The 144,179-nt window shown below is 43.5% G+C and overlaps 1 protein-coding gene and 1 long non-coding RNA gene across 3 annotated transcripts; one reads left to right on the forward strand and one right to left on the reverse strand.

Annotated features, from left to right (window-relative positions):
• The first annotated feature begins 12,974 nt into the window (after positions 1–12,974).
• On the forward strand, positions 12,975–84,815 carry LOC148040582 (uncharacterized). 2 transcript variants are annotated; one of them, XR_015695023.1, is made up of 6 exons: positions 13,464–14,162; positions 38,122–38,212; positions 61,475–61,693; positions 79,208–81,088; positions 81,406–81,479; positions 83,809–84,815. It is a non-coding gene; the product is annotated as an uncharacterized LOC148040582 (long non-coding RNA). The 2 variants fall into 2 exon arrangements; XR_015695024.1 differs by lacking the exons at positions 13,464–14,162; positions 61,475–61,693 and adding an exon at positions 12,975–13,078.
• LOC148040583 (uncharacterized) lies at positions 13,333–86,052 on the reverse strand. The gene is made up of 17 exons (XM_087701063.1): positions 85,996–86,052; positions 85,705–85,773; positions 83,465–83,487; positions 83,072–83,319; positions 81,710–81,799; positions 81,535–81,595; positions 81,254–81,456; positions 81,056–81,151; positions 80,115–80,172; positions 79,859–79,946; positions 79,253–79,720; positions 63,458–63,766; positions 63,331–63,361; positions 63,065–63,236; positions 62,894–62,955; positions 37,629–38,192; positions 13,333–13,469 (listed from the first exon to the last, which is right to left on the reverse strand). The coding sequence occupies exons 2-16, from the start codon at positions 85,744–85,746 to the stop codon at positions 37,813–37,815; spliced, it is 2,331 nt and encodes a 776-aa protein (XP_087557189.1). The 5' UTR covers positions 85,747–85,773; positions 85,996–86,052; the 3' UTR covers positions 13,333–13,469; positions 37,629–37,812.
• Between the last annotated feature and the right edge of the window lie 58,127 nt (positions 86,053–144,179).

A 144,179-nucleotide genomic window follows, 5' to 3' on the forward strand; every position in this document is an offset into this window, starting at 1 on the left:
TTGATCCCAGTAAAAACAACTTATAAGTCATCTGACATTGCTCGAGTCTTTATCAAAGAGGTATTTAGGTTACATGGATTGCCAAAGAGCATAGTCAGTGATCGAGACTCCAAGTTCACCTCTAAGTTTTGGACTTGCCTATTTCAAGCAATTGGAACGTAGCTATGCTTCAGTACTTCTTATCATCCTCAAATTGATGGCCAAACTAAGAGGGTGAACTAGACCATTAAAGATATTCTAAGGTCTTATTGTGGTAAAGAATCAAAACGGTGGATTGAACATTTACCTTTGGTGGAGTTTTCTTATAATACTGCCTTTCAACAAACAATCAAGATGTCTCCATTCCAAGCCTTCTATGGACAAGAATATCGTATACCTCTAAACTTCTTAGATCCCACTCTCAAAGTAGAGGCTTCTAAAGCTATGCTTGAAGAGCTGGATGAACAAATCCAATTGATCCGACATGACATCCAAGCAACTCAAGATCGGAAAAATTCGTATGTAGATCTTGAGAGATCCATAAGAACATTCAAAGAAGGTGACATGGTGTTTCTAAGGGTAAGACCCAAAAAGAGCTTATTATCCTTGGGGAAATACAAAAAGCTTAGTCCAAGGTACTGCGGACCATATGAAGTAATCAAAGTAATGGGAAGGCAAGCCTACAAGCTTAAATTGCTACCCTATCTCAAGATTCACAATGTATTTCATGTAAGCCTATTGAAATCTTATGTACCAAATCCTGATCATGTGCTTAATGATGAACAAATAGTCATGCCTACCCAAGGGATTCTGAAAATGCAACCCGAGAAGAATCTAGATACAAGGGAAAAACCTCTAAGAAGTCAAATTCTAAGAGAATACCTAGTACAATGGAAGGATTATCCTGAAGAAGACGCCACGTGGGTCGATGAAGCAACCCTTATGAAAGAATATCCCCAGTTTCTCTTGAGATGAGGACATCTTGATTTCTCTAAGGAGGGGAGAATGTAATGTCTCCATTACTTAGTTGATTTTAATAAACAATGTGCGTATACATTCCAAAGAAAATTGATTTATGTTGCACATCCACACATGGAAAAAACTGCAGAATCTCTATAGGATTTATAGGAAGCAGGACTGGTTTACTAGAATAGTTTGAAATCTTTAGTATCATGTTTAGATGACTTAATTTCCACTTTAGATGGATCCAAATATATACTGTGACTTATTTTGAGGGGGATAAGTCGTCCAAGACAAAAGATCAATAAAAATAACACAATTTACAAAAATTGTTATTTTTGTCTATTTTTTATGGATATTCGCATTTCTGCCCGTGTGGGCTTGTCCGACCAGATGCATTCCAATCGTTTTAAGGACCGAATGTCTATATTTGGAGTTCATACGACGAAGTTATGATCCAAACAAGTTACAGAGCAGAAATAAACGAAAATCTTTGTCGTCGATGATGTCGCAAAAACGCCAAAAAGCAAGCGCCCACTCTTTACCCCCCCCCCCCTCTCACTACTATATAAACAGGGGTAGAGCATCATGTGAAGGACACACAATGACCCATACAGAAGTCTCTCTGCTACTATTGATGTGATGAAGCTTTGCTACAATCAGCCGAGTCTCTCTTTCTCTCTCTCTCTCCAACCCTACGTGGAAGCGCTGCCCGAAACCATCAACTTCTTCCATGGCTCCTAAGAGACGTTGAGATGGTGAGCAAGGTCACGCTCAGAGACCTCCCTAGCACGAGGAAGTGGTCATCACTGTTGCTGACAAAACTCAACACAATGCTGAAGCACAAGCAGAAGTTAACCCCGAACCCATTCAAATCGAAGAACCAACCATCCCACAACAAATCAAGGTTGCGGCTATAAACCGTAGTCATGATGGATGGCCAAACAAAGATAATCAGGTTAGTACCTGAGATAAGGATCACAATTAGTTAGAACTTAGACTCGTAAAAGGATGTTAGTATTATCAAGTACTTTTTAGGAAGGAACATAGAAACTGATGAAGAGGATAGATTCTATACATCGCATTGACAACTGTGTTAAAATGTCTTATGGTTATGACTGCTTTTGAATTTGTGAATGATGAATTATGGCTTTTATGATTCCGAGCTTGCATAGCCGGACGAATTGTGGATTGTGGTGGTTTGGGACATTGGGGTCCCCAACCCAATGCTCCCTTACACTCTACGAAGTGTGAAAAAACTCACTTGCGGGTGGGGGTCCTACACTCCTGAGAGAGATAGGTGTTTTTTATTTTGATCACTTGAGCACTTGAGAGAGCAAAGGGCCGAGTGGTAAGTGCCCCTATTATGTAGGACGGCTCCTAAGGCTCAGGGAAGCTTAGAGGGACTCTAAGCCAGTAAATTTCCCTGTTGACCACAGACGAAGTGCGATCACATATAGCCTAATCCCGAGGGATTGGAAGATCCTATCCTAGGCTGGATGGTGTCTTTCTGCGAAAAGACGGTTTTGTATCACTCTACGGAGTGATGGTGAAATAAAGTATCTGGTTTCCGAATTGTTTGTTATGTGCTAAAGGTCGAGTTTAATGAACCCATTTTAACGAAGTAATAAAATGAAGCTGATTTTATATGTCCAAATAACGTGGTAGTATGCTTTGCTAATTAGAAAACTAAACAAACCCATCGAGGAAAGTGGAAGGCTTCGATCCTAACGATTGGACTCCTATGGCTGGGTGGACCCGATAAGTCGTAACTTTCCAACATTAGATAGAGCTGATTAAATCGTGACCCTCCCAATATCGGTAGGATTAGTTATTAGGTTTAACACCGTTTTAGGGGACCGGAGCTTAGATTTTACCTTATGGGTAGGGGGATCGAAGTACACTCTCTCCTGTTTCTCACTCTCTTTGAACCAAGTGCGGTGTTAACCTCACTCCTACCTTTGATTGATTACAAAGTGGGTTTTCTTAGGTGGGCGTTAGATTGTTGTTAGGGGTGACTTATCCAGGCTTCCCCTATGAAGTAAAACTGAGATTCCCATGTTCAAATAAGTCCAAGGTTTCCCATGGGGAGACAAGATGGTGATGTGCATGGACATGAATTTTAGTCGACTACTAGAGGACTCCTCCAAGTCTGTTGGAGGAGGAACCTCACAATAAGTACAATAACAGAAGTGTTGATCCAACATGTTTATACACATAAGTAAATCTATGTATACAACAAGAAGTTCATTGCAAAATATAAAGAAAGCAGTAAGTTTCTAAATTTTATCATTGTTTAGTCGACTACTAGAGGACTCCTTGTAAAATATTACACGGCGCAGCAAACAGAATCTGAGAAAGAGATAGAGAGTACACAACAGATAAGAGAAGAATCAGTAAATTCTTTAACTCCAAACAACTGATACAAAGATGGCTCTGTCCACCCGTGCGCTTCCACTGTGTGAAGCTTAGATGGTGATCTAGACAGAAGATAGGTGAAGAGCTTAAGGCTAGCTGGAACAACAGCTCTGACTGGGTGAAAGGTGAGTGAGAGATGGCTGCGAAGGGGTTTAGCTTTTATAGCCCGTGAAGGTCGTTAGGTCAGCCTGCTGACCGACCTACCATATGAGCCTCCACTAGTCAGCCAGGGAATATTCCCTTTACCATCGGGCCGAGGGCGCTGCCCCCGGACACCCGCAGCTCAAGTTGCTACCAGCTTAACCACTCCATCTAACCCAAAGATTAGACCCACAATGGTCACCTTTTTGCCATCCGGTCACATAGACCTCATCTGATATACAAGTCAGAACTCAACCAATGTCCGGGCTCACATTTGGCTTCTCCTCATAATGGGGGCCTTACAACTTTGAGCACCATGGATCATTGGTAGCACCTAATGAGGGTGGGGCATTGATCATATCTAACACTCCTCCACTAGAGGACTCCTCCAAGTCTGTTGGAGGAGGAACCTCACAATAAGTACAATAACAGAAGTGTTGATCCAACATGTTTATACACATAAGTAAATCTATGTATACAACAAGAAGTTCGTTGCAAAATATAAACAAAGCAGTAAGTTTCTAAATTTTATCATTGTTTATTCTTCTAGATATCAAAGTTTTATGAATAATCTTTGTAGTGTTCTAATTCAAGTTTGTTTTATTGATGACAACTCTATATTCATCAACTCTGCATGAATGAAAAAATGTGGAATGTTTGAGTGGTAAGATACATGTTTGGCATGAAGAGATAGGCTCGTTGATCTATGGTAATAACTCTACAAGTCAACTTGCAACTCAAAAAATCTTTTTTAATAAATTATTGTATGTACTAGAAAGTCAAAGATTGCAGCATGAACCATTGCCGCAACTATCTAGTTGTGAATAGTTGATTAATAGCTTGGATTTGTTCAGGAGCACGCAAGTCCAAGATAAAATGTGACATCAATAGCGCTATAAAACCTACCACATGCTCCAAAGATGTGCATCTTACTTGGTTTATTCAATTTTCATTCTTTGTATATTTGTTTGGTTCATGTGAAGTTTTGAAGAAAATGAAGATTACTTTATCAATGCAAGTGTCTATTCAAGGAATGGATGAGTCAACAATTAGGTGAGTCAAAAGATTACATTTTGATGAGACAATCAAGTGCAAGGCCAACCAATTAGATCTTACATTTAGGTAAATCTTTTTTACTAATTTGTATGCCTTGATTCAATTGATATAGGTATTGCATAGATGAATTGTTGTGTTAGTCACTTTTACTTACCATAATTTTTGTTTTAATTAAATGTATTTCATCGCTAGAAAAACTATATGCATTCACTTTCAATATAGAAAATGGCGACTTTTGCAAGGGGAGTGGATCAGCTTGGATCAAGATACTCGAGATGAGACACATACAGTTCTCATTGACATGGTTATCTTGTGGAATGGTCATAATCTTTTGTAGTGATCATAGAGAGTCATTGGCCCATTTCTTTTCTGAGATAAGAAATCCAATTAATGTCCAATGAGCCCCTGTATAACTTCTATTTCAAGTTAGATAATAGAAATTTTAAGATTTGTAGTAAACAATCCCTAACATGTAAGCAATGTGCTTCTCCATATATCCTTGAGATAGTGGAATCCTTTTAAATTTTCTTTTAAAGAGAAAATACAAATCTTTTTAATTTTGATCATTTTGATTTATTGTGCTCTAAGCATGTGAGTATGTATGTTGTAATTAGTCAATCGCACTAGTTAAAATCACAATTAGATTGCAGGTTGGAATTCTGTAGCCTTTGAAATATTATCTTTGCATAATGATATATTACAACTCATCTCTCCTACTCATTTTTTAAAGCACTCTCTCTATTGTTGTAAGGAATGAAAATAAGTATTGGAAGCATTATTTCTAACTATTGTTAAATGGAATTAATGCTTTTGTTTTAGTTTACTATTTAATAAACTCGCTGGTTAATTGAGTGACAACAATAATTTGTAACCATGTTGCTTAAGTTCACCTGTGTTGATAAGGCATTTGCTATATGGTTGGCATATGGAAAAACTATATGTTACACATCAAGTTTAATACACAACACTTTATCGAATTCATATGCAATATTTATTTATTTATCCAAAGGCACGTAAGGATAACTTAAATAAATAAATATATAAAATAACACGTGACTAAACAAAAATAAGATGTGCTAAAAAATTATATTCATATTCATAACAATTTACAGAGCATCCAAGACAAGCAAGGTTTTACACACTCGCTTTAGAAGCTAGATTCCATATATGTTTTGCTAGTAGACTCCTATTGTTGCTGCTCTCTGCCAGCACTATCTCTCCATCACCGAAAGAACCTCACTATCCATAGATTCTTGACAGTGTGACAATAACCCTCCTTGCATGCATTGTTGCATAAATTGAGTCTCTGAAAAAGTCAATGAGGAAGGCTTCAACAACTTCTTGCAGTGCAAGGAGGGCTTAAGTTGATCAGGTGGATCCACACTTCATCGAGTCTCCGAACACTGATTGGGTGGATCCACACTTGAACTATCAAGGAAGTGCCTCTTGCTATTTCTAATTAGTATATTCTACATTGTCTCCCACACCACCTGTTGGAATGTAGCCTTTGGTATCAAGAGGTGCATGGTCTTCTGATAATGGTGGATCTCTCAGAGGGCCACTTTGCCTGTCATCCATTGATGCTTGTGATGGTAGCATGGTGGTGGTGATGGAACAAGGGGAGGTTGCCTTTATGCGGGAGTTTTGGGGGGGAATCTCTAGACCAATTTCTTGGTGTGTGCCATGTCTTCCAGGAGTGAGAACTTGAAACACAGAACTCAAATATGTAAAATGAGGTAAAACTTTCAACTTATAGCCAAACTTTTTAAACTTGAATTATATCTAGATTTTGGAAAAATATGACTAGTGATCAAATTGACTTGAAACTTTGCTTGTGGACTCTTCTAGGAAACATTGACAAACTGATCACATTCCAATTTATAAAATTGATGGTTGAATCTTTTTTGAAAAATGCATTAACTAGATTATACTTCATTGAGAAAAAAAACTCATTGAGTGTGCCTATTAAATGTATTCTCGACCAAACTAAATGTGACATTGGAAACTTGAAAATTCTCAAAATATAAATCATAGAAAAAATAGAATATCATATATCCGATATAGTATTGCCAAACTACAAAATACAATAAAGATATAGTATATTGGCCCAAGTACAACTGTTCACCAATGTATGCATGATTGTGCATTGAATTTATCCTCAACAAAACTACTTGCAAAATCGGAAACTTCAAATTTCACACAATGTAAATCATTGATAAAATAGAATATCACATACTGGATATAGCATTATGAAACCACAAAATACACTATAGATAGTACATCACACCAAATACAACTAGACCTAGGCAAAATTTAGCTTCGTTTTGAAGGCCACTACTATTAAATGCTTGAAGATCTATTGGAAGGATAACCAGAAACTAAGCTCCATAAATTCTACAACCAGACCTAAGCTAAGCATAGATCCATTTACAAGGTAGCTTTTCAAAGCATGTTGTTGATATTAAGATTAAGTGCATCCTTATTGTTGCAAATCTTACAAATGAGAACCAAATCTATGGGCTTAATAGTGATATGTTGGGCATGAATGGCTAGAAGTTGACCATCACTCATGAGATCAATCAAGTAGCTTTCAAATGCCTCTTAGAGAGCAAGTAAGGCTTGGCTTTACCATCGCCTCTACAATCCTTGCCTAGTTCCTCGAAAAGAACTTGTGATGATGCCTTGACTGTAGATCTTATAGTATTTCTTGCATCAACTTAGAGAATGGTGCCTTACGAATAATCAAGTTGAAAATCTTCTAGAATTTCCTTATCTCACGTAGAGTAGCTATGCTTGGTCTCCATCTTTGCTTCTTATGTGTGGGAGGACGTGTATTACTAGTTGGAGCTATAGTGGGAGATGGAGCAACTAGAGCATGTGGAACACCATTTTTGGACAATTGTGGACTATCATTCTCGATAGACATGCCATAATTATTAACCACACTAGGGCCACCATTGTTGCCCATAGTAGTGCCACCATTATTACTACAGTAGGGCTACCATTGTTAGCCAACAAGGAGCCGTTATCACTTTAGTATGCTCACTAGATTCAGAAGAGTGTTGAGCTCTTGCTCTTGTATACACCTTCTTGATAGGAATCTTGGAATGTTGTTGTGTCGCTAACATGGACACAATGTGAAAAAACCTAGAGTGCATCATCATTCGGCTTTCTTATGAATCTAGAGAGTCAATGTCATCTTACTCACATTAGTGCTAGTATCCATAGTATGGTTAGTTTCAAAATACAAGATTTTTAGACAAGTTTAGCCAATTTTTGATATTATTTCTTGTAAATATCCTAAAAAGATGTAGAAAACTTCTAAAATAAAGTGACATGAAAAAAGCAAGTGACTTTTTAGTCAATTTTGGGAGATCTCATGCAAAAAGAAGGGATTTTTGAATTTGGACAACACATGATCACAGTTTACAGGCAGCCAAATAGCACTCCAAAGGAGGAGAAGAAGAAGGAGCAATCTAAGAGAATTCTAACTAGGCATCGTGGGACATCTTAGGGTTTAACCCCCCTTTTGAAGCCAACAAAACCATCAAATGCAGCAATTTGAGTAGCGGAGAAGAAGCTAATGTTTGGTGCACATTTTTTGTCTACCAAGGAGCTCCAAGAGATCAAATACTTGGAGATTGCTTCTGAGTAGTTCGAGACAAGGATTTGTTTATCTTCTCAGGTTCTATCAATACATAGTGCATTGATTCATTGAGCATTGTCTTTATTTTGTGTACCTCTTTTCTGTTCTTTTTCTTCTCTTCTATCTCCTATTCTCTACTTCCTTCTCTCTTTGATCCCCGATAGATATGACCTTTCGACTAAAACCCCTCTGACAACGTGGCATGGTTGATGACATAGGATAGAAAAGTGGAGGATAGAGTGAAGAGTAATGGGAAAAAATAAAAGGAGAGACTTGACTTAAATACGAAACTTTTAAATTTACTATAGTATAAATGAACTTTAAAATTATTTTAGTATAAATGAAATTTCAAACTTATTGTAGTATGAATGAACTTGTTTTTCCCTCTCTCTCTCTCTCTCTCTCTCTCTCTCTCTCTCCACCCCATCCCTCCCCTCCCTCTCTCTTTCTTTTGCCATCCCCCCTCATGTCCCTCTCTCTCTAGCCTAGTGAATGTTTCAAGGTTTGGAATTTTCAAATATTTTTCTTAGGATTTTGAAATCTACTTTTCATCATTAAATTTAAATTTTTGAAAGTTCCAACAATATCTTGTATCTAAAGGCAAATAAAGGACTCAAGTAGAGATAACCTTAGACTTCACTCTCTAAGATAGACATTTTTATATTGTCCCTTCTCCCAAGCAGTGTGATTTAAGATTAGTAGACCCAAAAGATAGAGCAATCAAATTCAAAACTTTGGAAAACATAGTTTGAACCTTTGAAAATTTAAACAAAATTTACAAAATGCTTTTTTAGCCAAATTCAAATAGACAAACTGTCTAAAGCTTAAGATAGGAGTGTTAAAGACATCTCATGTTTAAGATAGGAGTATTGATGAGTCATATTCTTAGTACCTGTACTCTCTATTGGACTCTAAATGCATCAAAATTATAGTTTTTATCTATGTCTCCATTTCTTGCCATCTCTCTCTTGGGTTTCCAACCATTTTGCATGGCGTTGTCTAGCTATGTTATTTTTATATCTTTCTTTTCTCACTTCATATATTGCCCTACTTACAAATTCTGCTAGAGAGGTTTTTGACTTCTTTTCTTTTCCTTGTATCGTATCTCTAACCTCCCATACCATCATCAAAATAAGTGCCTCATAGACTTGCAATCATTGATGCCACCTCCATGATCAATTGCCTTTTGAAAAGCACAATGAGCTTACTAGTGAGATCATTCCATACCTTGAGTTGACCATACTGCTAAATTCCTTTGATATGCAAAGTATGGACCATGTGCCTCAAGTATGTGCTACATAAGAAAGAGAGATTAGATACACAAGCTAATTCACAATGATAATATATTTTTGTAATGGTGATAATACTAACCATGTAGTGTGTTATGCTATTTGAAGTCTGTGCCTCCGTGTTGAGAGTGGAAAAAGACTGAATTTTTGATTGATTTTTGTTGTTTTTGAGGTCTGAATGATTGATTTTTGATGGATTTAGAGTGACGTATGGTTGTAAGGGAAGTATTTGAGAGTGTTTTGGATGATATTGATTATGTTTAGAAGTTCATGATGATTCTTAGTGGAGATATGAGGTTCTGTGATGTTCTGGTAGGTTCTGATTGGTTCTGTATACCTTATGTATACCTTCTGTTTTGTTCTAATTGTCTTTTGTATGAAGCATGGATTGATGATTGATGAAGATTTAGATCTTTTGAAAGCTTATTAAATAGTTTTTGAGAGTTTGGAATGGTTTGAGTATGATTTATGAGGTTTTGATGACCTTTTGTAACCTTCTGTAGATCCTCTGTAGAGCCTCTGTCTCTATTCTGTCTCTATACTGTAACTGTACTGTAGCTGTTCTGGTACTGTACTGTGACTGTTCTGTAGACCTTCTGTAGGTGTTCTGTAGAATATATGTGTGACTTTGGGAAAGTTTTCTAACCTTTGTAAAGGATGAATCTAAGTTCAAAAGAGCTAAAACAAGTGGAAGAAGCAGCTGTTGAAGATTGAAGAGAAGACTAAGTAATAGTGACAGTAGTGAGTTGTGAAAAGACACTGTAGTGGCTCTGGTGACTCTTCATATCAGACATACCTCTTGGGAGGTGCATCTACGACCTAAGAAGGATTATTGAGGGTTATTATGAGAGCATTGTAGTGAGGATATGGTGTACTATTGATGGAGAGAGAGAGAGAGAGAGAGAGAGAGAGAGAGAGAGAGAGAGAGAGAGAGAGAGAGAGAGAGAGAGAGAGAGAGTCAGAGATAGTCAAATCTATCGAAACAGTGTAATTATATATGAGAGATTGAGAGAGAGAACTATGAAGACATTGAAGATGAATAATATGTAATTGATTTCCATTCAAAGATGGTGTATTTCTTTGTGTTCTTTGTTCTATTGATGGATTTTTTGAAGATGTTGAAGATTATGGTTGATTTTATCACCATGAGGGAAAAATCCAAACTTGAAAAAAGTGATCGTATATTATAAACTTTAAAGAGGTGAACAAAGAAGAGATCTCATCCGAAAGTTGAGTAAAAGCTCGCCTAAAATCTTTGATGGTCCAAAAAGCTTCCCAATAAATTCCTTGTAATTTTTTGTCTTACCAAAAGGCAAGACTTTATACCATACATAAGTCTCTAAAGGATCCAAATGCATTAAGTTGAATATGATGAAGAGGCAAAAGACCATATGGCCATGCACACTTGGTGAAAAGTGAGTTTATAATTGATTAAGCCTCTTACTCTCTCCTTTTGGGTTTTTGAACTCTTTATTTTCCTCTTGAGGTTTTTGAAGTTTGTATTTTCCTCTTTATTCTTTGGCTCTCATTAATTTGACTTGTTAGGTGTCATGTTGTGTAAGCGAGTCTATCCATTTGTCTTTGACTTTAGGCCTATTATCAGGACAATGGGACTGATCAATCATCTAATGTACTTAGAGGCCATTTGTGCCAGGCCAAGTTTGCATTTAACTAGTGCAGTTTAAGTGTTTGCACTTAGCTTTGTGACCAAGTCTCCACCATTTTAGAAATGGAACCTATGATTTCAAACTTCGTTAATTTTGGAAAAGTTTGCCTAACTGTGTCACTTTCAACTTCCTACAATTGGTTTCATCATCCTGCAAAACCCATTGTACTTTCCTCAACATGATGCGGTTTGTTTCATGATTTAAAAAAGCTTTTATTCACTAAAAAGTGACAAGGTGAGTTAATCTCATACAACTGGACAAGGACAATAATTTAGCAGTGCAAAATTCTCAATTGGCATAGTGTGAGTGTGCAAGACCTCTTACATATTGAGGTACTTTTTTTCCTTTGTATATACCTTCTTTTTCATTCAATGCTTGTTACTACATTTTCTTTTGTTACTTATAGTTGCATATATTATTCTTTACCTTTTTATGCTCTCTCTCAATTTGGCAACACATAGCCATTCTTTGGCTCTTAATTTGAGAGCTCTCACAATTGTTCAAGTGTTTAAATCAAACCCTAAAGCCATTGGGTTCAACTTGAACATGAGTCAGGACCACACTCACAAGGTGAAACAGAAAAAGTAGTTCAAATCTCAACCCCGGTGATGATTTCTCATGTTACAATAATCTAGTTTCCTAGGAATGGATTGGCCATCAAGCTATAATATATACTATATCTTTATTTTCATTGTAGGTTTGAATCTACAAAGGGCCTCCCCAACCTACAACCTTCTCCCAAACCTCTAAAATTTGAATTTGAAAACTTTATGGTCCTCTTGCTCCTCTCTTTTTGTGCCTCATGAATATACACATAGCCAAAACCTCTCTCTCTCTCTCTCTTACGTGTGTCTGTCAAGCAAGCCTCTTCCTATGCCTTCGAATCCTCCCTATATAGGAAATGCCAAATCTATACTATATCTTTATTTTCGTTGTACGTTCGGGAGGTCTCGAACCTACAACCCTTGCGGGGATCTCCGAAGGGTCTCCCAAACCTACAACCTTCTCCCAAACCTCTAAAATTTGAATTTCAAAACTTATAGCCCCTACCTCTATCGCTTTCTCTCTTTCTCGAACCTACAATCCTTGCGGGTACCTCCAAAGGGCCTCCCAAACCTACAACCTTCTCCCAAACCTCTAAAATTTGAATTTCAAAACTTATAGCCCCCACCTCTATCGCTTTCTCTCTTTCTCTATCTTCAGACCCTACGTGTGCTTGTCAAACAGACCTCTGTCTGTACCTTCGAAACCTGCCTGTATAGGCAATGCCAAATCAACCTCTCTCTCTCTCTCTCTCTCTCTCTCTCTCTCTCTGTGCGCAGTAGCTTAGCGGCGATAGCAGTGGAGGCAACATCATTGGCAACGGGAGCAGATGTGGCAATAGGCAGCGTCAACAGTGGAGGCAGCGGATGCAGAGGCGGTTTATGATGGTGACGGTGGGTGGAATGCAGCACGGCCAACAGGCGGTACACAACAGGGACAACAATGGTAGGCCAACGAGCGACATACAACGACAATGGCCAACGTACAGAGAGAGGGTGAGAGAGACATTTTTTTCGATAAACGTTTTTAACTTTTAAAAATAACTTTAGTTAAATTATTTTAACTCTCAATTATTTTAAAATGACTTTATTAGCTAAATTATTTTAACTCTCAATTATTTTAAAAAGTTAAAAATTATTTATTTTTTCATTAAAAAAGAAACACGTTTTAACTTTTAAAAATAAGTTCAGTTCGATTATCTTAAATTAATTGAGAGAGAGAGAGAGAGAGAGAGAGGGGGAGAAGAAAATTTGAGAGAAAGACAGAGGAGGGGAGAAGAAATTGAGACAGAGAGAGAGAGAGAGAGAGGAGGGAAGAAGCCAGAGAAGTAAAGTTGCCGGGCTGTCTTCCCTTACTACGTCGCAAAGCAGCTACGCTAGGTCATTATAAGCCTCTTTCCGTCATACAGTTAGTGCTATGCACCAAACAATTAGGGGACGTATTTTCGTGTTGTCTCGGTGAATATAATACCAGATTGTTCACCTTGAGTACTTTTGTACAAGGGCCTTCTTCTTAATCGACAAAGAATGTCAGTGATAGCGCTGCTCTTTTCTTGATCCATCTCTTTCTCGTGTCTGGTACACGCCACTTCTCCCTCTGGTCCGTAAGAACGGTCTTCATCAACACTGCTTTCAGCAGCTTCTAATAGTCTCAGAGGCTGCTTCATCTTCTTGCTGGAATCTCTAAAGTCCAATTGCTCTAGATAGTCAGAGTCTCTTTTACAGTTCTTCGAATAGGATATGTGATGAACAACTCTTCTCTCCTTGCCATCTGGAAACAGTGCAAGAGGATAGCTGAAAGGTTAGTTCTGCAAATTCTGGGAGATTGACTCGTAACATGCATACAAGCTAGAAGATATATCAAACATTGTCAGAGAACAATTCCCGTGTCTTAACTTATACATTCAATTAGACAGGATGCCCAGAACACTGTGTATGAACCACAATCAGGACATGCCTTTCAAGTAGCTGCTCAACTGATGTACAGCCTAAATATTGAGCTTGTTGTTATTTACTGAAGATCTTAAGAAGACTAATATTGCCAGAGAGATCCAACTTCACCATTACTGAGTGTTGACTTTTACATGTACAAAGTTTGATAGAGGCCCAGAACACTGTTAATGAACCACAATTACGACATGCCTTTCAAGTAGCTCAGAACACTGTGTATGAACCACAACTAGGGCATGCTCTCAACGTATGTAGAGCCCAAGTATTGAACTTCAGTCCTCCTGTGTGCCCAGTCCTCTCCTTGCCTCTGCTGTCTTACTGCCACTGTCATCAACCCATGGGTGCACCCCAATCCTACTCCTTGCGTATGGTTCTCTCCAAAGAACAGTTCCAAACAGTCCACACCAGAAAGGAGTTCGAGGAGACTCTGGTCTTTGGACATGTCACTCCCCTTCTGAAGTGCAGCTCTAAGATGGGCTTCATTCTACTGGGTACACAAGCAAAGAACTTGAAGGTAGAATTTCTTATGTAGTTTTATAAGTTGGATGTTAAAGACACTTCATCTATGACTGTACATATCAATAAGTTCAAGAGCCTTAAAACTCAGCTAGCAACTCTTTTTTTTTGGCAAGAAAAAGGTGGCTGATTATATTACCAAAAAAAAAATTCGATTGTAACGAAGTGTTCATGCTTAATAGACTAGTTAGACTAGTTAGAGCTGATGAAAGTCACAAATACATCATGTATATAAGCCTCTCAAGGCGGTCTGGGGGGATGGGGGCAAGAAGCCATGGAGGTGGGATGTATCGCAATATGGGGTTGCCTGCTTGCATCACGAAAAACAGGTCCTAGCCGCCCTAAGTGCACATGAAATGACATCGGAGCTCCTAATGTGAGCCCTCGACTCGCCCTGCACTTGATTCCATCGACTGCGGAGGGAGTGGATGATGGAGGTCCAGAGCTCTACTAAGGTCACTTGTACTAAAAGTCTCTATCTGTCGAAAGCCTCTTGACACCGCGCCTTCCAGATATGCCAACTAGTAAGACTCCCTATGATCTCCCATATCTCAAAGTGGTTTGTTGTGGGCTCTAGTACTTGGCGGATGGGTAGAGTCTCCAAACTGACCATTGTATACAACCCTGCCTCGATAATTAATATCGTGTCTTGCATCCCAGCCTCATATAAAAGGTGACGGCCTTGGCTGACTGCTTGTCAGCAGAAAACTCACCATGAGATACATCTAAGGCTGGGTGCTATACAATGAAGGATGCAGCATGCTTCTCTCCGCACAAGCTGCGTTGCCTCACATGACCAAAAGCAATGCTTTAGACTTTCCAGAGGTTGCTGTGTGTAGTGCTTACATCCTCCCTCCTTCTGTATTTGGACAAGCCAGCTTTTCACCACAAAGCCTCCATGTGCCACCAGCCATATAACATACGATACCATCCTCGGCCTCCCAACTATCCCATAGGCGGTGCTAGAAGGTTTGTCAGAAAGGCTTCGTGATGCTGTGCTTTGCCCAGTGCCTGCTACATGACGGCGCCCAATTCATATCCTCCTGTATCAGTACGTGTCTGGCAATCCTGGCAGTGTACTCCAGAAACCTTGGTAGCTTCTTGGCGACCGCAGTGGCCGGCCATAGCCACTCTCTCGGATCCCACTCCAGCTCATCAAGTGGCCTGCCCTCCCAGATCCAACGGCGCCACTCCTTGAGCTCCTGCCAAAAGACAAAAGGGTCCAGCTGCCAAGTCTTCCCTTGAAGGTCAATCACTCGGATCCTCTTCCATGAAATGACATCTATTTCCTCATCCTGCTGTCCTTTGTCAAGAGCCAGATGCCCCCCCTCCTGTATGGTAAAGGAGGTCCTAGGCAGAGCATCACCCACTCTACCTGCCACTTGTAGGGGGATGCCTGTTGATGAAAATCTAGCGGCCCATACCTTCTCGAGCTCTATCAGCTCTTGTATCGGGGAGCAAGCCACTCTTGAGGTATTGTTGTATCTATCTCTCTTCTCCTAAACTCCACTCCTCTCTGGCAGCTTGATACTTGCTGCAGCACCTCCTCATCCACCATCCCGTACACCTCCCGCCATGTCCTGATGTTACGAGCTAGGCCAACCTCCCAACCAACCCGTTGGATATGGGTGCGCTTGACAATCTGTGCCCCTTTCCGATCCTACCTGGGGGTTCCAGATCACCGGTTGACGGTCTATCTCCTCTTGGCAGCTTGGGGGGCTCTGGATTAGGTCCTTACGGAGGCCCTAACACACGCGAAGCAAGCTGTGTAGAAAAGGTGATCTGGGAGGGGTGATTTGGGCTGACGTGAAGATCCATCTCAGGTATGGCCTCCACTTACTGCCAAGCCTCGGTCTACAATCCTGAAGACCCTCCTGCAATAGGACCTTCCAGGTTTGCCTTTCCGGTGTGAGGCTGCGGACAACTAGCTTGCCCAAGAGGGCCATACTCTGATACTCTAGGTCTATGATCCCAAGCCCTCCCTTTGATCGATGCTGTATGATGGTTGCCCACGCTACCTTGGCCCTAGAATCCCTGAAGCCGTCTGACCCAGACCAAAGGAAGTTCCGCACTAGGTGGTGAAGCTGAAGCACCAATACGAGGCAATGTACCAGGCCGTTGCTAGGAGGACCTGGTTAACCATTAGGGCTTGGTTGGCTAGTGAGAGGCGAGCTATGCTTCAGTAGGCCAGCTTCCTTTGAATAGAATTGAGGATTGGAAGAAACTGCTAGGCGGGAGTGATGTCGAGTCCCACTAAGAACCCTAGGTACCGAACGGCTCGGGTCAGTGAGAAAACCAACCGACTTTCGCCAATTGGTTTTCGCTCCCGCTACAGAACAGAACACCTCAAGAGTCTGCCTCACTCTCTCCAGCATCAACTCATCGTCCTCTATGTAGAGTGTTGTATCATTTGCATACTGTAAGTCTAACAACTCAGTCTTCTCTCTCATTGGAAGTTGGAGGCCGCGTAATCCGCTCACATGTGACCTGAGGAAGTGAGACATCGCCTCTGCAAAGAGTAGGAACATGTACGGGGCTAGGGGGCAGCCCTGCAGGACCGATCTCTCCAGCCGAAACTCCTCCCCTTGCCTACCACCTATGAGATCCCTGTTGGTGGCTGATCTCTAAAGTGCGGAGACCTTGCGAATCCAAGCTTGGGAGAAACCCGACCTCACCATGGTGCCCTCTAGGAAATCCCAGTCCACCCTGTCATAAGCTTTCTCGAAATCCAAGAGTAGTACGGCCAGTCTCTGCCCACTGTGCTAAGCCCACTCTGTCGCCTCAAAGAAGGTGAATACATTGTCATAAGCTTTCTCGAAATCCAAAAGTAGTATGGCCAGTCTCTGCCCACTGTGCTAAGCCCACTCTGTCGCCTCAAAGAAGATGAATACATTGTCTAGGATGCTCCTATCCTAGACAAAGCCTGTCTATGTGTCATGGATGATGTTTGGAAGCACGGGGCGAAGTTGCCTACCAATCATCTTTGCCATTGACAATAAGGTGATCGGTCTCCACTAGGAAAGCTCCAATGAGTCTTCCCCTTTGGGGAGAAGATTGATAAGGCTTGCCGAAAGACTCCCTGGCATTTGTCCTGAAGTGAAAATCTCCTGAAAGGCCATCAGTAGGGGGTCCTTCACCACTTCCCAGTAGGTAGTGAATAAGGCCTTAGAGAGACCATCCTCTCCCAGGCATTTTTGCCCGTCGTGTATGGAAAGCTTCCTCTAGTTCCTTCTCTGTGAAGGGGGTTATAAGGGAGCGTCCCATCTCCTTTGTGACGAAGGACGGGATCTGATTCTAGACCTGTTGTCTACATCACTGTCCTCTAGTTTAGGCTGTCTCCTGCTGGAAAAGGCGTTTGTAGTAGTCGGTGGCAATCTCCATCACCTTGTCAAGGCTAGAACGATTCCTCCCATACTGATATCGAAGGTTGTGTATCTGCTCTCCTGAGGTGCGAGACTGGTGCACTTGGAAAAACTCCCTGCACATTGTGTCCCCCTTTTGCGCCTAGAAAGCTGCCGAGGTGTGGAAAGAGAACTTCGAGTGCCTGTTCTCTAGGCCAGCAATGGCTGTTGCACGTGCACCTCTGCTGCGTGGAGGGTGGGATCCCCTGGTGTCTCATGTAATAATCTCTACGTGGCTCCAAGGTCTCGTGGGAGTGCTCTCTTCTCCTCCCAGCTTTGCTGCTTGGCTTGTATGGCTGCCTCTTGGTAGATTTTGCTTGACTTGGCTAGGACCTCTGCAACCTCCTCTGCAATCCGGTCCCTTTGCCCCACTTTCTGGTCCAAATTTGCTCTATCTGTCTCGTCACCTCCCTCTTATGGATCGAGTCAGGGATTTGACAGAAGGATTGTGTGTCTAAGGCAGATGTTGAGGGATTTAGTGTCAAGAGAATTGGGCAATGATCAGACAACGTGATGCTTTTCAATTGCCCAATCTGGCCTCCACGAGAGCCTTCCCACGCTCCCACATAAAACCTGTCCAATCGCTCCAGCAGGATTCCACCTAGCCGCGTGTTTTCGCAAGAGAAGTCCAGCTACCTCTCCCTCCTGTCTCTCCAGGCATCGTGTGCTCCTATTGCCAGTAGAAAGACCTCCAATGCCTCTTGCTCCTCCCCAGCCATGCCCTAGTAGTTTTTGCCTCTGCCCCGCTCGTCCTCCAAGGCCTCCAGGTTGTTGAAGTCTCCTCCAATGATCTAGGAGTCCACCTCTGGGAGTCCATCCACGATCTCCACCCAAAACCTGTTGCGTGCCCTAACCTCCGTAGGGGCATAGACATTAACGACTCCAAGACATGGGTCCCCAATATCCAATCTGATCCATAAAACCCTCCCTCCTACTTTTGTCCCGTGGTCTCATACACAGGCAGTGAGACTCGGGCCAATACAGGTACATACGCCTCCACTCCTGTTGTGGGCTCCTATGGCATGCTCCCAGTAAGTGTGCAAGCTGCTCAGGAGTACCTTCCCTATTTGTTGGGCCTGGGTGGGAGTGAGCTTGTGCTCTTGTAGAAGTAAATTGTCGATTCATCCAGCAAGGGCAGATTGTAGCTCTTGTCGAACAATCAACTTCTTGGAACCATGTGCCGCACTATAGTGGAGACTATTCACATTCTAGGATGCAAGGTGTAAGCTCACAGGGAAACCTGCGATTAATCGAACATGCATTTGTTCGGTGTGGAGGTTGCTGATGAGGAGGAAAAACTATGGGGCATGCAAGTACACTTTGCCGTAGTTTTGGACGGTGAACTCCAATCCCCCACGGTGACCCTCGACCGGACCATAGGGGTGATAGATGCTCCAGGTGATACTATTAATGCATCTATCAGCCATGTTGAGAGTCGTGACTCTGTACACTGGTAGAAACGGGCCAAAGACAAGGGTAGAAACGGGTCGCTTGTGCGAGGGGCCACTCGATCACTTCCCTCGGAGCTCTCCACTGTGGGGGGGCTCGAAAGATAATGCTCAAGTATGGGACCTCGACACCAGTCCACCTGTTCATGTCCATCGTGCAACTAGGCCACTGTTGTGCAAGCAGTGCTAGTCCTTCTTCTCCCATCCACTGCGAGATGTGCTCTCAAGAGGAGGCGGGAGGGTGCCACGGCCATGGAGAAGGCAGGGGGGCTGCTGCTGCGTGCTCTGGAGGTGGCAGGGGGGGACTGCCACTACTAATCCCCTCTCCGCCCCCCCCCCCCACTAAGACCCTATAAAAAGGCTTAAGTGTGGGGAGATGGGGACCCTTCACGCTGGAAAAAGCTAAAGGAGAAATTGAGAGAGAGAGAGAGAGAGAGAGAGAGAGAGAAGGAAATTGTTTTTTTTTTCCTCTTTGAAGAACTCGGAGCTCGCCGTCTCTCTTTCTTTCCCCCCCTCTTGGAGAAGGTCCTCGCAGACCAGTCCCTTCTGCGAGGAGCCGTCTCTCTCGCAATATGGGTGCGTAGCTGCGAAGCAAAAGCCAAATCATACGATGCCTCCCAAACGAAGTAAGGTCCAACCAAATACAACCGATGAAGCTGCCGGGCAAGGAACCGTGTCACTTGGTAATCAAGTGCGCTCCATACACCCTACCTTGATGAAGGTCTTAAGGACATAGGCCGACTTCATTGGGAAGGGAAAGCTATTCGGCGAAAGTCTATCATAACTAACCACCATTTAGTTTACATCATTTTATCATTTTGGGAATTGTGCTTACTTGCACTCTAGTATGTTTTTGAACGAATAAATTGCACAGGAGATTTCGCATTCATGCACGCAAAAAGAAGAAGCCAGGACCTTGATTATGCTCGTAATACTTTAGATTATGCACTAACATTAGCATGCTTAAAAATGGGTTGTTAAAACACTTATCCATATTCGTCGATTAAGCAGAAAGCGTATTTTTTTCTTTGCATCACAAAACTTGTGAAATTGGAAAGGTAGAAGTGACGGTTTGAATGAAGTACATGAAATTCCTGAATTGCTACGATGACGTTTAAGTATATCTAGGCCATTGCAAGACTAAAATAGGTTTTAGGCCCCTATAAACCTTCAGAGGGGAGTGTTCGCTTTTGCCTTAGGATTGATAACTTCATGTCCTCCACCCAAAAGGAAAAAAAAAAATACAAGTCTCTATTTGTGTTTTGCATAAGCACATTGAAATGAATTCCCAAAAGCAAAGGCCTGCATTGCAGCATTGTATTGTCTAGGAAAGATAAGTCTCCAAATTACGTGGCATCATGATCAGTTTTAGTTGCGTTGCTAGGGATTCATCATGAAGATAACTATAAACCGCACTTACGAAATACTAAAATTTGTTCAAGAGCCGTTCAATAAAAATGAACCCTATACACGCAAGGATAGGGCTCAACTAAACTTATTTAGGGTTTTGAAGAAATTAAGCCAATCTATTGTTACTTCATAGAGGGATGGAATAAAGAAATTCCCTATCCTTTGGAGGATATTGGAAATTACTGCTAAGTCAAGAAGAACAAATGTTAGGGTCAAGAGAGGGACCCCACCTTAGCAGATGTCTCGAGCATTGACCTGCTCCTTTGTTTGTGCTTGTAAATTTAGGAACACTGCTTCTATAAGAAAAGAAGAAGAAGAAAAAAAGAGATTGTGTAACCCCAAACTTATAAATGAGTATAGTGAATCAGGTTGAACTTTTGGAGGGCGCGCCAAACCACCCCCAGCTGGCCGCCAACCCTAGCCAAGGGGGTTCTAAATAGCCGTGATGGGAATATGGATCGAACCCACCACGAGAGGTCTCTCCGCGGACTGGTTTGAATGTAGGAGGACGCTTGGATGCCAGGGGGGGCTTTGACTGTAAATTCCCTGTCTTCGGGTCCTACTCAAACGATTAGCGTGACTCGGGATAGATTCTCAAGGGGCCCTTGTTACTACTGCAAGGCAGAAACTTGGTGGAAATAAAGTGCATCCTTACGGATTGCGAATATTGTCCGTTTTGAACAATATTTGTAACTTTGATAATTTGCTAATATTAAGTATTTCCGGGGAACTTGTTCGAATTTGTTTTCGTGTCAATGCCATAAGATTACGTGAATGAATCCTCTCCTCTAAAAAGGCTAATTAAGGAAGCTGTTTTTACATGTCACACTTAAAAGTGATAGAGCTAATTAGATAACTAAAGTACGCCAAGTGAGGGAAGCGGGAGGATGGAACCCCGGACGGGTTTGTCCTACGGCAGGGTGGTCCCAGAGAACTGGGAGGCTTCTCACAAGGTTTTACTGACGACTGACGCTTAGAAATCGTTAGGCTAGAACCACGACTCATGCCGTTTTAGGGGACCGGAATGGGACTATGCCCTATGGGCAGAGAGGTGGAGCGCTGCATCACTCTCGTTTCCCATCCTCTTTGAACCAAGTGCGGCATGGGTCTGCTTCAGCTTGGTTATCTTTGCACAAAGTAGGATGTCCAAAACCAACGCTAGAATACTGTCAGGAGACCTTGACCACTAGGGACTCAAGTTCAGGTCGATCCTAGTGGGTTTAGCCGCAAACATTCCGTTGCGAGGCGGACTCGAGAAACCCTAGACGCCAACCGACTCGCCTATCTTCAAAAAAATCTGAAGAGGTTAAAGTGGCTGGAAGACTTGAAGATTATTAAGTTATTCATCTTCCATGAGGCTCGTGTAAATTCGACCCTACACATCGGATGTCGGCAAGTAGATCAGAACCGCTACATGTACGATGAGGTGGTTAAAATTTTACCAGCGGATAGAATTAAAATAATGGGGCGACGCGAACGTCATGGCTATCAGAAACAGGGATTTCCTGCACTTTCCATGACTTATCGCTTCCTATGAATCCATTCCGCAAATCCATACTATTTTGTCCCTGTACTTGAATCCAATAGAGAATTATTAACCTGGCGTTAATGTGACGCCTGAAAGAAAAAAAATCATCTCAGCCAAACCCTATCCATTCCTGAATAATTGTACTTGAGGCTTACGTTTCCCTATGGTTAAATAAGAATTTTATGTTTATTTGAATGGTTGCAATGGAAAAATATGTGTGCTTTGATTCAAGTTGTATAGGGGTGTGTAAATGCAAACCTAACACAGGAAAGTTTAAATGGTAATCAAATACATCCCCAAGCGCAGATCCAGAACCTTGTTACCTCCGCACTAAGCCCAGCAGAGGTACAAGAGAAGAAGTTTCTTCTCAAACAAATTAAACCACCAGAATTTGACGAAAAGGGGAAGATTGTTGAAGTTGATGCTAAAATATGGATTGAATCTATGGAAGACTATTTTAGTGCAGTGGGAACAGCACCTGTGAACTAAGCCATGATTGCTAAGCTCAAGCTCACCGGTGAGGCTAGGCTGTGGTGAAAGCAATGGTGTAATGACCAAGCAGTCACTGAAAGCACAATAACTTGGGAAAAACTAAAGGAAGCAGTGCAGGGAAGGTATATACCACCTGCGTATAGAACTCAGAAAATGAATGAGTTTTTTAAGTTGAGGCAGTTGGGCCTACTACTTGAATTTTGTTTCCTTGCTAAAGTACGCCCCGACAATGAGCATCCCCCAACAAGTCTCGAAGTTTTGTGATGGACTGAATCTGCCAATAAACACTCGGTTGGAATCAATGCGTCCTTTCGACTTGCAAGATGCATTGATAAGAGCACGACCTATTGCCCAAGAAGTCCAGCCAAAGTCCAGACCTTGGGCTTACAGAGACCAAAATCTAGGGATGTCGAGAGCTCAAATTAAAAGGGCGTAAGGATAGGGTCAAGGTCAACGGAAGAAGCTAAGAGCAAATGCAATCAATGACTTTGTTCCCACTCAAAGAAGTGAACAAAGCCTGCGTTGTTTTCACTGCAATGAACTCGGGCATTTCAAAAGGAAATGTCCCAAACTTGGCGAGGACCGCCGTCAAGGGAAATTCGGAGGCCAAGCCAGGGCTACCCATGGCTACGGTCATGCAGCATTGGGAAGGGCAAAAACTTCCAATATTACCATTAAAGGATTAGATGAAGAAGAAGATCCGTGCATGGAAGTCGAGATCGAGAGGACAATCGTTCATGTCGCCCTCCATAAGAAGGGACCAAACCGCCAATTCTCGGTGATTCAAACACCATCGGACTACCAGGGTAAGGAATTCAAAACCCTGATTGATTGTGGGAGCACTCATTCTTTCATCTCACCGATGTGTGTAAGAAGGTTAGGGATAGCCACTATAGCTGCACCCACTTTGCTTGTCGAACTAGCAAATGGGTGAGAAATCACTTGTACTAGACAAACTGCTAAGGTGGAATTCCTACTCGGAAATGAGCCCACGACTGTTAGGTTCAGAGTAATGAATCTAGGTGTCCATGAATGTCTACTCGGGATGGATTGGCTAATCCCTAATGATGCTCACATTCATTATGGAAAGGGCCAAGTCTCCTTTCAGAATCCTAAGGGTGAGCTAGTTACAACACAAGGTGAAGCATGTAAACCAAAGATCCAGCTAGCTAAGGCAATGCGAATAGTTCAAGGAATAAGGAAGGGATTATTTGTCTACTTGATCAAGCTAAATAAACCCGATTAGACAGAAGACACTAATGAAGGACCATCATGGCTAAAGGAATATGTGGATGTGTTTCCAGAGGAATTAACTGAATTACCACCGCCTAGGGAAGTGGATCATGAGATTAATCTAATCCCAGGAGTTGCTCCAGTTGCGAAAAGGCTCTACAAGATGTCCATTCCTGAGACCATTGAGTTAAAGGAACAACTCAAACAACTACTGGATCAAGGGTACATATGCCCTAGCAGTTCTCCTTGGGGAGCTCCAGTCTTGTTCCAAAAGAAAAAGGATGGTATACTTCGTCTCTACATTGATTATAGAGGCCTGAACTAAGTAACCATAAAAAATAAATACCCCATTCCAAGGATAGATGAGTTACTTGATCGACTGCAGGGAGGAAAAATCTACTCCAAGATTGATTTAAGGTCAAGGTATTATCAAATTCGTGTCAAGGATGAGGATATTCCAAAGACGGTATTCAATACCAGATATGGTCATTTCGAATTCACAGTAATGTCTTTTGGATTGGCTAATGCTCCCGCCACCTTTAACAGGCTAATGTAGGACATTTTTAGACCACACCTCAATGATTTCGTACTTGTCTTCTTTGATAATACCTTGGTTTATTCCAAAAAAGAGGCGGATCATGAGTCCCAAGTTCGTATCGTCCTTGAGACCATGAGGACTCATAAACTCTATGCTAAGAAGAAAAAGTGTGCCTTCTTAAAAAGGCAGATTGAGTATCTCGGATTTATTGTGTCAAATGAAGGGATCTCTGTAGACCTTACCAAGGTTAAGGATGTCCAAGAGTGGTCTCCACCAACTACTATTAAAGAAGTGCGTAGCTTTCTTGGATTAACAGGTTGGTACAGGATCTTCATTAAGGACTATGCTTTAATCGCAACACCCCTCACAAATTTGCTGAAAAAACAAGTTGCCATAATGTGGATGCCCTCTGAATAAGCAAGTTTTGATCAACTAAAGCATAGCTTGGTAACAGCACCAATTCTGAAGCTTCCTGACTTAAGCAAGGAATTTGAAGTTGTCACGGATACTAGCACACTTGCACTGGGTTGTGTACTAATGCAAGAAGGTCATCCCGTAGCTTATTCCTCGCGGAAGCTAAAAACCCATGAGAGGAATTATGCCACCCATGACCTGGAACTGCTAGCAGTGATCCAGGCCCTCAAACTTTGGCGACTTTACTTGCTTGGTAACAAGTTTTCTTTGATCATGGACCATAAGAGCCTTAAATGGATCTTTACCCAAACCGACCTCAACGTGAGGCAACGTCGTTGGATAGAAGTGTCAGAAGTGGAGCAGCGGTGGAAGCATAAACATGTGCTGAAATAAACTGCTGAAACACAAAACAAAAAGAGAAAAGAAAAGAACACGATACAGATGAGAACTCAGATGTATGTACGGGAAATGGAATCCATATATCTGAACACGAGACAGTCGCATACAACAGTGAGTCACTGGCTGCGTGGGCACTGACACTGGCACTGGCTCCTCTCTCCATAGAGTCTGCAGATGGTGAAGATGATGATGATGTGACTGACTGAGGAGGAGCCACTGAGTATATATAGGCTGAAAAAGTGGGGAGCAACAATGCTGGTCGGCCAGCATTAAAGCTGGCCGACTGGTGCATAAAATGTCCCACTGGCATAAAATGCCACACCAGAAAAATACCTAAAATACCTAATAAAAATGCCCAGCCCAGATCAAACTCAGACTCACATATGAGCTGACAAATACTCTGCTAACACCCTCTCTCAGATCATGAGTGATCTGATACAATACAATAGTACAATGAATAGGGATCAGAAACTATACAACATAGAACCACCAAGTAGAACCATGGATACCCAAGCAGTGGGTGATCAAGCCACCACCAAGGTGCCTCGGAGAGAACCTGATGTCGATGTCGATCGTACCAAACACCTGAAAATAGAGAAGATCATAGCATGTCTCTGTGTCCATCACCAATGTCTTGCAGTAGCATACAAGACCATCCTGTCAAAAATGCCGCTGAACATAGGTGACCATGGATTCTCCGCCTTTGGCCAGACCACCAAAGTGTCCACTTATGTGAGCTCCAGACGAAAGCCTCCCACTCTCTGTCAGATAACCAGCTCAGCATGAACCTGGATGTCAATCCCAGCTCCAGGATTTGATTCCGCCAGACTGAAGTCGATGCGTCAGGGACGTCCCTCTCTGGAACCTGTGCACCTGTATAAAAATATAGATGAGGCGCGGCTGCCCCATCTGAACACCCGCTCACACTCCCTCTCTGGCACGAGAGTCGTGAGGAATGACCTCATCACCATCACTAGAAAGCAACCGAGGAAGGGGCCACCAAGCCCTTCCCGCAATCCGAAGAAGAGGAGCCCTTCCGCACCTTGGACTTCACCTTGGTCGGAGGAGCAGAGTCGGAGTCTAATGAAGGAGAGGACTCATCGGTAGAGTCAGCATCCCGCTTCATCTTCTGCTCCTTCTTCCTGGAAGCCGCTAACTTCTTGCAGTCCTTCCGCAAATGTCCCTTCTTGCCACAGTGGTAACACTGGGCCTTCGACTTCTTCTTCCTGTCACCCCTCTCTGAAGCTACATAAGCCTCACCTCCATAATGTGCTGGAAGCTGCCCCTGTAATCTCAAGGATGTCTCATGCAACTTATCATCAGGGGAAGTGCACGGAGGAGCCATATGGAGAGGAGAAGAAGAGAAGTAGAGAAGAGATGGAATTTAGAGAGGAAACACAGCCAAAACACAAGCACAGACTACAGAAAAAGAGAGTTCACATGCAATATAACCCAAAAGCTGATCAATAGAAGACAAAATCTGCTGCAGAAAGTCAAAAAATCAGTCAAAAACTGCCAAAAACAGAGAAAACGGCCTGAAGTAACAGTCACCCAGCCACGAGAGATGCTGAATCAGCAAAACGCAGGCTGTAAACTGGAGAAAAACAGGTAGAAAACTGTCGCCAGCAGCTGCAGATGAAAAACGCAGGCAGCAGAGGGTGCGTAGGCAGCAGAGGGTGCGGAGGCAGCAGGCGATGGCAAAACTGCAAAAAACGCAGGCTGAAAACAGCCCCAAAACAGGTCGCCTGGCTGCAACAGCAGTCGTCTGATCAGCAGGGATACAAAACAGTCCTGAAATCAGCAAGAAAACACAGCAGAAACACAAATCCTGAAAACTGATACCATGTCAGAAGTAGAGCAGCGGTGGAAGCATAAACATGTGCTGAAATAAACTGCTGAAACACAAAACAAAAAGAGAAAAGAAAAGAACACGATACAGATGAGAACTCAGATGTATGCACGGGAAATGGAATCCATATATCTGAACACGAGACAGTCGCATACAACAGTGAGTCACTGGCTGCGTGGGCACTGACACTGGCACTGGCTCCTCTCTCCACAGAGTTTGCAGATGGTGAAGATGATGATGATGTGACTGACTGAGGAGGAGCCACTGAGTATATATAGGCTGAAAAAGTGGGGAGCAACAATGCTGGTCGGCCAGCATTAAAGCTGGCCGACTGGTGCATAAAATGTCCCACTGGCATAAAATGCCACACCAGAAAAATACCTAAAATACCTAATAAAAATGCCCAGCCCAGATCAAACTCAGACTCACACATGAGCTGACAAATACTCTGCTAACAAGAAGTTCTACAGGAGTATGATTTTGAGATTAGGTATCGACCCGGCAAAGAGAATGTGGTCGTTGATGCTCTAAGTCGCAAGGCATTCCTCAACTCTCTTATCATGGAGGAACCCTCAATGGCCGAATCTTTGGCAACTATGGTGTCAATGCCTAGCAACCCTATCCTTGAACTAGCCAAAGAAGAAGCTAGTCATGATTCGGAATATTTGGTGATGATAAATGAAATTTTGGGGAAGGACCAAAACTCGAAACTTAAGGTCAAATATCAAGAATTCTCCGTCAATGAGGGACTTGTCTATTTTAGGACAAGATTATGCATACCCTCCGGCAGGAAACTCAAACAGAGAATACTTTGGGAAGCACATGACTCCCCCTTTTCAAGCTATCCCGGATATGTCAAAACCCTCAATACGGTCAGAAAAAGCTAGCATTGGGGAAGGCATAAGGGAGACGTGCTTAAATATATCACGGAATGTTTGTCTTGCTAGCGCATCAAGGCGGAACATGTCAAGATGCCTGGGAAGCTGCAATCTCTCAACATCCCCCAAATGAAGTGGGAATTTATTAGCATGGAGTTTGTTGTTGGTTTACCCTCAGTGCAAGGGGGCTATAACTCAGTTATGGTTATAGTAGATATGCTTACCAAGGTTGCATACCTCATTCGGGTCAAAACAAATTATAAAGCTTCAGATATTGCCAGACTGTTCATCAAGGAGATATTTAGGCTCCATGGGTTGCCTAGAAGGATCACTTTCTCTTCACGTCTCACTTTTGGAGAGGGATATTTGGGGCCATTGGGACTCAACTCTGTTTCAGCACAGCCTATCACCCTCAAATTGACGGCCAAACAGAGAGGGTCAATCAAGTCATTGAAAATATCCTTAGAGCTTATTGCTGTTGCGAACCCAAGAAATGGATTCAATATCTACCATTAGTAGAGTTCGCCTATAATGCTTCCTACCAACAAAGCATCCAAATGACACCTTTTTAAGCATTGTATAGGCATGATTGCCGTTCCCCATTGAACTTTTCAGATCCTACTTTAAGAGTAGAAGCTTCTAAGGAAATGCTCGAGGAGATGGATGAGCAGGTTAAGACCATCAGACAAGACATTAGAGCCGCCAAGGATAGGCAGAAAGCCTATGCAGATCTGAATAGACAAGAGCGACTCTTCAATGAGGGAGATATGGTTTTTATTCGGGTACAGCCCAAGAGGAGTTCCCCATCATTGGGGGAATTTAAAAAACTGAGTCCAAGGTATTGTGGACCCTACACGATCCTCAAATGCCTAGGACCCAATGCCTACAAACTCCAACCCCCTGAGAACGTAAAGGTTCACAATGTATTTCATGTTAGCCTACTAAAGAAATATGTATCCAATCCTAGCCATGTACTCGATGATCAACAAGTTGTAATGTCAAACCAAGGAGTCCTTGAGCTCTGGCCATCTAGAATCCTAGACATTCGAGAAAAGAGATTGAGGAGTAGAATCCTCAAGGAGTACCTTATCCAATGGAAGGACTTTCCAAAAGAAGATGCCACATGGATTGACGAGAGTACTCTCAACCAACAATATCCCTAATTCCTTTCGAGATGAGGACATCTCGATCCCCTTAAGGAGGGAAGAATGTAACAGTCCCATCGTAGGACTCCCTCCTCCCCCAATAAAATGAAAAATTTTTAATTAAAAAAGGGGATAAATCCCCCCCACTCACGCCGCCAATTGGCGGACGGCGGAGGGGGGGAGGGAGGGGGGGCTGTCGTGATAAGGCAGGGGGAGGGCCGCCATGTACCGTGGAGAGGCAGAGGGGGTTGTCGTGATGTCCACGCGGCGGGGGGGGGGGGGGGGGGGCGCCACGTGCCATGGAGAGACAGGGGGGCTGTCGTGATGTCCACGCGGTGGGGGGGGGGGACTGCCACGTGCTCTCGAGAGGAGGTGGGAGGGTGCTACGGCCATGGAGAAGGCAGGGGGGCTGTTGCTGCGTGCCTTGGAGGTGGCAGGGGGGGACTGCCATTACTAATCCCCCCCCCCCCCCCCCCCAAAGACCCTATAAAAAGGCTTAAGTGTGGGGAGATGGGGACCCTTCACGTTGGAAAAAGTTGAAGAAGGAGAAAGTGTGTGTGTGTGAGAGAGAGAGAGAGAGAGAGAGAGAGAGAGAGAGAGAGAGAGAGAGAGAGAGAGAGAGAGAGTTTTTCCCTCATTGAAGAACTCGGAGCTCGCCGTCTCTCTTTCTTTTCCCCCCTCTTGGAGAAGGTCTTTGCAGACCAGTCCCTTCCGCGAGGAGCTGTCTCTCTCGCAATATGGGTGCATAGCCGCGAAGCAAAAGCCAAATCATACGATGCCTCCCAAACGAAGTAAGGTCCAACCGAACACAACCGATGAAGCCGCGGGGCAAGGAACCGCGTCACTTGGTAATCAAGTGCACTCCATATACCCTACCTTGATGGACGTTTTAAGGACATAGGCCAACTTCATTGGGAAGGGAAAGCTATTCGGCGAAAGTCTATCATAACTAACCACCATTTAGTTTACATCATTTTATCATATTGGAAATTGTGCTTACTTGCACTCTAGTATGTTTTTGAACGAATAAGTTGCACGGGAGATTTCGCATTCATGCACACAAAAAGAAGAAGCCAGGACCTTATTGATTATGCTCGTAATACTTTAGATTATGCACTAACATTAGCATGCTTAAAAATGGGTTGTTAAAACACTTATCCATATTCGTCGATTAAGCAGAAAGCGTACTTTTTTCTTTGCATCACAAAACTTGTGAAATTGGAAAGGTAGAAGTGACGGTTTGAATCAAGTACATGAAATTCCTGAATTGCTACGATGACATTTAAGTATATCTAGGCCATTGCAAGACTAAAACAGGTATTAGGCCCTTATAAACCTTTAGATGGGAGTGTTCGCTTTTGCCTTAGGATTGATAACTTCACGTCCTCCACTCAAAAGAAAAAAAAAATACAAGTCTCTATTTGTGTTTTGCATAAGTGCATTGAAATGAATTCCCAAAAGCAAAGGCCTGCATTGCAGCATTGTATTGTCTAGGAAAGATATGCCTCCAAATTGCGTGGCATCATGATTAGCTTTAGTTGCGCTGCTAGGGATTCATCATGAAGATAACTATAAATCGCACTTACGAAATACTAAAATTTGTTCAAGAGCCGTTCAATAAAAATGAACCCTATACACGCAAGGATAGGGCTAAACTCAACTTATTTAGGGTTTTGAAGAAATTAAGCCAATCTACTGTTACTTCATAGGGGGATGGAATGAAGAAATCCCTATCCTTCGGAGGATATTGAAAATTACTGCTAAGTCAAGAAGGACAAACGTTAGGGTCAAGAGAGGTACCCTACCTTAGCAGATGTCTCGAGCACTGACGTGCTTTTTTGTTTGTGCTTGTAAATTTAGAAACATTGCTTCTATAATAAAAGAAAAGAAAAGGAAAAAAAAAGAGATTGTGTAACCCCAAACTCATAAATGAGTATAGTGAATCAGGTTGAACTTTTGGAGGGTGCGCCAAACCACCCCCAGCTGGCCGCCAACCCTAGCCAAGGGGGTTCTAAATAGCCGTGACGGGAACATGGACCGAACCCGCCACGAGAGGTCTCTCTGCGGATTGGTTTGAACGTAGGAGGATGGTTGGATGCTAGGGGGGGCTCTGATTGTAAATTCCCTGCCTTCGGGTCCTACTCAAATGATCAGCGTGACTCGGGATAGATTCTCGAGGGGCCCTTGTTACTAGTGTAAGGCGGAAACTTGGTGGAAATAAAGTGCATCCTTACGGATTGCGAATATTGTCCGTTTTGAACAATATTTGTAACTCTGATAATTTGCTAATATTAAGTATTTCTGGGGAATTTGTTCGAATTTGTTTTCATGTCAATCCCATAAGATTACGTGAACGAACCCTGTCCTCTAAAAAGGCTAATTAAGGAAGCTGTTTTTACATGTCACACTTAAAAGTGATAGGGCTAATTAGATAACTGAAGTACGCCAAGTGAGGGAAGCGGGAGGGCGGAACCCCGGATAGGTCTATTCTACGGCAAGGTGGTCCCAGAGAACTGGGAGGCTTCTCACAAGGTTTTACTTGACAACCGATGCTTAAAAATCGTTAGGCTAGAACCATGACTCATGCCGTTTTAGGGGACCGGAATGGGACTATGCCCTATGGGTAGAGAGGTGGAGTGCCGCATCCCTCTTGTTTCCCATCCTCTTTGAACCAAGTGCGGCATGGGTCTGCTTCGGCTTGGTTATCTTTGCGCAAAGTAGGATGTCCAAAACCAACGTTAGAATGCTGTCAGGAGACCTTGACTACTAGGGACTCAAGTTCAAGTTGATCCTAGTGGGTTTGGCCGCAAATATTTCGTTGCGAGACGAACTCGAGAAACCCCAGGCGACAAACCCCGTGACATTCCATGGGAGTACTGGGCGGCGTCGCTTAGACTTATCTCTCGACGGACCGCTAAAAACATGATTGGACAGCCGATAGGCGGGCACGTTACAGCTGTGTGTGAGGAGCTAGTCGTGGCCCCCCTGCGGTCCCCCTCTCATTCGTCTTTGGACCTGTGTGAAGCCGTCAGCGTCCACGTGCGCCCTTGTCGGTGGAGTCGCCTTGCCTTTGAAATGCGTACAATTTGCTGCCTGATGCCCAAAGTTGTGGCTGCGCATGCATTGCTCTGTTTGCCCAGTCACAATGACCTATTGCCTAAAGAAGTGACCTCTTGCCTCAATCTCGAGAAACTTTGATATACTCTTTGTGTCTTTCACGGCCACTTGTACCTTTGGGACTCCTGCAGCTGTCACTGCATACGCGGAGGCAGGAAGAACTGTGCCAAAGAGCCGTCCAAAGTCCTTCACTAACTGGCGGTACTCTATCGCCAGTCTCCACTAATTCATGAGCTGCGTCCGCAGAGGTGAGTCAAACCATGAAGATCCCTCGGCCCATGAGGACTGCCTCTACGATTTGCGTTGTGCCAAAGCGTAGCGTGGAGTGTAGCCAACCCCACAGTTGGGCCCTCGATGGGGAGTGTCCAATGACCTGATCGTTGTTTCTTTCAACTCTAGCTTTGTGGCACGGACGGCTGAGAGTTGTTTCTCAGAGAGGATGATACGCAAGGTGTTTGACTGGGGGGCACTCGCAGAATGCGTCGGTGTCTGACCAAAGGTTTTCATTGCGTGTTCCTGTTGGGAACCTACCTATCATGTTGTTGTGCTGCTCCGGGGGGGAGGGGAGTTGCTACAAGGGGAGGGAGTAATTGGTGGTGGGGGGGGGGAGTCGTTGGCAAGGACACGGGGGAGGAGAGGAAATTGCTGTTTTTCTAATAGTGGTGTGACTGTCTGGCCGGGCCTCAAGGCGGAAGAGGCGAGGGAGCGTGCGGGGAGGGGGGGGGGGAAATAGGCGGGGGATTGGTAAAGGGAAAAGGCAGTGGGGTGTGGGCAGTTAGGGGCAACTGGAGGTGGAGGGGGGGGGGGAGCAAAAATTGTTGTTTTCCAAATAGTGATATGACCGTCTGGCTGGGCCTCAAGGCGGGGGAGCGTGCGAGGGGGGGAGGAACGGGTGGGGGGTTGGTAAGGGAAAAGGCAAGGGAGGCGCGGGCAGTCATGGGGGGAAAGGCGGAGCGTTGGCGGGTGCAGGGTATGATTGGGGGTGGGCGGGGGGGCTCAAGGCAGGCGGCGGGCACAGGGCTGGGGAGGGGGACTGTCGAGCGGGGGGAGGGGGGGGAATTGTTGAGCGGGAGGGGGGAGGTCTGACGAGAGGGCGCAGGGCGGGGGGGGGGGGGAGGACTGGCACAGGGCGCAAGGGGGGGGATATGCGCAGGTGAGAGGAGGGGAGGACTTGCGCAGGCGGCCATTTAGTCGGAGATGGGGGGCAGCGACGCGACGCGATGGCGGGAGTTTCTATTCCTTAATGATTCAGCTAGCAACTCTTAAAAAGAACATTGATGAGGATGAGGCAATAGCAGTGCTACTTGCCAGTGTTAGTCAGGAACCATATGAGAACCTTGTTTCAACACTAAGTAATGTTCCCAGTCTCTCACTTAAAGATATTGAGCACTCTCTTCTTGATGAAGAGAACAAACAGAAAAACAAGAATGCAAAAGATGGTATTCCATCATCTAGGGAAAATCTCTTATACACCAAAGGAGCTGTGGACCCAAAGGAAGAGGTCGAGGATTCAACACTGACAATAAAAGTCGGATGACATGTCATTATTGTGGTAAGATTGGCCATATTGCTAGTGAATGTTTTCACAAGAAAAGAGGACAACAGATGCAAAATGACCACCACCAAAGTCAATTCATGAATGAAGAAGATGCTTTTGCTACCATTAATAACTTTGACAGATCGTTCTAAGGAATTTGTTCCCATAGTGGATTTGCTTTGTAAAAACCCTTGCTAAAGATGTAAAGTCTCAAGCTTTAACTTGACTAGGTTGCCTATGAGCTAGTCTCCCAGGCCATGTTATCATGTTGGGGGGGGGGCGGGGGGGGTGGGGAGGGCGCAAAAGCCAACAAGTGTAGGGACTCATCATTTGAGGGGGGGTGTTGAGAAATAACAAACGATGTATGCTCCAAGAAGAGATGTGCTGAATCCCATATGCATAGTGAGGATAGTGGAGAAACTCGAAAGCTATAAAAGCATATACTTGGTTCTTTTTTTAATGCAATGCTATTGTATTTTGTACTTAGAGTCTGTAACTCTATTCACTCAAGATTGTGTTTATGAGTCCAAGCTAATCTATCTTGGAACCTAATTCACTTGAGTGAAAGTTTGTGTCTAGTCATCAGTCTTCTTTATGTCTCTTGCTTACGAGTTCAAGCCTCCATAGCTAAACTATGTTCAAGATCCATGTTTGTCAACATATACAAAGCTCTATCAAATTATACTCGAACTCTTCTTCCACATAGATACTAACCTTAATAGGTTTAGGATCTTTTGATCTATTCAAGTTAACTTCTTAGGCCTTATCTTCAAACACTCTTGCAGAACTTCTCATGGTATGCTCATATCTTTGTTCAACCTAAATGATAGCTTGCCACCCTTCTTCTTGAACATTTAGACAATTTTAGACTCTCTACAAACCAAGATACTTCATTATTCTGAAACTGGACTCTATTTTATTGCTTAGGAGCTTCCTCATTAACTACAGAATCTGAAATAATATCATCCACTTGAGTTCATAAAATTTTCTGCACTTGTGAATACTCTGCAAGGTGCAGTCTTGATTAGTCTTGAATTGATAAATGAAACTGTTTGCTGATCAAGAATTCTATTTCTTGCATTGATAGGCTGCCCTTGATAGCCATGAATAATGTTGTCCACATCTATCTCAAATACCAACACAATAGAAGGTTTTTCCCGAAGGAATAACTCCTCACCATCCTCTACTTCATCAACGAAGTTGATAGTTTGTGCCACTAGGGGTCTAGGCTTATTCTTCAAGGTGACCTTATTTATTATTAATAATTTGATCTCTTTCAAGCCTTGACAAATACAAATATAATTAGCACACCAATCCTATCTTAACTTAGCTAGCTTAAACCTTGGTCTGCCCAAAAGCATATGATAAGATTCCATGAGCTCTTGTCATTCTCAAAACCAAAAAGCTAACCTTGAACTTAAAACTTGCAACCCTGATTTGCTGAATTTTCAATATTCCTAGTGGTTGCAATTGTCTTTGATCAAGAATCTTGACCTGAAAAGGGTAGGTAGTAATTCACTCTGCTTACTAGCCAAGTATGTTTTTCCAGGACGTTTACCTATGATTCTCCATCCAAAAAGATATCATTATACTTTTTGCATATTCCTGTGGAGACTTTATAATCCACCGCTTCCTTCTTGAGTAGCAACCACTAGCTTGACAATAATGAACTTGCTGAAACTGTGCATTTACTCTCAAGAATATCTTGCTACTTCTGATGAATCCTTGGGAGAAGTTTCTCCTTGAATCTTGGAATTGAGTCCAATATTTGCTCTAGTGTTAATTGCAAAGAACACCTTGCCAAAGCCTGCAGCAACATCTTAGAATCTCTTTCCTAAATATTTCCTAAACTTATTTATTCAGGTTGATCATTTTCTTAATCTAGATTCAAGCTTTCCTGCCACACCTAATCACCAAAAACTTCATGTTGTTACTTCTTGTCAATTAATTTTCTTTTGATCTTGAACTTCTTGTCACTGCCAGTACGAGGGATTCTTTAGGGCATTCCTCCATCTTAATACAATAAGAACAATTACATTGCACATGTATACTATTGACATTTAGGTTGCTTGACAATTTTTCCTCCTCTTCATACTTCTCCAAATGGTGACAATCCCCTCTTGAAATAGTAGTTGCATCATTATGATGCTACCTTTGCTCATTTGGTCAAGTAATTCAATCAAGATTGCTCCTACTAGGGTAGGTGATTGCTGTTGATGAGGTGCTCTTACAAGTCTTTCATCATTGTAGTTCCTTACTATTGGCATTTCTCTTTAAGTCCTATGCCTTGCCCATAAGTCACAATTGGGTCCCACGAAGTGTGCTTGACCTCCACAATAATGGCATGCCCTTGTTTGTGCTTTCTGCTACTATCCTTGAAAAGTATTCCATGGCTGTCTTGCCAAAATCCTTCTTGGTTCCCTAAAATCTCTTCGAGATGCAGTGTTGGGAATAATCTAATTTACTGTAGCTGGCTATTGCAACCTCACCCTTGGCTGTATAATGGGTACTTACTGGGCTCCCCGAACATTGGGGCTATACCAATATCCCCCTGTTTCACGACCATTCCTCTTGCTTATCTCACAAAACTTTTCCTTTCTCTGTGTCCTAGAACATTGAGGCTAATTGGTCCCCTAGTTTCATGACCATTCCTTTGGCGTATCTCACAAAACTTTTCCTTTCTCTGTGTTCTAGACAATACCAAACCTTTGAGCTTTTGCTTGATTTTTTGTCAAGCTTGCTATCTTCAAACCTCTCACTCTCTCTGCCCTCCCCCCTTTTTCTACTCTTTTTGGAATCTTTGCTTGAACTTGCTTTTCTCTTCTTTCTGTGTCTCCTCTTACTACTCTAGTTCTCTAACTCACTTGACTCAGCTTCAGAATCTAATTCAGAACCACTTCTTTCATCTTTACTTTCACTATTAGAGTTAGAGTCTTCCTATGAATTCAAAGAATCCTCATCCCTTGCCCATACATAATGCCAGAATACTCACAAAGGTCCATAACTTAACCCATAGATTATTAGAATGAGATAGCAACCAGCAAATACATTTCAGAAAACGACTATAGAAATTCAAGAAACATCACAAATAGCAGAGAGAAAGCGTAGTCCTGATCATTCTTGCATTACTCCATCACAGAAACTAGTACATCATGATTAGTTGATTAAGAACAACCAACTATCAGAGCGAATATAAGGACTGCTTTGCACCTAAACTACATACAAGTAAATATACTAAGGTTATGCAGTGGTAATCCAAGCCCTAATAGAAACACAATCTTCTAGGAAGAGGATATTGGAGAAGACACTAGTGATGAAGGATAGCAAGTAGAGGCAGTAAAACACAATCCTCAGGAGCTGTCAGTGAAGAAGGTAAGTTGCTTTTCAGTAGTCAGGGAGAGTCCAGCAGGGAAAGACATAGGTGTGACAGCTGATTCTGAGCTCCAATCAGTAGCAGGCTGAGGAATACTGCTGGTTGGTGTGATCAGGCCCTGAAACGCAGCAAGGAAGCTGACCAGAGCTCCTGCAGTAACTCTTACTACTGCAAAACAAAAATCAGGACTGAAAGTCTGCAGGTTGCCATGGGTTGAAAAGGAGTCACCAGCATGTGGATGACGGTCACCAGTCTACAGCAGACGAGGTAACAGCTGGGCGGACAGATCTGAAGCAAAAACACAGCCCTAATGATGTCCTCTGTATTGGGGTGTGGATAGCAGTGCAGAGTGCTTAGGAGTGAATCTTCTCATGAAGAATGAATGAGAGTAGGGAATGGTTGCAAGGACCGACCCTATTTCTAGGAAAATTGGGTATTTGTCCTGCTGTGTGTAATAGATGCCAATTAACACAAATAAAGCCTTTCCGTGGCTGTAAATGGAGACCAAAATTAGGAATTAATGCACTAGAATTAAATGTTAATGCATCTGGCTATGAGAAACACGGAGATACAACAGAAGCAAGCAATTAAGCACGGAAAAGAAGAAGGAAGTCATCCTTCAAGATGAATTATAAATGACACACGTATTTGGCTCCCTGCAAAACAAAATCTCTAACATCTCAAGTGAAAAAAATTTCATACCCTCTTCCTGCTGCATTAGCAGATAACCAGCCACAAATCTGCTACCCGCTTCCAATCAGCAGCATGACATGCAACAAGAACATACAGATGGGAGTTGCAACAATAAATATTCATTAGTATGAATATAAGCACTTGTAAAGGACATTGTAAATACAGCACAGTTAGTTTTGTTAATGTGAAACATCTAATGGAATTGCCTCGAAGTTCCTTCTTTAGATCCCAAAGCATCTCCAGCTGATGATATCCTACACCTTTCCGTAGAGGATTGTCTTTCTTTACTACTCGAGCAGAGAGCACCGTCAATACTTCTAAGTGATTGTTTCACATCATATGACTTTACTTCATCTGAACATGTCAGTAGAGATGTTTCTGAGGCATTAGACATGCAGCATGAATCAAATGATTGTTCATCTGTGTTGTGCACTAGGTCTTGAAAAACATTAGATAGCGATAGCAACCCAATGGGTTTACAATCTAAAACTTCTTCGGGCAGATCATGTGCAGTTATCCAGGTCGCCATCTGTTGCTGGACAGAGGATACCACTACTCCATCTTGTGGGGTTCCTTTTTGGCAAACAAATCATGTAAGTTACAACCATGATACTTCCTTCAAGTACAGATAAATCAGTTCAAACAACTCATCCTGAAGAAACTCAAGATTAACAAAAGTAGGGTGACATTAACAAGATGATTCAAAAACTTTTGAACATGTGCTACAATATCAGTTTAAACAACTTATCCTGAAGAAACTCAAGATTAACAAAAGTAGGGTGACATTAACAAGATGATTCCAAAACTTTTGAACATGTGCTACAATATCATGGCTGAAAGAATGGGAGGTAAAAAAAAGAAACATTCTGAGGCCTATGATGCATTTGATCAAAATTTTACCAAGAGAAATTCGTGACAACTAGAAGAAAGCATAGTTCCTCAAGGTCAAATACATCAACATGGTGGCCTAGGTGTGATCAAACAAAGCCAGCACTTAAGACTATGTCATATAGCTTAAACTTTAAAATAGAACACCTTGACCTTTTCTTGCCTCTCTGTAACCAAATTGTGTGTTCCAGACAAGTGTGGTGGACTCAGATACATGTCTTTCTTAGTGCTTAAGGAAGTAGTTTTGACAAACACAGTTCAGCTGTTCAAAAGCAGTTGCAAAAGCAAAAAGTTATGGTAAAAAAGCTAGAACAGAACTACTACTATTGTTGCTGTTGGTAGTGTGGCTTCATGTCTATATGAGTTCTCGTGTAGCGGAGAGCTTGAGAGTGAAGTTGCTCACAGCTCAACAGTGTGGACAATGAGTTCCAATCTATTTATGTGTGACTACATGTGTTAGTTGCCTTCAGTTCATTGTCATTTGTTGAAAGTTTCACCAGATTTGCATTCTGAGTCATGCAAGTTTGCTCAAACATTGCCGACTTCCCAAGCTTCTGGTCTGATCTGCTGCACTTCACCCAAATATGCTATCAATGTGCTCCAGTTTGCTCTATCACTCTTATGCCATGAAAGGAGTGCAGGAATGGTTCAATACTATGAAGGAAGACTAAGTGCAGGAACACTAGTGTGGTATGCTATCAAATTGCTCTGCTTGCTCTATTGCTCTTATGCCATGAAAGAATACTGAATGCAGGAATGGTTCAATACCATGAAAGAAGACTAAATGCAGGAACACTAATATAATGGTGGGAATAGCTGTGCATGCAGCACAGGACAGGAAGACAGGATGAGCTAAGTGTTAGAGGATCAGCTCCTGTTGGGCAGGTTGGACAGCAAAAAGGTTGGGCAGGCAGGTCGGGCCGATCAGCACAGACAGTAGTTGGACAGTGCAGTCGGTCACCTTCATCAGTGTGCGCAGCATTTATTGCTTGTGGGCAGCATGTCGGCCCAGTTTTCCAACCCAAACCTGGTTGCATTTATTGTTTATTTGTAGGCTGCCTTGTGTAGTTGTTATTGTTCAGTCTTGTGTGAGAGATTGTGAGGTTTATTGACGGTAACACGCATGTGCACACACATTATTGTACATATTCTGCTCTCTTTTTTCAGTATTCAGCATTCATCTTCGTCAGAGTTTCTCTCTCTCTCTCTCTCTCTCTCTCCCATTTTGGGTAATGGGTAATTGTAATGGCTGATATGATTGTGCACTCTAGAATAAAAAATGAACGCATTCCAGATAGTCCAATTATGCCAGCAGCCCCAAATGCTCAAAAACTGGAGAGCAATCATCACATGTGGCTGCCCAGAGGCTCTCTCTCTCTCTCAGATTACGAGGTGCAGTGTGGCTCTAGGTCATCATGCATAAACCAGATACAACAAATTCAGCACATACAAAAAGACAAGAGTGCAAGAGGCATGTTGGATCTTGATGTGCCCATCACTGAGGATCAAGAGTTTTGACGAGATTTTGTTGCATGAACCTGGTCCTTTCCTGCCAACGTCTCTAGGACACCGTATTCAAAGAAGTCTCCTAATACCGCAAAAGGGATCGGGTCTTTGATATTCAGCCCGTGAGGAAGAAGGCACATCTATAGGGTGGGAGGTAGAACTTGGGTTCTAGCGATCCCATGGAATGATGACTTTGCCAGCAACATCGAAGGCCAGCTGAGTTCAAGGGTCATGGCCACACGGCAATGACTGGTTCGGTTGCTGCTGCTGCAGTTGCTGTTTGGAGGGCGGTACATCCTTGGCAGGAGTAGGAACTCAGGTAGTAGGCACATCAGAATATTTATCTCAACAACAGGAAAAAGTGCAGAGGGGGTCCTATGAGGAAGAAGGCTTAGTAGGTGCTGTAGACATGGAAGTGTCCTTCGCTTTTCCCTTATTGTACCACAAGCTTCTGTCCATCCGTACGATTTCAAATTTGAGGAGGTGCCAACATTGGAAATCTGGCATTGGATGCCATGAGACAATATGCACCAATTGTTTATCGAAGAAAAGAGGCCGCTCATTAGGAGGAGATCCCATGCCGATACCCAAAGTAGAAAGAAGCACAACCTTGTAGAATCCATGCAGACCAACGAAGGTCTCCTCCACACAATCAGTCTAAAGGATAGATGTCAGCCATTGATGGATTTGGCAAGCAGAGGAATGTTACCAGTGAAGAAGAGAATAACACTTCATTTGTGAAAAGCTGAAAGGAGTGAAGAACCTCCTAAGTATGCACTTGTGTATCCAAAATCTCCTCCGCACAAGCAAGAATAGCTTGATTGTTAATTCTCAACAAATTCCTACAAAAGAGAATTCACAAACTCAAGCAACTGTTCCCAGTTAGGTTCTTGCATATCCTACCAAGTAGAGGCCACCTGAGCATACGAGTGAGGCAGAGAGTTAGCTAAATCTGGGGCCTTGGAAGTAGAAGGAAATTCACAAGAAAGATGCTTGCTGCGTTTGACAGATGGCTGAATATCAGGGGGGTGAAGCCATCTTGTCGGTGCAGGGCACTAGGTCTTTTTCCACTGTATCCTCTTCCACATCCATGTCCGGATCTGAGGCTGTAACAGGCTGATCCATTTCATCTCTAGGCAGGCCCACTATCAAGGAATGGGGCTTGTCGGCAAGTCATTCTCTGTTTGGCAGGCAGAGCAGGCCTGCAGTGCAGGCGATGCTCAAAACAGATACACATAGGTAGTAATCCTCCGGGCGGTTTCTTGCAGGTGGCTCTGGTGGACGGACAGCAGGGTCAATGGCACTGTGTAGGGTAGTGGGACAGGAACGCAAAGCTGTCTCCCACTCTATCAGGATAGGGCAAGATGACAGCAAGCGTGCAAGGACAGCACGAAGTCAGTTGGCGCATAGGGTACAAGATGAAGGGTCAGCAGCAAGTGCACATGAACAAGGCCAGGCAGGTGGCATGCAGGGCAGGAGCCATCGCACTCAGCTCTCTCTCTCTCTCTCTCTCTCAATGGGTAATTATATTGATTACGAAAAAAGTACATTATATCAAGATTACAAAGTGTAGGTTGGCTCTAGGCCTCATGTATAAAGCAAATACAACGGATTCAACAAGTGCAAGAAGATGAAAGTGGAAAAGGCACCCCAAGACTAGACAGACATAGAGAATTGAGAGCTTTGACGAGATTTGGCCGCATGGGCTTGGGCCATAGCTACCAATGTCTCCAATACGCCATCTTCAAAGAAATCCCCTAGCACTTCAAAGGGATTGGGCCCTTGGTGTTCACCCTGTGAGGAAAAGGGTGTAATTCCATGGAGTGATGACTCTATCGGCAGCATCAAAAGCCAACTAAGTTGGAGGGTCATGGGCATGTGGTGATGATTGGAACAGTTGCTGATGTTGTTGTTGGGCTTTGGGGCCGACATGTCCTTGACAATAGTAGGGACTTGAGTCTTAGGCGCAACCGAGGATTTACCTTGGCGATGCAAACAAGTGCGGAGGGAGTCTTGTGAAGGAGGAGGGTCAGCAGGTAGTATGGGGACAGAAGTCTCCTTAGCCTTTGCTTTGTTGTATCGGGCCACCCTTGGGTGTCCAAGTCTACAAAAGTAGTGGGTTGCTTGCCTTCGTACTAACTGGGTTGAATAGTTTGTTGCTCAATAGAGTGAGTGGACATCTTGTGGTCCCTATCCATGGGCTGATCCACCAAGGCACTCTTGTGCTCTAGACATTCGCCCATGAAATGATCGAGTTGACCATACGAGAAGTGGCTAGCAAAAGTACCCCACTTGAGTCAAAACCAAAGAGGCCGCATACCCGTGCAATTGAGGTGCAAATAGTTGTGGGCTGCTTCGTGTTGTCACTATCCCATAGTGAGCACAATCTATTTTTGTCAGTTGCCTTTACCATTGTGTCATGGAGAAGGGCCTAGTAAACAGCTGGGCAATTCTCCATTTCCACCCATACAGGACATTGTTGCTTCAATAAAGATTGGAATTCTGGCAATGGACACCATGAGACAATATGCACCAACTGTTTCGCAAAAAAGAGGGACTACTTTTGGAGGAGATCACGGGCCAAAGTTGAGTGAAGGACAACCTCAAAAAATCCACGCGAACTAGCGAATATCTCCTCCACACTGTCAATATGAAGAATAGAGGTTAGCCAATGGCGGATCTTGGTAAGCACGAGAATCCCACCCGTGAAGAAGAGAATGACACCTAGCTCATGAAAAGCTGAAAAAGAGTGAAGAACCTAATGCGTTGGCACTTTTGTGTCTAGAACGTCCTCTGCCAGGCAGGGATAGCTCGATGACTATGCTCAGCATATTCATCTAGAAGGGAGTTCACAAACTCAAGCAACTATTCCTAGTCTCGGCTCTTCCAAATCCTACAAAGCAACAACCACCTAAGCATACGAGCAAGGTAGAGAATCACCCATGTCAAAGGCCTCAAGAACAGCATTAAACTCATCGTGAAGATGCTTGTTGCATTTGACAAATGATTGGACATCAAGGTGGGGCGAAGCCACCTCATCGATGCACATTACCATGACTTCTTCTTCAGCTACATCTTCTTCTACTTCCATGTTTGAACCCAGGGTTGCAATGGGCCCATAGTAGGTGGATGCAAGTTCTTCATAAAAGAGCAAGGCCGTTAGGTCATTGTCCCTCCATCTCTCACAGCCTTCCTTGCCCCAACACACGATCGGCAAAGCAAACTTGTAAAGTCCTTGTGGCATGCAGTTGGGGCTAGTTGACAAAGAATAGTGCACACAGGAGAATTAACAACCAACCTTGAGTAGGGTGGCCTACACAGACATGAAAGATAATGGGGTGACGGCCCCATAAGCAGGGCGACCTTGGTGAGTAGATAGGAAGGCAAGTAGCCACGTGTAGGAAGGCAAGGTGGCTCCTTATGTAGGCCATGCAAAGTTCCACAGCAGTTGCTAGACGCAAACAAGCCATGATTAGTCTGCAGCTATTGAGCAGATTGCATGTGCTTTGGTATCATTTTGTACTCATTAGCTATGTATTGTTTATTGTGCATTTTCCATTTAGTTAGTCATAACATTAGACGACAACTATCTTGGGACTTCAGAAAATTCTGTGACTTTTTCAAATGTAATATTTTGGTCTCATAGGCCGATTTGGCATTTTGTAGATGCTAATCTCTCTCTCTCTCTCTCTCTCTCTCTCTCTCTCTCTCTCTCTCTCTCGTGTCTGCTTGTTAGCTCCTACCTGTCGGCCTTGCTGTTAGCTCCCTCGCCATCCCCTAGCCCCTCGTCGCTTGCTTTATTTGCGCCGCCTCATGGTCTGCAATGCCAACCTCTCCCGCCATCCATCAGCTCCCCACCCACCACCTTTGCAACCCCTAGTTCCCTGTTGCCATCTCCTAGTCCCACAATCCCTCTTGTTACAGATAGTAAGCTTGTCATGAAAATGGTTGTTCTTCACATACATTGAAATGGTTGTCCTCTACTCTAAACTCTGAATCAAGCCCCGTGCCCCCCCCCCCCCCCCCCCCCCCCACCCACCCACAGGCCCAACACAACAAGATGGAGTTTGCCCTCGAAATGGAGGTCTAGATAGAGCAAATGATTACCAATGCCATCAACAAAGTCAAGGAGTATGACAACGGACTGAGCATAGTGAACATGTAGTTGAACGATAAGATTAAAAAGCTAGAAGTGAAGATAGAGCCCAAGACAGGGAGATTCAATCACTTAGGCAGCAATTGACTGAAATTCAGCTCAACCCCAAGCTAGAGAAAGCAGAAATTCAACCTAGCATGACCAAGGAGCTCACCCGCATCAAAGAGGAAGTACAACTCTGAAAAAAGGAGGAGATGACGAAAGAGGCTGTTGCTTGGGTAGAGATGCTCAAGAAGACCCAACAACAAGTAGAGGAGACAGAGCAATGGATTCAAATTGCAAAGAAGGGGAAATACTTAGCACACACACATACAACAACCATAATCAATGACACATTGGAGGAACAAAAAAGGAAAATGAGAGCACTCCATGTTCGGGTGACGGGGTTGAAGATGCATGAAAAAGTGGATGAGGACACCAAGGAGCTATAGACGTTAATGAATATTAAGAAAGACAGGCATGTCTCCACTTGGAGAGTGGGCAAAAAAAGCACAGAAGGGGAGAGCTCAAAAGAGCACGCACTCATTCTCCACTTCCCCACCATGGAGGCTAGGAGAGACTTCCTAGCTCAACGGCTTACATTGAAGGGGACCGGTGTGTTCTTGGGTGATGACCTCACACCAACTCAACTAGCCCACATGAGGAAGTGCATACCAAAAATTAAAGCAGCCAAGAAGGAGGGCGAACTCGCCTTCTACAGAGGAGGGAGAGTGGTAGTCATGGAGAGACCCCACCAATGAAGACCTATGGGACCATCCTTGCAGTGGTAGTTTGGAATTGTAACAAAGCCCTCCAACTGGATGTGGGAGCATTTGAGGAGACATCCAGAGGGAGCGATATAGTGTTCTACTTAGAGACACGTCAAGGACCACATACTGCACTTTAACGGGTGACAGGCTATAGGTGGGAGTCAGCTTGCAAGGAGACATGCACAAATCGCAGTAATTGTGGGTCAGGAGGAGTAGTAGTGTTATTTAGGGAGGAGCTACAACAGATGATCCACATAGTTTGCAGAGATGAGGAGGCCATATACATGTGGTTGAGAGTGTATGTGGTGAGGAACGCACTTTGTCTCATGACATCTTGATATACCCCACCCAAGGGGCAATCACCATATATGGCTTTGGATGAGGATATTTGGGAGTTCTTGAAGGAGGGAGATGTTATCTTGCTAGGAGACCTTAATGCTAAGATAGCTTCCCATTAGGTGTCTTTCTTTGATGCATTTGAGAAGATGTTACAAGAGCAGGATGTGTCAAAGCTTCAATTGGAGAGGACATCTTAGGATATGGGGGAAGTCATCGAATATGGGAGATACCATTGCGGAGATGGGCACAACACATAGGTTGGCCATTCTCAATGGCCTGGCTAGATACCCCCTATTTGGTGCTTTCACATGTTATCCTCATCGACACGGTGCCAACACAGTAGACTATATACTTGCTCCACTGATGCTAATATCTCACATCTAAGACCTCTTAGTATCACCGTGCCTTCTCAGAGTTGCAGTGGATCATATCTACCTATCATTCACCATCAACCTTCAATTCATTGACACGTAGTTCCATCACGCAGCTCACTGACACCCGAGATACCATTTTTCCAGAGAGAGAGAGAGGATATCTATGAGGCGGAGATCCTTAAATTGTTACATGATGCATACCTGGATGTTCCATTACAAGAGCTGACTTAGCAGTTTAGTGAGGCCCTACACATTGCTGTAGGTGTAGCCTTCCCACACTCACGATCCACAGAGTGAGTCTCCACCAGGGTGAGACCTCGGAACCAAATATGTCAATTAGAGCTAGAGATAGAGGAGTGTTATATTTGTCATTGCCCAACATATTATGAGATCCATTGCCGTTTCCACCCACTCTTTAGAGACGGATTTGGCCCACCATCCATAGTCATGAATTTTTTTGATGAGCGATGCCTTGGCCTCTTTCTCCTTGAGATACGACGGCTTCGTGACATGCGCCTCAAGAGTTCAACTACTCCAGGACACTGAGGCCCTTTATAGAGATATCTTAATAGACTTCTTTGCAAAGAAGACTCAAGAGTTTTCAATATAGTTACAGCCCCAGTCCACATGAGGAACTCTCTCACCATCACAGTCCACACAAACAAGGAATACTAATTGATCGGGCCATTCAACTTAGCTGATCTGAACGTCCTAGGCCCCTTGACATAGACATTGACGACACCTTCGTAGGTGGATACATGGGATTATTGCTCAGGCTAGAAAATGCCTCCTATGCCTTCTGATCTACTTGCAAAAATGAAGTATAAACAAGTTGTGGGGTGCTCTTGATCAAAAGATACTAAAATAGTTAATTTCACAAGCCACCATAAATATGCTAGATAAGTTTACTATGTGTTGTTAGTTGTAAAGTCCTCGTTAAGAAGATAGACATTCTTGCATTATTCATGTGGTTGGAGAGTAATTACCAATGCTAGAAGATTGATTCGTTTTATTTATATTAATGATGATAGACATATCAAATCAATTAACTTTAAGATAGAGTTTTACTCAAAAGATAGTTTTAGATTACCAGATGTTGTGGGATACAAATGGGAGTGTTTACAGGCCTTAGCCTTATCAGCTGAGGGGATCCAAAGGGTCAGATGGGGTGGCTATTCTTTATCGTGAGAGCCTCCAAGGCATGATTCATGTGGTGTTACAAGATGTGCAAGTTAGATATATGTGGGTAAGGCTAAGGATTGGGCGCCGAGGAATCTATATGTTGCAGTATGTTACTTTCCACCTGCCTATTCAACATTTGTCTGTGGGGAGGGGTCACCATTTGAAGTACTACATGAGGATATTATGTGGTATGCAAGCATTGGGAACATACTACTAATGGGAGACTTTAATGCTCGAACAGGAAGTGAGTAGTCAGTATTTTATAATATTGAACATGAGATGTTTAAGGAGTTGGCATTGGACGACAGGACATCTCAAGATAAGGAGATGACAACATATGGATCTCATTTGCTAGCATTAGGAAGTGCTCACGGATTAGCTATATTCAATGGCTTATTGAGATGACTAGGAGTAGATGCTTTCACTTGTTGGAACAACAAAAAGGGAGCTAACATTGCGGACTATGTAATGGGCTTGCCAACGTTAATTCCAAAAATTAAGCATTTTGAGATATCTGACAAACTGATCAGTCTAGTAGCCAACCATGCAATCCTAAAATTCACCCTAGCATGTGGTCAAATATAGGAAACATGCACACAGGTACACACATTTTCACACTATGAGTTTGTAGAGTAAACTTCGCATATCTATAGTGATGCAGTACGAGATGGCTTAAGCCAAGTTGACCAACATGAACCACTAGAAGATGTCACTAAATCTCTAGCGAAGGTTTTACATATAGCAGTTGTAGAGGCATTCCCATGTAAGATGGGCTCTATATCACCATGCAGATGCACTGTCCCTCAAAATGCTTGGTATGATGATGAGTGCAGACAAAGACTAGGACCCGCCTATACAGAGGGATGTTACACAAGGGACATGCACACACAAGCATACATGGAATGTCTTCTGTCATCTTGTGCAAAAAAAGAAGAGGGATTTTCTAGCCAAACTAGAGTCTGAGATGTATCAACTCTTTTTGAGCACAGACAACAAGAAGGCATGGAGGAAATTTCATGGCAGACAACTTCCAATTTAGTTGACATCACCTATGGTATGGCATGAACATGCTAGGGCAGTGTATGATGTTCCATCATAATAACAGATTCCCTGTCCATCAAACTCTAGGCCAACACAATGTGGATTCTTTACGGAAAAAATGGTGAGGCATGCCATTCCGAGGTTAAATAATGGAAAAGCACATGATCAAGATGGCATTGTGGTAGAACATTTTGCACATGCATGTTATGCATTGTCCCCTATCTTGTCAAATATCTTCAATAGAGCTGTATGTGAGGGGTTTCTAGCAAGTTGGTGTGACTGCACAATAGTGCCGATTTTTAAGAGCAGAGATCCATTGGTCGCTAAGAACTACCGCACTATTATGATTGGCCATATGCTAGCAAAGATATATGCCTCTATTGTGGAGCATGAGTTGAGTTGTTGGGCTAAAACAAGGGGGATATGGTTTGTAGGACAAGTTGGCTTCCACCAAGGATACAATACATTAGACCATATATTCACACTGAGGGCCTTGATTGAGGAGGGACAATCACGAAGGCAAAATATCTATTATTGTTTTGTGGATTTCTGCAAAGCTTTTGATACGGTACCATGTGTTAGACTCGTGCAGAGGTTGCGAACCATTGGGGTCCTAGAGGATATGCAGTGGTATATTTATACATTGTATGAGACAATGACAGGTAGAGTACGAGTGCCTAGAGACACAATAGACTCATTAGTGTCTAGCACGGTTGGTGTAAAGCAAGGGTGTCCGCTCTCTCCTTTGCTATTTGGATTGTACATTGGTGAGATTTTAGATTACATACAAAGATGGGGTGGTATGGGAGCTAGCTTGGCTAGGGTATTGATATCAAATTTTGTTATATGCAGACGATATTGTGCTTATCTCCAATTCACCTAAGGGGCTACAACAACATCTGGATGCATTGCATATGTTTTGTGAAGAGAAAGGCCTCAAGGTTAATCTTGGAAAGACTAAAATTATGGTCTTTAATACCTCGGTAGCTTGGGTGACACACTCAAAGCATCACTTTATGTATGATGGTCAATCTGTGGAAATGGTTAGACAATATGTATACCTTGGGGTCACTTTTAAAGGGCCACAGTTTTCATGGAAGGAGACTTCAAAGGCTAGGCCTGCATGGGCATATATAGCTTTGGGCACTATAGAGCAACAATGTGCACACATACCGTTCCACGAGCCCTGTACCAAATTGTGGCTCTTTGACACTTTAGGTATGCCTACACTACTTTATGGAGCAACCATTTGGGGTTGAAGCCTTTATCATACTAGACGGGTGCCTCTCATGGATTGTTATGGATTTGAAGCACAACATTATGATGGTTGGGAACATATGGAGAGACCGCTAGTCATGATGATAGCATGTATGATATGAGTGAAACCCTCAGTACCACAAGAGATCATCCGAGTAGAATTGGGTGTAGCACCCATGGTAGTGACGGCACTATTCCATGCAATCACCTTCCTCCAAAGGATATGGCATCTCCCTGAAGACTGATACCTTAGGCTAGCTCTAGAGTCTTCAAGACAACTTGCAACAAAGGGAGATAGATAGTGTTGGCATGCACATATGAGCACGTGGCTGAACTTGCATGGCATGAATATAGACAGATGGCCACCGTTCGATTACAACCTTGATTGTCCCACTTTGAGTCTCAGCTGTTCGGAGTTGAATAGAGTGATCAGAACCAACATCAGTAAAGTGGAGACAGAGAGGACTTGGTCCAAGCCCCCTTTCCCATTAAGCACAAAGATGGTACAATACCAATGTCACTTCTTGCAGCTTTCCCATGACGGTTTCATAGTGAGGCCAAGATATATGCATGCTCAACTTTCTCACGGGCTTTGAGTTGCTATTGGATAGATCTGTACCTCATCACATCAGCTGATTTTGGGACACGTTGATGGAGCCATCTTGCAACAAATGAAAGGATGTGCCAGCTTTGTGTATGGAAGCCAGAGGCGGAGGAACACTACATTTGTAGATGCACTATATACTATGATATTTGAGGCCGCTACCATTGCCTCTTTAAGGAGGGCTTTGGACCATTGAGACAGGTGATGGACTATGAGGACCAGAGATGTTTGGGCCTTTTCTTATTAGAGTTCCAACAGTGCAGAGCAGCATTGTTATGGGATTGAAGGCAAACCCAACCACATCCACCCCTCCAGAGAGCAGTTATAGACTTTTTTAGTATAGCTGACCCCCTAGCCACTGCCACCTTAGACACTACATCTCCTACTGACAGGTGCCATCAAGGGACATCATCATGTGGCATCACAGTAGATAGAGCTACAATGTTATGTAGAACACGACACCCTAGGGTACCTACTTGGCAACGTAGGCATGCTCATATGTGACACATTCGTGTCACGACTGCTCATTACAAACAAAGATTACCACTTTGAGTCAGTCGGAGGTAGCTTGCAAAGTCTTGGTGGATTCCATACATTGAGAGGGAGATATTCTATACTCTTTTCAGTTTTCAGTTTTCCATATATTTCATTTTTCATTTTAATTTATCATGTAGACCTAGACATAATTCTGTTTTCTTCTTTGATGAGAGATGATGATACCAGTTGTATTAGTTATGGTCTCATAGGCCATTCTGGCCTTCTAGAGACGTTAATAGATCTCTCTCTCTCTCTCTCTCTCTCTCTCTCTCTCTCTCTCTCTCTCTCTCTCTCGTGTAAAGAAGTTTAAATTAATATATAGAAATATTTACATCAAGCCTTAAGGCCCACCAAGCCCAACCTGCAGCAAACACTCGTGAAGCCAAAAGGTCATGAAAACACCATTCTATAGGAACAAAAGAAGAGGATCATGAAGTGGGCACAATAGGGGTGGAGCAAACAATTTCCGTGTATAGAGTAGCCACCTCTCCAAGTATAAAGCCAACCAAAACCATGGAAGAAATCTGTCCTAATAGCAAGTCTTGCAATAGGGGTGGAGCATACAATATCCATGCATGGAGCAACCATCTCTCCGAGTATGAAGCTAGCTGAAACCATGGAAGAAATCTGTCATAATAGCAAGCCTCCCAAATCACCCACATGAGCACAATCACTCGAGGCTAAATTAAAGAGAAGAGCATTGCGAGTCCACCAAATGTGCCAAAGACCAGCCCATCACATGAACTAAAAGAGGCAATGATAGCAAGCCTCCTAGATGTCCCACATGATCAATGTCACCCGAGGGTGAATCAAAGATAAAAGCATTGCAAGTCCACCAAATGTGCCAAAGACCAGTCCATCACATGAGCTAAAAGAGGCAAGGATGATGAGATTGTAACCTAGTCATGGACGGTATCTTGCCCAAGTCCCAAGAATGAATGGGCATTCTCTAACCTATTAGTGAGGTCCGTGCTTTGGAAATGAAGTCCCAAATCTATTTGGCAATCAGACAAGAAATGAAAAGATGAATGATGGTCTCATCATAAGAAGTAGAGAAAACACATCTGCCACAGGATATATTGCGAGTCTGTAGCACATTGCCAATGGGTAGACCCCCAATAAGAAAGTGCCATATAAAAACCTCCCCTTGATAGGGAAGTTGAGACTTCCATAGATAAAGTAGGTGATCTCCCCAATTAGTTGTATTGTCACGGACAAACCAAAATTTATTAGCTTTCTTAGTGATTCATCTCTTATCATCTACCATTTTGTGGTAAATCTAATTAGCTAACACTTTCAAAAAATCCTTCAATTTCACAAAGGTCCAATCCAACCATGACAATAAGGGCTGAAAAGCAAGCAAGGGAGAGTGCCTTTGAAGCTTGTCTTCCAAGGTCGACTAGATCAGCCTATAACCTCGAGGTACTTGGAAGCACTAGCAGATATGACGAAAAGAATATGACCTAGAATAAGTGCATCCTGAACAATCTTCAAGCCCAATCTTGCCATCCTATTAAATTTATACCTTTGCACATGCTTGTCGGGCCAACCAAGCAACCCAAAACCTTTGCTTCTAAGGAATTCACTTCCTTTCTAAAGTGAGGAGGGCACCAAATAGTAAATCGAAGAGTGTCCTGCCAAGAGAAGAAAAGACCTCTCTCTCTCTCTCTCTCTCTCTCATTCGCTCGCTCGCTCTCCCCCCCTCCATCTTCTATCTCAGCTTGTGTATCTATGTTCTCAAAGGGAGTGTTGTATTTGTTGATCAAGAGGGCTGCTTGAATTTGCACTATGCCAAGAGGAGATGTGTGGAGCTGCTTTTACAAAGGATTTAGCAAAAAAGTGCTGATGAGAAGGCTTGTGTTTTCAGCAATCTAGGGTAGATTTTGCGTTCTTATCGCCTCTAGCGGTGAAGAAGACCCAATGATTGAGTGGAGAAAGTCCTAGCCAGTTGCGTTTTGGGAGCCAAAGGGGGGACTACCCATGAAGTTTCAAGTTGGAATAAGAATGTCTATTGATTCAGACATGGATTTCCAAGCCCTAATAGACCGTAAGGTCTCCATTCTACTTGTGCTTCCTCAAGATCAAAAGCTAGACGACGAGAACTTTACCATTTGGAAGGTAATGATAGATGCCATTTTGGAGTCATATGAGCTTATGGAGATGGTGATCAATAAGATCAACTATCCAACCATCAAAGATCCTAATTCTCTCTCTAAATCTAAGGAATCTGATTTTGAGAAGGCCCAGGCACACTAGGACAAACTAAATGCACACATTTGTTCCTTCATCTCTCTCTCATGCATACCGGTAGTCAGTGCCCATGTCAAGCATATGATAAGTTTGCGAGATAGATTTGACTATAGTTGGAGCAACTCTACAATCAAATGACACCCCATGAAGCGTGTCCTTGGAGGTGTAGATGCAAAATTTGGACCTAAACAAGTTTGCGTCAATGAAAAATCACATCAACAATCTATAGCAAGACATTCTCCAAGCAAGGAAGGTGATCTCCTCCACAAGATTTGGCTATCAATTGTCTTGCACAACTATTCTCTCAATATGGTGGGTTTTACTCTTCTTTAATAATCTTTGATAGGGTTGATACCATCACATGGAAGGACTAACCCTGCATAGCTCAACAACTTTCTTAGGCTGCATATGTAGTTTGTCCTCATGAACACAACATTATGGCTGCAGATCACTTTCCGTGCATGTGGATCCCAAAGACAATATCCCATCTCATCCGTATCTCCATAGCCAAGGAAAATGCATTTCACACTTTTAGGATCGAGCTTATTGTGTTTGTCCTTGGGCACATGGCGAAAGGCCTCACATCCAAAGACACGCAAATGAGCATATGAGGGAGGTTTTTCTGTCCATATCTCCTCTGTAACGTAGAAGTCAATACCACTACAAGGTGACTTGTTAATGAGATGCACGGCAGTAGAGACTACCTCAGTCCAAAAATGTTGTGATAAGCCTGCTTGGCTAAGCATACTGCGGACCCCCCTCTTGGATAGTCCTATTCATATGCTCAACCATATCATTTTGGGGAGGGGTGTAAGGGGCGGCCGGTCAATTGACGCTTAATACCTTGCTTGTCAGAAAATTGCTCAAAGGCACGTGAGACATACTCACCCCCATTATTGGTCCTTAGGCATTTCAGCCTATGCCCAGACCAGTTCTCTGCTAGTGCAAGCCAACACTGAAAGACTGTTCAGACATTAGATTTCTGCTTTATGGGATAAGGCCAAACCTTACGTGAATAATCGTTAGTAAATGTGACAAAGTACTTTGCACCCCCTAACGACTAACAGGGCATGGGCCCACATACATCTGAATGCACAAGAGCCAAAGGCTCATCCATGTATGGAATACTAGACTTTATATGTAAATTTCTAGTCTGCCTGCCATATAAACAATGATCACACAATGCAAAGCACTAAGCATTTTCATTCCCTTAAGCAACATATGCCCAAGATGAGCATACCAAAGAGATACATGTGGGATAGAACCCACTGACAAAACATGGTAAATAGTACCATATACAACCAAGGGGTAGAGGTTGCTAGATTTGGCACCTCTTGCAAGAACAAGCTTGCCACGAGTTATCTTCCACCAGAATTAGTTGGTGCCGGTACATGATGTACATTATGCAGAATAAAGGTGCTACCATAGGGAAACTGTAGAGTGACATTACCAATATCAACAATAGCAAGAGACCGACCATCACCTAAGCGCACAGTACTAGATATATTGTGATAGGTATGAAACTACTCATGGTAAGATGCACTTGAATCCAAGAGCCAACATTGTGCATGCATAGACTGAGTCTCAGTCAGTTGAGATGCATCACATGAAGAGGCTGCTAAGATTTACTTACCATCGGACTCCTCAGGCTGCATGACATTTATCTTCTCAATCTTTACGCTAGACTTTGCAGGTATAATGCTACGATCATTGGATTTCTCCTGTACTTTTTCTTTCCCCTTTTCTTTGCGCTTGTCATCGCGCATCTTATGACACTACGGCCGTATATGTCTTGCTTTCCCACAATAATGGTATGTAAGATCAGACTTGGTATATGAAACACGGATCTCTTACATGTCTATGCTCTTAATAGATACTTGTCTGCATTGGATGCTTTTGGGCTGATGTGATCCATCCTCTTTGAGCATACATAGACCTTTGTCAGGTCCTATTAGTTAGGTATACACCTAGCTTTGAGTTCTCTATGCCAGGGCTTGTATCCTCCTATTGACATCAATTGCTCTGACACATTTGGGTGTTTGGCTCATGATTCTTGGCTACTACAGTGTTTGTTACTTGTCTGCTTCATGCAAGATCTGACCTGGCAGTCATACTTGACTTTGGATCACTGTTAGCTCATTGTTTGCTCTTTTTTTCTCACTATTGTGATTTATTACAGCAAGCTATTTTATGCGGATTGTAATGTATTTACAATGTATTTATTACAGCAAGCTATTTTATGCGGATTGTAATGTATTTACTGAGCTTAATCATGTCATTTTGATGTACTTTTGGTACTATTTGATGGACAGCTGGTCATTTTAGCAATTTCTCTTATTTTCAGCTTGTTTTGGCAGTGGTTTTAGCTTGTTTAGTGTTAATTACAGCAAGTTGTTTTCTGTATAGTCTGCCTCTGTTTAACTCATTATGGTTGGTCATCTCAAAGATACAGCTTTGTTTAACATTGCGGCGCTAACAATGGCTACTAGAAGTCTCAAATATGGAAGATTTTGATGCAAAAATTGCAGATTAAGCCACTAAGAAACAAAGGTATTAAACCCAAGAACATGGATGATGATGACTAGGCTGATTTAGATACACTATGCAAGTCCACTATCATGTTATCACTCTCTGAAGAGGTCCACAATAATGCTGTTGAAGATGAAGATCAGAATACATGGAATCTATGAAAAAAGATTCAAGAACTTTATGCAAACCAGAGCCTTGCTTCGTAGATGTATTTGCCTTAAACAATTCATGGATTTCTGGATGAAGGAGGGGACCCCATTGTCTACTCACTTTAGCCAGCTTCATTCTATCCTGAAGAATCTGATTCAATAGGATATAGAGTTTCAAGATAATCTGCATCCTTTGTTTCTGCTTGGCACTTTACCTAAGTCTTGGGATGTATTTTGCACTGCAATTTGTACCAACAAACTTGATGGGCTGAAATTGAAAGATGTAGAGAGTGCTCTTTTGACTAAAAAAATTAACAGGAAGAACAATGATGCTTCCCGTAGTTCACATGCTTTATCCGTTAAAGGTGGCAAAGGTGGCAAGAAAGATCATGATCATCATGGAAAGGATTCTCAGAAGTCCCGGCCTAAGTCACGTGGACACAGCAAGTCCTGTGAACGCTCAATTGCATAAACCACAAGCTCTGCAATATCCAGAGATAGCATGAAACTCCCACTGGTATAAAGATCGATATCAATCGAGCAACCAAGCTCAAATATAACATGTGAATACATAAGGCATCATGGAGCCAAGACCATATATCAATGGAGCATCCAGAGCAAGTGATCAATCAAGCATCACCTATAATATCCAGTGCATCATGTAACAGTCAATTTCAAATCTCTGACAACCCAAATAAGTATCCAAGAGCTCCAAAGTATGCAAATGAACGCCCAATTGAAGCTCCAAGTGGCAATCAAACACAAACAATGTAAGGAGCATGCATTTCTGACATATGCATCAAAGCATGTATCGAAGGGTAAATCATAGACCATAGGCATAATGTCAGTCACAAAACATGCCACTGTAGACCAATGTCAATCAAATGCTAACCAAGAAAGAGCTTGATGGAAGCTCAAAAGGCATTCCGAAGCAATACAACACATGTGCCAATCTTCGTATACATTTGTGTAGTCATATGAGTCACTTGGGAAACACCCATGACTAGTAGGTAGAGTACACACTGACCGAATAGGCTTCAGCCCTGGTTATTACAGCAATAAATTCACTTTCAAAACTGAGTAAATCAGTCTTCAAATCAAGCTCAAGGCCACCTCAAATCATGGGCATATGATATACCAATGTACTAGCATCAATGGTACACATCAGTAGTGTATATAGAACACCCAAATCATAGCTAGAAGCAATAGGCATATAAAATCCGTGTTAAAAGAGGTTTAGCGTTGTTGTATACAGCAATGAATACACTGTCAAACCAAGCTATTTCAGTACCAAAATCAGCTCCAAATCCACCGCATAACATGGGCATAGCATTCCCATACATATAGACATCACCCCAACATAATCGGACATCATAAGACCAACAAAGCTGACCATAGAAGCATCAAATAGAGTGCTGCCTTATATTTCCAGCCAGTAAATCTTAGCCAAAACAGAGTAAATGAAGTGGTTAAATCAGTCTAAAATCAACTCCAAGCAATGAGATAGCATCCCCGAATATACAAGCATCAATTGGGCATAACCGGGCATCATCCAACCAATGGCAATGAGTGTAGACATCAAAGATAAGTACTGCCCTGTTTTATGACAGTTTGTGGACTATTATAACAGTCCAAAGCTAAAGCTTAGCACTCAATCGAATGCCAAGAGTGGAAGGATCAACGCCAAGCATCAAAACCAAGTGTATAAGTGCTTGTATAGCTGCCCAATGAAGAAGATATGCTGTAGGAGGTGAAAAACGTGAGCTGTTGCTAAAAGAAGGGCCTGTTTCATACAGCGTGATGCTACATCAACAGGGTGAGAGCTATGGGGGGACTCCTCCAACTTGCTCGAGAAGGCTCAAAGAGTGCCCAAGAAGAATGCAATCGATAGGAAGCTCGAACGGAGTAGCTATGGTTGCCAACAAAGAGATGACTATTGTTGGTATTGGAATGGAAGCTGAGAGTGTGCCAGACGAAGCTCGAGCTCACGAAGAAGAAGGCTATGATACCAGTTGAAGGGAGGTGAGCCCTCAAGTGGAAGCATGAGTGGAAGTAAGAGCTATGGTGAAAGGAGCAGGAGAGAGAAAGAAAGAAAGAAAGAAAGTTATATTAACGTCTACAACAGGCCAAGTTGGCCTATGAGACCAAAATGTTGCATACAAATGTCTGGGAGATTTTAAAAGTCCCAGTGAAGCTAACATTTATGCTATGTTGAACTAAATTGAGTAGATACAAAATGATATCTGGACTAGATACAATCTAGAGGTACTCCCAGTGCGGTGTGGAATTGCTCCCGAGGTGTTCATCCTAAGATGTTCCGCATGGGTCGGTCTAGCATGGAGAGGCTAAAGCGGCGGGGCAGGGCCCTCCGATGGCGGCGTAGTATCCCTTGTATCTTCGACCAGTGTCTTCTGCGGGGATGGGGGCCGGCGGGGCGTGGGCGCCGGGCTTTACCTCTCGCTGTGGCTATTTCTAAGGTGGTCCCCTGGGGCCGGGAGGCTGGTTGGGCTGGTGGGGGCTCGGTGGTGGGGAGGGTAGCTGGTATTTGGTAGAAGTCGTTGAGTGTGCGTTGGTTGGACCTCCTACGAACCAGAGAGAGAGAGAGAGAGAGAGAGAGAGAGAGAGAGAGAGAGAGAGAGAGTGCGTGTGTGTGTGTGGGAACTCCAACAATCACAATGTGTGACCGGCCTTTCCTTTATTCAAATGTCACTAAAAGAATAAAGAATGAAGTGACAGTGTGATGGGTGCCCACCGCCTGTAGTGTGCAAGTGTGGGTATTGTCAGTGGTAATATACGGGCGGTTAGGCAGAGGCACCTTTACTCCCAACACTATATTTGCTTTACATGGACGACCTCATTTTGACAAGAGACCATACTCAAATGGTGCAGAAGACCAAGGATTTCCTCAACCAAGAATTCAAGATGATAGACACAAGGTTATTACACTTCTTTCTCAGCCATGAGGTATGGCAAATTGAGAGAGGGATGTGGTATGTTTAGGAGTTGCTTACAACTTTTGGGATGATAGCCTACCAATTGCTTTCTGGCCTATTGGATTCAAATTGGAAGGTGACAACTCATGGAGTTTAAGAGATTGTGAATGCTTCCAATTACTAGATGCTCATGGGTACTTTGATTTGACTTCTCAACATAAGGCTCAATCTATGCTTTTTTGGTTGGTCTTCTTGTAAAGTTTATGAATGAGCCCAAGAAAACAACTATGAGGATTTTGTGACTCCTCAAGAGGACACTGGAGTCTGGACCATGCTTTGTTCTTCCCAATAGGTACAAGTGATCCCAACATTGTGTTGTGTGGATGGACCTATTTCAATTGGATAGGAGATGTTGACCATTGGATGTCAGATACAGGTTATTAGTTCTTATTAGATGGGACTGTTGTTTCATGAAGCAGCAAGAAGAAACCCACAATAGCCCTTCATTATATAAAGGCAGAGTATTGAGCAGTGTCTATTAGCACACCTGAGGCTCTGTGGCTTCCTAGACTTATAGGTTAGCTTGGCTGTCCTCAAAGCCATGCTATTACTATTCTATGCAACAACCAAAGTTGCATTTGGAACCCAGTGTTTCATGCCTGAACTAAGATATAGAAATCCAATAACATTACACCAAGGAGAAGATATTGGACGGTAGTCACAATGGAGTATTGTAAGACAGAAGACCATTTGGTGGATCTCTTCACCAAAACTCTTCCTTAGACCGCATTACATCTACACTCCAAATGCCTTAGTCTCATGACCCATCCAAGATCTAAGAGGGGTGGTTAGAGGATCAGCTCCTGTTGGGCAGGTTAGATAGGCAGACAGGCTGGGCGGCAGGCAGGTGGACATGCCGGGCAGGTACGTTGGGCAGGGAGGTGAGATCAGTGCACGACAGTTGTCGAATAGTGGAGTCGGTCAGCTTCCTCAATGTGTGCAGCATTTTCTGCTTGTCATGCAGCAGGTCGGACCAATTTTCCAGGCCAACGTGGCTGCATTTTTTCCTTATTTATAGACTGCCTTGTGTGGTTGTCATTATTCAGACTTCTGTCAGAGATTGTGAGGTTTCCTGAGAGTGATACAAACACTCTCTCTTGTACATATTCTCATCTCAGTTTTCAAAATTCAGCATTCATCTTCTTCAGAGTTTCTTTTGTTTTCTTTGTAACTGGTAGTTGTATTGATTAAAAAAAAGCAGAAGATTACATCTCTGCATCAATTACTGTAGGCTAAACCAGGTGATGATCAAGGACAAGTATTATCCAATTCTAAGAATAGATGAGCTACTTGATCCTCTTCAGGGTGCAAAGATCTTCTCAAAAATTGATTTAAGATCAGGTTATTACTAGATAAGGATCAAAGAAGAAGACATTCCAAAAACTACCTTTGATACAAGGTGACCTTGGATAACTGCAATTCCATGGCATAATCACCTTACCCCGTGTGTTAAAGGCAAAGTCCTACTGGTAGATCTTTAAAACGGTTTGCAAAACCTTTCACTCTATAGAAAGCGTCCAAGGGGTAGAAGAGACCATGTCATTTGAACATGCCATGGGGGCCTTATCTTTTCATTGAACATTGGTACATAGAAAGTCCTGGGCAGGGCCAAGCATAGCAGCTGAAAAGTCAATAGTACTCTTCTTGCTTCTTTTAAGGCATACATCCACCTAACGTTGATGCGGGTGATCCAAAGACTACATAAGCTTTTTCCCCTTGTTTGCATTGATCTTGAAAAGGGCCTCGTCGTTCAAAAGATTGTCAACCATAAGATCCTCATTAATAGTTGGGGCACTCCTAGCCTCTAGAGCTACATGTTTTTCTGGGAATTCAGCCGTAAAATGCCCCAAATGCTTACAAGAGAAACAATGGTCAGCAAAAGCGCCCCATTTCAAACGAAAATGCAATGATGGCATACTAGGGCAATTTTGCACAGCCAGTTAGGCATCTCGTGAGAGGTATACCATAACATAGACATGCAGTTACAACTTGTGGCCCTTAGAGGCACCAAGATCGTGTCAATAGCTGCCATTGCTTCCTTTAGCAAAGTCTAGTACATAGCAGAGCAAGCTTCCACTTCTACCCACACCGGGCACTCCTGTTGAAGCAAGCATTGGAAATCAGCCAACGGTTGCCAGGGCACGGCATGAACAAGGCGGCGATCAAACGACAAAGGCATTTTGGCTAAGAGATTATTGAGGAGCATGGCTAACTTTAACATTACTTCATAAAAGCCCCGTGATCCAACAAAAGTCTCTTCTACATAGTCACCCAATGGAAGGGAATTCAACCAATGGTGAATCTAGGAAAGCTTTGGGATTCGGCCTCTAAAAAAAAGAATAACCCCTCTTTCGTAAAATGCCAATCCACAATAACTTCCAAAACATCATCCTGATCTTGGACATGGAAGGTCTCACGGTTATGTTGGAAAATATCTCCCAATAGCATATTAGCAAACTCTAGCAAGTGTTCCCAGTCTAAATCTTGCGATTCCTCAATGGTAGACGTGACTTGTGCATAGGAGCGTGGTTGGTGATCATCTTGCAGAGGTTCCTCAGGGTCTTCTGTCAAAGCATCAAAGTTTTTCTCTCTCTCTTGTACATTTCATCTTCTGTCTCAGCCCATGCATCCGCTGTCACATTGCTTCACTTTGACAAAAAGAAAGAACATTGAATGACATTTGTACAATGAATAACTGTTAATTGTGTATACAATGAATGATAAGGTGAGTGTACAAGTGGGTGTCCTATATAGGACAAAAGTAGGATACCACCACTGGATAGACATAAGAGACTGGACATAAAATGGCCAACTATAAAACACACCTGGCTTAAAATATGGCTAGACCATAAAAATATGGCTTGAAATATGGCTAGACCATAAAAATGGAGCTGGACAAGCTCTATTGTTCAAATGTTCCTGAGCAAAAGGCATTATGCCAATCGTGTAATGGTAGGAAAAAATGGTTGGATACTTTTATCACAAACACATGTAAAAAGGCTAGTTGTGCTCTTGGTTCAAACTCAACTAATTAGAGGCCAAAATGGCCTGTGAGACTAAATGAACAACTGATCCATGTTATATGGAATCATCAGTATATAAACAAACTAGCTAAAATAAATCCATATCTAGGTCTATAATATGTGCATACAAAGGGCCAGTGGCTCTCCTATTGTCTCAGTATGTCTATATAACATGGAATTGTGAAGGGTAGAGCTCAGCATATCTCTGAGATCATCTGCTTAGTTTTTCAGAGAATCTGACATCATCTACTGAATTGATCTGCCTTGGAATGTACTAGGATGTGTGAGCTGGCAGGTTGGATATTTGTATAGTTGTGCGGTGTTGCCTACTGCCAAAAAGGGCATGATCTAGGAGGGGGAGGAGGAGGATTGACCTTAGCCTTTGCTGCTGGTTTTGGTGATTGTTGAAGAAGACAAGCAAAGATAACAAAGAGCATGAAACACACACAAGACGTGCACAAGTAACACATGGACCACACTTTCCCCAAACAATCATTGTAAGTGGACTACATTTTGTTTTTAGGTGTATTGTGCAGAAATAAGACATTTTGCATGTTTTCTGTTTCATTTCACAGCTACAAAACATGCCATACCAGCCACCTATATCACTCTCTTTATGATTGGAACAACCTCAGTAAAACAAAACACTTCACTGTCTTTATGATTGGCACAGCCTCAATAAAGCAAAATACTTTCTTAGACACCTACTATCGCTCCCTTATGATTGGCACTACCTCAACATAACAAGATATTTTGTTTTGCACATTCCTCAAAATTTGACAACAGAAGACTTATGTAGGCAACTGAAGCTTCTACGAGGCACATCATGCAAGTCATAAGGGAGAGCAAGAACTTCCTAGGTCTGAAGCTGTTATCTAGTCTCAACACTGAAACACATTATGTTAACAACAGTGAGTGAGGTCTAGGAGGGGGAACCAGATTGACCTTAGCCTTTGGTGAGTGTTGGGGAAATAAGCCAAGGTGAACAAGAGCAGGGAACCTGATGCAAAATAACCATGACATGTACTCGTGATGGCAGATGTTGTACAAGAGTAACAGCAGCATTGGACATGCTTTTTCCGAAGAAACATTGAAGTGTATGAATGAGACATTTAGCATGTTTGGTCCATTTCATTTCATGTCTAAGAAACATGTTTTAATTTCACAATCAGTTATTCCCTTTACGATTAGCATTACTCGTGATGGCAGATGTTGTGCAAGAGTGACAACAGCATTGGACATGCTTTTTCCGAAGAAACATTGAAGTGTATGAATGAGACATTTAGCATGTTTGGTCCATTTCATTTCATGTCTAAGAAACATGTTTTAATTTCACAATCAGTGATGTGGCATTATTCCCTTTACGATTAGCATTACCAAAGAAAAATGGAATTTCTATTTTGCACATTCCTCAAAGTTAAGACAGCAGAATACTTAAGAAGACTGCTGAAGTTTCTACAAGGCACACATCATACAATTACTGCATCATACAAGTGCCAATGAATTTCATCAACCTTTATTCAGGCACAAATTATTATGGATTTACTTACCACAAATATTCAAGTAAAGAAACATTGAAGATTTATTCAAGCCTTTTGTGGTAAAGCCAAACCCAACTTTTCAATACTGAATATATGCAGAAACAAAGCATAATGAGCATTCTTTTAGGCATTTTACAGCACATTATCTTGTAATACCTGCAGCTTCTTGGAAAGATGGCGAGTCTTGAAGAAAATTGTGGATGCATCCAACATCAAGCCTGCAACAACCATATGTTACTCTTTTAAGATAGTGAAACATCAAGCTTTGTAGCTTGAACTTTCTGATTGTATCTTATAGACATTGTTCCTTGACGAATTCCTAGTTACCTTTTGTTATGGCCAGACTTCCAATGTAATGTTGTTTCAGCAGTTGTGGGTTGCTCAATAAGAGGACTCGTTGGTGATGATGGAAATTGCAAGCCATTAGTTCCAAATAGAGTGTCAACAGATGAGGAAGAAGTTGTTTCCTTCAACTTCTCACCAAGTAAATCCCTTTCCTCTAATAAATCACAAAAAGTTCACAATGATGGTTCAGCTTTCATGAAAAGAGCTATCAGTATGTATTACTGAGGATTAAGAGACATGAGACAAACCTTGATGCTGGTGGCTTGAGCTATTGTCTTTCTGTCAAAGGTCATGTAACACAAATAGTTTTGGATCGACTAGTTTGCAATAGGAATTCTCAACCCTGAGACTAAAACTGGGAATGTCAAACCTTACCTGCAGAAATAATTCTGAATGCTGAAATAACTGTGGAGTCTCAAAAGTAAAGTCATCCAATGCATCACTCGACCAAGCCGAAATGTTGTCATCTGTAAAGTCATTACTCATCATCATAGATGGATGTACATCATTAAACACTCCTGAGTTCCCATGTACCACTTTCAAACTTTGTATCCAGAGGCTTGGCGAGTCCATTTCTTCTGCTTCACAAAATATAGTCTTTGGACTGGCTACATTGAACTCAAAGTTCGATTGCTGACTGAATAAGTCCAATATCGGGCTGCTGACCAGAGAGTCATTAGACACCTGCATGTGTCCAACATAGGCATATACTAATCAACATTCAAAAACATTCAGAAATAGAAACCTCTGTCAGACCATGGCTCCTTTTACTGATGTAATTTTGCCATTTATGCCTAGTCCACATACATGGACCCATGAAGTCTCAATAGCAAAACCAAAAAATAAACCCATACATGACAGCCAAGCCCCACCCTCAGCTGTTGCTGCCATCACAGCTGACGCTTTCCTCCTCCCTCACCACCACAGCTCACACCACCTCCCTTGCCACAGCTGACGCCTGTCCTTACTGCTTCCTCCCTCATTGCCTGCCAAGCCTGCTGACTTTTGCCTGCCAGCCCTGCTGCCCCCGCTCTGTCCACAAACTACCACCGTGACTTGAAGCTTCCTCCTCCAGCCCATACTCTGCCACCACTGACTGTCCATCCCTGCATCAGCATCCTGTGCCTGCAGCAGCAATCTGTCACACCCCCCCTCCACCTCTTCATGACTCTGCACTGCTGCCAGTCGCCGGTCTGCTTTACTTGCAGCCAGCTGCATCTGCAGTACCAGCCCCTCCTCACCCTCATCTCAGCTCTCCTTACACTCTGCTGCATTTCCCCTTTGATGTAGCCACCCAGCAGGGAGCTAGGATCAACTAGCAATTTGGTGTTGAGTTCCCTCATCTTAGCATCCTCATCCACACCACACAACAATGGTGCCTCCCCTTGGATGTCATTGAGTTGCCACTAGCTCAAGCCATTTGATACTATATGGCCTCGGAGGCTTGATTGATAGCTTGACTCACGGAGGCATACTTTGCAATTCTGTGAGCAAACATCATTTCTCTACTATTGCCCTGGGCTAGTATGGGGCAATGAAACTTGCCCTTTTAACTAGCTGCCAAACACCAGTACATGGCCTCCAATGCACCCACCCCCATCCTCAACCACCCTGAATACGAACCTATTCAAAAAACCCAAGACTTGTGCCATGAGCATACATCTAGCATCCTATGATTGTGATATGTTCCTGCCCGTCACGCCGTTGAGCTGCCACTGCTCCCCCCGCTATCCACGGCTAGAAAACAGCATCCCCCCCACCCCCCGGTAGTACAACAACTTGATCGGTAGGTCCTCAGCAGGGACGCACAATGGAAACCTCTGGTCAGACGGCGGTGCATTCTGCGAGTGCCCCCCAATCAAACACCTTGCACGTCATCCTCTTTGAGGAACAACTCTTAGCCATTCGTGCCATAGAGCTAGAACTGAAAGAAACATCAATCTTTGGTTAGGTCGTAGGACTTTCCCCATCCAGTACCCAACTTCGGGATTGGCTTCACTCCACACTACGCATTGGCACAACGCAGAATGCGGAGGCAATTCTCATGGGTCAAGGGATCTTCATGGTTCGACTCACCTCCACGAAGGGGGTCATTTATATGGTTCCCTAGTATAGTGGCTTTACAATGGAGAAATTTGCGCTCCACAATAGGTTTCTTAGACACCTGGTCACCCTACTATGCCCTGGATTGGCGGTAGAGTATTGCCAGTTAGTGGAGGCCTTTGGACGGCTTTTCGGCACAGTGATGCTTGCCTCCTTCGCAGATGCAGTGATAACCGCAAGAGTCTCAAAGGTGCGGGTGGCTATGAAAGATACAAAGGACATACCAAAGTCTTTGGAGATTGAGATAGGGAGACACTCCTTCAGGGAGTAGGTTATTGTGACTGAGCAGTCAGATCAGCGCCTGTGATGCCATGACTTTGGGCATTGCGTAGCAGATTGTACATGCTTCGGAGCCAAGGCGGCTTCGTCGACAGGCCCGCAGGTGGATGTTGACGGTTTTACACGAGTCTAGGGACAACAGAGAGGGAGACGATAGGGTGGCCTTAGTCAGTCCCTTAGACTCAGTCACAATAGTAGAGAGCAAGAGGGCGTGCAACGGCCCCCCGACAGAGCACCCCGCAACACCCCCCAGCTCGTCCCACCCAGCAGGATCACAAACCTCCACCTCCACCATTGACACTATCAACTAGCTGAAGCCGATCTTCATCAACAAGCCTAGAGTGATGTGAGCTTTCATCCTAATTGGATGAGGATGTGAGTATGGACTACACTCTGTATTCTCAATAGAGCGTGAGACACAGAGGGTGAGGTGAGTGACCAGTCCTTGCTCTTTATATTCAATAGAGAGGTGAGATGAGTGAATGGAGACTTGCACGCACGGGATAGGCCTCTCAATGCACAAAGCACAAAATTGTTCGTGTGCACAGCACTATAACGCTCCCTTGCCTTCCTTCTCGCACCGTATACCAACACATGGCGGGATGCACAGTTGCACCATCAATTGCGCACAAGGCATACAACCTCTATACACAAGTGAGAGTGAGGATAACATCAATGGGTCCGCCGATCAATCTCCCTGATCCTCATCCAATACATGTGACCCCACCCCCACCCATCCCCCCCTTCCCACACGGGATGACGACCCTCATATGCCTATATCTTCTCTTCACTAGCAACCTAGCATCCCCCTAAACCCCCCCCCCCCCCCCCCCCCCCCCAAACATGGCCACTAGCTTATCTGACCCATCCTCCCGTCACATCTTCCCTAGGCAGGTGTGGTTGTTCTCACAAGAGTTTTTCCGTAGTGGTCCATGGTTCTACTTGAGAGTTGCGGAGCGCGGAGAATTTTGACTACCTCTAGAGATGGGGAACTTCGTGGTCTGCAACTCAAGGAGCGGCAAGGCCCATTTACTAGCACCACCGGATGAACCAAACTATGCATTCTTCCTTCAGACCTCTCATTCAGAAGACTGGGCGATGACATAGATAGGGGAGGAAGTGAAGCGGCAGGTTGCAGACCACATCTCCCAGTGGATGGGAGGAGGACTAGCACTCTTTTGCTAGCAGTGTGGCTAGGGTGCATGATGGACATTAATTGGTGGGCTAGAGCCGAGGTCCCACATTTGAGCATTATTTTTCGAGTCCCAACACAGTGGAGAGCACTAATGGATGTGATCGAGTGGCCCCTCGCACAGGCTGCCTGCTTCTACCAATGTATAGATTCATGCCTTTCAGCCTGGCTGATAGATGCCTTGGTATGGTACCGCTTGGAGGATCTATTACCCCCATGGTCTTGCCCGAGAGCCACCATGGGCGAATGAAGTTCACCTTCTAGGGCTACGGCAAAGCGCATTCGCATGCCCATAGCTCTTCGTTTTCATTAGCAGCTTCCACACCGAATAGATGCCTGTTCGGTCAGTCACAGGCTTCCCCCATGAGTTTATATCTAGTATCTTGGAGTGTGAATAGCCTCCACTACAGTGGGGCATGTGGTTCTAGGAAGTTGATTGTTCGGCAAGAGTTGCAACTTGCCCTTGTCGGACCGATCGACATTTTACTTCTGCAGGAGCACAAGCTCACCTCCGCCTAGGCCCAGCAGGTAGGGAAGGTACTTCCAAGCAGCTCACACACCTACTACTAGGAGTACTCTATCAGGGCCCATGGCAAGAGTAGAGGCGTATGCACCTCTATTGGCCCGAGGCTTACCGTCTGCGTGCGTGACCACAGGACGATAGTGGAAGGGAGGGTCCTATGGATCAAACTGGACATGGGGGACTCATGCCTTGGAGTTCTCAATGTCTATGCTCCTACGGAGGTTAGGGCATGTAGTAGGTTCTGGATGGAGATTGCAGCAGGACTTTTAGAGGTAGACTTCTGGATCGTTGGAGGAGACTTCAATAACCTGGAAATCCTAGAGGACCAGCAGGGCAAAGGTAGAGCCTACTGAGGTATGGCAAGGGAGGAGCAGGAGGCATGGGAGGTCTTCCTCCTCGCGGGAGGAGCACGTGATGCCTGGTGGGACCTAGCTTTTCACAGGAGGGAGAGGTCATTGGACTTCTCTTGGGGGTACAGGCGGCTGGGCGGAGCTCTTCTGGAGCGTCTAGACTAGTTTTATGTGGGAGAGTGGGGGTGTTCTCGAGGAGGCCAAGTAGGGCAGTTGGCTGGCACCACCTTGTCTCCGGTTCTCCTCACACTCGATGCTCCAGCTTCAGCCTGATACACGATCCTGTTGGATCCCTGACTCGATCTATAGGAGGGAGGAGGTGAGGAGGCAAATTGAGCAGCTCTGGACTAGGGAATGGGATAGGAGGGACCGGATCGCAGAGGAGGTTGCTGAGGTCTTAGTTGAGTCGAGTAGGATCTGCCAGGAGGTAGCCTTATAGGCTAGGTAGCAAAGCTGGGAGGAGGAGAGAGTACTCAAGCGAGACCTAGTTGCCACGTAGAGACTTCTTCAGGAGGCACCAGGGGATTTCACTCTCCACATGCAGGAGGTGCACGCACAGGCAGCCCTCGCCGGTCTTGAGGACAGGCGCTTGGGGTTCTTCCGTACCTCAACAACCTATTGGCATGGAAGGGGGACATGATGTGTAGGGAGTTTTTTCAGGTGCATCAGCCTTGCACCTCAAGAGATCATATTCATAGCCTCCATGATTAGTGTGGGAGGATTCGCTCTAGTCCAAATGAGATGATGGAGATTGCCACTGACTACTACAAACACCTTTTTTAGCAAGAGGCAGGCTCAGCTAGGGGACAACGTTGTAGACAACATGTCTAGAACTGCAGTCCATCCCTCATCACAGAGGAGATGGGTTGCTCCCTCCTAGATCCCTTCAGAGAGAAGGAATTAGCAGAGGCTTTCCATGCGCAGGATGGGCAGAAATGCCCTCTTCTTCACTATCTACTGGGAGGTGGTGAAGGATCCCCTCCTGCTACCCTTTCAGGAGATTCTCAGATTAGGACGGATGCCTAGGAGTCTATCGGCAGGTCTTGTCAGCCTCCTCCCCAAAGGGGGAGACCGGTTGGAGCTATTCCAGTGGAGACCGATCACCTTGTTGTGAGTGGCCTATAAGGCATTGGCCAAGATAATCGGTAGGTGACTCCGCCCCGTGCTTCCAAACATTATTCATGACACACAAACAAGCTTTGTCCAGGATAGGAGCATCTTAGACAATGTTTTCACCTTCTTTGAGGTGACCGAGTGGGCTCGGCACAGTGGCCACGGGTTGGTTGTACTTGACTGGGACTTCTTAGAGGGCACCATGACGAGGTTGGGTTTCCCCCAGCAGGCATGAATTTGCAGGGTCTTTGTACTCTACAAATCAGCCACTAGCAGGGTTCTCATAAGTGGCAGGAGAGGGAAGTAGTTTCGGCTGGAGAGATCTGTCCGGCAAGGCTGTCCTCTTGCGCTGTATTTGTTCTTACTCTCTGCAAAGGCGATGTCCTACTTCCCCCGTTCATGTGTGAGCGGGCTACATGGCCTTCGACTTCCAGTGAGGGAGGAGACGGAGTTGCTTCATTCAGAGTATGCAGATGATACTGCCCTTTATATGGAGGATGATGTGCTAATGCTGGAGAGAGTGAGACTAGCTCTGGAGGTGTTTTGCATTGTAGCGAGAGCAAAAATCAATTGGCGAAAGTCTATTGGTTTTCTTACAGGCCTGGACGCTAGTACGGAGTGGGATGTCCACTTGGGGTTTAGATGGGTGTGCAGGGGACAGATCGTCCGATACCTAGGGTTCTAGGTGGGACTCGACATTACTCCTGCCCCCCAGCAGTTTTTTCCAGTTCTCGACTCTATTAGGCAGAAGCTGTCCTACTGGAGTACTGTCCACATCTCCTTAGCGGGACGAGCCTTAGTGGTCAACCAAGTCTTCCTAGCGATGGCCTGGTACATTGCCTCGTGCTAGTGCTTCTCGTCTTGTGTGGTTCAGCTTTGCCGCCTAGTGCGGAACTTCCTCTAGACCAGCTCAAACAGTTCCAGGGACTCTGAAGCCAAGGTGGCGTGGGCGACTATCATCCATTATCGGTCTGAGGGAGGGCTTGGGATCATAGACCTAGAGTTTCAAAGCGTGGCTCTTTTGGGCAAGCTAATAGTTCGTGGGTTCACACCAGGAGGGTAGACCTGGAAGGTCCTTTTGTTGGAGGGTCTCCAGGAGTGCAGACCAAGGCTTGGTGGTGATTGGAGGCCATCCTTGAGATGGATCTTCACGACTGCCCAGATCATGCCACCCAGATCCTCCATCCGCAGTCTACTTCGTGTGTGGCAGGTCCTCCGCAAGGTCCTAATTCAGAGGCCCCTAGGATGCCATGAGGAGGTAGACTGCCAACCGATCGTCTTGAACCCCTAGGTCAGAGATCGGGACAAGATACAGATTGGCAAGCCCCCCCACATCTAGTGGGTTGGATGGAGGCTGGCCTTACTCATACTATCAGGACGTGGTGGGAGGTGTACAGGATGGTGGATTAGGAGGTGTTGCAACAGGCATTAGGTTGTCAGTGAGAAGTTGATTTGAGGAGAAGAGAGATTGACTCAGTGATCTCTTAGGAGTGGCTTGATCCCCCGATCCGAGAGCTGGTGTAGCCTGGCGAGGTGTGGGCCATTAGATTCTCACCGGTAGGTACCCCCCTACAGGTGACAGGTAGAGTGGGCGGCGCCTCCTACGGGATTTTCTTCATTGTGCAGGATGGGCCGCGTTTGGTCCTTGGTAGAGGGTGGCAGGATGGGGAGATGGTTGTCCTTCCTTTGGAGGAGGATTCGTGTGGTTGATCTCTAGGAGAAGACCTGGTGTCTGGACCCTTTTGTGTTTTGGAAGGAGTTCCGGGTGTGGCACCTTTGGATATGGGAGAGCAGGCCACTTGATGAGCTGGAGTGGAACCCTGGACAGTGGCTATGGCCGGCCATTGCGGTCGCCAAGAAGCCATTGAGGTTCTTGGAGTACACAACCAGGATTGGTAGACATGTGTTGATGCAGGAGGACATGGACTAGGGACCTTTGCGTAGTAGATATTGGGCGGAGCATAGCATCATGTATGCCTTCCGTCAAACTTTCTGGCGCCGCCTATGGGACAACTGGAGGTCGAGGAGGGTGTTGTATTTCCTATGGCTTTTGGCTCATGGAGGTCTGGCAATTGGGAGTTGGCTGGCCTAGATGCAATAGGATGGAGGGTGTAAATGCTGCCCACAATAGCTTTTGGAAACTTCAAAGCACTACCTTTGGTCTTGCGAGGCGGCACAGCTCGTGTGGAGAGGAGCTTGCTGTATTCTCCACCGTGTGGTACCCAACCTTGGATGTATCTCATGGGGAGCTTTTTGTTGAAAGACAATCAGCCAGGGATGTCACCTTTTGAATGAGGCCGGGATGTAGGACACAGTTTTCATCATTGAGATTGGGTGTCTTGCGCAGTGGTCGGCTTGGAGGCTTTACCTAGCCGCCGAGTACTAGAGCCCACAGCAGACTACTCAGAGGTATGGGAGATCATAGGGAGTCTTATAGGATGGAACATCTAGAAGTTACGCTGTCAGGAGGTATTTGGCAGGGAGTGCCTTTCAGTACAGGCGAATTTGGCAGAGCTTTGGACTTCCATCATCCACTCCCTCCACAGCTGGTGGGACCATGTGCAAGGTGAGTGTCGAGCTCGTTAAGAGCTCCGTTTTCACTTTTTGCACACCTGGGACGGCTAGACTTGTTCTTCATGATGTAGGCAGGCAGCCCTAGATGGCGTTACACCCCCCCTCCATGACTTCTTGGCCCCATCACCTCAGACCCCCTTGAGAGGCTTGTATACATGATGTATTAATGATTTGCATCAGCACCAGCTAGTCTGTTGAGCATGAGCATTCCATTGTAGTCAGCCATTTGAGTAATATAATTAGCCACATTTTACTCGCAAAAAAATCTAGCATCCTAGAACGTGAATAACCTTTACTTCAGCCATGCACTAGGTCCTAGGAAGTTGATTGTTTAGTAGGAGCTGCAACCAGACGTGGGACATCAACATTCTTCTTCTTTAGGAGCACAAGCTCTCCTCTTGGGCCAACAGAATTGGGAAGGTGCTCTCAAGAGGCTCTTGTTAGCAGATCTCTCAATTCATGGTCAAGTCTTTACATGTGATTCAATGGGCCAAGGCACTGGGATATTATCTTGTGTATTTAGGCATTTTTATTTGGCCATTATGATGTGGTTTTTGGCATCTTTCAGCCAGTTGACCAGCATTAAATATGTCATATTCTTGGCATTTATTTTGCCCTATTTTAGGCACTCCTCCATAGTTATGATCATTCATCTATCATCCACAGGTCCTTGTAGGAGAGAGGAGCCGATGCAAGTGCCTTCACAGCTAGTGACTCACATTCGTTTTGTACTGTCTCATGTCTTGGTATATGGATTCCATTTCTTGAGTCTTCTTCTAATTTCTCTTCTTTTATAGTGTTCTTTTCTCTCTATCTTGTGTTCAGCAGTCTATTTCAGCATAGGTATATACTTCCATTGTTGCATCCACTTTTGACATGGTATGAAAATGCAGGATCTATGTTCCCACTGATGTTTTTCTGCTGATTATAGGTCTGTAATACCTCTTTTGATCAGGAGAGCTGCGACCTGTTGCTGCCTCCTATTCAGCCTATCTGCTGCTCATTGTTGCCTGCATTTTGTGCCCACAAGCTTGCATTCTCAGCCAGCGACAATTTCTCTACCTGTCATTGTCAGTTTGCTGCATTTATTGCTCCATCAGCCTGCATTTTTGGTTTTTTGACCCTAACTGTGGCTAGGCGACAGTTTTGCAAGTCTTTTTTGCTGTTTCTAGCTGTTTTTAGCTGAGTTTTCATCATTTTTGCAGCAGTTGCCCTTCTTTGCTTATCATATATTTGTTTAGACTACATGTGAATTCTCATTTTATGCATTCTTTGCTGTTGGTTTGGCAGTCTTCTCTCTCTATCCACCTTCTATCCTCTATCTTCTCTTCCTATCCTCTATTCCCCATGCACTTCCATTGATGATAAGTTACATGGCCTTCACTACTTAACTTGGGGTGCTGTTATGAAAGCCTGGTTTGTGCAGAAGAGCCTATGGTACATTGTTTGTGGAGCTATTCCACATCCTCAACATCCTTTTCCAGTTCTAGAAGATTGTGATGAGGACAATCATGGGGAAGCTTGGTTACATGGGATGCGGATGATGTGCATGTATATTTTGCTCTTCTTCGATGTATTTATTAAGTTCTACCGATGGTGTCACGAGCATATGAAATTTTGAGACGTTTTAATTTTGCTAGTAACATTTGGTTAAGTTATTGATCAAATGTGCAAGGGTGTTAAGCATGTGTCTTGCACATGGTAGTTATTTCATGGTGACAGGCGAAGGACCTCGAGGATGTAGTGGGTGTCAAAGGTAAAAGTTGTGATAAGTTATGTTAGTTGGGCTTTGGTGGTTAGTTGGTGTCAGTTTTAGCCAATAAGTATCAATGGTGACACTAGGGACTACCATTAATTAATTAATTAATATCAGTCTAAGGATCAACAGAGGTTGGGGAAAACTCCAAGTTGCAAATGGCCCAGCCAATTTAATTATGGATGGGCATATTTAATTTTGGGCAAGGTCTAAGGGCTGAAATTAATTATTTAATTCTGAAAAGTAATTTAATGGTTGGATAATGTTGAAAATTGGATTTAAAAGGTTGCCACTTGACAAAATACCCATGCAAAGTGAGATTGGTCTTAGCCATTCATATCAATTTCAGCTAGAGGAGGAGAGAGAGAAGGCTACTAGTCCATTTTCTGAGCAAAAAGCAACAGATTACAGCAGGTGACAACCATCTGGAGCCATCAACAGGCAAGCCATAGCAAGAGAAGGCCCATCAGGGGCCAGCGACATCATCAGTTGGCTGCTGACAGCATTCAGGTGCTCTCAGGCTGCGATTGCTTTTCTGACTGGTTGAAATAGGCAGCATGTAGATTGGAGGGTTTCTTCACAAGAAATCTCTGCATTTTCTCTCTCTTTGGCATATTGAGAAATAGACAAATGATGTATGCTCCATGAAGAGATGTCTTGAATCCCATATGCATAGTGAGTAGAGTGGAATAACCCAACTTCTATAAAGCATTGTACTTGATTATCACTTTTATAATGATGAATACAATATCATGATGCTTTCCTCTTTTAGTTGGTGTCTTTGTCAGTCCAATACACAAGTTTGTCTTTATATGAGTCCAAGCTTCCATCTTGGAACCTAATTCACTCGTGTAACAGTTATCTACTCATTGTCCATGTCCACATGAATTTAGTCTTCATCTTCCAACCTCCATAGCTCTTGCCATGCTGTAGATCCAACATTTTAACATAGTATTAGAGCTCAGTTCAGCATGGTCAACTCCTCACTCTACTTCTCCATCTCCCTTTCACTTCTACCCAGCTTGGTATTGGCTGAAGTCTTCATTTCCTACTCCAGGTTCACCTTCATCTTCATTGGAGCTTTCATGGCTGCCATGGACAGCAATACCTTGTTTGCTTGCAACACCTAGATCTCTCTCCACAGTCAATATCTCCATAGGATTTCTTCTAGAGATCTTTCTCTCTGCTTAGGGCATACCATCCTATCACTTCACATGTCAACATTGTGTACTGCAAAAACCGGCATTGTCGAAATTCTTCCTTGCTGTTCTAAATTGCGCCCTTGTTGGTTGACGGCTGCCATTATCTCCATGCTACACAATTTGCATTGCCACCATAGGGTTTTGGTAGCTCCCCAAGTGGGCTAACCTCACCCAAGAGGGTTCCCCAAAATACTCTCTGTTGATCACAATTTGAGAAACCCTAATTGTCATCTCTGTGGGCAGTCATAGTCATTGATCTTCAAGGTCATAAAACCTTTCATTTTCTTACTCCTCTCGGTCCACTAAAGACTCTATTACTTTGCTCTTACTGAGCACTTAATTTCAAGCAAAGCATTACACTAAATCAACAAGCAAGTAGAAGATCAAGCATCAACATCCGATATTGAGCTCCAAGATAGTATTTTTTAATACTCATGCAGTGTTGTTAAACACTAATCATCTTGTGTGTCTTGACACATTAAAGTACAATTCTTTTGCTAGCTAATTTGTTGCTGATAAAAAATGGTAGAGCTTGAACAAATAGCAAAGTTCAATGGAGAAGGCTTCCATGCCTGGAAGAAAAACACCATGTACCACGTCATGAGGAAAGACCTTTGGGATCTCTTTGAAGATGATGAAGGTGATGCAGATGGTGGGAAAGAAGATACAAAAAGCGGGATCCTTGTAGTAGCTCCACCAAAAACCAAAGAATGGAAGAAGTGAATAACAAGGCACTAGGCATCATTGCCTGGGGACTAAGTGATGATGTGCTACATCATATCTCCGGCATCAGAGATGCTAGAACTGCTTGGGAGGAACTTGACAGGATCTTTGGTACCTAAGCAAAGAATTCAAAGATAAAATTACTCATGCAGTTTTCTAAACTGGATATAAAAGAAAGTGCTTCCATGACCATACACATTAACAAGTTCAAGAGCCTAAAAAGCTAGCTTGCAACTCATAAGAAGAATATTGATGAAGATGAAGCAATAGCCGTATTGCTTGCAAGTGTAAATAAGGATCCATATGAGAATCTTGTGTCCACCCTAAGTAATGTTTCAAGTCTCTCACTTAAGGATATTGAGCACTCACTACTTGATGGAGAAATCAAAGTTAAAAGCAGGGATGCAAAGGAACACACCACCAACAACAATCTCTTGTATACCAAAGGCACTTATGGAGCAAGAGACCGTAGTTGAGGACTCAGCACCAACAACAAGAAGGATAGGATTATATGTCATTATTGTGGCAAGAGTGGCCATACAGCCAGTGAATGTTTCCACAAGAAAAGAGCACAGCAAATGCAGAATGATCACCACCAGAACCAGTTCATGAATGAAGAAGAAGAAGATACTTCCACTATCATTAACAACTCTGACAGATTTTTCTAAAGAATTTTCATTATATCTTTTATATGTTTTTCCCATAGTGGATCTCTATTTTTTCCTTAGTGGATTTGCTTTGTAAAAAACCCTTGCTAAAGATGTAAAGTTTCAAGCTTTAACTTAACTAGGTTGCCTATGAGCTAGTCTCCTGGGCCATGTCACCATGTAGGGGGGGTAAAAGCCAGCAAGAGTAGGGACTCATCATTTGAGGGGGAGTGTTGAGAAATAGACAAATGATGTATGCTCCATGAACAGATGTCTTGAATCCCATATGCATAGTGAGGAGAGTGGAACAACCCAACTTCTATAAAGCATTGTACTTGACTATCACTTTCATAATGATGAATACAATATCATGATGCTTTTCTCTTTCAGTTAGTGTCATTGTCAGTCCGATACACAAGATTGTCTTTATGAGTCCAAGTTTCCATCTTGGAACCTAATTTACTTGTGTAACAATTGTCTACTCATTGTCCATGTCAACATGCATTTAGTCTTAATCTTCCAACCTCCATAGCTCCTGCCATGCTCTAGATCTGATATTTTAATATGGCATTCTCTCATCTTGTTCAATCAATTCTTAGAAGATCTCAGCTTATCTCAACCATTTGGAGTAGATCTCGGCCAAATTTGGTGGACAACAAAGGGCATTTTGCTCTGAACCCTAAATTTCTGCAAAAATGAGGATTTAGCAGCCACCTAGGGATCCGTGCCATCAGTAGAATTCATTGTATACTGAATTCAGCACCTGAAATTTGAGGGATTATCAAGGAATTCAGATGCTGGCCCATCCATTGTGAATTTAGGGCACCATTTGGCCTTTTGGGGTTCATTTGGCTTGGATATACCCTCCCCTACTTCTTTAGATTGATGAGGAGAGGGTGCTTTTCTCTTGCTTTCCCTTCCAATTTGAGAGGAAGTGGCTAGTTCTCTTAATAGTGACAGTGATTATGCTTACAGTTTTTAGACATTCATTTATTCATTTATTCTTTTGTATTGTACTTATGGACATTTGTAACTTCATCCGCACTATTAGGATGGCATGATTGTAAAAGGATACTTGGACAAGTAAACAATTCTCCTGCAAGAGCACTATCTAAATGACACGATTGCATTGCATTTTGCGTGAGCATGACATCTTACGTCTTCCTTTGCATTACCCCATGCATTGGCATTCGGTTCATGTAAAGATGTCTTTGTGCGTATTTATCCCTTTTTTGGTCTTTTGGAGTAGTCAACCTTGGATCCACCATATTTATGACATTGGACATAACAGTCTCCAAGGCAGTTCTCCCTAGCTTGCTTGCTTCACATCTTTGCTATATTTGTGTCACCCACACCTTAGTCATTTTCCTTCTTCAGCGACACCTAGTAATGGTAGAGATAGTTTGCTTGTTTTGTGAAGGTCTTAGCTGACCATCCCTTATCACTCTCCCATTTGGGGCATGGATACTCAATAGGACAAAAAGTGATTTGAAACCCTCAGTTAATGTTAAATCTATTAAATACAAAGCCCTAAAAAAGAAAAAAAGTCCATAGTTGATTCCATTCACCTTTACAAGACTTGGTAGGCCACTGGGCAGCCACTGTGCACCCTTTCTCCGATGCCCTGGTCTCTTTGGGATGATCAGTTGGGCTCCCTTGGTAAGATAACCATCGTCTTTATAGTCTTAGTAGGCCACTGGGCAGCCGACGCGCACCCATTGTCCAATGCTGTGGTTGATTTGGGATGGGATGCCTTGGGGTAAATGATAAAGAAAAAAAGGGCTTGGTTGTGGCATCATTGTTGGGTCTGAGAGGGGGGGTTGAGCTAAAAATGCATTAGCTTCACTTAAACAACCCTAAAACATGCTTAATTAAGAAAGAAACCTTGTTTATTTAAAGCAATGCGCTACAAAGGTTTCTTCTACTTCTAGGGTTTCAAATTGCCACCTCGACAATCCCCGATTTTGCAATCTACTCCACTGAGAGACAATGCTTATTGGATACCATCCCCTTAGCAGTCCGCTCCTTCATGAGATAGTGGCCATTTGAATCCTTCCATTACTTTGGCTTCGTAGTCCACTCCCCTCAGGGACAGCAATTGTCGCCCACCTTTGGGTCAGCATGAGCCTCACCTTTCCCCACCCTTGACTAAGATTTTAGAGGCCATCTCTTGCCGTTCCTTGACATCTTTGACACCCCAAATACCTTCTTTGGCACAACTGACAGCACTTCCTTTGTCATCAAATGATTCAAAGTCCATGATCCATGAGTTTTTAAATTTCCTATCTCTCGCAAAGGGAGATGTACTTTGTTTACGACAAACTTCCAGCATATAGTAAATAATGAGCAAGAGTCTTGGGAGGCTTTCGTTTTGCAATAGACACCCAAGATATCTACAGAGATCTAGTCCTCCATAAGTGTGATGGATTAGACAAAGGCACAAATTTCTAGGATATAGCAAACAATGAGCATGAGGCTTGTGGGGATTTCATTTTCTAGTAGGCTCCCAAGACATCTAGAGAGATCTAGTCCTCTATAGTAGGTGTGATGGATCACTGGACTTCTTTTGGGGTTACAAGCGGTTGGGGAGGCATCCTTCTGGAGTAGTTGGATAGGTTTACGCTAGGAGATTGGGGCAACCTGCAAATGACAAATGAAAGTTGGGAAGCACCTCCATATGGGGCAGCAGCCAGCTGATCAGGGAAGCAGCACCAGCTGACCTGGGTCAGCATCCAAATAGCTACAATGGCAACAGCAGCTCCCATGGGGTGTAGCATCCACTAGGCATTGGAGGCAGAAAGTGTGGATGGATAGTTAGATGAGAGATGATACAAACAATAATGGACATGCCCTACTATAAGCACATGAGACACTGACTTGTCTGGGGTGATGCCCATGCCTGGGCTGCCTTGCGTAGTGCCTGGACACTAATAATGCCAAATGATACAAAAAAGCCTTTTTGGGGCTGTAAATGGAGACCAAAATCAGGAATTAATGCAATACAATTATTTTCAATGCACTTAAATACTTAGGTTGCTCAACATGGAGCCTACTCCTTCGCAATCGAAGGAATGGGAGATCATTGGGAGCCTAACAAGCTGACATATTCGGAAGGTGGTCTGGGAGCCACTACAAGAGACTCAACACCGATGAGAGGTTCGACAGAAGTGTCTTCACACTTGGGGTTTCCATGGCTTGTTTTTCACCTTACAGGATGGCAACCTGGGTGGTGTTGTACCCCTCCACCATGGCTTCTCTCCCCCATACCCCTAGACCACCCTGAGCAGCCTTGTATATGTGATGCGATGTGATTTGTAGACAGTTTCAGCTTTTCTGTTGAGCATTTGAATTGTGTTGTATTTTTCCTTCTGAACATAATTAGCCACAGCTATTATCGCAAAAGTTTCTGCTTCTTGTACCAATTTGTTTACAAGATGTCAAATTCCTTAAATTCCAGGCAGTTTATTTGCACAGTGCTATTTGATTTTTTGCCTGATAGGTAGAAACCAGATGCATCATTCATGTTTCCTCCTAACTTGAAAAGAGCTATGAAGCTTTTATGTCGAGTAATCAAGGCCACAGAACATTTAGTGTTGTTAAGTTTTTGTCCCGTGAAATTTTTCTTTTGTAAATGCTGATTTTAAACATTCTATGTGTGTGCAGGTTCAGCAAATATGTTGAAAGAAGATATTGAAAATAATCAGAGACCTGGGAAATGAATGGTCCTGCATGAGGTTCCAAAGCATAGCTCGATGGTGTTGCTGCACCAACTAAATCCTCCAAATGTTTGTTAACCGTTTCTTTCGTATATTTGACAGTCTCCTCGTCAAGGTATCTGGGTTTTAAGTATTGGAAGGAGTCCGAGAACCCATCACTTGTGAATGCAGTATTTGCATTTTGATGATCTGAATGGATAGACAGTATTTCAGCATCTTCTGAAACAAGAACATCCTGTCTTTGCCTGGCCTTTGACTGTCTGGATTTAACCCCACAATGATCTGAAGAATCATTAGGCCATTTGTTTGCAACATCTATGTAACCAAAACTAGGGGACGGAAATTCTCTAATGTCAAAAAGAGATCCCAACTGTGCCCTTTCTGTGACATTGTCCATGTCCCTTGGGCTGACAGGATGTGAAGAGATTTCTGATTGATCAGTATTCCAATTTCTGTTTTCCTGCATATTGCAAGAATACAAGTCTATGAATTTCTGCAAAATAAAACGTTAGAAGAAGAAATATGATTTTCAACGAATGACTGAATTGTTAACTTTTGAAATATGGGGACACATGTCCATAAAGAGTGCTTTTGATACCTCACGTGAGCTCTCTCTAAGTGGTTCTTTAGGCCCCCACTTCAACTTAGCATGTTTTCTAGGGGCAGACAACTCCTCTTTGCAATTTCTGGGAACATATTGGATTTTTAAAACCTTCCTAGATTTGTAGATATTTAGAATATTCTGTACAAACAGCATTGATTCTCCACATTCCTTGTGAAAAAATAGCTGTTTGTTGAGACAGTCTGTAGGGAACTCAAATTTGACCCCACAATTCTTTGATTTGTTTACTTACCCATATTTTGAATCAACACTTCCTTTCTTTGGCGTAGCATCCTGCACCTTCCCCATTCCTGTTATGCAACATCATTAGTTTTTGACACATGGGCAGACAATAGACACAAATTCTCAAATGAGCAGATGCGTGCACATTATTGATATTTCTTTTCTGAACAACAAGGAGCTAAGACACATTAGATACCATGTAAACTGTGTGTTCAATCTCTCAACCATATTTTTCAAAAGGGTTATTAACTTCTCCGTGCATTTCCTTAAATTATCACATCCACATGATCACACTAGTACATTTGGATTTTATGCACAGGAGATGCTTTTTCAAACAACAAGGAGCTAAGAAACCTTAGATACCATGAAAACTGTGGGGCTCAATCTCTCAACCATATTTTTCAAAATGGTTATGAACTTCTACCGCACATTTCCTTACAGTACCACATCCACATGATCACACTAGTACTTTTGGATTTTATGTGTAGGAGATGTGCATTGTAGACATCTAACACCCAAAAGGGTGCAAGTTGTCTACAATTTGAGATCATGACTGCCACTGCAGGAATCTTCATGGAAATGATATCGATTAACAGGTCAAGCTCCATACACCTCAACCTCAGCATACCTGGGCCTAAGTTTGGAGCTCATTACTAGGCTGACGTTCATAGTTTGGGTCACTTCTAACATGTTTGGTCAAAACATAAAAGATAAACCAGCACAGTTGGTTTCCAACACAGATCCAATTATTTGCCAATGTTATCTCTTGTTTTAAGTATCAATTTAAAACGCAACTTCTCAGTACCGCATTTATGGCCTTCTTTAAATTACAAGCACTTCCTGAATCCTAACAGTTTTTTAAAATATGTCATCTTGTGATTGCAATTGCTAATGCTTAATAAGTGTAATTCGGATCTGCCCCAGTGCCCATTTGAAACATCCACAAAGTACCTTCCAGGACAAAAGCTGCATAGTATTCTGCAGGTGAACTCTTCGTCCTTTGTTTATCACTTTCTGGATCACTTATGAGATCCAATAATTTAAAACCTGGAAAATGACTTCGTGCGATAATTATTCTGCTGATAAAAAACAAAATCAATAGAGAACTTACTTCCGGAGAACTTCTAGCAGTGAGCATTCTTTACTTACTTACAGAACGGTTTTGGCTGTGACAATTTTTTGGCAGTAAATCACGTTCTTTGTTTCCTTTTGATTTTTGATTAACCTTCGGCTTTAGATGTTCATTGCCCATTTTTATGCCCTTTTCTGGAGTTTGAGAAAAGTTTTGGGGGAGCTTGTAGGAGAGAGCAGCAGCAGCATCCGCAGAACCTGGTGTCCACTGAGTTCCAACACTACAAACTTTTACCAATATCATGTATGCTCTTCCCCCATAAATGTTTAAGAAAAATCTCAAAAAAGGCTTCGCATACTTTGATTTTGCACACCCAGTCACTGGAACAAGACTGCTTTCAGGCAACTCCAACTGACATCCTGGAAAAATTACATTTTGCTTCATATCAGTTATTGAGTTCACTTTAGAGTGAATCACATTAATCATCCATGGTTAGGAAAACATCATTGAGCTACAAACCAGGCGAAACATACCCATTGAATCCCTGTGGTCATGAAGCTTATCTTCACAATGGCCTCCATGCTCTAGATTGCCATTTACCTTTTTCTCAACTTGTGTGGAACCTGTTTGAATAGAGATTGGATGAAAACTTACAAGCAAAGCTCCTTTTGTCCTAATATCACTTTCATTTGAACAGCTTACACAAACTGCTGCTTCTTTACACCCAATTTAGCAGTTGTGCATTCCCAAAACAATAAACATCCAAACAAAACCAGTATGGTTACATGTGGAAAGCAGAAAGGGTTTAAGCACCTCATTTTTAAAATTAAGGTCTTTGTAAGACGTAGCAGCAAGCTCCTCTAGGAAATGGTTATCTTGCTGGGAAGCCATCTCACTTGCACAAAATATAACTCAAAGGGAGTACTGTATTCATTCTCTCAAAAGTTGCACATCTTGTTTTCCGAAAAGTTTGTGCTCAGCTTATGCATCTTGCACCATCTCAGTTGACCTGTCATTATGCCCCAACTTCTCCTTTTGAAGACAATATGTTTGATGATGATTGTGCATGATCTCATTTGACTCAAGGTTACATGTCTAGTGGAGCATGTGCTAGAGTTACAAATATCCTTGTGTTTAGGAGACCCATTATTTTCTATTTTTGAATAATTTAGACACTCTCTAAAATACATAGTCTACCTTTTAGTCAACTTTTATCAGACGTTGCCTAAATCAACCGGAATTACCTCTCTTTGACGTTTGAATAAAACAACACACAAACAGAAATCATAGGAGGGCTACAAGGTGTGTTTAAATATAGTTCGTGAGAACTGACCCTTGGAATAGAATCAAGGATACCAATCTGATTGAACATGACCTATAAATGAACCAGAACCTTCAACCACAATCAGTTTAGTTTGATGCAGTGCAAAAATTCTAGGTGCTGTTTGTGCAGATTTTGAGGCCCATTTTTCTTTTCTAATGTGTTGTCTACACACCCATCCTTTCTAGTATTTCTTTTGTGCCCATTTCATAGGGAAAGCAAAGATCTGAGATGCTTCCATATGGTTGACACCTTAGAGACCAAACTGCAAGAAACATGTTAAGCCTACACAAGTATACCATAAGAATGCAATAATGTATGTCCAACACAAAAGACGGTCATTTCCTCTCAAGAAGAGGATGCACGGTGCTCACATGCTTCTCACATTCTTAAAATCAAACTAACCAATCAGCTTGCATTAGTAAGTTTGAAAGTGTTTTGATCTTCAGTTCTAGGGAAGTAAATCCTCCACTACAGGTCCACCAAAGTTATTGAACCAGAATCTCAAAAATTATTTATGTTCTATGGAAAGGAGAGCTTTACAAAATATAGAAGTGAAATAGCAATCATTTACCTGAAGGAGCCTCAAAAGGAGGTTCAATCTGATTGTTGCCTGGCCCAATCTGATTATCTTTTGCGTCTTCTGCAAGCTGATATAGATTCTTTAGGCTAGCAATATCTAGAGAATAGATGTTGTCTTTCTGCTCTGTAAGCTTGTCAAATGTTTTCCCATGCTCTGCTGGCCTGTCAAACTTTTTCCCAGATAGTTCTTCTGCCTGAGACCTTAAGACTTTTCTCCTTTGCTCAAAAAACTGATGCTGCCTACAGCTCTCATGAGACTTATTAGAAAGACAAAACATTTGTGTCAAATAAATACAAAACAGTTTTCATGTTACTTTCGCTTTGAACTGCATGAATGTAGTGGTTCCATCTTTGCAAGATGAAACATGATTTTTTTTATCAGTACCTGGCCTGAACAGATTTCTTTGACTGATGCAAAACCACCACATTTGCAGAGGCATGCCATCAAAATCACGAGAGAATATGATTAATTACAAGAGTAAAAATTAGCTTTGTGTAAACTGCATTATCTGAAAGCCTAAACATTACAGGCAGCTGTATTAAACTGTAAGTTATTTTTTTGTCCCGTGTGTGAACACACATTGTTGTGTGTAAGAGTGTGTGAACACCTTTTACACCACCTAGCATTAAATAAGGATCGAAGGTTTAGGGGGAACCCTAGGCCTGTATAAAATGAGACCCTAGTCTTGTACTTTCAACTTACAAATCATTATCAATTTATTCTTTCAGCTGCAGTGCACTTTCAAGAGTTCTCTCTCTCTGACTCACTCACTGTCTTCTCTCAAGTCTCACCCCCATGGAGTTCCGTCCACCTTAGATGTTGTCCACTTTTCATGAGCTCCTTCACCCAATACTGGTACCAAAGTGGGTTGAAATACTCTGAAAACTCGATGGAAAGCTTGAAAAGAAGACTTCTTGGGCTGAAAAGAAGAGAAAATCTGCAAATAGGGCTACCAGATGGCAAAAAGACTGAGGGACTTGAAAGAATGCTGCTCAATGGAGGAAATTGATGGCTGCAAATAAATGCTTTGTTTGTGAAGAGGAGAGCCAATGGCAAAGGACTGTCCCAAAAGGTAGCAAGCTGTAAATACTGAAAATAAAGGTGATCCAAAGGGAAAGAAGCTCAAAACCTCTACTAGAATTGTCCCCAATGTGCTTAGTGATCAGCTCAATGATGATGCTGCAGAGCTTGGGGTAAAATAAAAGATCAGCATGCCTTGATCTTCTTTGATTTTGGAGCGTGTGCAAAATTGATCTCCACAAACATGGCTACTCATCTAGGCATCAGAGAGGATAGTCTCGTGCAATTTATTTTTCTATTCAATAGGCCTTGCAGATGAACCCTTCATAGCTGTTTTGTGAACCTAAACTGAACTAGGTTTCCTTTTTGGGGATTCAAAAAATGGTGACACTCTAGGGCATGCAGTTAAATTTGAAAATACGGTTTGATTTGCATAATTAGGATTTTTGACAGCAGCCAGCCCAGCCCTTTAATGCAAGCCAAGGGCCAAAGCAAAGGAAAAGTAACTCTTAAAACGATTGAAACAGTGAGAGGTCAAAGCAAGGCAAGAGCATTTTTCGTAGTCATATTCCATAACTGGAGGATCGCCCCAACTTGTGGAGCCGTTACGTGCTGTACTATATCAGGGCTCACACAGAACTGAAAGGCCAAAGCAAGGCTAGAACTTTTGTACTAGCGTCAGATCCCATCAATGAATAACCATTCCAACTTTGAGAACCCTCATAACTATGCAATATGCGTATATGCTACCTGTGTCAGAGGTCCACAGAAGCAACACAGCGAGCAAGCCTGACCTGGAAAAGCATCATTCTGAAGTAAATGCCTTAGGACGTGGAATGGACAACGTACCTACTTTGGCATCCCAACCGAACGAGATAAAGTAAGACCTTCACATGTAGACATATCTGTGCTCCATATCATGTTTGAGACAAACGAAGTTCATGCGGATGAAATGTGTGCAGCAGGCTTGCGTGCATAGAAAAGATCTGTGACTGTTGTCAGACAAACAAGCTGCTTGAGTCATGAACGCCACACCATTTATCAACTCTGTGAATTCATCGGACCGTAGTTTTGTTCTTGTCAGCTGTTCATAATATGTAAGGAGACACGACGCTCATTTGGATGCAGTGTGTGCAGCAGGCTTGCATGCATAGAAAAACCCTGACGTTTCTGAGACGTACAAGCTGCTTGAGTCATGAACGACACAGCATCGATCAACTGTGTTTGATTTCATCGGATGAATGTTTATCCCTCAGCGACAAGGTTTCAGTTACAGTTTGAGCACAGCATATTCAAGAATCCCTGGATTATAACCCTTAAAGACCTAAGGTTTCCGTTACGGCTCAAACACAGCATGTTTAAGAATCACCGGATTGTTATCCTGAAAACATAAGGTCTCCGTTAATTCTCAGGATATTCAAGAATGAAACTTGCATTTTAACTGGTTTGTCGCAAAAGCGTGCTTACACCATCTCCCTTCAATGCATACCACGAATCTCTCAAGCTAACAAACTGGTCCTTTGTAGAGAGAAAAGGCCCTATTGTATTTTTCATGAGCAAATATGCGAGAGAGAGAGAGAGAGAGAGAGAGAGAGAGAGCGCACCGTTTTCAGTTTGCGCCTGCCTCCGCCCATCCATTGCAACATGATCTGCAGCAGCACTCTGAGAAAGAACTAAAAGGGGAACAAAATGCAAGTCAGGAATCCTGAGGACAGAGAAACTGATGGATGTCAACTGTATGCGCACAACCCTTGCCGAACTCTGTACACGCGAAGGAAAATACACAAGCGCAGATAGTAGGAAATGCGAGGGAGGTGTGCCAGCATCCATAGTACAAGACACGAGAGTTGGCCATGCTGCCATCTACCATCATTAGGTTCGGTAAGTAACCTTACCGTGTTATGTGTTTCCGAACAAGGTACTAACGCGTATGGAAGAGCAGCACCGAGTCCTGTCCTATGGTCATTGCCAATGTAGGGTAAAGGGGCCACTAAAAGAATGGCCCCCCAAAATTGAACAAACATTTAGAGCATTCAATCATTTTAAAATAAGAAGGAAAGAAGAAGGTCGATGGTATGCCGATCAGTGAAAGAAAGATTGGCATGCCAATGATCCCTTCACTGCCAAGAGTCCCAATTAGCATGCTGACAAGTCCATTGACTTGAAACAAGACTCATGCATGCCCAAGTTTAATGGAATCCCTCAAATTGTGCTTGTCAATTGACTTGGGCATGTTTAGGCTCTAAGGGGATTCCGGATTTCCAACTTGTTCACTCAACATTTGCGACTATGAATAAACACCAATCAACATGAGACACATCACACTTCCTCTTTCACACTAGGGCAAACTATTGGTATTTAAAATATGAGTGGTGTGTGTAGATCCCACCTAAGTCCACTATGATTTTTGGGTAGTAGGGATGTAGAGGGAAGCAAAGTTATTGGCTACCATGCAACAACTTTGCTTCCTTCGTGCAACTTCATTTTAATACTGACTAGTAGTTGGTGCGTTCAACAATCATTAGTAAAGCTAAGTTGCTAACAATAATTTTGTTACTTGTAAGTACCCCTTGTGCAAGGTGAAATCCTGTAAGTGCTTCATTGCTCTAATTACATGTAACGGTGATTACATTAAACTTCTACCTCTCTATTGGTTCCATGACCTTATAGCAACAATTTCCATGCAAATCCATGACAATTTCTAAGACATCAAAGAGATATTTCCATTATCCCTTTTTGGTTTGATTACCTTACGCTAATGTCATCATTTGAGCTAGTCACCATGATCATATCATGAAAAGTAAACGCTTTAATGAGCATGAATGAATTGCTTTCGATTAGTGTGTGCAAATAACAAGCTTAGTAGGAAAATTTCTATTGCCATCATTGAGCTACCATAGCTTGAAACACTACACATTGTCAAGTGGCATAGTACCTTTGGAGCATAATCCCTATCTATTATGATATCCAAATTTTTTCTATGAAAATAAGAATTCCTTTATCTATTTGTAGGTTTTCATTATTGTTTTCTATTTGCCACATAATAGTGACTTTGCTACATATGTATGTGTGTAGTATTGGTTGCATCCATTGTGCTAGGCGGATAGGCAAGGAATTGATGTGTTTTGTGTTTCTAATGAGGATATTATTAGCAGTTGAAGTAAAGCAAATGCAATGGTTTTGTTTTTAATAGTGGAGTGCATTTGATATGTGGGATTATTATTTTGGGTGCTATTATTACAAAGATTCATTCGTGCAATTATATGTAATATTATTTATACTTTTGTAACCTTTATATTATGGCCTTAGGACAATACTTTTATTTTTATAAGGTTAGATTTATAATTTAGTATAGATTAGGAATATTTAACTATTTGGAAAAAATAAAATACCTAATAACACTGTTTGGGTAAAAGAGATAAGAGACTTATATTTTTTTCATAATTAAAAACAATCAAAACAGTCTTAGTATCTCTCTACTTATTGCAAGTTTCGTGGCTTTTCTCTCATTCTTTCGCTCAATCTAGTATTTCTCTCTCCTTGTCAATCTTTCTCTCTCCTCTTTTCTCTCTCTTTTGCACTCTTTTCTCTCCTCTCTATCCTCCTTCATAACAATTGGTATCAGAGCATAGGTCTTTAGTTCCATTTTTAGTCACATCTCAAACAAATCTTTCCTATTTCCAATCAGATAATCTATGGCCATTTAGGTACAACATGTATAGATTTTCAAGGGAGCTGCATATTGACCAATGGTTCTCCAAGTGATGAAGATGGGCTGGATTAAAGGATTCCACATGAGATAGTGGTAAAGTTGGAGGCAGACAAACATGACAAAATAATATGTTGTCATCAAATTTCAAGATGTTTCGAAGGTATTTTGTAAAAATGGAGGTCTTTCGAGTTAGATAGGTTTAAGTCACAAATACTTTTGTAAGAGAGACTTCCTTCTTTACTTTTAAGCTATTTTTTCAAGTTTCCATGGATTCTTGAAGCTCCTACCTCTCATGGATCAGCATTTCATTGAGTGTTTCAAGCTGAAGAAGTACCATTTTGATGTGTGTTGGCTACCATAAACCACCCTACAAGTAGACCTAATATTTGTGTTGCATTTCACATTGATTTATATGCAACATCTCTCTAATCTACATTAGTTAATCTCTTTCATGCACTTTAAGCAAGTGATAGTCATCTAGCTCTAGCAAGATTTCTCCATATTTGGCTTTCTTCTTCATCTTCTTCATCAAAAACCCTAAAACACAAGAGGACAATCATAGAAATTCTCTCAAAGCTTGCAATTTCTTGAAGAATCATCAATATCTTGACTTGGATACTCTCCCACAGTGCTTATACTTCAAGATTGAAGAAAGATTGCAAGCTTTAGTGATCATTGGACATTAAGATCCCATTATGAGGATGTTTGAGATTCTTGATCCCAAGCTCTTATTCTCCATTAGTAAGCATTCCATAATGTTGAAGGCTCTTCTACATTGACGTTCTGTTGATCTACAAGCATTGAAATTGGTCTATCACTTGGCATTAGGGCTATTGGAGTATTTTGGGAGTTACCTTGGTTGCATATGGCTAAAGATTCATTCTTCATGATTCATCAAGCTTCAAAAACCATTTGAAGAGATAATCTACTGCATATAACTTTGAAAACTCTCTAATTCCACTTGTTGTAGTCTACATCCACTTGATGACGAGGGAGTACTTCATTCATACACTTCAATTGAATCGTAAATTAGAGAAATACATCTTCTAAAATTGTTAGAATATATTAGAGCAATTCTCAGTCTCTTTTTTGTTGATCTTGTGCTTGGATTATTGAATATTCCCAAAATAAAGGGTAAGCTAAAGCAATCAATAAGTCACTGAATTGCAAAGATAAGCCCTATTTCAATCCTTCCTTTCTATTCAATCCTTGCACATAATCAAAGCTAAGAACTTTCATTTAAAGCAATGCATATCATCCATGATTTCTTAGTATAAAATGTTGCTATGTTGAGAATACTCACCAAGGAAAAAGGTGGATGTGGGGGGAGATAGTGGGACAAAGTGACCCTCCCTCACTATCAAAAAACTTGAAGGGACATAATAACCCAACCTAGGGGAGGGAATTTTGCCCACCTCCTAGTGATTTAAAGCCCCTGTAGGGAGCTCTTCTTTGTCATTTTATCCCTCACATTGGTACATCAAGAGGAGCATTGAAGATTCTTATTTACATCAATGACCAAAAGGGATAGTCAAGATGATTTAATATCTTTGTATGGGGGACAAAATAGTTATGAGGTCACATTCCAATGCATTTAAGATTTACAATCCTCTTGCACATGATATTAAAGCCAATAAGAAATTTTATTTACCTATTACTAAAAGTTTATTTATTAACTACTAAGTCACTATTAGTTAATGGCATCAAAATGATTCTTAGGAATTTTTTACAACCTTTGTTCATTCTATAGTAAGATGCAACTATTCAAGGCTAACCTAACACCCTATTGGGTTGATGATATTGTGGATAAATTGGAGAATGGACTACCCTAATGCCCAATAGAGAAAGCTTGACCTACACACCTTCTCACTGAAATGAGGCCCTATTTGACCATGATAATAATATAAACTAAAATAAGATGGGTTGTTGTGAGAAGCTACATACATAATCATAAGTTTTAAGATGTGTTGCAAGAGGAACATGCTAGTAGAACTAGAGGTAATTTCAATGCTACCACAATGGCATGAAAGGTTCTGCAATCACAACTTTAGTGTCTGACATTATTATGCTTACTATCATGTATAACAATGCATCAGTGTACAACTCTAGTCACATGAATTTCACAAAGAATAAGCATAACTATTAACATATTTTTAAATGCAACACAATTGTAATTTTGATGGTGATTTATGCAATCCTTTAAACCCAATCCATTTACAATTTTTACAGACAAAAATAAATGTATTCCATGGAGACAAAGAAGAGACTAGGGAGTTGATATTTGTAGAATTGTAGCTCTAGCCACAATTGTACAACCAATAACTCCTTGATTTTTTATTTTTCTTATTTTTATGTACTCATTGGGCATTTCTTATACAAATTGAATGCACATTTTACAAAAGAATACATAAGATGATATAGTTTGACACAAGAAAATGTTCAATGATAATATAAAACAAGTATGAGAATGACCAAGTCTAGCTTATATTATTATAAGTATACAAAAGGGTATTAAAAAATATTTACATCACTTTAAAGCCACATACCATGGCTTCATGTAAGGTGGTGTATTATGGAATACACATGTGGGAGCTCATGCTCGACCACCAAGACCTACGGATGGCTTATTGTTTCAAGCGATTCAAGCCAAGTGCAATGGCTACCTCTCATATAGTCATGTACACTCTCACACCTACAAGCGTAGTGAGCTTGCCTTCATGCTCGATCGAGTTGCTTCCTCTCTCAAGCACTCCAGTAGCTCCATAATCCAAGGTACAAGCTCAAGCAAATTGATCTTCAAGCTCCAAGCTCCATGCTCCATTGCCGTGTGTGAAACAAGAGAAGAGAAGACAAGAAAAGAAGAAGAGAGGAGAAGATGAAGAGCTTCTACACCACGGTCCCTCACCCTCACACACTCACTCCGTCACTCCATCACACTCCCTCTCTCACAAGGATAAGTAAGTAAGAACAAGAAGAAGAAAAAGAAGAGGAGAGCTAGTTTTGGCCATACAGAAGAATGAGCTTCTTCATTCACTTTTTGCCTTTTGCCCTAATCCCCTTTGGGTACCCATTCCTTTTTTACATGACCAACCATTTTAGCCTAGGTTCTCTTTTCCTACTCCCTTCCTATTTACATTGTGCCTTCACCCGTGCCTATTTACATTTACAAATTGCATAGGAGAGAGCCTGATGCTCTCTTATAAAAATTTAGGGTGCCTTTGTATTTGAAATGTGCCTTTCCTCTTTTACACTTGCCCTAAACTTTGAAGGTTGTGCTTGTGCTTTTAACCTTTTTTCCTCCTATTTCTTTAGTAGGGATTCCTTTTTCCACTTTGCCCTATGTATTTTTAATTTTCTTTATTCTTTATTTGCACTGGGGTTAACATTACCCCCTCCTAGCCAAGTGCTTGTCCCATGGCACTTTGCTGGCACTTGTTGATGAGGACTCGAGTGGTTGAAGGCTTGCCATGTGGGTTGATGATGGGGCTTTGTGGAAATTAGATATGGAGAAGAAGCATCACAAAATGGATGTGAGGTTGTGGAGACCAAGAGTAGATTGAGTGGGTGAGAGGGGCCTCCAAAGTCGGTGGTTGGTATGTGGATTGTTGAATATACCTAGAAAGAAAAATAAACTGCACTACTACTTGGGGGGTGTGCCTACCTCAGCGTGTAGTGTGCAGGGTGTTCGTGCCAGTGCAAGTGGGAGTTGTGTGGAACCTCAGGGAAGCATGTGGTGTTTCCCACACTTGAGAACCTAGTTTTTGTACAAGGAGAGGTGTTGTGGGTGTGACTTAGGGAGACAAAATCCACACCTTGGTGCCTCGGGTAAGCCATGTAGGTGGGGTCACCTCTTTCGTATAGTAGTGTATTACAAAAAACAATCCATACCTCAAAATTGTTATCCCAGATCTTTTGATGCCATTTAGGTTGGGATTCATAGCTTTTGTCTTTTCTTGGCTCTTCTACGACCTTATCCTCCTAGTATTTTGCAGGCTCTCTTCTCCATAATGTGGGATTTTTAACCCTCTCATCTAGCCACCACTTTCCTAGTCTCTTTGAGAGTTGGATGGCTCCTTCAACCACTTGTGGATACAACACTCGATTCATGGCAGAAGTGTAGAAGAATTCAAATTCAAATGGCCTATACATGTTCTCTCACTGCTCCCAATGTTTTAATTTCCGTGTCCAATTGATAAGTAGTTGTTCCTCAATTTGCAGCATCTGGACATCAGACACTTCTTGTGGTCTAGCTTTAAACTTTTGTTTTAATTTCTGTGTCCAATTGATAAGTAGTTGTTCCTCAATTTGCAGCATCTGGACATCAGACACTTCTTGTGGTCTAGCTTTAAACTTTCTCCTTGTGATTTCAACCAACTCCCTGCATTTCCTTTTGGCTTCAACCATTCTTTTTGCAGTGGCAGGATCTTCTTCTTCTTGGCATTTTGCTTCTATTGATATCATCAAGTTGTCCCTCTTGGTATCATCAAGTTGCTCAAAATTGGTCCCTTCTTCCCTTGGTGGTTTTGCTTGAGCTGATGTGGTTGGCTACTCTCTGTGCTCTTGCTCTCCAATTCCAAGCTTCTCTAACTCTTTCCTCGAGAGCCCTACTTGCATCAGATCTTCTAGCTTGAGTTACATGAAGCACTGTGTTTAGGAAGGTGTGTTGCTGGACTTCTAGCCTTGCCTTCACTACTTTGGCCCTTGCTTCCGCCATGATTCTGCTACTCTCTACTAAGGCAAGGCATTTGCCGAGGTCTCTGACCCTTCCAAGATTCTTCCCTTCCTAGGACGCCTTGGCCTTCTCCTCCACCTTTTCTTGACTTTGCTCTTGTGATAACATTGTCACCACTTCCTCTTATTCTCTCTAGGTTGCCAACATCTTCTCCTTGTCTTGTTTGTGTCTCTTCAGCTCATCTTTTAGTCGTTCCTGCTCTTGGAGGATTCCAAGGAGTCAGTTTTCCACCTCTTGCAGCCTTTTAGTTGACACCTCGTCTTTCTGTGCCCTAATCGCTTGCAATTCCTTCAATAGCCATTCCTTTTTCCATCTCTCCTTATGGAACTCTACATGGGCATGTACAGGTCTTCACCCTTTTCAGCTCCTCAGCAAGCTTATCTTCAAGGTTCTTTAGTTGTTCAAGGTGCTCTTCCATGTCCTTTTGCCCTTGTATGAGGCTTGAAAAGTCCATTTCCAGCTTGCCAATTTTGCCCTCTATCTTCTCCACTTGGAATTCCTTTGCACTCTCTTCTTCCTTTTCCATGTCCACTTCCTTCCTTGCTTCTAGTTCCTTCTTTAAATCATTCACATGCCTCTGATAAATGGTTTTCTGCTTTGTCTTCTCTAGCTGGTAGGTAGTGAACACATCCCTCTCAATCTTTAACTCTTCCATAATAGCGGCCTTCTTGTCTTCCCTTATCTTTTTGAGTTGGCCTAGGAGCTCCTGCATGTATTCATTGTAGTTGGTTGATGCTGGTATGGCTAATGGCATGGAAGTTGTCGATGCTTTCACCTTGGACTTCTTTGGGTCTTTTTTGGATTTTGCATCCATAGCAGTAGGTCTCGTTGTCTCTATCATCGGGGAAGTTACTATATGTATATCCTCTACATCATGTGCGTTCAAGGCCTATTTATAAATATCCTTATCGATGAACTTTTCTTAAATAAAACATAACCCTTTTCTATTCAATTTGTAAATAGTCCCTTTATATTACACCCTTCTGTATGTAAGAAAAGTATAAAAATGGTATTTTAAAAATACCTTATTTTGAACCCATGTGATGCACACATATATTCATGAGTAACTTACTCAAGTATCTATCATTGAGGCTCCGCCACTAGGCACTGGGCCAAGTTGCTTCATCAAGTTTAGCAGATACTACACCCATGCCACCACGTTGCTTCGGTCCACTCTCACTTCTGAGGTCTCTTGGGTGGTAGCATGCATGGCAATCATGGCTGGTGGTGGTGGGTACATGGGGGCCTTTCCTTTGCTTGGCACAATGGGTGCTTGAGCTCTTTCCTTTGTTGTAGTGCTGGAGCTTGGTTCATCACTTGGGCTTCTCATTGTCCACTCTTCAGGGCAGGAGGCTTGCTCTATTGACAACCTCAAGGCTAGGGCCATTTGCTCATCATATTCTCTTTTCACCCTTTCCTCATCCTCTATTTGCTTCCTTTTTCATTCCTCTTCCGTCCTTTTGGGCTCCTCTTCCACCTTTCTTAGTTGGTTCTCTTCTTCGTCCTACTTTTTTCGTTCATCTTCTAGCTCTTTCGACTCCTTCTATGCGGCTTTTAGTTCTTTGTCTCCTTCTGTTGTGGTCTTTTTCTTCTTCTCTGGGATGTTCAATTTCATTTTTCCTTTTTCTCCTTGGCTCGATGGGGCTGAGCCCTCCTACCCTTCTCCACTAACAGTTCTCTCACTCAAAGCCTCTTACTGCTACTAGATTTGGATTAGAGCTTCCTTCTTTTTTGCTGCTCACTCCGCTATTTCCTTATGCACTCTCGCGGCCTCTTTATCCCCCAAGTTTCTAGTAGAGAAAGAGATTGGGTGCTCGTCTTTATGGGTGACTGCACATGTGATTCGTGGGCGGTGAGTAGTTGGGGGTTTCTTCCACCATTTGTTGTCTTTCTAACTCTCCAACAACGGCCTCTTGGATGATGGTGGCGAGCACACCTCCAAACCCTATGTTGAAGGCCTTGATTGCTGGCTTCTTCCTTGCCGTCTCCGCTATGGAAGCTAGTGACTGCCCATCTATTGCTCTAGCTCCTGTGGCTAGTGCTTTCATTGAAGATTCAATAGTTTTCCGTACATAGCCATTCCAATTGATTTCATCCAGAGACAGCCACAAGGCTCTCGAGCAACGCCATTCTAATCCTACGCATCAAGGCATTGTACCTTTGATTGGAGAATAGAGCATGGGTTGTCTTTGCCTGCAATGTGATGTTGAGGTTGGGGATGCCAGCTAAGATGACTCTATCATTTGTGTATACTTGGGCCTTGTCCATCCCAAGCATGCTGTAAACATCTCTCTTGGGCCACCTCTCGAGCTTGTTGACTAGCTCTGGAGCTCTTTCCACCATTTCGAAACTCAACTCAACTTCTACTCTGCAAGTCTCTTCTCCTTGCCTCATTGTCATGGTACCACGGTTCCTGTTAGCATTGAAAGCTCGTAGGAACTCCATGCACTTGCTCTAGTCAATGGCTTGGCCGACCTTCTCCGTATTATAACAAGTAGGATACATATGAGCTAGGGGTTAGACACCTAGTCACACTCATCGAGGTATATAAGGTGTAAGAGTTCCAGGGCATTAGGCTTTGGTCCTTTTCTTGTTTCCTCTTTCTCCCTTTTCAAATCCCAAAACCCTTACTCAGGTTACAAAGTACAGGCACAATAGGAAGGACCATAGTACTCTCAGCTTTTTGGCGCAAGCAGAACTATGGCTGGAGACTCAGACATACCTGGAGATAAAATGGCTAACTTAGCAGGTCCTCACTCCTTTTCATGCAAATTTTAGGGGTTTCATGCCAAGTTTAGAGACTCACGAGTTAGAAGAGGGCAAAAATATTAGTTACTTTTTGCCTCAGCCTTCCAGTCTCTTCTCTTGCAAGCTATCATGACAACTAGTCCCTATAGCCCCCAAGATCTTGCTCTAGCCCCCTCCAGGACATCAATGACTACTTGGACTTGATCCTCCACATCTCCAACAGTAGATTGAGTACCCTAGAGGCCAAGAAAGCCTAGCCACAATCACCAGGTAGTAGCCCGCAATTTGTGGCACAAATTATGTTGCTACTCTTGCTCTTCTCCTACCCCTCTGCCATAGCAATCAGCCTCTCCCCTTGATTCTTTTCCCCTTGGGTAACTAACTGAAGCTCCTAAGCAAGTTTTGGACCTCCTTCCTTTGACATTTGAGTCATCGCATGCTAAAAACCCCAATGTACACTATCTAAGAAAGCCATTGAAATCTCAACCCAAGCTCTCACAAATTAGCCCACAACCTCTGAAGGCTCATCCATCAGGAGATCTTCCAGCCCCTTTTGCCCCTTTTACTCGGATTGAAGACATGGAGCTCAACATGTAGGGCATTGTTATGGGTAGCTATGTAAGTACCATTTGAAGCTTTCCATCCTTGAAGTTTAAGTTCGGGAACAAACACAGGAGCCCCCATTATCAGTGGAAGCATTCAAATGCTTGAAGGCTTCATCCATTGGAGTACTTCAACCAATTGGGCTTGCTTGATGGAGAAATTGGCATCATAGTGGGCTATGCCTCAACTAGCTTTCCAAAAAATTGAAGAGCTATGTCAATATGATCTTAATCTCTCATCTGAATTCACTTGTTGAGATTTATTCCTTTTGTTGGAGAGATTAAGGTTGCATAGGCTTTACTAGTTCAATCCTTCATTGTATGCATGTGCACATTAAAATCAATACCCCATTTGCATCCTAATGCATCATGACTAATACTAAATCAATTGCATTTGCTAACATTAACCCCTTATTTAACTTGTGTGCATTGGATTAATCCCAAGTGAGTAATAAGACTTTGTAAACAGGTAAGTAGTAGCCAATGAGTCATAGGACTGCCAAGGTAATCCGTATCTAAGCTCTTGTTCATCCTTGCATCTCATGAAATGACCCAATGTTTCCTTTTCAATGCATCTCATGTTGTTTGATTATTAAAAATGTTTGCCATGTATACTCTGGCGACGGCTGAGGAAAAAGGGTGATGCCAGGTGAGGTGGTAAGCCAAAAAAGAGGTGACCTTCCTCTACCACTTAAGACCCTGAATGGGTGCATAACCTGGCTCGAGGGGAACTTTGCCCACCTTCTAGTGATCTAGAGCCCGATACTTGTATGCAGGTACAAGTACTCTCCTATGTTCACCACCTCTCCCAATGAAATGATCCCCCTTGGACACCCTTTTAGTGCTTATGGTACCTACGTATGACACTTGAAGTATATGCAGTCAAAGGATATGTATGGCACCAAGCTTCACTTATGTAGTGATGATAGATTATATGGACATGCAAATGTGCTTGGGATGGTGATAAATATGCTCAAGATGTTGTTTATGATGCTGCCCAGGTCCCTTAGTTTATGAGCCATTCATATAGTGCATTTGCATTAAGGGACAGATAGTGTTTTTAGTTACAATCTATCATGACAGTCATAAAGATTCAATTACAAAAAATTATGTATTACACTAGGGAGAGAGCTCCTCTCAAAGAGGCCTTCATCCCCTCCAAATTGAATAAAAAATGTTCCCAATTGGAGCTACAATCTGAAAGTTATGGCTATTTTTGTGCATTGAGATCACTATGGAGAGTGTAAACCACTCGAGGACAGACACAGAAATCCAATTGCAAAAAATTCTGAACATTTTTGTCACCTAGCTTAATAACCCATCTTGAAGAGGGCTTCCTCCTCTCCAATTCGAATAAAAAACTCACCAATCAAAGTTTTCCACCAAAAGTTACATCCCATTTACTGACAGTGGGTCTTGTGGACTGCATCCAGATGGCTTGCCAGAAAGGCAAAAGTAAGGCCCATGAAGAACTTTAGAGGGAGATTATAGACTCCATAACCCCCATCAATTATGTAGCCAACCCTCCATTGAGTCCCTCTCCCACCATTGGTAGAAACTCCCCCACTCTTCCTCAGAGCTCCAATGGAACTTATATGAATTAGCCCTATCATGGACAATATAGTATTAATGGCCAGCATGGCAATCATGGGTAGCATGGCATTAATGGGCAGCATGGGATAAATGCACAACATGTATGGGTATCATGGTATGTATAGACATCATAGGGTCTGGACATCAAGGGTTTCATGGGGGCAGCAAGGCCCTCATGATCTAGGTGACAAGATTCTTCTCACTAAGTACAATGGGCAATCTCCCTCACCATCAGACTTGGAGGAATGGATGTCCAAGTTAGAGTCCTACTTCAATATCTACCCCCGCACTGATGATTAGAAAATTATCCTTGCTTCTCTCCACTTGGAAGAATTCGCCCACACATGGTGGCGCTATATCAATCAAGAGAATCCTTTGTTCATTGATTGGGAAGACTTTAAAATGCATATGGTTCAAGTATTTGTATCCCCCATGGAAAAAGAGTGGTTGGCAAGATGATGTTAGACTCTTGATCAAAGAAATATCATTGTGCGAGAGTATGCAAATCAATTTATAATCTTGACTATGTATGTGGAGATCATTAGCAAGATGATGCCAAATTGCATAAGTATATATATGGATTGGAATTGAGCCTATCAGCAGATGTCATGGCTCAAAAGCCTACCATACTATTTGATGCAATTGAATTGGCTAAAAGATATGCAAGGGAGTATCGTAAGAATGAAAATTTTTAGCAAGGTTATGGACAGCCCCATACCTATTCAAGATCAGCCCCACATGGAGGGGATTTTAGAGGCAATTCCGCGCCAAATAACAACCCCAAAATACCCACTTATCCCTCATTTCATGCTGAAAGAAAACAAGGCACTTTTGGGACAACATTTGGCTCTAATGGTGAAAGTAAGTATGCTGAAAATAGACAGTCCATTGCATTACCCCCAATGGCTCTAGTGGCCAATGGTTCATTTCACAGATGTTGTGAAGGAACGGAAGGAAAAAGGCCTATGTAAAATGTGGGGATAAGTACACTACTGCCAACCATGCCTCCAAGTGCCCTTAAAGATAGCCAAGGTCAAGGTTCATAGCATGCATGTCATGGAAGATTGGCACAATGATGAGAATGACTTACCTATTGACAATGTTGAGCATGTTGCGGATGTGGATCACAAGTAGTTCTATGTCATGGAAGATTGGCACAATGATGAGGATGACTTACTATTGACAATGTTAAGCATGTTGCGGATGTGGATCACAAGTAGTTCTATGACCTAAAGGATGGGTTCCCTTTTGACCCCATCCCAAGACTTGATTTGACATCCCACCTAACTACCACCTCCCTTTGCTCCATCTCCTTGGATGCTTGGACAAGTTCTTAGAGCCCCAACACCCTGCCCATTCAAGGCAGTATTCATGGGAGATGCATTCTTGCCCCACTAGTCACTTGGGCGTTTTCAAAACATATGACAGGATTGCCAAGAGCTTTCCCTGGAATGGCTTATGGAGGGATGTCAAGGATTTTGTGACCAAATGTGTTTCATGCCAACAGAACAAGGACATCACACTTAGGCATGTTGGCCTCTTGTAGTCCCTTCCTATTCTTGAAGGGGAATGGACTCATATCACAATGGACATCATCATGGGTCTCCCTGTTACCAAGAAAGGATGGAATAGTATATATGTGGTAGTTGATCTCCTCATCAAAGCTGCCCACTTTATTCCCACTAAGATGCAATATATTGCCTCTCAGGTGGCCACCACAAGTCATGGTGCATGATCATGATGCTAAGTTTATGAGCAAATTTGGGCAGATAGTTTTCACATCTATGAGCACCAAGCTTGCCCCATTCACTACATACCACCCCCAGATAGATGATCAGACTAAAACAATAAATAAATGGCTTGAGACATATTTGCGAAAATTTGCCATGATGTACAACACAATTGGGATACATGGCTCCACTTGGCTAAGTTTGCCTATAATAACTCCACCTACTCTAGCATTGGAATTTTTCCTTTTGAGGCATTATATGGGTATAAGGTTTCCCTCCCTATAGTCTTATTCAACGATAAGATCAACCCTTATAGAGCAAAACCAAGTTGGACCACATGCAAACCCTACTTTAGTAATGCAAAGTGAATCTTCAAATGGCACAAACTCACATGAAAATCTGTTGATGAGAAAAGAAGGCATTTCTAATTCCAAGAAGGGAAACTGATCCTCTTAAAAGTGCGCAGGTCCCGTTGCTCCACTCTCAAAGAGGGCAACACTAACAAGATGGCCCATAGTTTCTATAGCCCCTACCAGATCCTTAAGAGAGTTGGTGACTTGGCCTACCGATTAGAGCTTCCCCCTACCACCAAGATTCACAATGTGTTTCATGTTGGCTAACTAAAGCCCTTCATTGGAACCTCAGTGGACCATGTGGAAGAACTTTCCCCCATAGATGAAAAAGGTATAATTTAGTATACACATGAGGTAATCATTAGCCAACAAGATAAGCACTTAAGATCTCGATCCATCAATGAGTACCTCATCAAATGGCAAGGCCTACCCCTAGAAGAAGCCTCATGGCACCCAACCATTATTGTCAATTAATCTCCTCACCTCCAAGATGCCCAACATGGCTAGGTATGCCCCCATTTGACCACTCCCTACCTACAAACTACATACTATTTAAGAATAGTTTGTACTTGCCCAAATCTCAGGAATGTGCCTTTTGCATGGATTGAAAGTACATGTCATAAGCTCTATTCGACATGTGGCACACCCCATTTGGAGTAGCCTATCAAAAATTATGAAAATTTTACCTCAATATGCCTATGATGGACAACATACTGCCCCTAGTCTTTACCCAATCCATTTTCATTGTAATGTGGCTCAGAGTTGTACTTTGCACCCCACTCCTTAAGCCCATCTATTACTTCCCTCCAATTATCCTCATTTTTTAGGGTAAAAACCTTTAGGATGGGGATGGATTGTAACGAGCGAGATACATAGGAACTAGGGGTTAGACACCCAGTCACACTGACAAGGGTATTAAGGTGTAAGAATCCTAGTTTAGGGCAACAAGTTATTATCAAGAACATACTCTTCCCCTTCATCTTTAGTTTCCATGGCTTCCTCCTCCCTTCTTCCCTCTTTTCTATCTTTCTTTCTCCTCTTCTAGTCTTTCTTTCTCTTCTTTCTTCTCTCTTTATCTCTCTTTAGCTTATTCTCGTCTCTCCTCTCAGCTTCATTCATTACACATATATTTACTAAGATTACACTGGTTGAAAATCTATTTTACTACTTGCTTTTCTGTCACAATCTTCTAAGTTCTAGATGCTTCTGAACTTAAGTTGACTAAAGGCCCTTTTTTTGCTGTTAGGTTGTATTTGGCCTGCTCTTCTTTTGTGAATGGAAGCTTGCTACCTTTGTCGTGCCCTACCATCTTGGGTTCCTAACATGATGCAACAACTCACTATTAGTTCACTTGAAATGACTTTTGCAAAACGATAAGGGGATCCTGAATATATGCTATGGAAAAACACTATATTAGAGAATTTGGAAATTTTCATGCACTTTGGGAATCCCTTTTACCTTTATTATTTGACCACATGGTCAAATCCTGTTGTCTTACTCAAAGGTGAAGTCTACCCTAAATATTGTATAAGCTAGTGTCCCAAATCCCACTTTCAAACATGGATCAAGATTTAGCCACGTGGTCAAATATTTATCACTTATTTGAAATTGGGACTTGGAAAATTCTCAAATTCTCTAATATGGTGTTGAAAGGTAAAACGCTCAAGTATAGAATGATGCTTTTCTTGCTTCAAGCAGTCCACACAATCCAAACAAGGTTTTCATGAAAATTTTCCTTAAGTACAAATTGACTTTTATCTGTCCTACTAGCAACATGCAGTTCTTCCTCAGTTAGGATTCGATCGAAATAGGGGTGGGCCATAACATGTTTATCTAACGGTCAATTATTGCGATAGATGGCCAATACTCTGAACAAGGTATGAGTCACATAGGTTGGATCGTACTTAGAGGTTTTGATTGCATGTCTTTGTTCAGTAGCATTGGTCATAATTTGGTAGCCCTCTTATTTCCATTGGAGATGAAGAATGTACCATTTATGCAGAAAAGAAGAGTCAGAGTTGGCTAGCCTTTTTAGCTCTTCTAGCTCTTGGCTTGTTTCAGAGACCTTGCTCCTGCTATAGGATGTGATTAGCCATTGTTTGCAAGCTTGCTCTTAAGAGATCTCATTGCCGATCAATTCCTCGACTATGTGAGGTGTCCGCCATGCTCATTCCAAGGTGCATCTTTTTGTAGTCCATCAGTAGGTTTTCCAAATGATGTCACCAACCGCTCCCTTGAAACATCACGTGGTTTGTCACTTAGACCCCACTGAGTCTACATCACAACGAAAATGTTCCGGCCAAACCCACTAGGATCAACTTGAATTTTTAGGTTCGTAAAATTAGACGGGTCTCCTAATAGCCAGCTAGCATCAGTAATTTTGAGTTTCCACTTCTACAAGATTACTCGATCTGAAGCGGACTTGCCATTGCACTTGGTTCAAAGAGAATGGGAGACGGAGGGGAATGCGGTATGCCAACCCTCCTACCGATAAGGCAAAATCCCATTTCACCCCCCTAAAACAATGCAAGTCAGTTCTACCTAATGCGACTAGTTGGTCAATTTATCGTTTTTCTATTTCTATTGCTCATTTAGAAAAGCTCCCAACTAACTAGGACCACCCTACCATTGGATGGACTTGTTAGGGTTACACCCACCCGCTTTCCTTTGATGACGGAATCATCTTTAGTTTTTTAAATACCTATACCACATTTTTTGGAACATATACAACCAGCTTCCTTAATTAGTCTATTAAATCACATGTTTCTTCACGTAATTTATCTCACAGACATGCATGCAATTCAAATAATCCTTGAATAAATAAATTTATTATTATTATATTGGAAGCTTATTACAATTTCCATCTTTTCGACACTGCGAAAGATACATAGAATTCCATGAGGGTATTTTGCCCACCAAGATTCCACCCTTGTAACTAGTATTTAGGGTTTCAAGATCCCATCTTGGGTCATGAAGGGGCTCATAAGATTCTAGGAACAATGTAGGATATACGGCCAGAGGCCCCCCTAGCACCCACATTTCTACTGCCTGAGACTATCCCTACGGACATACCTTTTGCTAATGGAGCCGGTCTAAACCTCACGAAGCAATAACCATGACCCCCTTGGAGTAGAGTCTCGCAACTAGCTTGGGGGTAGCCTATTAGAAATGAGAGAGAGATGGACAAGGCTCGGGCATGAAGGGTAGCAGTCATACTCCCTGTCATTCCATTTCTTCAACACTATCCAAAGTCAACTGTGTACTCCACACATACAAAAGATCAATAGACCTAGATGTAATCATGGGTAAGTCAGTGTAACTTAGCCTTATTCAACTAAGGTAAATAACTAACAAATGAGCTTGAATCTCAACACTCCCCCTCAAGCTCAAGTGGGGTACTTCACTCCAAGTAGCTCTTTGAAATGAATAAACTTATATTTACCCAATGACTTGGTAAAGATATCTACAATATGGTTTTCTGTCCTCACATGGACCAAATCAATGTCACCAGCAATCGCTTTTTCTTTGATAAAGTGATAGTGTACCTCAATGTTCTTAGTCCTAGCATGATAGACATGATTACTAGATAGGAGTACACTACTCATGTTATCACAATAGAGTGTGAAAGGCCTGACCTCCTGCATGCCCAAATCATCAAGAAGCTTCATGAGCCATGCTACCTCACATGCAGCTAATGTAACACCTCTATACTTTGCCTCAATACTAGAGAGTGTAACTGTAGGTTGCTTCTTACTGCTCCACCTGACCATACTACTACCAAGGGAAAATGCATACCCACTAGTAGATCTCCTGTCATAGGTACTTCCTGCCCAGTTAGCATCTATATATCTTGTAAGCTCCAAGGCTCTGGGAGAGTTGACACCTACAGATCTACGTTGTTTTGATGATATGCACAATGCCGCCTTCCATGCCACCCAATGTTGCCCTCTGATGTGCTAGCCAAGTCACCCTATGTTGGGGAAGAAGTCCTCAGTTGAAGTCAAGAGCTGAAATGCTCTCCTTTGGCTTCCCCAGGTCCTCCAAGGTCAGGGGGTCAAGCTGGCTATGGAGGTTGAAGGTCCAAGATGAGAGAATGAAGCTTTTCTTGTGCACTTAGTAAAGCTGAGGTTAGAGGAAGCTGAAAGAATCAGAGGAGGCTCTCCTACCATGTGGAAAATGAGAGTTTGCAGCAAGAAGAATGTACACAAGAGGGAGATGAGAGCTCAAAGTACAAGAACAAAATCTTGCTTACTAAGTTGCTCAAAGTACAACTTGGGTACACTCTATCTCACACTTGATAGTGACCCATAGGCTATTTATATAGCCTCTGCCAAGCTAGGGTTAGGGTTTTCCCTGCCATTTAAGGCCATTTACATCAATCTGCCCTCATAGACCCTTGCTTAGGGTGAATTCCCATGCCTATATTGTAACAGCCTCCCTATCCATGGCCACAAGTACAACAGCAGGTAGACACCTCTACTAAGAGAAAAGCACAAATAAAAAAGAAGAGATTGAATATGCTAGACCATGCATAGAGGAGGTTGAGAGCAACTAGTAGTGGCCCCAAATGTTCCCATCCCTTCAAGAGAAGAATGTTTCCCAGTAGATTGGAATGCAGAGCTCATAATGTGGGAGCAGAAAGAGAATGGCCGTGAACCCTTCCACTATAATTTTTGATTCCCCACTACATTGAGTAGAGTGTGATCAACCAAGGTGATGGAAGAGGCGATTAATGTAGAAAGAAGTCTGGGAGACAAATGGGTTGTTGAAAGAGAGAAGAGTCCTACTTCATGGGGAACAGAGGCTCCTAACTACTAGGAGAACAAGGTCATGGAAGTGCCCAAAATTATGAAAGGCTATGAGTAAGTTGAAAGGCTGCTAGTGTCTCTCTCTTAGCTTTTAACTTAGCAACAACCATCTTCTTTTCCTCCTTTGCTCTCTCTAGCTGTGAATGGAGTTCTTTGACGTAATCTCCATAATTAGAGGATGATGGCAATGATGTAGGGATTGTCATTGTGGATGCTTCTATCCTCTGTCTCTTGGGATCTTGTCTTAACTCAGCATCTGCATGCCACTGGTCTCTTTGTTCCCATCACTGGGGTTCCTCCACTTGCATTGTGAGCTATCTCTTTATTCTCCAGAAATTGCACCCAGGCCATAAGATTGCTGCATCTACTGTAGTTGAAGTGCCTTAGGTGGGTGAAGAGACTAGGGTGGTAAGCACTAGGACAACTAGAATAGGATCATTCAAGCCCTTTCCCTTGCCTTCTGTTATTGGGGGTGGCATGATTTCTGACACTTGGGCACTTTTTCTTGGGCCTTCTTCTCTTATGGGCTCATGGTAGCCACTAGCTCCACCTGCCTGAACTGCTACTCTATTGACATGCGTGTGGCTTGAGCTATATCATCTTCTTTCTTCCTCCGTAGCTCTTCTGTTTCTTCTTTTCCTCTTCTTTTTCTCTCCTCCTTGGCTCTTTTGGACTCCTCTTTTATCTTCTCCAACTCAAATTTTTCTTTTCTTTTTCTTTCTTCCTTGGCTTTCCTGGTTCCCTTAGTGCCTTCTACAGGTCGACTTTCTCTTTTTTCCTTCTCTTTTCTTCCGGCTTCTCTTGGGGGGTTCTCTTCTTGGAATTTTTGGCCCTTCCATGGCTAGATAATGTTTCCTGTTCTCCTTCTTCATCACTCACAGTTCTCTAATTGGACTATTCCTGCCCATGGTGGGGAGGTGACTTGTCTGGTGTCTCACTAACTTCTTCTTTACCTTGTTCCCCCAATGCCTCCCTAATGATGGCTGTCAAGATCCCACCAAATCCTATGGTTGAAGCCTTAGATAATAATTTATTTCTCGCCTTGGAGGCCATGGACTCTCCACATGTGGGTCTTCCACCTCTAGCCAGTGCCTTTGCTAAGGTCTCAATTGTCTTCCTTATGAAGCCGTTCAAGTTCACTTCATCTAAAGATTTGGCTGCAATGCTTTCCATCATTGGCATGTTGATCCTGCTCATTAGCGTGTTGTACCTTTGGCTGGAAAACAATGCATGCACCATCTTGGCCTCTAGTTAGACTTTTGGATTAGGGATATCAGCTAAGTTGATGCCATCATTAGTGTGGACCAAAACTTTGTCTATTCCTAGCATGTTATACACATCCCGTTTCGATTGTCTTTCAACTTTGTTGGCCAAGCCCAATGCTCTCTCCACTAGATCTGAGGTTAGCTCAACTTCCACTTGGTGGGTGGCCTCTCCTTGCCATATAGTCACAGTGCCGCAGTTCCTGTTGAAGGTAGGGAGGAACTCTGTGCACTTACCATAGTCCACCGCTTGGTCAACTTTCTCCACATACTTATAGAGATTGCATTGATCCAGAATTAGCTTTATGGCATGCTCTTCCATTGCTATATCTTCCAAATTTAGGATGTGTATGTACTTGAATTGGTTGAAAGCCCTTGTCTCCACACTGAGAGGCCATAAGAATGGCAACTTGCTGGTTTTCTCCTATCCTGCCATTGTAGGTGCCTGTCATGAAACCATAGCTCACCATTATGTACTTTAGATAATTTCTTGTAGAAAGACATGTAGAAAATGATTGTGTGCTTATGGAAAACTGAAATGCTTAAGTATAGAAAGAGAAATTTCGTTCAATAGCCCATGCATTCCCCAAAAAATCTATGACACTTTTCCTCAATCATAAGTTGCTTTTTATCCATTCGTTTTAGCTTTTGGATATTGATTGAGGTTTAGGGTTTGTTTTTATGTTACACACCTCACCCCCTCCCCCCTTGGAAATGAGAAGAATCCTTCCTAGGATTAGAGGTTGAAGGGTTCAAGCCATTTAGCAAATGCTCACGATGTTTCCCTTTCACCTGAGCCAAGCGTAGAAATTTAGGTTGTACTCCATGGTAGCATAGTGGTCCATGTTGGCAAGTTGGATGCCTACATGGGTGATGTAAGTGAGGACATCCATTAGGAATTCATCGGAGTCTATGTAGCTAGCAATGTGTAACTCTTTCTCAATCAAAATGTGATCTAAATAGGGGTGGATCATGATGTGCTCTTCTAGGGGTCGGTTGCGAATGGTGGTTAACACCCTATAGGAGGTCGGAGCAACATAAGTTGGGTCATATTCTAAGGTTTTGATTGCATGTCTCTGCTTAGCGTTGGTTATGATATGGCGGCCCTCTATGTTTTTGCAAGAAAGAGAAGTCATTGTCAGCAAGTTGTTTCAACTCTTGAATTTCCTCGTTTGTGGCAGGGACCGTGCTCGTGTCATATGATGTGATGAGTTGTCATTTGCGCACTTGCTCGCGGGAAATATTGGTGGCAATAAGCTCTTTGGATGCCTGGGGAGCCTTAATGAATATGAATTCTTATTCTTCCCAAGAGCAAGGCAGCATATGTACCTCCATTCTAAAGGCTCTTCTAAAAGGCCTAGGTCTAATCGATCATAGCTTTTAGCAAAAGCGTAGTAAAGGTAGCATCCAAACATCGAACAAAAGTAACCAGGTCATCCCCTGTATTTTCAACAAAGTCCAAGGCTAAGGTAAGAATTTATTGTTGCTCATAAGAGGGTTTTAGGCCTACATGAGGTTGAGATTTGACTAGGCTAGACAGGTCTATAGTAGCTGAGGTTGGCAATTTTGGCTACTTTTGAGGGAGCGATGCAGTCACTTGCACATTAGGCATGGAATGTGATGTAGATGGTGTGCTATTAGATGCTTGTGAGGCCTTAGGGGCATTAGATGTGCTAGATTGAGGTGGTTTAGAGGCATCAAGCTGTAGTTTTGGTCGATAGACTCGTTGAGGCTCTATAGGCATAGTGGGTTTGGGCTCTATAGGCTCCACAACTTGAGTCATTTGGGCTTTTGATTTTTGATATGTCATGTGGGCTTGTGTGGAAAAGCTCGAGGGTTGTGCTTGAGTAGTGCACTTGGTAGTCTTGGCTTTAGGCACCCATATCTAGGTATTGCTCTCGTAATAGCCTTGTGCTTGCAATAAGGTTTTGGGGACCCATCGTGGCTTGAGTATTTTGTTGATGCCTATAGAGTCTTTTCTACCCCCTAGGTTTTGATTATGAAGTCCTATACTTGCGAGGGTGTGATTGATTGCTTTTAGGTGGCATCGGTCCCTGATGTTTAGGTACCCATTTGGACTTGGGTTCATGGGCTTTGGCTTCCATCTCAGCGGTTTGCTAGTATTGAGACTTGGCAGGTCGTGACAAGTCACGACCCCCTCCTTAGACGTGGTTGTGGATTTCTCTAGCGGTGGCTTTGCCGGCTTGGATGGAGCCGTGTTGCTATTGTTGCTAAAAACTATCATTATGCAGACATTGTTGATATCAAGGTGAATGTGCTATGATTCGTAGTTGACATTGCAATGGGCCTATTTTTAAAAGTCACATCCTTACAACAATTCCTTACCGGCATCTTTCGTATTTGGAAACACATAAAAGATCATGGGTATGCTCTCAGACTCGATAGAGACTGCAACTTTGCACTTTTCCAAAAGTGGGTATGATTGGCCCCCAAAATGGCTGAGTTTAGTGCTCGTGGGCTATAGTTGTCATCGGTTGATTTGAGTCCAATGATCATGATTTAAGATATTAAAATAAGCTCCCTCATCAATCAATGCATAGAAAATATGTATTCATTGGGCAGTGATTGTTATGTAGAGGTAAGAAGGTTCCACTACTTCTTCTTCCTTGTCTTCAGTTTTCGTAATTGTGGCAACTCAAACTTTTACAGGGAACTCTAGCATGGGAGGCTCGTGTAGTGGATGTGTGGGAGGGTAGTACTTCTTTATGTAGCTACCATTGAAGAAGCCTATGCCCTCTTCATCTAGGGTCTCGAGCTTCACATTTCCGGTTCCACTGATGGTGTAAACTTGTAAAGGCCCTAATCCCCTAAACTTCATCTTCTGCTTGTGGCCCTTCACTAAGTATAATAGCATGAGGTCACCCCGATCGAAGTCTCGCTACTTGACATGCTTGTCAATCCAACTCTTGTGTCGTTCCTTTTCGCAAATCTTTGCATGAGTACCTAGAAGTTGAGTCTTTGATAGGCACTCTAACTTAACTAGGCATTTCCTCCATGCCTCCTTCCCCTCCCATCCCTCTTGAATGGCTACTCTCAGGCTAGCGACAAAGAATTCCTCTAGTAAAATGGAATTGTCCATAGGTCAACCTAAAGGAGGTTTGTCCTACAACCATTTTGTAGGGTATTTGATAGGCCCACAAGGTTTCTATCAGCTTATTGTCCTAGTTGCTGCATGAAGCAAAGACTACCTTGGTCAGGATGTACTAAGATCTTATTTGTAGATTATGCCTAGTTGTTTGCTTGAGGGTACTAAGGCAATAATTCTGATGTATGATCGGAAATGTAGACAAGAGGTGAGCAATCACTTCATTAATGAAATGCATGCCTTGATCACTAACTAGTTCAATGGGGTAGTTGAATCACAAGATCACCTGCTCCCAAAGGAACTTAGTAATGGTTCTAGCATTGTTATTTCTAATGGCTCGTGCTTCATCTACCCACTTTGTGAGGTAGTATGTGGCAACTATGATGTACTTGGCCTGCGAGTATTGTGCTATGGGACTAATCGGCCCGATAAAGTCAATTCCCCATTTTTTGAAAGGCTTCCTTGCAAGGATTGGGGTTAGCTCCATCTTGTCCTTGCAAATAGGTACCTTGGTCTATTGGCACTCATCATAGTGCTTTATAAATCATGTTGTATCTATCGTGTCTTCACTGAAGTGTCCTCTAGCAATTCTATTGTGTGCTTTTGCAAGTACATTATGCATTTCCTTCTTGCACACACACCTACGTAGCAAGCCTTTCCTGCCCGGCCTACAGAGCTGACTTGCTATCAACTGATAGGGTTGTATCTTGAGAATGAGTCACCTAAGTCAAGCTTTCTCAATGGGTCTTTTGGATAGTCCGTGTTCAAGCACTTGGATGGTATCATATGCCCAGTATGGCATCAAGTGAGTTCTAAACAAATCCTTCTCAGTAGATAGGTTAATGAGATGTGCATTTGGCGAATCGTTAGCGATAACCTGTCTATAGTGGCTTCTTCTATATGGTTATGCGGGACATGTGGTCAATCATGTAGTGTTGTTTCCCCTTGCACACAACCACAGAGAGGTCGAATTCTAAAAGCAAAAGTAACCATTGAGCAATGCATCCTATAGCACAAGGTTTATTAACAAGATAGAGCAAGGCTTGATGGTCAACAAAGAAAGTAAAAGGTGTAACGAAAAGATAATGCCAAAATTTCTTTACAACAAACACCATGGCTAAACCTTCTCTCTCAGTCGTGGAATAGTTCATTTCAGTACTCGTGATTTGTCTGCTAGCAAAACTCATTGGATAGTCTAGATTGTGTTTGCAAGGTTGGCACAACACAACTCCCACATCAAACTTCAAGGTGTCAATGTGGATGTGGAAGGTTGTGATCCAATCTAGGGTTTGTAGTATTGGTGTGGTTGTTAGAGCCTTTTTCAACTCTTCATATGCACGTTGGCATTCCTCAGTCCATTCAAATATTATTAGTAGCTTGTAGAGTGGTCTAGTGATTAATGCATAGTTCGATATAAATCGCCGATAATATCTTGTGTGATGTAGGAAAGCAGTGCACTTCCTTGTAATTGGTTGGCGATGGAAGGTCAACAATAAACCTAACTTTCAAGAGGTCAGTGGTTGGACCCAAAAATGGTGTTTAAAGGGGTTCAATGAGAGACAATACAGTCTGCAACATTCAAAGATTGTGCGGAGTTTGTCTAGGTGTGCTTTCTAGCTTGAGTGAACACATAGGTCATCAACAAACACTTCTAATCCCTATCAAATCATGTCTTAGAAGACGGCACACATGAGCCATTGAAATGTGGCTGGTGTGTTTATCAGCCCAAAGGGCATGACTATGTAGGCAAAGGCGACCCACTAAATAGCAAATGTGATCTTATGCCTGCCATCTGGATGCACTTGCACCTGATTATAGCCTGAGAAGCCATCTAGGAATCTGTAGGCTTCTTGTTGGAAGAGAGAGAGAGAGACAGAGTGGAGCGAAAGGTGAGCCTTAGCTCATTATTGTTCTTCTTCCATTATTCTTCCATCATACTCACTGAAAGAGACTTACACACATAGGTATGACTAACCAAAACTAACTATGGTTAAGTCACTGACTACACCAACTTATTGAATGTCACACACATGTACAGTTATATCCGACTAATGTTTGTCACATACATAAAGATAGACTGACTGAAGAGTAATGGGAGCTTGATATTCTAACACTCCCCCTCAAGCTCAAACCATTGTATAAACTCTAAGTAGCTGTCTGAAGTATATGAACTTTTCTTTACCAAGAGACTTGGTAAATATGTCTGCTACCTGGTCTTCAATCTTCACATGAATCAAGTTAATATGTCCTGTAAGAATCATTTCTCTTATGAAATGGTAGTGAACCTCAATATGTTTGGACCTAGCATGGTAGACAGGATTGCTAGCCAATATAACGCTGCTAAGGTTATCACAATGCAATCTCACCTGCTTTCCAGCTGTATTCCCAAGTCTTTCAGTAGTTTCATCTACCAAATTGCTTCGTAAGCCACTAAGGTAGCTCCTCTGTACTCAGCTTCTATACTAGACAATGCAACATTAGGATGTTCCTTACTCTACCAACTAATCATGCTGTTGCCCAATCCAAATGCGTAACCACTAGTTGACCTCTTGTCATAGGCACAACTAGCCCAATTAGCATCAATAAACCTTGCCAAGTCAAGGGATTTTCCATATGCATAAAATAACCCATAATCTATAGTACCCTTTACATATCTCATGATCCTCCTGACTGCATCTAAATGTGGTTTGCGAGGCTTCTACATGAACTGACTAATCAGCCCCACTGCACAACATAAGTCAGGATGGGTACTAGTCAAGTATATCAAGTTGCCCAGATACATGGTCACATTCTCTATGTCATTCCCAACATCAATCTGCAGCTTGACATTCTGATTAAGAGGTGTCTCCATAGGCTTGCATTCAGCCATACCATACTTCTGTAACATGCCATGAGTGAGCATACTACTTCTGTAGTAGAGCCATATAGCTTGAGGTGTAGAGACTACCTCAATTCCAAGAAAATAATTTAGTTCACCAAGGTCTTTGACTCTAAATTCAGCTTGTAAACATGATTTAATTTCAGCAATGGTCTCTTCATCATCTCCAGTGATGATAAGATCATCTACATAAACCACTAGAAGCACATATCCATGATCTGTCTTCTTCGTGAATAGATTGTGATTTGCATCACCCAATCTAAATCCATGTTACTCTAAATAAATACTGATCCGATCATTCCATGCTCTAGGTGCATGTTTCAGTCCATATAAATCCTTTTTCAGCTTGCATACATGTGTAGGAAAGTCCAGGTGAACATAGCCTTCAGGCTGCTCCACATATACTTCCTCAACCAAATCACTGTTCAAGAAAGCATTCTTGATGTCCATTTGCCATAATTTCTAGCCTTTGCATGTGCTGCCAAAGCAATGACAGTTCTTACTGTTGCCATTTTAGCCACCAGATTGAAAGTCTCCTCATAGTCAAGGCCATATTGCTGTGCATACCCTTTTGTAACCAGCTTGGCCTTATAGCGTTCTAATGAACCATCTAACTTGCACTTAACCTTGTACACCCATTTGCAGCCAATGGGGACTTTGCTTTTAGGTAACTCAACCAATTCCCATGTCTCATTTTCAGCCAGGGTTGCATACTCCTCATCCATGGCAGCACACCAGTTATCATCTACACTGTATCTTCAAACTTTGTAGGTTCTTCGTAACCTGTCATACTAGCCATATATGCATAATACGGGCTGAATAACCAGTGTATGTAAATGTGTCAACTAGTTTTTTGACTCTCTCAGATCTCCGTAATTGTGGCTCACTCTGAGCTTGTCTCTCATGAGGTGGTACATAACGACCCTGCCTTGCTCCAGGCATCATAATAGACGGAATGCCGAACTCACTATCCAAACTATCACTGTTGGATGACTTATTACCTGTTGTAAGTGGACCTGTCACATCCTCAAGCATCTTTTATTTTCCCTTATCCAATCTCCCCCTCACTAACATATTCGTGTCAGTGGACGTAGGAGTATGACTCCGCAAGCGTCCTGACCAAGGACTTACTATAGGTGACCCATCACCTGTAGGACCACTCATAGATGTCCTCACTATAGGTGTATTTTCAACATTACTAGTGCTGGCTGATCCATCAATAGACAGTACAACAGGATTGCCATACCATGATGCGAACTCATCAAAAACATCTTTGCTAATCAATGTCTCATGTGTAGACGGTACATAACACTTGTAAGCTTTTCGATCTTTTGCATAACCAAGGAACACACTCTTGACAGTTTTAGGATTCAATTTCTTTCTCTTTTCATCAAGAACATGCACATATGCAATGCTACCAAATACCTTCAAGTGTGAAATGTCAGGTGCATGACCATACAACCTCTCATATGAAGTTACATCATGAATCCTTGTTGGAGTTCTATTCAACACAAACAATAGTCACTACTACTTCAGCCCAATAACCATTTGGCAAACTCTTCTCATTCAACATCACTCTTGCCGATTCCATCAGTACCCTATTTTTCCTTTTTGCTACACCATTTTTCCATGGTGTATAGTTGCAAGTTAACTATCATCTGATCCCATGTTTAGTAAGGTACCTATCAAAGTAATTAGAGACAAATTCTCCACCTCCATCTGATCTAAGACATGAAATTTTATAGCTCAACTCATTTTCAGCATGCTTCTTGAAGTCCTTGAATGCATCAAACACATCATCTGTTAACCCCAACACGAAGAAAGCAAAAGAAAGCGGAAAAGACGTAGGGCAAAGGCGGAGAAAAGGTAGCCCGACTGAAGAAAGAAAAGGAAAAAAGACCAAAAGCGCAAGGGCAACCTTAAAAGTCCAAGGAAAATGCCGAAGGGGAAAGGTGCATTTTAAAATGAAAAAGGTGCACCGTGAAATCTTGTAAAAGAGCGTCGGGCTCTCACCCGTGCAATTTGTAAATGTAGACAGGCGGTGGAAAGGAAGCTAGGAGAATGAGAAAAGGGGCCTAGGCTAATGGCTGGCCATGTAAAAAAAAGGGGGATGACCGCCCATGGAAATTAGGGCATGTATATAAAGTTAAAAAGTGAATGAGAAGCTCATTCTCGTGTGTGGCAGACAACGTCTTCTTCTTCTCCTCTTGTTTCTTGCCTTCTTGCCTCCTTGCTTGTGCTTGAGAGAGGGATTGAGAGAGTGTGAGGGAGTGATCGTGTGAGGGTGAGGGATATTGGAGAAGAAGCTCTCCATCTTCTCTCTTCATCTTCTCCTCCTTTCTTCTCTTCTCTTGTCTTGTACGTGGCTATGGAGGATGAAGCTCATGGGAGAGGGATTGAGGTTGCTTGAGCTTGCCTCAAGGATCGTGGAGCTGCAGGGGTGCAAGAGAGAGGAAGGTACTCGATCGAGCATCAAGGTAAGCTCACTACACCCGTAAGGTAGGCATTGCGCGATGACTATGTGAGAGGTAGCCATGGCTACTTGGTTCGAAACACTTGAGCAATAAGTGGTCCGTAGGTCTCGGGGTAGAGCTTGAAGAGCTCCCACATTTTGGTTCCATTGCTGGGACCTGCGGAATCGAGCTTTTAGCGCCACGCGCATCAGATCGAGCATGGAAGTAGGGTTTGCAGCCTGAACCAGTGCTTGAGATAACTAGGAGACTTAGGAGGTTTTAATCTGAGGAACAGATAAGTATTTGGGTTTGTTGGAAAAATTAGATTAGGACTACTATTCTGCATTTCTGTTTTTCATGTTGGCTGCACTAGATTGAGGTTAGATTAGGGTAAAACCAGAGAAAACAGGGGTTCTGGTTGCTGCTGGAAACAGGAAAACAGGGGACCAGATTCAAGATTCTGGGTGAAACAGGGACAGGGAACTGGCTGTAAGGTGTTGCAGTGCTGGGAAAGAACCTTAAGAGGCCTGGGAGGCCAGGACAGACCTCATTTTCTTAGTTGGTTTTGTTTGAGAGAGAGAGAGAGAGAGAGTTTCTGGTTCATAGGACGAGGAAACACAACCTCGATTTTAGGCGCATTCGATTCCTGCTACTTCAGGTGAGTCCAGTGAGTTCTAGTAGTGCTCTGATCGGTTATGGGATGTTTTGTGATGATTGAGTGCAGCGGGCATTAGGAAGGATTCAAACACCCCGGAATCGCGCCCGCCGCCGCCGACGCAGTCGGACCAACCTACAGTGGTCCGATTCCCAGAATTGGACCACCCGAGTTTTGGAGTTGGACCGTCCGACTTCCAGAATCAGACCGTCCGATTGAGAGTGAGTCGAACCAGCCTGGTCCGATTACCAGAATCGGACCAGCCCGATCGAATGTGCCACGTGGCACCCGGACTTCCCCTTATAATCGGACATTCAACTGTCTGATCGGACCATCTTGTCCGATCAAACCACTCGGACTAGCCTGCCCGATCAGACATCTCGTCTGATCGAAGAAATCGGACCCACCCCTGTTTGACTCAGACCAATCTAGAATCAGACCAATCCCCGTTCGACTGTTAGAGTCGGACCAGACTGATCCGGTTCCCAGAATCGGACCGTCCGACTCTTAGAGTCGGACCATCCCGGTCCAATTCCCAGAACACAAAGATAAGGATCTTTTGCTGACCTCACCATAGACTTGACTCCAGGATGCAACCCTGAACACCCCCAGAACCTAATTTGGCCATTAGAACCTCAGAGGTTATCAAACTTAGGGTGCGGAAGGACCATAGAACAGCCGGGAACCGAATTGAAAACTCAAATTAGGCTCAAAACGTGGGTAGAAACAAGGTGGAGTTTGCATTAAACTCTTTTTGCATCGGCATTTCACTTTTGTGCTCCGCTAAACCCGCACAGCAAGAAAAGAGAAAAGCCTGTTTTTGCACCAAGCACCACCAAAGCACTGAGCGCAACGTGTGAGTAAGGATCGACACTGCTTTCAAATAACAAGGAACACATCTGGATACCTAATAACATTAAGGAACCCACTAGTAGGAGGAGACCCCAAGACTTAGACAGGTGCCTAAGCGCCCTACTAGTAGTGCCTGGAGAAAACACAAAGACACGGGAAGAAACAAGATAGAGGAATGGAAGCTACTGGAGCTGATTGGATTCATCGACAACCTCGTGGAGCTGGAAGCAAAAACAATGTCGGGATCAAGAGGCGATCAAGGGGAAGACCAATTAGACTTAGGAGAATTTCCAACTTCGGTCCAAGAATTGGTACACGACTACGATCTACTCACCAGGACTGAGATCCAAGGTAGACCTGTAGAAGAAGTGGTGGCTAACCTGGAAGAAGAGAGAAGAGCTATCAAGAGAGCATTGGAAGGCATAATTGCCTACAACCATGAGCAAAGGGCTAGAAGGCTACAGCAGGACGTGGATATGTACGAGGCTAGACGAGTACTAGACCTAGCTGGGGCAGCCAAGTCCAAACCGAATGTAGAGAGGGAACGGGCAGCAGAGGCTGGCATGACATTGAGTGAACTAGTGGCAAAGCGACTCATGGACAATACATCCGTGGAGCAAAGTGCTACTGCCCTAGCCACCACGCTACTGTCAGGATTGGGAGTCACGCAAGGAGCTAAAGGGCAGGCTAGAATCCCCATAGTAGCGAAATAACTAGCTCGATACGAACCTAGCAGTGACCTGTACAGCTTCATGGAGCAGTTCGAGCAAGTATGTGAGGCAAACGGTCTTACTGACCCTGCGCAGCGAGCTCAAGCTTTCGGCCTGTGCTTAGGCGACAAGGGGAGGACTTGGTACTCTAGTCTAGATGACGTAGAATGTACAAACTTCGCTCATCTTAAGGGCCTCTTCATCAAGAGGTTTTCGGAGGCAGGGTACTCGGACAACCTCATTGTTAGGTTGATGAATATCAGTCGAAGGAAGAAGGAGGACATTAGGGATTACGTTACCCAGGTGGGTAGTCTCTATAAGAGAATCCCTACCAATGAGCGACCCACCGAGAGGGTAGTGTCTACAGTGTTCATGAATGGGATTCGAAGCGAGGAGCTCTACAAGGCTTTGGCCAGTAACTCCACCTTACAACGAGACATGCTAGCTCGAGTCTTCGAGGAGGCAATACGCGTAGATGATCAACTCAGGGAACGTAGCATGAGGATTACCAACCGAGATAGTGTGAGGCAGAGGGACCCTGAGAGATCAGCCATCTTAGGGGAAAAAGTAACTGCTAGCACGCAGGACAAGGGAAAGAGTGTAGACCACAACCAAGGGATGGCAGAGATGAGATTGGAGATTGTGGATTGCAAGAGCTCGTTAGAAAGCCTGTGAGATCGCATGTACAATGTGTGTACTGCGGTGGCAACCACCTCCCAGTGGAGTGCCAAGATCCTAGATCTCGGCCGTGCTCAAATTGCGGTAGATTTGGACATGATGCAGCGCATTGCAGAATGCCGAGGAGACTCCCATATACGCAGTAGTTCAACCCTCCATACTAAGGTAATAGGCCACCTAATTTCTTTGGCAGGGGAACCCAGTTAGCTCTTCTAGCACCAACTGACCCAAGACCTGTCGTGCCTAGGCTGGAGATGAACCCAACTGGTATACCTAGGCCACCAGGGCCTTTTGTGACTCACCCACCTAGTGATGCTCGTGTTCACTTTGTGGAGGAGCCCAATGAGGAAGAGGCATATGTCAATCCTTATGTATCCTACAACGAGGAGGGCAACCCAGTCATGATGGACTATCGGCCAGTACCGATGATGGCCTTAGGAAGAGGACGAGGTAAAGGCTTTGGAGGGCCAAGCCAAGATCCGGTCACATGTTGGACTTGCGGCCACCCAGGCCACATTTCATCAAGCTGCCCAGAGCGAGAATAAGCTAACAAGGACAAAGCAGATCTTCGATGCACAGAGTGTGGAATCACACATCTGTTTCTTGACTGTCCTAGGCGGAAGCCATCAACGAGTGCTGCCAACATGCCATCGGTGCCTTTGGGGCTCTTTGGAGTTGAAACTTTCGATAGTGAGGATATGCCCATCCCACTACATGCTATCACGCGAGCTCAAACGAAACAAGCAGGCATCTCCTTACCAGGGCCAAGTAACCTTGATGCAACCTCAATAGGGAAGAAAAGCCAGAGGAGACAGAAAAAGAGAATTGATGCGAAGATAACCCTTAAAACTGAGGAAAAGACTACGCTGGTATAACGGGAAAGAGGGTCACAAACACAAAGGTAGAGACCTCGGCTCCTAAGACAGCAGAGCTAGGGAGTGCCAAGGTAGGGGAATATCCCCATCCCAAACGGCAACTCGAAGCTATAGCCAAGGTCAAGGAGTGGGTCAAGGATTCCCAAAAGCACCTTGAAGATGCTCAACCCATATTGGAAGACCCTATGGATGACTTCTCTAGTGTTAGCACACTAGTTTCACCCTCAAAACCACAGGCTGGGAACATGCTTGCACCACTAAAAGCGGCTCAGCCGCAAGGCCGGGGGGAAGCTTACCAGGGCAGACAAGATGCATGGCCTAGAACTGCCAGCCTCAGAGGAAGACAAGGGTCCAATAGCCTCCTCACAACTTTGCTATCCACCCCAGTAACTCTAAGCCTGGAGGATCTGCTTAGGCAAAATCACTCCTTGTGGCAGGAGTTAAAAGACTCGATCGAGGGACACGCGGAACTTGTGGGCACTGATCCGAAAGATCACGACACAGTTACACGGATCCCAAGTCTAACTCTACACGCAGATCCTAAGTCTTTGCACATCAATGCTTTTTGGGAGGGCACTGAAATGCACGTAGTTTTGCCCATCCTAGCCTTAGGAGACATGACTCAGAAGGGAATTGTAGACACAGGCGCCGGTGTTAGTGTGCTAAACCATGCGGTCCTAGAGGCATGGGGAAACCCTCCCGTAGAGACCGCTAGATTCAATGTCACGCTAGCAAACGGAATGAAGGTAAGACCATTTGGGGTCTTAAAGAATTGGCCGGTAAAGATTTCCGGTGTGCAATTCTCGGTAAACTTCATTGTCATGAAGGGAGTGGATTACGACATACTATTAGGCCGACCTTGGATGAGGAATGCACGAGTCATAGAGGATTGGGGCAATGGATTGATTTTCCTAGGGAATAGAACTAGTGCAGTGAGGGTAGAGATGGACACTTGGACGACGACGTCTGTTGACCTGGCTACCATCTCAGCCATGCTAAAAGGCAATACTCAACCGACCAAGCCCTATGGATCGCTAGCTAGATATATTCCTTGCCTTGAGGATGAGAGGGATTGGATGCACATGCTAGCAACCATTGACCTACCATTCTCGAATGAGGAAGGACCACATCAGCAGGCTGCTAAAACCGCCACCGTGCCCACTGAGGAGCCAGTTGTGCCACTTTGCATGATGGTAGGAAGTTCGCTCAACCCAGGCAAACCGGCCTCGTCTCGCATCCCCAACAACAAACTAGAGCTTCAGGAGATCGTAGAGCATCTGACCGATAAATTAAACCGAAATTTGGCTGCTAACTTAAAGCCTCTACGCGACCTTTTAGCTAAACCAGAATGGAAATGGAACAAAGTCCATGACCTGAACTTGTTATATAACTGGGCTTTAGTTACTCACGACAAGGAGAGTGAATAGGGAAGCTTAGGGGATGATGAGCAATCAGAAGAACAGGACCCAGACGATGAGGAGTATGAGGACTATCGCTCTGCGAGAGAAGAGAGTGAAGAAGAGGTAGACACGATAGAGTACGACACGGAGGGAAAAGCGATAGAGCAAATCAGGGCAAACTTAAGGCGTAGGGAAAAAGGGCTCAGTCGAAACGAAAAAGGAGTCATACTAATGGAGTGTGACAGATCCTGGCTAGAATGAATAGAAGCCGTAGACTACGAGCAAGCTGGAGTAGCACAATGATGGGTAATCCCAGTGCTCAAGACAGATTCACCTACGGAACTAAGACCCCCTGGGGAAACACCTTCCTCAAGTGAAGGATGCGAGTTCAACTCAGAGTCGGAAGTTAGTACTGAGAGTGATCCTGAGATATCGCAACCCTCTGAGGTCAAACGCACCAAGGGAGACTTGCCAGTCCACCTAAGGCACAGGAGGCTAAAAGAGGAGGCCAGGAAGCAAGCAAGGGGTTCGGAAGCGGAAAGGCAGAGGAAACCACAGGATCTACCCAAACGGTTTACAAAATTTAAAAAGGGTGACAGAGTGGTAGTCCTGCTAGGTGCAAAAAGGCAAGGTTAGACTAGTGAACCGATAGAGGGACCCGCCAAAGTCAAAGAGGTTAACTTGGCTAGGAAAGGCGAAAAACCAAGACCAGTATTCGTCGTAGATGAATTGGTGGAAGAGGAAGAGGCCAAACTTGTTGCGCTCCTGCAAGAGTACATCGACGTGTTTGCCTGGACATTGGATGAACTTAAGGGAGTCGACCCTAGGATCGTGACTCATAACATCCCAATGATTCCAGATGCAGTGCCAACAAAATAGCGACCTTACCCCATGAATCCTAAACACGCCCATGTAGTGAAGGAGGAGATTGACAAACTCATGAGGGCAGGTTTCATATATGAGATTGAGCACACAGACTGGGTGTCACCTATTGTGATTGTCATGAAGAAAAATGGAAAAATCCGAGTGTGCATAAACTACCAAAAAGTGAATGCCGCTACGAAAAGGGATAATTATCCTTTACCTTATACCGAGCACATGGTGGAGAGGGTAGCAGGAAAGGAAGCCTACAGTTTTCTGGATGGCTTCTCGGGTTACAATCAGGTGCAAGTGCACCACGACAACATGCACAAGACTGCCTTTGCCACGGAATGGGGCGTATTCGCCTACATTGTCATGCCTTTTGGGCTAATGAATGCACCCGCAACTTTCCAGCGCCTAATGTGCACCATCTTTAAAGACATGCTTAGGCGCGAACTGGAAGTGTTCGTAGATGACCTATGTTTACACTGTAGTTGGGACGAACACTTGAAGAAATTGCAAGCTGTCTTTGAAAGGTGTAGGCTGTACCACCTCTCGCTAAACCCCTTAAAGTGCCAGTTCTGGGTAAAATACGGATGCATCTTGGGGCATGTAGTGTCAAGGAACGGCATTGCCACGGACTTTTCCAAAGTCAGAGTCATTGTTGACCTACCGCCACCCGACAACTACAAGGGAGTTCAGTGCTTCTTGGGACACACTGGATACTATCGACGATTCGTGCTAAATTATGCATTAATAGCTAGACCTTTGTACAAGCTATTGATAGTGTTTGAGTGGACGGAGGAATGCCAGCGCGCATATGAAGAATTAAAAAAGGCTCTTACGACTGCACCAATCTTGCGAGCCCCAGACTGGAACGTAACGTTCCATGTACACATAGACGCCTCTAAGTTCGCTATTGGAGCCGTGCTATGCCAGCCTGGTGAGCATAACTTGGATTACCTGGTCAGCTTCGCCAGTAGGCAGGTCAGAGAAACCAAGATGAACTATTCCACGACAGAAAGGGAGGGGTTGGCCATGGTATTTGCGGTAAAGAAATTTAGGCATTACCTGTTGGCCACTCCCTTTGTCTTCTTCGTTGACCATCAAGCCCTACTGTATCTTGTGAACAAGCCTTGCGCTACGGGGCGCATAGCTAGATGGTTACTCCTTTTGCTGGAGTTTGACTTCTCTGTGGTTGTACGCAAAGGAAAGCAGTACTACATGGCTGACCACATGTCCCGCATACCCACAGGAGAAGCCGTAGACAAGGCGTGCCTGATGATTTACCAAACGCCCATCTTTTTAACTTGTCTAGTGAACGAGAATTGTTTAGAGCGGATCTGACGCCATATTGGGCCGATGACATAGTGCAAGTGCTAGAAAATGGACTACCAGAGCAACCCATTGAGAAGGCCAGGCTGAAGAGACTTATCTTGAAAATTCAGCCCTACCAACTGATAGCTGGCCAACTCTACAGGATGGGACAAGATGGTTTATTGCGCAGATGTGTGCGTGAGCACGAGATGCACGACGCATTACACGAAGCACATGGCAGAATCGCTGGCGGGCATTTTAGTGGGGACACAACAGCTCGAAAGGTGCTACAATCCCAACTATGGTGGCCCACCCTATTCCGCGATGCAGCTAAATTTGTAAAGCACTGCAATGAGTGCCAAAGGACCAAAGTGTCTGTGCGAAAGGAAAAGATGGAGATGACCCCTGTCATAGCCCGACAACCCTTTGAAAAATGGGGCATCGATTTTATTGGGCTTGTGAGTCCTGCAGCACAATATTCCCAAGCTCGATACATCATAGTGGCAACCGACTATTTAACGAAATGGGCAAAGGCACAAGCCACGAGGAAGAACGATGCTAGGACCACCGCAAAATTCTTGTGGGAGCAGGTCATTTCACGGTTCGGTTGTCCAATCGAACTTGTAAGTGACCAAGGCACACACTTCATTTTAGAAGTGATTGCCCACTTGCTCTCTACCTTCCTAATAATTCATCGGAAGTCCTCTCCCTATTACCCTTAGGCTAATGGCCAAGCTGAATCCACAAACAAAATTCTAGTCTCAATGTGCTTACAAAAGTCGTATCTACTTCGAGAAGTGACTGGGATAACAAGCTAATGGCGGCCTTGTGGGCCTATCGCACAGCTTATAAAATGGCTATAGGACAGATGCCCTTTAGGTTGACTTACAAAACTGAAGCCATTTTGCCCGTAGAATTCTTCATCCCTAGTTTGAGGCTAGCAGTCCAGGAACGTTGGGAGGGAAGAGAGGCTTGGACCAACCGTTAGTAGAACTTGAGCGCTTAACGGAGACTCGACTCCTTGCCATTCACTCTCTGATTTGTGAAAACGCTCGACAAAAGATGTGGTCTGACAAGCATGTCACGCAGCGAGACTTCAAACAAGGGGACCTTGTTCTGCTATACTCGGTAAAAGGACATAAACAGAAGATGAAGTTTCGGGGGCTAGGGCCTTTCAGGGTACGCATAATCGGTAGGACTGGAAATGTCAAGTTGGAGACACTTGACGGTGAGGGAATAGGCTTTTTTAATGGCAGCCACATTAAGAAGTACTATCCTCCTTCACATTCGTTACACGAGCCACCCATGCTAGAACCCCCACTGAATGTTCGCATGGCTACTGTAACTGACCTGACAGATCAGGATGAAGAGGTAGTGGCACCGGCATACCTGCGGATCACAGTTGCAGCAGGAGCGGTGTATTCTTTCGACGCCTTGATTGATGAAGGTGCTGACTACAACATCCTAACACATGACCATTGGACACGCATTGGTCAACCACAACTACGGCCCACTAACGCTCAACTCACCCCGTTTGGGGGTACCGCTTACCCACTCCTAGGGAAATGCAAGGTGGTTGTTTCCATCGAGTCTGAAAGTTTACCGGCCTTCTTCCATGTGTTGCTTGACACTAAGGATGCTGGTAATGTATCACTATTAGGTCACACTTTCAAGAAACAAACCAACTGTAATGTGGATTACAACCTAAATCACATACATCTTGCCATCGGCAATGTGCGCATGGTGACGACTTTCAGCAAGGGCTGCCCTAACTCCCCCACTTTTACGAAGCCGCCGATAGAAACCCCTACGACCACGCTTCAGCCCGAGTCTAAACAAATGGAAACTACGGCCTCGTGCCGAGTTCTCAACCCTAGACCCATGCCCACCAAGAGCGCTCACAAGGCCAAAGAGTCCAAGTTTCTATGGGTGCAGAAACGGCAAAAACCACATCCGGGTAAACCACCCAAGTATGATCCTAAACGTCCAAATTATCAACCATCCCGAACCAAGAGGCAGTCTAGGGACTATCGCTGTAGACGCACAACCACGCTACGCTAGATTCCGAAAGACCTCTTGCGGGCACAAGGATACCACGAGGGCAATCCCTGGATTTGGGTGCCTAAAAAGGGCCAACTGGGAAGCTCATCTACAAGCAATCTCACCCTAACGAGAAAGGTTTGCACAAGTGGCGCCCAGAACACAATTAACAGGCCAGGGCCAGTGGTGGCTAACAAGCCTCAGCTCATCTATCGACCAAAGCAAATGCCCTAGGCCCTAAACCTACCTAATTCTGAGAACTTACAAACCACGATGACTGCTCACTCAGAACCAAGTACAACCCCCATGTCTCTAGAGCTTCCTACAACATCTCAAAGGGATTCCCATTGCGAGGCCTGACCCATGACACCGATGAGAAAGTCACAACTATCTAGTCCACTTGCACCAGCCCCACCAGAGGGTCTTAAACCTTCATACGCAATACGACCTTTCCTCTCTTTGGCTAAGGACCTTGCCGCAACTTCTGGGGACGATTTAATAACCTGCATTAAAATGTTAGATGAAACTTTCACTACATTTGCTAGAAGCTACAAGAGGCTAGACCTAGGTCTTCTTGACAAAACGCTTGCTTCGGATGTTCGTGCATTACCATGCACTTGGGAGGAATACAAACTTATGACCACTAAAGTTCCCAAAATTGCTGCCGAACTGATAGCAAACGATAAAATCTCGAAGGATCACGCTGCATTCATAAGGCTTATCACTTCTTATCGAAAGCCTCTGCGTTCTGCTCCTGAACAGGAGCTGCAAGAGCTCACGCAGATGGCAAGCTCACCTTCCACATTCTTGCATCAGTGGTTTACGCTAAGGATCCAATGGGAGAAAAAAGGTTGTCGCATAATGACCAATGCTGAGCAACGCAGGGCAATCAAACTATCGAATATGACCCCACGTACGTGGCACTATCTCGTTTAGGGTCTTGGCCATCACCCATGATCAACATTTGGATAACCATGTGCTGGTCCACCCCTACATTGACCAATTCCTCACCCAAGAGGAATTACATGTTGCTAGTCACCTCAGTACTGGAGATCTCTTCCACGACGTTTTGACCTACATTTCCCAAGTCTCCATCCAACCATCCACTCTGGATTGTCATGCCCAACTCGAATACAATCCAAAATTCTATGATTGGCTATTGGCTAGGTAAGTCAACCCACGCGAACAAGTGCTTACCTCGCCCTTCCTGTGCTAATCCTAGGAAGGATTCTTTGAAAGATTCCTGACGGAGGGGGGAGCAAGGTGACCAAGAGCAGAGAAAAGATGAAAAGTTATGTTATCTAGCTAGCAGATTGTTATAATTAAGAAAGTTTCTATGGAAGAATATTGCAGAATAAAACAATAGCAATGGTCAAGCCTGTAAGCAAGTGTGCCTACTTTAAGCCCATCTATTTTTCTCTCAAACTTAGTTCTAATTAGAAATGCACCGATTGTTAGGCATTAAATGTTGGCATGGTGTGTTGACAGGTCGTTGCCATGGCAGGACAGGACAAAGGAGGCAAACTACCATTCTCAGAAGAGGAAATGACCAAATTCGGCATCGCCATCGAGACGCGTGGATTTAGTCACTTCACTTTCAAGCACACACTGAATCTAGACGAAGCCATCATGGAGGAACCCACGATCAAAGACTTAGTGGACAGATGTCATCTCCACAAGTACGTGGAGAAGGTGGGGCAGGCGGTGGATTACAGTATGTACGCGGATTTCCTGAGGAATTTCGACAAAAGCAGGAACTGTGGCACCATCACAGTAAGGACAGGGGAGCAAGAAAGGAGAATCGAAGTGCCCCTCAATGCAACGATCATAGAAAAGGCCCTGGGGCTTGTGCCAAAGAAAGAGAGAAGGCCAAGACGAGACGTTTGCACCATGCTGGGGGTCAAGAAAGAAACGGTGCATACTGTGGATGGAATCAGCTTGGCTGACATCCCGGACCCAGTGGTGAAACTACAAGCAAAAATGATCCATACTTCTCGGGCCAGCATTACAATGCGCTGATGAACATGATCGGGGTCCCACTGTTGGAAAGCATAGCAGCAGGAACCCCTAAAGAAATAGACTGGAATGGATTCATACAGAAGACCATTCAAAGTTCAGCTGCCCTCCTCACTCTGGCGGAAGCACTAGCAGAAGGAGAGTCCCCTGCCTCAACAGCGTGCTCCGCAAGGAAGAAACCTGCGTCAAAAGCGGCTACAATCAGATACGGGGGCATCTTAATAGCCATCATAGACGAAGCAATAAAGAATGAGGGCGTCATGGAGGAGGAAGCGGTGCATCAAAGCTCAGCTCACCACGGTGGAGGGGAATTGAGCGAAAGAATAGTAAGCAACAAGGGAGAGCAGGAAGTGCCGCCTCCACGAGCGACCAAACCCGCAGAACAAAGCAAAAGTGATAGGAGACAGAAGGAGGAAAAAGAGAAATTAAGTAAGGAAGAACGGGTTGACATCAAAAAGGCTAAGAAAGAGTCTTGAAGGGCCGAGGAAGAAAGGAGGAGGAAAGAGGAGGAGAAGCTTGCCAGAATAGGAGAGGAGTCGAAGAAGGCAGAAGAGGACAGGAAAAGGAGGGCAGAGGAAGAAGACGAGGAGTAGCGACTCAAGAAACTGGCCGAACTGGCGGAAGCCACCAGAAGGTTGGTGGAAGAGACCCATGGGGGCGGAGAACTCGAACCCACAAGCCCTGGCCATAAAGCCGAAGCCAGCGCAAGTGTGGAAGTAGCACTGGTGGTCATAGGCAAGGGCAAGTCCCTCCTACATCCACTCCCTCCCTCCTTTGTGCCAACAACAACTCAAATTATGACCGCAACCGTTGCACAACCCACGCCTCCTCTCGACGCAGCATAGCTCATGACCATGATGCAGATGCTCGTGAGCAAGGTGGCCGAAATTGTCCCTAAAACTCGATTGAAAAGGCCCGCTGTCGCAGATGCAGAGTCACGGCAAGATCCCAAACGACAGAGGCTGGAGGCATCGACCATCATAGCCAATACTCCCATACCTGCCGCAGATTATGACGCATATGTGGATGAGTTACTGACTCAACTAGACAAGGCAAAAGAAGAAAAGAAGGTGGCCCTACTGGAACTAGAGAAAAAAAGGGAGACGTCAGTGGCCCTCAGGCTAGAGGTCTCAAGGCAGGAAGCTGACAGACGGAGAGAGATAAAGGCCTTGCAAGACCAGCTAGAAGAGAAAACGAAGCAAGCCCAAACCAATGAAAGCCGCCTTTGGCAAAGGCTGGAGGATGAGGAGCAGAGCCTGGTGGCGGAACAAAGGAACATAAAACTTTTGATGCAGCAATACAGTGATCTCCAGCAAAGGGTGGCCCAAGTGGAAAAGCTCTACCGGGAGGTTCAGGAAGGCGAAGCCACTGTTCCACAAGAACATGCAGCAGAGCCCCAGTCATGGCACGAGCAAGAAGAACAGGACACGCTAATCAGGTAAATCGAGATCTTGAAAAATGAAGGGCCAGGGGTCTCAGCAGCTGAAGCAAAACGACTACAGGATGAAGTGCAGAGATTGCAAGATGCGCTGGAGACCTCCCAGGAAGACGTGGAAGCCCTCATGGCCATGACCTTTAATCAGAAGAGGCTGCTCCGTGCTGAAATCCAGAGCCTAGAGCAGTTGGTCCAAGAGAAATCAGAAATCCTGACCGAAGCGCACCACAGGCTCAGCATTGTTGATCAAGCAAGAGGGATCGCTGAAGAACAGCTCGCTCAGAAACTAAAAGAAAGAAACTAGTTATAGTTCTTATCAAATGAGTAGCAACAGGTGGTAACCACCCTGGCAGGTCAGCTAGAGGAACAAAGGCAAAAGATGGAGGAGAGAGCCATGGAATGGGAAAGAAAGAACTTTGACAGGGTGAGGGATTTAATAGAACGGCTTGCGGTGGCAGAGTGTGAAATAATGCTGGCCGAGGCTAGGGTTGAGGCTGCAGAGATAACCACTAAGACCCAGCGATAGGCCTTTCTCAACACAGTGCTCCACGTGACGCAAGCCGAGGGCGATGATACAGTGGAACAGGTAAAAAGAAAGTTGGAGCTAAGCACCTGGGCGCTACGATACGGCCTTCAAGAGCGGGAGCTTCCAACAAGTACAGGACTAACTAAAGAGCAACAGTTCTACTACTTGCGCTGTACGGGCCTTTCCACTGCAGAGCTCAAGGAGTTGGGTTTTCAAGAGCAGGAGCAGCCACTGCCACCACCACCAGTCGTTCCTCTTGTGGTAGAGCGAAATGTCGAAGAGGGTCCGGACTTCGAGCAAGATGAGGACGAAGAGCCACAAAGGATGCCGAGTTTGCCTCAACCAGAGATCCCACAGGAGGAACCTGTCGACGTCGAGCTACCTGAATGCATAATTGCAGTAAGGAGAAGGAGGCAAGAGTTAGCAGAGGAGGCCCAACACCGAGTGCGCATACTTCCACGACAACTTCCTGAGGAGCCCATGCCACTGCGAAATGATACACATCCTGTAGATTGGCCCCAGGAGTTGATCATATGGCGCCAGAGAGAGCTACATAAGAGGCCATTCGAACTTTCATTCGCTTTTCCACGCTCCCTGGACCGGGCCCTACCTCTAGGAGTCGTAGCCAGGATCAAAGATCTGGCTAGCGAACTTGCAAACAGATGGATGGAAGAGAGAAGCATGATAATAACCAGGTGGAGACAAGAGCCACAAGAATACTGGGAAGACAAGGTCGGTCTGGTTCCCAAATCCGTCCAAGGCTACGAGGCACAGCCGAAATGGCGGAGGAGGATTTGGGACACCAATTTTGATGCTTGGACCGCATTTTGTAGCTCCCTCCCCAAAGAGCGCAATGATCCCATCTACATGCCCTACCCCCGTAGACATGGAGTGGATTACAACAGAGATTTGCATGGGGATTTTGACTTCCCGAGAATCTACAATGTAAATGCTAGAAGCCCGGAGGAGTGCTTAGTATTTAGAATAGAAGATCTGCTTCCCTCCATAAATCGTTTCCTTGTAGATTTCTCTTCCTACCTCGATCCAGCATTCTTAACCACTTGTAATTACCTCCGACTTCTCAAATTCTTGCTGCTCCAGAAACCTACAGCAGAGGAAGCCCATCTCCCTCCACTCTTTTTTTATCTTAACCTAGGAATAGATAGTAGAGCCATGACGAGGTTGATGATATACGCTACTCTCCTCCCAGCCTTCTGCTTAGAGCTATTAGAAAATATGAGTGACACCCATTTTGCAAGGTGTAATCACCCCTTTTTGTCCACCACTCCTCTAAGAGCTAGGGCCGGTATTAAGGAATACCTACAAAGTGGCGCATTTTTATCACGAGGCTTGCAACCGCCCCGTGACTAAATAGGTGCCCCATACCTTGCCCAATGTACTCTCTCTCATTCACCCAAAAAAAAAAACGAAAAAATGAAAAGAAAAGAAAAGGAAAGAAAAGAAAGTGCTTGCTGTCTTCAATTACTATTATGGTGCACCATACTCACTGCATCTAGAGTCCTCTCTAGGCCCTCCCCCACTTCACACTTAGGGCACATCAAGGGCAGGACTTTCGGACCTGTCACCCTGAGTTTTGTACCGCACCTTAGAAGCCGCACGAACTGGGTCCTCAAGTGTGGGACATTACCAAGGGCTTGCCCAAGGTTAGACCCATCTCCCAGTTCCACTGGCACGGGCATCATGCACTACACAGTGAGACAGACACACCCCCTAGGAAGTGCACCACTTTTCTTGCAGGTTATGTTCATATGTCAAGAATGGGCTGCTTGGCTGAGGGCGATCATCTACTACATCCTCCAATGACAAGGAATTTTTCCAGAAGTTGGACATGACCCCATTACTGCAACTTCAGGAGCTTCGCTGCAAAGGTTTCAATGGCTCAACAAATTTTAGGTTGACAACCGTCAGCCTACTGATGGGCTGCCATTGGCATAGATCTTGGAACCTCACCGTCCGATGATCCATGCCCACTGCCTCAAGATCTACGGATCGCTTATTAGCACCACAAGCTTGAAGACTTTCAACTCAAAACTGAAGGTCCTCTACTCCCAGACAAGGATTTTCAGCCTAAGCCACGGCTTTTCAAGGCAAACAGTGTTCGGGAGGTTTCTCAGAATAAATCCCTCCAATACCATCCTCCTAAGGGACTGCTTCTTGTTTCAAGCATTTCGGATACTCAAACGATGACCGGCTCCATAAGGGCGTCAGAACAGTGAGAAAGATGCCGAGAATCGTCACGAAAAATAAAGCACGCTGGAATCTCTCCTGGTCATCGTCATCAAACCCCATCACCTCTCATTCACAAGCCTCAGTGTCCTCTACCCACCTGTTGCACCTAGCAATAGCATCATCTATCCCACTACTTCCCACCACAGTGCCATGGGACTGGCACTCGTCTAGGAGGGGGGTAATGTTAACCCCAACACAAAGAAAGCAAAAGAAAGCGGAAAAGACGTAGGGCAAAGGTGGAGAAAAGGTAGCCCAACTGAAGAAAGAAGAGGAAAAAAGACCAAAACCGCAAGGGCAACATTAAAAGTCCAAGGCAAATGCTGAAGGGGAAAGGCGCATTTTAAAATGGAAAAGGCGCACCCTGAAATCTTGTAAAAGAGCGCCGGGCTCTCACCCCTGCAATTTGTAAATGTAGACAGGCGGTGGAAAGGAAGCTAGGAGGATAGACAGACAATGAGAAAAGGGGTCTAGGCTAATGGCCGGCCATGTAAAAAAAAGGGGGATGACCGCCCATGGAAATCAGGGCATGTATATAAAGTTAAAAAGTGAATGAGAAGCTCATTCTCGTGTGTGGCAGATAGCGTCTTCTTCTTCTCCTCTTGTTTCTTGCCTTCTTGCCTCCTTGCTTGTGCTTGAGAGAGGGATTGAGAGAGTGTGAGGGAGTGAGGGAGTGATCGTGTGAGGGTGAGGGATATTGGAGAAGAAGCTCTCCATCTTCTCTCTTCATCTTCTCCTCCTCTCTTCTCTTCTCTTGTCTCGTATGTGGCTATGGAGGATGAAGCTCATGGGAGAGGGATTGAGGTTGCTTGAGCTTGCCTCAAGGATCCTGGAGCTGCAGGGGTGCAAGAGAGAGGAAGGTACTTGATTGAGCATCAAGGTAAGCTCACTACACTCGTAAGGTAGGCATTGCGCGACGGCTATGTGAGAGGTAGCCATGGCTGCTCGGTTCGAAACACTTGAGCAATAAGTGGTCCGTAGGTCTCGGGGTAGAGCTTGAAGAGCTCCCACACCATCCTTATGTTTCAATATGTAAAGCCAAGTATACCTGTTGAAATCATCGATGAAGGATATATAGTAACAAGCACCACCAAACGAAGCATTATGAGACGGATTCCATACATCTGAATGTACCAACTACAAGGGTCATGAACTATTCCGTACATGTCTCATAAATGAAAACCTTGTCTGCTTTCCAAACTAACATGCATCACAACATGTCCAAAGTCATGATACTTGAACTTAGGCAGTCCAAGCACAATCTCCTTCTACTACATAGATTTCAACTTTTGTACATTCACATGGCCAATCCGCTTATGCCATTTCTCAACATCCCGTTTAGCACCATCTTTATGTGCAAACATGGCTACTTTCAATTATGGAATTGACGCATCAAGAGTAAACATTCTGCCATCTCTTCGCCCTCTAGCAATCAATTTGCAGCCATTACCATATTCTTCAATAAAGCATCCATCTCTATTAAATCTCACTTGCAGATTCTGTTTTTCCATCTGTCCATGCCATTTGTCCACTGACAAAAGATTCTTGGTTATTGTAGGTACATGTAGTACATCATCCAGGCTCTTTTTCTTGCCATCAGGCACCAACAACGAAGCAATTCCTGTGTGCTAAATTTCATATTGGGTGTCATCCCCAGTACACACATAACCATGTGAACCTACAACCATCTCATCAAAGCATTCTCCATGGGGTGTCATATGGTTTGAAGCCCCTGCATCAATGTACCATCTCTCAACTTTGTTCTGCCTAGATGCATTCTTAGACACATGCTGCATGGTAAACAATTTGTCAACCTACTCATCATGAGCACTGCTAGTAGTGCCTATGTTGTTTGCCCTTTGCCTTCATATCTCCCTACTTCTTGTAACAATCCTTTGCAATGTGTCCATATCTTCTGCAGTAATGGCAGTCCTTATCTCTATTTGACTGAACATTTGACTGCCATGAACCAGATCCACCACCTCTACCATGGGGTGATCTCCCCTTGCCTCTAAAGCCACCAAATCCACGCTGACCCTATGTATTTGTGCCATGCTAGGTATTCCATGGGCATTGCATCAGGTTCCATGATGACCTCCTCCCCCTCTTTAAAAAGGGGGGCCTTCCCCTCCCTCCGGCAGTGTAGCCCCCTCCCCCCCGTCACCTGCATCGTCACCCCCCCCTCCGTCTGTGATGGCTACAGCTCCTCCCCTCCCTCATCAACGGACGGTGGCCTCCTCCTCCTTAGCTTCAGTAGCAACCCCCACCCTGGTCTCAGAAACCCCCCCATCCTCGTCGTCAGGCAGAAAACACCCCCCTTGTGCTCAGGAAGGAGAGAGAGAGAGAGAGAGAGAGAGGAGAGGAGAAAAAGAGAAGAAGAAGAAGAAGAAGAAGAAGAAGAAGAAGAAGAAGAAGAAGAAGAAGAAGAAGAGGGAGAGAGAGAAGGAGAAGAAGAGAAGAAGAAGAAGAAAAAGAAGAAGAAGAGAGAGAGAGACAGAGAGAGAGGAGAAGAAGAGAAGAAGAAGAAGAAGAAGAAGAAGAAGAAGAAGAAGAAGAAGAAGAAGAAGAGGGAGAGAGAGAAGGAGAAGGAGAAGAAAAAGAAGAAGAAGAAGAAGAAGAAGAGGGAGAGAGAGAAGGAGAAGGAGAGAAGACATCGTCTGATTTTTCTGTCAGAGAAGAGAGGAGTTTGGAAGCTTCCAAGAAGCTTCCAAAGCGTCTCCTTTAGGAGGTGTTTCACCCGCAAGACCCGGCTTAATTTTTCCTTAATTCGTGACCACATCGATTCAAGTGCAAAGGCTGTGAGGATTGGTGGGAAGCTACTGGACAATTTGCAGGAAATTCTTGCACATCTAATAGCTATCCCTGCACACAAAGGCCACTAGATTTTAGCGAAAGATGGCACCCAAGAGGCACGCAAGTAGCAACTTTGCAGGTGTTTCTACCCAAGGCGGAGGAGTGGCTGCTAACGGGGTTTTGATTGTCAAGAATCAGGTCCATGATCCCGCACTTCTTGTCGATGAACTCAATATGTTAATTGATTACGTAACTTGTATATACAAAGTTCATGAAATACGTATCGAATAAATTCATAGGGAATTTTTGCATTAGACACTCTCATAAAAATTGTTTCATTGCATTGTTTAAGAAGGTTCTCTTGAATTTAATAAAAAAGTCTAGCGCATAATGAATATTTGCAAACACGGGGTGATTTCATGGAAGTCAGGTGCACTAATGGAATGACTTAGTATTACCTTCGTGTCCCAAATATATTAATCATGGTCCATCGTGTATTGAATTGGAAATGGTATATCCTAGGGTCTTCTCTTGAGATTGATAGTGAAATGCATAAAGTATCACATTCATATTAGATACATGCAAGGAAAACTTCTACATGCATGGGAAAGATTCTCGCATAAACAAGCAACATGTTAAGTCGCATGCATTGAAAGGACCTTCGCATGTGTCGTACAAAACTATTGCTTGTGACTAGTATTTATCACTGGTTTCTTTCATACCTTAATTGCATGATCATGAAAAGATAAGTGCATGGAAGGGTAGACATATCTTAAGGGTCGTTCTCTTGAATTGATTAGCGAAATCAACAAGTGATATGGTTGTCGCATCCATACTAGATGCATATGAAGGAACTATTGCATGCATGGGTAATATCAGGATTGCACGCATAGAAAGATTGCATGAAATTAATGTGCATTAGAATGTTTGAATTCATGCTTTGTACATTGGCCTTGAAATTGTTGAGTAAGTTCAATACTTGTCTTAATCAATGTAGTTAGACAAGCTCAAAGAAAGGGTTAGAAAGGGGCAAACATTGGTGTATGTGAGTACTATTGAAAAAGGGGTTAAGATCAGGTATTCTTGTATCACCAAAAGTATCCTTGGTCAATTAGGGATCGAAGGAAAGATCACATAGATACTTCAAGGGATCTGGGAGATAACCAGCAAGTTGACCAACCAAGGACAACGGGGTTTTCCATGACCTATTTTTACAAAGAGACCTAAGGTAAGGATAATTAGGGTCGGCAGGGTACAAACCCTAACCCGAAGATAAAGGGGAAACAAGCAACCTATCTTGTCAAGCCCTTGGGATCTCGCCAAGTCACGAACGATCCAAGATTGAGCATTCGGAAAAAAGGAACCACACCTTAGTAGTTGGTCGTACAAATGACCTTTAAAATGATCATGATTGTACACTTAGGTACATTGTTTGAACTTCTTTGTTAAAGGAACTAATTAAAGGCAAAACACTTAATGCTTAAGGTTAAAAGCTTGGAAGGAGAGGTAGGTTCAGTTACCTCCGACTGTCTGCCTGGCCCTATCCAAGGGGGTTGTTAACCGTGCAGGGTATATGGACCTAACCCGTCGCGAGAGGTCTCTCCGTGGGTGCTACTTGGAGCAAGAGGACACTTAGATGCCAGGGGCGGCTCTCGCTGTAAATTCCTTGCCTCCGAACCCTGCACAAGAAGCTGACATGACTTGAGATGGGATCTCGAGGCCCGTGTACTAGTCTATGGAAAGAACTTGGAGCAGTAATCCTGTAGATTGCTGGGATAGCCTTTGCGCATGATACTTGATGTATTTCAGGACTATGATAAATAAAGATCAGATATTTGAAAAAAAAACTTGATTGACATTGTTTTTGTGTCAGTGCCTAAGTTACGTGAAGGAACCTGTGTTTAAATTGATTAATTAAGGAAGCTACTTTTGCATGTCAAACATAATGTGGTAGGTAATTAGATAACTAAGCAAACCAAGGAAAGTGCGGTGGACATGGCTTGGGTCCGTCCTACGGAAGGGTGGTCTCGGTTAGCTGGGAACTTTTCTCAAAAGACGAGATAATGAGACTATGAAGACCTAGCATCAGTAGAGTTAGAATCCCGATTTATGCTATTTGAGGGGAAAGGAATGGGACTATGCCTTATGGCAGAGAGGTTGAGCTTCACATCCCTCTCGTTTCCCATTCTCCATGAACCAAGTGCAACATAAATCCGCTTCGACTCTGTTGTTCCTACTCAAAGTGGGTCATCTGGAGTCGACACTAGCTACTTTCTAGAGACTTTGCTAATAGGAAAGAAATCCTGACTTCAGGTCGATCCTAAGTGGGAATGGCTAGACACTTCCGCTTGGGGCAGACTTGGGAAGACCTAGATTGCAAACCCTGTGACATTCCTTGCGAGTGCTAGGCGGTGCTTCTAGACTCTATTCTCGATGGGCTGCTAAGATGTGTCCCACATGCGGACGAGCGGACACGTTACACTCGTTGAGTGTCCAAGTGAAGACGTCTATGTACTCTCATAGGAGAGCAATTAGACTTGCTTCTTCTTACTCGCTCAAGTCATTGGCTATAAAGATGGGTCGATGCATCTCTTCTTCCTTAGACAAATTAGCCTCTTTCACTTTGGCATGTCCTTCTATCAGCTCGTTCGCTCGCCCTTGTCGTTTGGATCCTAGCAAGATCACTACCCTATCGCCTTTCTTGAACTTCGTGAATCATTTTTGTAAGTCTTGTGGTTTTTTCTATTCCCTAGCTTTCGATTCCCTGGACTGTCTCTTCTTTTCCTCCTCCAATCGTCTATCCCTTGGGTGGACCATTAGGTCCCCCTTGGCATGTTTTGCATTAGGAGGTTGAGGTATCTCGAGGTCACTATTTGAGCTTACTTCTAAATCTGAATCGAACTCTCCATCTTCTTTGCTAGAAGCGGGGGTCTCTCCTGGTGGTCGTAGTGTTAATGGTGATTCTCTTCTTAATAAAGACATGATAGTTGTCTTAACTAACCGTGTTTGCTCATAGTCTATCAACCCTAAATGGTCTAGCCAAGTGCAATCGCATTCAATTTTGAAAACTCTTCTTTTGATTCTAAATGCATTGGTGCTCTGTGACTTTGAGTCTACCTTGATTTTCTCAATTACCTGACCATTTCTATCGTATTCTATTATGTTTGGTCCCCTCTTCACTGTCTTCATTTCGTAGGATAGTAGTCTTCATACTTATCGTCTAAACTAGCCTCATCTGACTGCTCATCATCTCCTAGGTCTTGATACTTCATTTCTTTATCTTCGATGACTAAGGCCCAAATGTACATCAAGTTCAGATTGTGCACCTTGGTCCACCTCCACTTGGGTTTATCCAAGAGATCCTCAAGGGCTTTGAGATTAGCAGTTGGTTTGCCAACTAGCTTGTCCGTGAAGTGCTCTAAAATCTTACGGAGCTCTTGATTATTGTTCAAGATATGGAATGTGATTTGGGTGGGCCATCTACTAGGGCTTTTGACCATCATGCATAATGGCATTGAGGGTTTGTCCTTGGGCTCACCGATTGTGTTAGCAGCTTGCTCATGTATTCCTCATTGTTTGAGAATGGCAGATTGATCGTGGCTAGCACATGCATCCAATTATGAAAGGTGAGAAGGATCGAAGATTGCACGCGAGAGCTATGGCGGGAGAGCAAGAGCAAGAAAGAGAGAGACAAGAAATGGGAACTCAAACAGTCACAATGTGTGACCGGGCCTTTCTTTATTCAAACTGTCACTAAAAGAATAAAGAATAAAGTGATGGTGATGGGCGCTTGCCACCTATAGTGTGCACTGGTAGTGACTGTCAGTGTAGTTATACACGGGTGGCTAGGCGGAGGCACCTTTACCCCCAACAACCTCCCACTTAAAGAAAAATCTGCCCTAGTGAGGAGTGAAAAGAAAAAGAAAAAAAGACAGTACAACATGTACACATGTACAATAGGATGAGGAAAGACGTCATCTCATCCCACGCCCATCAACCTCCTGAGGAAGGCAAAGCACTCTGTAGAGAGGCTTTTCGTGAGCAGATTTGCAGGATTTTGGTCGGTCGAGATCTTGACAAGATCAACAGACTTTTCCTCAATGACCCTACATATGAAGTGATACCTCATCTCAATGTGTTTCGTCTTCGCATGGAAGACTGGATTCTTGGCTAACTGAATAGCACTCATAGAATCCGAATGCAGTGTAGGGATAGCATCAATACCAATGCTAGCAACCAAACAACCCAACCAAATGGCCTCCTTGCAAGCCTCAGTGGCTCAACATACTCGGCCTTTGTAGTAGAAAGGGTTGTGCATTTCTACACCCTGGACATCCAAGAAACAGCACCTCCAACATATGTGAATACATAGCCGGAAGTGGACTTTCTACTATCTGCATGTCCTGCATAATCAGAGTTAGTGTACCCCATGACTCCTGTATCCTAGCTGCCATAGCATATGCACATATCTGCAGTGCCCTTCAGGTACCTCATGATACCCTTCATGGCATCCCAATGCTTATTGTCAGGTGTAGCCATATAGCATGCCACAACACCAACTGCAAAGGCAATATCTGGATGAGTGGCTATCATGGCATACATAAGACTGCCCACTGCGAACGCATAGGGAATCTTGGCCATCTCGGCATTCTACTCATTTATCTACGGACAATCAGCTTGTGATACCTTCACATAAGAAGGCAATGGACAACCGATAGGCTTTACGTTCTGCATGCAGAAGCGCTCAAGGACTTTATGAATGTACTCCCTCTGTGACAAGTAGAGGAGTCCTTGATGCCTGTCGCATCTAATGCGCATACCAAGTATGTGAGTGGCATGTCCCAGATCTTTCATCTCAAAGCTCTTCTTGAGTTAAGCCTTAAGAGCATCTAGCTCATCATGAGCTTTCCTTGCTATCAGCATATCATCCACATAGAGGACCAAAATCAATAAAGAACCATCACGGGCTTTCTTCGTATAAAGACATGGATCCATAGCACTCCTGCTGTAGCCCTGTGACTGCATAAAGGCATCAAACTTATGATACCACTCCCTAGGTGCCTGTTTCAAGCCATAAAGACTTTTCTTCAATTTGCACACTAGGTACTCCCTGCCAGGTTCTGCAAAGCCCTTAGGCTACTCCATATAAATCTCATCATGCAAGTCCCCATGTAAGAAAGCCGTCTTAACATCCATCTGGTATAAATCCAAGTCAAGTTGAGCAACCAAAGCCAAGACTAAGTGCAGGGTGGTCATCTTAACCACAGGAGAAAAGAGCTCATCAAAGTCCACACCATGCTCCTGCTTAAAACCCTTTGCTACTAATCTAGCCTTGTATGCCGGTATGGAGTGTCCAGGGGTACTTTTCATCTTGTACACCCACTTGCATGGCAAAGCCTTCTTGCCCTTAGGCAAGAAAACCAAATCCCAAGTCTCATTCTTATGTAAGGAGTCTATCTTAGACTGCATAGCCCTCTCCCAGGAGTGACTGTCACCCCTGCGCATAGCCTCATCATAAGTGAAAGGCTCTCCTGCATCTGTAACCAAGACATAATGCATCGAGGGTTGAAATCTATCAGGTGGATGTCTGTCTATAGTAGACCATCTCATGGCAGGCTCCTCCTAAAATATGACCTTGCGGATCTCAACAACTCTCTCAGGCTGCCGATGCATCTTGTCTTCATGAAAGACTACATCGTGACTACGGATGACTTTCCGCGCCTGCGGATCCTAGAGATGGTAACCCATCTCGCCTACATCCCCATAACCAAGGAAAATGCATTTGACACTTTTAGGATCTAGCTTACTTCTCTTATCCCTGGGCACATGGCAAAATGCCTCACATCCAAAGACATGGAGATGCACATAAGAGGGAGGTTTTTCAGTCCATACCTCCTTTGCAACCTGGAAATCCAAACCACTAGAAGGTGATCTATTTATGACATGCACAGCTGTACTAACTGCCTCAGCCCAAAAGCTCTGTGGTAGGCCTGCATGGCTAAGCATACTGCGTACACACTCCTGGATGGTTCTATTCATCCGCTCAGCCAAACCATTCTGGGGGGGTATAGGGGGCAGTCAACTGACGCTTAATACTCCTCTCATCACATAACTGCTCAAAAGCACGTGAGACATACTCACCCCCATTATCTGTCCTTAGGCATTTTAGCCTATACCCAGACTGGTTCTCAACCAATGCAAGCCATCTTTGAAACACAGCCAAGACATCGCATTTCAGCTTAATGGGATAAGCCCAAACTTTCCGTGAAAAATCATCTATGAAAGTAATGTTGTGTTGAAATGACTTGTTTTTTGGCTGATTTTTGTTGTTTTTGAGAGCTGAATGGTTGATTTTATGGGATGATTGGTTGATTTGGAAATGGTTTGAGAGTGTTTTAGATGATATTGATTGTGTTTTGAAAGTTCGTGATGTTTGTTGGTGGTTCTGTGATGTTCTGATAGGTTCTGAATGGTTCTGTATACCTTCTGTTTTGTTCTGTTTTGTTCTGATTGTCTTCTGTAAGGAGGGATGAAGTATTGATTGATGAAGAATGAGATATTGAGAAAGTTTATTGAATGGTTTGTGAGAGTTTGAAATGGTTTGAGAGTGAGTTATGAGGTTTTGATAACCTTCTGTAGGTCTTCTGTAGAGCTTCTGCTTCTGTTCTGTCTCTGTTCTGTTCTGTACTGTAGCTGTTCTGGTACTGTTCTGTAGACTGTTCTGTATGCTTCTGTAAGTGTTCTGTGGAATGTATGTGTGACTTTGGGAAAGTTTTCTAGCCTTGGAAAGAGGTGAATACAAGTGCAAAAGAGCTGAAAGAAGTGGAAGAAGTAGCTGCTGAAGACTCAAGTGAAGACTAGAGTGAAGTGACAGTAGTGAGCTATGAAAGGACACTATAGTGGCTCTGGTGACCCTTCATATCAGACATACCTCTTGGGAGGGGTATCCACGACCTAAGAGTTATTATTGAGAGTAATTTTGAGAGATTGTAGTGAGGATATGATGTATTATTGATGGAGTGAGAGAGAGAGAGAGTCAGAGATAGCCAATTCTACTCAAACAGAGTGATTGTATATGAGAGATTGAGAGAGAAGATTATGAAGATATTGAAGATGAATACTATGTGATGTATTTCCATTCAAAGATGGTGTATTCCTTTGCTTTCTTTGTTCCATTGATGGATTTTGTGAAGATATTGAAGAATATGGTTGATTCTATTCAAAACCATGGGAGATCTACATGATGCTGCATGAAGATTTGTTGTGCCTGGTGTTCTTTTCTTCATTGTGATAATATGAAACATGATAAACAAGCTTGTTGATGTTACAAGATAGATTTTCTTGCAAGAGAATTCCCTTTTCCTTGGTGTTCCTCTCGGGGCTCCATGTTTTTGGTGCGCAGCCGGGGAAACTTGCCATCAACAAGCACCAAAAGAGGCTGAAAATGAAGGAAATGGCATTGCCAAGAAGAGAAGAATTCAATGGATGTTTAAAATTCCTTCTTCCACTGAAGATTTGGAATTTCTCATAATCAAAGCCACTTTCCACAAAAAGTTCATCCCACAATGGCGGAAACACATCACCATCATGATGCATGCTCTATGTGGTGGGCAGTTTCCTCTTCCTATTGAAGCAGCAGAAACTTGCATCTTGGTGCCAAACCGTTTGGGAACAAATTGAAGAACAGAAACAGAGAGAATGAACATCCATGGAAGATTTGGCATTCATTGAGAAGTTTCCAGACAACATCAAGTGGGAGATTGTGAAGAAGCTTTAGGAGTCTTGGTCTGTAGAGGTTCACAAAGACAAGAAGGAAAAGAGTTGGAATTTGTTCGTGGATGCTCAACAGCAAGATACATGGGATGCTTGGTGTACTGATAATCTTCTGTTTGTTCAATTAGCAACCCACTGGAAGTTGGTAGACAGAGTGTTTTTCACAACCTACACTGTTGAAACCATCAGAAGCTGGCATTACTATGATGATGGCACCACCACAACGCTCAGACGTATGTATTTTGACACCTTTAGAACCGAATACCTTCCTCTGTGCAGTGGCATGAAAGCAGAATTCAGGGACATTGAAAAGAAAGAAGTAGAAGAAATGTTGGCAAGAGAGTCCTCCAGAGACTGAAGCCTTCTGTTAACCCTCTGTTGAGCACTAACAACATAGTGGAGCCAACCCCCTGATGAATGACGCAATAAAGAGGCAAGCGTTAGAACGAGTCCAGAGGTACGTGAGAAGAGAGAAAGCAAGAATCAGAGCCGAGAGCGAGCTCGCAGCAGAAGTCGCCTTTGATGCCCTTGCGGAACTCTTTACAGAAGTCCCAATGGCACATCAAGCCCTTCCTCCTCCTGCTGGAGGTCCACTTCCAAGCCAGATCCGTCCTGGAAATATTGATGACAGGCCAGCGAATGTAGTCCCATTGCCAGTTTTTAAGGGAGAGTACAATGAAGACCCCGATCTTCATGTAGCAGAGTTTATGGTAGCGTGTGTGGCTAACAATGCCAGAACCCCTGAGCATTGGTTGGCAATATTCCCCGCCACTTTCAAGGGCGCGGCATTTCAGTGGTATGAGAGACAAGCAGCAGGAACTTTTGGCACATGGGACGACCTGAAGTTGGCCTTCCTCACTAAATTCAGGCGTGAAGGTTTTGAAGAGCGGATCAGAGAGGAATTTATGAACCTAAGTCAGTCCTCTGGAGAAAGAGTAGAAGCTTATGTCTCAAGAATGGAATCCATCCTGAAGAGATGGACTAACCATAATCTAGATGATGGCATTCAAAAGGGGGTGTTTCTCAGAGGATTACAACCAGAAGTCCGTAAGTTTGTGGAGCTGCAAAGACCAGCCACCCTGCAAGCTGCAACAGAAGGTGCAAGACTGTACGATGAAGTGGAAGCTCGATTAACAATGAATACAGGAAGAGGAGTCCTACCTCCTCTGATGCCAGGAATGATGTACCCACCTAATGCAGTCCCTGGGACTGTTCCCTACCCCTACCAATAGATGCCCTCGGTATCACAGTACAGTGCACCAAATCCACAGTGGCCACAATCCATGCCTCAAATGATGGTTCAACCACAACAACAATGGTCCCAACCAATTTCTTCATTATCAAATCAGCAGCAACAGTGGAACCCTACCAACTGGGGTCAACAGCCAACAGTTCAAACAGGAGCACTGAATCAGAACCAGAACAGAGACCCCTCTGTACTAGCCCAACCAGTTTATGCAGTGATTACAGAAACTCCTCAAAACCCTCCTGCTAGTGCCTCAGGAGGTGAAAGCTTAAAGGACTATTTATCTAACTCAGTTGCAAACATAAAAAAGGAGTTGATGGATGTGATTACAGAGCAACTACAGATGTTGAAAGTGAACACAGCGAGCATATCCAACGTTGCAGGAGCAGGAAGAGATGTGATGCGGTCAAACACTTGGTGTGGTAAGTGTCATCAAGCAGGCCATTTAGCCACTGAATGTACACGAAAACCAACCATTCCTGGGGCCTTCTGTTCCTACTGTTTGCGGAAGAACCATACAGAGGACATTTGCTCTCTGAAGGAGATGCATGATAGGAGAAGGAAGGAAGAAGACGCAAGATTCAACTTGCTGGAATCCAAAATGACAACACAAGATATTGGACCCAAGCCTAGAGAGTTTGGTCCTAATTTTGGACCCAGAAGATTTCCCTCTCAAAGTTACAGAGGAAGACAGTTTGGCGGTGGTCAGAGATCAGAAGTGGAGTGTTACAGATGCGGAGAAAAGGGACACATCTCACCAAATTGTCCAAATCCCAGAAGATCAGTGGATTACAAGCCCTTATGCAGTCGATGCAAAGGAGAAGGCCACACTGCAAAAGACTGTCCAAGCCCAGCCCTAGTGAAAAACAGTGCTACTGACAGTCCGGCCAAGGCCCAAGAGCCTACCTCTAATTTGGTGGAATTGGAAGTTGCTGCCATCATGCGTGCAAAGCAGAAGGAACCACTTGTCCAGAAAGAAAATAACCCTCTTGCCAGAACAGTGAAGTTCAATCTTCCACCAGAAGAACAGAATAGAACAGAGCCTAACAGTGCCGTACAGAGCCCTACAGTGCCACAGACAGTTACAGAGACAGGACCAGAGGTCCAGGATACAGAAGAGGAGGAAGTGCCACAAGTGGCAGAAGAAGTTCCTGTAATTCCTCTGATGGAAGAAAGAGGGAAAATGAAAATGGGTGTTGCCCCATTCCCTAATCGGTTAGAGAAGCCAGTGGATCCTATTAAGGAATACGATCTGGTCAGAGATCTAGATACCTTTAGACCAAACCTCACATTCCGACAATTATTGATGTTGTCTCCCAGTTGCCGGAAAAGGTTCAAAAGTATACTGACAAAAAGACGTGGTTTAAGGATTGCTCCCTCAACAGTGACAAAGTCCAACAAGGCTCCAGAGCCTGTAAAAGAAGTGGATGTGGCTAATGCTTTTCTAGATCCGGGTACTCCAGAGACTGGTGTGTGGATAGAAGGCTGCTTCATTGCAAATGCACTGATTGATGGAGGTTCATCAGTAAACATTATGACGGATGTGACAATGAAGGATCTAGGCTTACAAGGTGTGCAACCCACCCAATGGCTCATCAGACTGGCGGATCAGAGTAGAATCAAGCCTTTGGGCATTCTTCCATATGTGAAGTCTACAGTGGCTGGAAGAGATTATTGGTTGACCTATTTGGTGGTGAAGCCAAACTCTTATGGTACATCCTATCCTCTGTTACTGGGCAGACCATGGCTTTTTGAAGCCCGAGCAAGGACGGATTGGTTTAAAGGAACTTTGACTTTGGGTAGAGGACCCAACAAAGTGGTGCTGAAACTGTATGGTTCTCAAAAAGGACATGGATCCACCTCCTTGGAATTATCTTCTGACTCCCCTAATGAGGTTACGGATGGAACATCAGCAGACGAAGATGCTGTCAAACAGATCCTTCCCAAGAAAACAGTGGTACATTCCTTAACAGTGGATACTGTAAGCCGACTTCCAAAAGAGGCAAAGCCATTATCAATGGGTGAATATTTTCTGCCTGAACCAGAAATGACTTCGAAAATCACTTCTGACAGTGAGATAGAAGCATGGATGTACTGCTCTCCCTGTTACATGGTCACAGCAGGAACAGAAGCAGAAGCAGAGACAGAGGCAGGAGAGGAAACATAGAATCTATTCTTCTGTTACAGAGCTTCTACAGAAGCAGAAGCAGAAGCAGAGACAGAAGCAGACGCAGAGACAGAGACAGAGACAGAAGAGGATGGATATGATATGGACGAAGAAGATTATGAAAGTGAGCCAGAAGAATCTATCCCACCTGAAGAGGATACATTTGAGGAAGAAGTTCCAGAAGTATCAGAAGCCGATGAGCTCATGCTATGGGACAGAATGGTGATGGTACCCTTTGGTCTGGTAAATGGATCTTCTCATATGCAAAACCTTTATAAGAAATGGATTAAGAAGAACAAGCCGTCTTTCAAGTGTGGCTCCTGCCGTCCTAACCCATCCTTGCCAAAGAAAGATTATGATAATGCACCGTGCCAACAAGTACCAGTCCCACAAACCCAACAGGCATCAGAGGGTCCCTGTTATGTGACGTTCCTGGATGTGTCATCATCAGAAGATGAGTCTTCAAGCCAAGAGGTAATTAATTTTGAAACCAAACCCGAAATGGCTCTTA

The sequence above is a fragment of the Lygodium microphyllum genome, chromosome 2 (genome assembly GCF_053477565.2).
Source record: "Lygodium microphyllum isolate KBCC chromosome 2, Lygodium_microphyllum_v1.1.10, whole genome shotgun sequence".
In the NCBI taxonomy this organism is placed as follows: domain Eukaryota; kingdom Viridiplantae; phylum Streptophyta; class Polypodiopsida; order Schizaeales; family Lygodiaceae; genus Lygodium; species Lygodium microphyllum.

Bases quoted from the DNA above. Each gene is read 5' to 3' on its own strand.
- LOC148040583 (XM_087701063.1), bottom strand. From the start codon at position 85,746: ATGTTGCAATGGATGGGCGGAGGCAGGCGCAAACTGAAAACG. The intron at 81,457-81,534 runs GTATGCGAAGCC...AAAAGTTTGTAG, and splicing joins ACTGGGTGTGCAAAATCAAA to TGTTGGAACTCAGTGGACAC. The intron at 79,947-80,114 runs GTAAGTAAACAA...ATATGTTCCCAG, and splicing joins AGTGTTGATTCAAAATATGG to AAATTGCAAAGAGGAGTTGT.